Source organism: Alnus glutinosa, chromosome 14 (assembly GCF_958979055.1).
Source record: "Alnus glutinosa chromosome 14, dhAlnGlut1.1, whole genome shotgun sequence".
Lineage (NCBI taxonomy): Eukaryota > Viridiplantae > Streptophyta > Magnoliopsida > Fagales > Betulaceae > Alnus > Alnus glutinosa.
The window spans coordinates 11,656,336-11,781,238 of NC_084899.1; the positions used below are offsets into that span (position 1 = coordinate 11,656,336).

The window sequence follows — 124,903 nt, forward strand, 5'->3', positions numbered from 1 at the left end:
TATTGTGATGAAGTTGGAGAAAGACAGCTAGTAGGACCGGAGATAATCCAGGATACTAAAGACAAAATTACCCTAATTCGAAAGCGAATGCTGGCCGCACAAAGTCGCCAAAAGAGTTATGCTGATACACGACGACGCAAGCTAGAATTCGATGTCGGTGACCAAGTATTCCTGAAGGTATCACCAATGAAGGGAGTCATGCGGTTTGGTAAAAAGGGAAAGCTAAGTCCGAGGTACGTTGGTCCCTTCTTAGTGACAGAGGTCGTAGGTCCGGTCGCTTATAGAGTTGAATTACCATCTAACCTAGCTGGAGTACATGACGTATTCCACATTTCCACGCTACGAAAATACGTGCACGACCCGTTACACGTGATAGACTTTGAACCCTTACAAGTTCAAGCAGATTTGAAATATGAAGAGAAGCCGGTGCAGATCTTGGATCGGAAAGTGCAACAACTGAGGACAAAGACAATACCACTAGTAAAAGTTCTATGGCAGAACCATGAAGTAGAAGAAGCTTCTTGGGAGTTAGAACAAGATATAAGGAGCAAATACCCGTACCTATTTCCATGAGCCACTTTGAAGTAGGTATGTTTAATACTTTCGTGATTTATAACGTAGTATTTATAATTAAATAACTTTTACGGTAGTAATTGTGTTTAAAATAGTTTGCGAGTAGTAGCTGTGAATACATACTGTAGTTGGTATGTCGAGGCCATAAATAGATCATGGTACTATATAAAACCAAATACCCAGGTAAAGATAGTATGATTTGAAAAACATTATTTTCTTACACCCTTTTTGATAATTGTCAAATATCATGGAGTTAACATAAAGTTGAAAACTCTGTACATCAAACCATACCTCAAGATCAACCAGAGAGAGAGTTACCTCAGTCCTCCACTAAGCCATGTCTTAGTGACTTTGAAGATGATTAAGGTAAGTAACATCTCTACTTGAATTTTTCTTACTTAGTGTAAATTTTTCTTTTAGCATAACTTTGTTTACAAATTTCGGGGACGAAATTCCGATAAGGTGGGTAGGATGTAACGCCCAGTAAATTCAAGCTCTTAAGAAATCATTGATATTGTTGAGGAGACAATATCCACATATTTGTATAAGCAAACCTAAAGTTGTTTCAAAAAATTAAAAGATCAAAACCTAAAAACCCTTAAAAACTTAAAAGTTACATTTAAGCTTTAAACTTTGATTGAACCGAAAATAGGTCAAACGAACTCAGATTTAGATAATTCAAAGACCGTTGTACTTACAAAAGAAAGATCTATCATATGGAAAAAGTTAGTAAAAAAGCCCACCAGTTGACTTTTTGACCCGAGCCTAAATAACCCAACTGTCGATATTAAACGAAAAACTGTCAAGAATAATATCTCCATGCTTCTAGAAACATTTATGTATAAAAAACAAGAGTAATGATGCAAGGATAGGATATCTCAAAAGTAATCATGAAAAGGAGGAAAAATCAATAAAGCAAGTGTGAATGCTGAAAGTGGATAAAAGATATTTTGGCTTTATAGACAGAAACTTTGACTTGACTGAAACTAAGTCAAAACGAACTCAAAATGAGACGAACCAAAAAGAGAAAATGTTTGCCATGAAGTACTCTATCTACCCTCAAAATTTCATGTCAATCGGAGTAGGTTTGACCATTGAAATAATTCTCGGAGTAGGCTGCCCTCTAGTTGGACGAAAATTCTAAATTCCAAATTTACAAGACATTATCCAATAAGCTAATTCTTTTATTACATTTTGGACCTAAATACCCCTACCTTCCTCCTATAAATAAGCATGCAAGGCTCCTTGTTTTCCACACAAATCCTAGACAACTTCCTTGAAAGCTTTGTGCTTTGGTTTTCTCTCCCTTTTTCTCTCCTTCTACCACACAACCACTTTGGTGTTCTTGAAGTTATTTTTCTCTCCAAATCAAATTGGTGAGTAAATCTTGACACTTCCTTACTATTTGATTTCATTTGTATTTATTACTACGGAGTTAGTTTAATCCCCCGTATTTATTTACTTGTTTATTTATTGCATTACTACGGAGTTGGTTTAATCCTCCGTATTTATTTACTTGTTTATTTATTGCGTTACTACGGAGTTGGTTTAATCCCCCATATTTATTTTATCATTTATTGTATTCCTACAAAGTGGCTATGCTGCTAATTTTTCTATCTCTTTGCATATTTATTTTATAATTTATTGTATTCCTACAAAGTGGCTATGCCGCTAATTTTCCTATTCCTTTGCATATTTATTTTATCATTTATTGTATTCCTACAAAGTGGCTATGCCACTAATTTCTCTATCCCTTTGCATATTTATTTTATAATTTATTGTATTCCTACAAAGTGGTTATGCCGCTAATTTTCCTATTCCTTTGCATATTTATTTTATCATTTATTGTATTCCTACAAAGTGGCTATGCCGCTAATTTTTCTATCCCTTTGCATATTTATTTTATCATTTATTGTATTCCTACAAAGTGGCTATGCCGCTAATTTTCCTATTCCTTTGCATATTTATTTTATCATTTATTGTATTCCTACAAAGTGGCTATGCCGCTAATTTTCTATCCCTTTACATATTTATTTTATCATTTATTGTATTCCTACAAAGTGGCTATGTCACTAATTTCTCTATCCCTTTGCATATTTATTTTATAATTTATTGTATTCCTACAAAGTGGTTATGCCGCTAATTTTCCTATTCCTTTGCATATTTATTTTATCATTTATTGTATTCCTACAAAGTGGCTATGCCGCTAATTTTTCTATCCCTTTGCATATTTATTTTATAATTTATTGTATTCCTACAAAGTGGCTATGCCGCTAATTTTCCTATTCCTTTGCATATTTATTTTATCATTTATTGTATTCCTACAAAGTGGCTATGCCGCTAATTTTCTATCCCTTTGCATATTTATTTTATCATTTATTGTATTCCTACAAAGTGGCTATGCCACTAATTTCTCTATCCCTTTGCATATTTATTTTATAATTTATTGTATTCCTACAAAGTGGCTATGCTGCTAATTTTCCTATTCCTTTGCATATTTATTTTATCATTTATTGTATTCCTACAAAGTGGCTATGCCGCTAATTTCCCTATCCTTTTACATAAAAATATTATCTTGTTAGGATTCATGTTGAAGTAATTACCTTTTAATTGATAACTAAAAACAATGAGTAAAGTGATGTAAAAATATACTCATTTTTAATATTGAAAAAAGGACTGATGTATATATCATCTTCTTTGTATATATTTTGTTACAGAAAAGGAGCTAAGAAACTATACCAAGGAGAGTAAGTATGGATGTACTTACTCATGAATGATTCTATGTTTCATTAGGACTGTGTGGTGTTTGTTTATTGCATGTGGTTGTTCATGCATTGCATGTTGTGTCCAATTAATATAATGGCTGATGAGATAGCCATCAACAAGCTGATGTAGTAGCAAGGGGAAGGAAGGCTAGTCAGTGGATCCAGGGGGTTCATAGTGACCCAGGGGTATCCGAAGGCCTAATATATAACTAATGCTGGGACCAGTAGGATTCCAGTGCAAACAGGTAAGACTTTAAGTGTGAGGCAAAGGACGCGAACGGGTTCAGATAACCTAGAACGAGAGGTCTTAAGTTAGATGATCCTAAAACACAAACTAAATAGTTACTACGAAGCATATTCATACAACCCTTACATTTGCATTCTATATGAACTGTTATTAGATTGATGGTAACGTAGATATGAAAATAGATGACTCACTTGTTTGTCTATGCAAATATGATAACACCATATTTGCATAGTTACTGATGCAGATCTGGAGAATGAAGGCATGGACCCATATGCCAGTTTTGATGGTTTTTAAAACCATTCAACGAACGATTATATGCTAGTTTAGAAATTACTAGTTATGCTTATGTTTTGTTTTATGGCATGTAAATATGTATAACGGTGTCATGTTTAGCGTGTTTTATGTTATAAGCTTATGTACTATTTGTGGCACTAATTTTGATGCACCTAGTGTGCATATGACATGTAAAGATAAACATAAGTAACTTTTAATAAATGTACCGAGGTATTTCAGTCAGCTCTAAATGTGTTATGCTATCAATTCCTAAGGCTTTAGAAGAAAAAAATATTTTCCGCTGCGAGAGTTTATCTCTGATGTAGTAATGTCACGTGGAAATCGGAGGTTTCTGCTTACGAATTTGCAAGCTCAAATTCGGGGCGTTACAGTAAATCTGCGAATAACCAGTTTCAGGCTTTGCAAAATCAAGAGATTGAATGTTTTCAGTCCATGGTTCCTGGCTTCCTGAGCTAGAAGACGAAGTAGTACAAATCCAGCTTTCAATACTGTTTTCTCTTCGTTAATTGATTTCAGTGGATCAGCTGGTTTTGGTACTTGGAGGATTTTTGTTTCTCACTTTTGGGCCACTTTCAGACTTTTCTCTAGTTTCCTATTGATTAGGATTTTAGAACGTTTTGTCTGTGGATATTATTACTATGTTTACCCTTGTACTTCTGAGACATTGAGGGGGAGTAATTGTTGTTTTTCTCATTACACTGTTTTACCCTTTGTCCCTTTGTGACGAAAAGGGGGAGTAATTTTTTATTTGGACCGGGATTGTATTTTTAACCCGTCAAGTGATTTTTGTCCCAGAATGGCCAAAGGGTGAGTTTATTAGTTTTTGTGTTGGCTACATTCTATTGGACAAAATCACTTCATTGTAATGATGCTTTTTAACAAGGATTCCGCTATTCAGAAGTGTTTCCAGAGGACTCTGCATAGTTTGCAAGTCAGAAATTTCGGTTCCCTGCCAGCCGTCCGGACGACGTGTCATTTCGTCTGGACGCACATTGGACTAAAGCATCATCCGTCCAGACGACGTGGATTCCCGTCTGAACCTTCCTCTATGTCGAGAAGCTTTGAACTGCTCCAGCTTGCATACGTCCGGACGATTCAGCAGCCCGTCCGGATGACTCTCAGTGTTCGATCAAGCTTTAGGATTTCTTTCCAAAACATAGATTTGGGAAGATTGTTGCAATCGTCCGGACGATGTGGATTCCCGTTCGGACACGCTCATCCATAAGGCAAGTATCGCAATTCAAATCCAGACGTCCGGACGCCAGTCAGCATGGTCTGGACGCGCGAGTATCAGATATGGAAATTGCGAGCATCAAATCAGCCGTCTAGACAACCATTCGCCTGGTCCAGACGCGTGAAGCCTCTATATGGAAATTACTTGTAGTGGACATGCGACCGTTCGGACGACAAGGCATAACTATCCAGACACCGCTCTCAAACAGGAAAGATCTTCAGCGAAATTTTTGAAATTTCGGTCGCAAAGTTGTTCGTCCGGACGGCGCCCAGTTTTATCAAGCCAGATGCTCATTTGAATTGTCAGCCTATAAATAGAGGCCCTTAGGCTTGAGAACAGCAAGAATTCGGTATTGAATTGCACTAGTGTTTCGAGAGCTATATTGTGAGTTTATTAAGCTGAGTTGATCTCTCTGAAGTCGTTGCTGTGTGCGATGTTGCTGCGCTTAAACTGAAGTCTATCTTAGGGGTTGGCCCCAAGGTAAAGGATTCCATTGAAGACCCCTTCAGGTAGGAGACTTGGTTGGGAGGCATTCATGTTGGGTTACACGTTAGAGAGCAAGGTACGACCACTGCATCAGAGGTATGTGAGTGTTACTACTTTGTATCTAGTCTTGTCTTCTGAATAGTGGATATCCTTGGTTTGGCTACCCCGGAGTGGTTTTTCTCATATTGAGTTTTCCACTTCATTAACAAAAATTCTTGTGTTATTTATTTTCCGCATTGTTGTTTTGTTAACACTTTGTACACACACTTGCTTTACATTAGAAGTCAATTCTCATTTTTCAACTCTGTTTAGATTCAATTCTTAGGTGATACTCTTTTTGACTTCTATTTGATAAAATGTCTCAAAGTCTTAATACTGTTCCTCCCTTTCACGGTACGAACTATGGCTATTGGAAAGCTCGTATGCGGTTCTTTTTAAAATCTATGGACTGTTGGAGTATTGTTGAAACTGGTTGGACTAAGCCACCGAATGCAACTCTCGAACTAGTTGCTGAGAAAAATGCGCGACTTTCCAATGATAAAGCTCTCCATGCTCTTTGTCAAGTGATGAGTGTCCAATATTGCATATGTGGACCCCTTAATTTGCATTTACTATACCTTTAATTTTATTATTTTCTAATGTTTTTTGTTAGTTTTGGTATTTTAGTATTTTGCAGGTCATTGAGAGAAAACAATAGCTTTATGGTGAAAGAAAGCACACTTTGAGAAGACCTAGATGATGTGGTTATGTTCAATCAAATCAAGGAGAGAACTAAATCGGAATTTCTCTAATTGGAGTCAAAATCGGATTAGAATTCAAATTCTGCACATGTCATAGTATTTTGGCCATAACTTTCAGCTCAAGTATCTGATTAATGTGAATCAAGTGGCGTTGGAAAGCTAACTCAAGTTTCTACAAATCATTGTGAAATATTATTTTCCTAATTCAGACGTCTGCTATACCAAAAGTTCCCCGCAATAAAAGACCGTAAATCTGGACGGATTTGGAGTCCTTTTCCTTCTTGGATTGTGTTTTGAGTTTCCTACTCAAACTAGGAGACTAACCTCCGATTTTACTAGAAATTCTAGGGGTTCTAGGATTTGTTTTCTCCCTATAAATAGACCTCTAAGCTTCAAGAAAAAGGTGTGTGAGGCTAGAGCAAAATTTTGGTGTCTTCTTGCAACAATTTTTCTTGTAAGTTCTTTTAATTTTTAATGTTTTCAATTCAAGTTAGCATGTTACTTTTAGCAATGAGAGGCTAAATTCTCAACTAAGGTTGAGGATGAAGCCTCACTTATGATTAGCAACAATATTCTCATGTGATGTAATATTTTCCAATTTTAATGAGTTTGATTTTCAATTGTTTTACTTTAATTCAATTTTGTGGAATGATTCTTGGATATCTTTTGTGATTCAAGGATACATTTGATGATTTAGGATAGTTCCATAGAATTGATTGTGCTTGGTTTTCTTTGTTTAAAAAAATTGGATATCTCTTGTGATTTATTCTACGGATACAATTGATGTTTTGATTTAAATTGGATATCTTGCTGTGATTTACGGATACACTTGATGATTTAATTTAAATTGGATTTCTTTTGTGATTTGGGTAAAGAATAGATACATGTGATGGTTTTGATTAATTATTTGAAGCAACAGTAAAACATACTTAAGATTTTATTGTGAGAACTTTGGAAAATATTATTGATCATGAGAATATGTTGCTATGAGTTTGTGAGTGCGGATTCCGATACCTTAGTGCCTTTTTTATTTGATTACATTCACTCTAGTTAATTTTGTTTATGCTTATGATTTTTATTTACAAAAACAATCTCTTAATTTTTGGAACTAGGTTAGGATTAAATTAATTTGGATTTAAATTTTGTTTGCAAAAACGCAATTCCCTGTGGGATCGACCTCGCACTTGCAATCCATTAACTGCAAACGATTCGTGCACTTGCGAGTACAATTAAAATTCACATCATCAAGCACTTTCACCATCTGAATTCGCAAGAATCTCAAATAGTGAATCCGCTAAAGAAGCGTGACAAATTTTGGAAACAACATATGAAGGCACCAAACTTGTTAAATTTGCCAAACTTCAAATGTTGATTTCCAAATTTGAAGAAATTAAAATGTTGGAGGATGAGACATTTGAAGAGTTTTACTCCAAGATGAGCGACCTAAGAAACCAAATGGTGAGTCTTGGGAAAACCGTCTCAGATGTAAAACTCTTCCAGAAAATTCTAAGATCTTTGCCTGAGCGTTTCAGGATCAAGGTAACTACAATTAAAGAAAGCAAAGATCTGGAAGAAATGAAGATTGAAGAGTTGGTGGGATCTCTTCAAACTTATGAGCTGTCCTTGCCCCCGGTTAAGAAGCTGAAAACAATTGCCATGAAAGCTTCCAAGAAGAAGGTCGAAGTCTCATTTGGAGATGACTGTGAGGATGAAGAAAAACCTGTGGCCATGCTAGCCAAAAATTTCGAAAGATTAATGAGAAATGAGCGGTTCAAGAAGAAGTTCTCCGAAAAAAATGAAGAAGGTCCTCAGAGAAGCTGAACCAGAGGAAGCAGAGAAGAAAGATCCCAGAGGCCCAAGATGTTATGAATGCACAGGGTTTGGGCATATACGGGCTGATTGTGAAAATCTCAAGCAGGGTAAGGGGAAGGCATATAATGCAACTCTCAGTGATGAGTCCGAAAAAGAAGAAGCTCCTGAGCAAGAGAAATTCCTAGCATTTGTGGCTCCGCATATAGAAGAGGAAGATCCTTACTCAGAGCACAATGATGATGGGGAAGAACTCAAGGAGGCTTATAAAACCCACTATATAGAGTTCGAAAAGCTGAGGGAAGGTCGCAAGCAGCACATTCATGATCTAAACAGTTTGCAGACTGAGAAGAGTTCATTGTTGCGCAAAATACAAGAGCTAGAGGAGAAGCTACTAGAGACACAGCTCCAATTAGAGAGAGTCATTGATGAAAATCTGACTCACATGCTATCAATCCAGAAGAGCCCAACCGACAAGACTGGTCTCGGGTATGTAGCTCCTTCTTTTGATATTCCCTCTACTTCCAGGACTGTCTTTGTTAAGCCAGCAGTCCTAGAGCCTGTGACGACCCTTTTTTTTTTTTTTTGAATCATACAAACGGATCTTCACGTGGCACGACTACATGTCGCTCAGCCAACGTAATGTACACGTTCCCTAACATATACCTGATATTCAGAGTTACATCTAACACAGTGGAATATAAATATCAATGTGTAGCGAAACACATATCAAAAGCGGAAATACATCTAATACATAACTGTTATCAACAACAAGAGCCATTTACATGTCTAACTGATTAAAGCCTATAAAACATATTACACTAAATACATAATAGAGTAAAGGCTCAACAAATATGAAAAATAGAATTGACTTCTAAAATAAAGCAAGTGTGTGTGTGCGCAATGTGTTAAAAAAATAATGCGGAAAATAAATAACACAAGATTTTTGTTAACGAAGTGGAAACTCAAGATGAGAAAAACTACTTCGGGGCAGCCAAACCCAGGATATCCACTATTCAGAAGAAAAGACTAGTTACAAGATAGTAGCACTCACATACCCCTGATGCAGTGGTCGTACCTTGCACTCTAACGTGTAGCCTAACACGAACGCCTCCCAACCAGGTCTCCTACCTGAAGGGCTCTTCAATGGAATCCTTTACCTTAGGGCCAACCCCTAAGATAGACTTCAGTTTAAGCACAGCAACGGCTTCAGAGATATCAACTCAGCTCAATAACCTCACAATATGGCTCTCTAAGCACTAGTGAAATTCAATACCGAATTCTTGCTGTTCTCAAGCCTAGGGGCCTCTATTTATATGCTAACAGTTCAAATGAGCATCTGGCTTGATAAAAATGGGTGACGTCCGGACAGACAACTGTTCGACTGAAATTTCAAAAATTTTACTGAAGATCCTGTTTGAGAGCCGCGTCCGGACGATGAGGCACTGTCTTCCGGATGGTCTCACGTCTGCTGCAAGTAATTTTCATATAGAGGCTCCGCGCGTCCGGACCAGGAGGATGGGCGTCCGAACAGTCAATCTGATGCACTCAATTTCCATATCTGATGCACGCGCGTCCAGACCATGCTATTTGTCGTCCGGACATCTGGAATTTGAATTGCGATACTTGCCTTATGGATGATTGCGTCCGGACGGGAATCCACGTCGTCTGGACGGTTGCAGCAATCTTCCCATATTTGTGTTTGGAAAGAAATCCTAAAACTTGATCGAACACTGAGGGTTGTCCGGACGGGCTGCTGAATCGTCCGGATGGATGCAAGCATCAGCAGTTCGAAGCTTCTCGACACAAAGGAAGGTCCGAACGGGAATCCAAGTCGTCCGGAGGGATGATGCTTTAGTCTAATGTGCATCTAGACGGTATGACACGTCGTCTGGACGGTTGATGCATTGGACAGCTAGGCGTCCGAACGGTATGACACGTCGTCCGGACGGCTGGCAGGAAATCGAATTTTCTGATTTGTAAACTGTGCAGAATCTTCTGGAACACTTTTGAATAGCGGAATCCTTGATAAAAAGTATCTTTACAAAGAAGTGATTTTGTCCAACAGAATGTGGCCAATTACAAACTAACAAACTCCCCCTTTGGCCATTTCTGGGACAAAAATCACTTGACCTGTTAAAAATACAATCCTGGTCCAAAAAATAAAAATTACTCCCCCTTTTTGTCACAAAGGGACAAAGGGTAAAACAGAGTAATAAAAATAACCACATTAAAAATTACTCCCCCTAACGGTCTCAGAAGGACCAGGGTAAACAGAGTAATATAATCCAAGAGTTTAACACAAGTAGCAAAATATAACACAAATGTCTCAAAAACTGAAAAGACAACTACAAAACAAAAAGAAAGTCAAACATCCTCGGCCATCGGCGCATCGCCCTCGTCATCACTACTGGATGGGTGGTGGAACTTGAGGCACTCCCGGAGGTCCAGCTGGTTTTTCTCTAACCGTAGGTTGATGGAGTGAACCTCCTGTTGCATGGTAGAGATAGACTGCTACATACATAACATAGACAGCTGGATGGAACTCATGCCCCCCTGGATAGCTGCCAGAGCCTCCATAATCTGAGAATAGCTGACATCCGGATGAGGTGGAGGGCAGTCTGGGAAGATGAAGCCACACTCGGTATGCCGACAGGAATAGGAGGAGGCGGGGGCACATCATCGTCATCCGGATCATCTCTCCGCAGCTGAGCATTTGACTTCATCAGCGTCTGCTTGCTGAGTGGATCCTGGATCTTCATCTTTGGCTCGCCAACAATACTTATGCCTGACTGTAGAATAATCTGAGTGAGCAGGCAGTCGAATGGAAGACCGGTATTGCTCTCATCACGGGCCTCCAAGATAATGCCCAAAATATGCTTGCACAGGCAGAAGGGCAAGCGAAGATGAATGGCGTAGACAAACTGAGCTCTCTTCAAAATCAGGTCATTGTGCTTGACAACGGACCATAGGTTGTGCTGGACAATCTTGGCCAGCATGCGGTGGGGGGCTGATAAGGCACCGATCCTGATGGTGGTGGCGTGCTCCTCTCCCTGTGGAACTGTGTGGAAGAACTCTCGGAGATCTTCCATAGATGGAGGCAGTACCATCTCATTGTAAGGGCTCGCAGATATCTGAAGAACAGGAACTCCAATGACCTGGCTGATGATCTGGGGATCAACAATGATAATATGCCCAAGAACAATGGACTGAAGCACCAACTCGCGGTCATCGTCCTGCACCACTTCTAGGTTGGCATAGAAAAGTCTCACTAGCCTGGTGTACACAACACAGGCGCAGCTTTATAGATATCCCAGTGATATGTCTGGATAGTGTCATGGATACTATCCAGAGGAGCCACCATAATATCAGAACGGACCACATTCTGCTCCGTAATGACTGGGCGGTCCATAATTTTGGCTCTAAGAGCTGCCCTATCTCCCTCTGTCTTCTGGCGAACTCTGTGCTGTGGACTGCCTGCAGACATGATTCTGCAAAAGAAACCAACAAGATTTGCCAAGACAAATAATCCAAAAATATTCTTATTAGGTCACAAAAATTTGAGCATTATAACGGCAGTAAACAGGACTTTTCTAAAAGTACAGACAAAAAATGTCATACTGTAGTCCCCAAAAATACTACCACAAATAGTCTCAACACAGCAGATATCACACATATGCATCTCATAATCTCAACAACATTCCCAAAGAAATCAATATTCTAACAGTTAAAAATAAACTGAAGAGAAAAAGACTAGAAAAATACCTGGAATGTGAGATTAATGCACAAAAAGACAAGAAGGAGCAAGATAATGCCAAAAACTCGCAAGAAATCACTCACTAGGGGCCAAAAGAAGACTTTTTGGTGGGGTAGGAAGAAAATGCAGCGACCAAGGTATATATAGAGCCTGTGGGGTCCCCGTCTGGACGGATCATTAACACCATCTGGACGCACGCTACCTCAAAAATATGCGAACAAGTCTCGCACGTCCGGACGAGTAACCTAACCGTCCAGCCGTTGGTGCCACGCGGTCCGGACATGAACAGAACCGTCCGGCCGAATGAGCTACCCCTACCCGGACGCCAAGAGAGATCGCCCGGACTCCAAGAGAGACCGTCCAGACGCTTCACACTGAAAAGCAGAAAATTGAAAAAATTTACAGAATTTAATTTTTCTCAAGTCAGTTTCAGAACACACATGTATAATCCACTGATAACACAATCAAAGAGCATCTCAAAACTAAGCAGAGATATAAAAGAGAGTTGAGAGTTCAATCAGCACAAATATTTTCCTATACACAAAAAATTTAAATAGACAACTCATCTCAGGCAATGCGTGTGTGTGTCAAGACTTTACCCACAAGGTATGACTGTAACTGATATGACAGAAAGCAACCAGATTTTCTAGACAAGAGAGAAAATCAGTGAAAGATAACTCGAAAGTCAAACCTTATAACTTACTAGGGCCTAGTCACCCTCATCTGATACACTCCTCCTAAGATGCAGCACACAATTGTTTTACTTGTACCATGAAGGACAAGGTAAATTTTTACTTGCACATAAAGGACAAGGCATATTGCAAATTCAGCACATAAGCAGTGAATATACAATTAGAGCGTAGAATTCATAAGTTTTATTGCTTGATTCTTATGGTGCTGCAACCTAAAGAGAATGCCAAAGTTTTTAGGTTCTAGGTTCAACTAGCATGTGGTCAATTTGGCCATCTTATCAAAGACCTCTTCACTTATCCAAAAATTATAGAAACAAAATATCAGAGAAGGGAAGATGTACCTTTAGGGAAGTCTTGGATAGTGCACATTTTCATCGCAAGAGGAAAGAAGCTATCCAATTTTTGCATATACAGGAAAACACTTGGCAGATGTAGTCATAAATTCTCAATCATATCTAAGCAAAGTAGATTAATGCATAACGAATTGACATATCAAGTGAAAACACATGCAATATCTGATATGCTAAGAGAAAAAAAAATATCCTGCAAATTCTCCCCAAATTTTTTTATTATTATTATTAAAAAAAAAACATGCAATATGGCAATAACATCATATGCAAGGCAAGATCAAACCTGTGTAAGCTCGATGATGCCAATACAGAAAAACCGTCGCTCGACCTGCTTTTTCTATCTTCCCCAACAAGTACTTGCAAAGTTCTTTCAAGAAAAATAGAGGGTAAAACACAACTGGTTCCTAGATTGCATACAAAATATAGCAAGTAAGATGAGCAAACAAACCTGATGCTGTAGGATTAGGAACCAAATCCTAGGCATGAACACATGTACCTGCTAGGTGCATCTGTTCCTCCTCATGGGGTGGCTATCCTTCTTGACCCAAGTCTGCCTTCCTGTGGGTGGTTGCTGGCAAGACTTCATTTACTGACCCATTCACTCCATCATGCTCTGCATCTAGATAGGTGGCTCACTGTGGTATTGATCTTCTTCCACCTTCTGAGGCCTTCTAAATTGCTTAGATTTAGTCTTTGAGGTTCCACTACGATTGGCTGGTACAAATCGTTGCTGATGCTGCTGATGCTGAGATGGTTGGAGCCTAGGTGCACGAGACCAATGAGCTTGATATTGAGGAGCTTGATACCTTGGTGCTTGCCTCCATGGAGCTTGGTAAGGTGCTTGATACCTCGGAGTCTGATGCTGGGTCTGAGGTCTAGTGCCATGATTAGCTTGTTTGGGCACTTCTTTCTTGGCCTTGGCTTTCTGTGCTTTCAGAAGGGAGCACTGAGGACAAACATGCCCACTTAGACCGCAATGATGGCATATAGGAGATATTCTTATGGAATGGGGCTTCTGAGTGCCTGGAACATCTCCAATGATCTTGTCCTTTCCTTTATCTTTAGTAGTGGGAGGAGGCTCTGGGACTGCAGGTTTCACAAATACAGTCTTTGAAGTAGAGGGAACATCAGAAGAGGGAGCTACATACTCGAGACCAGTCTTGTTAGTTGGTTTCTTCTGAATAGACAGCATGCGAGTCAGCTTTTCATTAGTGACTCGTTCTAATTGGAGCTGAGTCTCTAGCAGCTTTTCCTCTAACTAACGAGTTTCTCAAGTAGCAATGAACTTTTCTCAGTTTGTAGATTGTTCAAATCATAAATATGCTGCTTTCGACCTTCCCTCAGCTTTTCATACTCTATGTCTTGTAAGCCTCCTTGAGCTCTTCCCCATCATCACTATGCTCCGAGTAATAAGAGTCTTTCTTCTCAATGAGTGGAGCTACAAAGGCCAGAAATTTCTCAAACTCAGGAGCTTCTTCTTCTGACTCATCACTAAGAGTCACATTGTAAGCCTTCCCCTTAAGATTCCCGCAATCGGCTCGGATATGCCCAAAACCTAAGCATTCATAACATTTGGGCCCTCTGGGATCCTTCTTTTCTCCTTCCTCATGTTCAGCTTCTCTGGGAGGTTTCTTCACATTTTCAGAAAACTTCTTGAATCGGTCGTCTCTCATTAGTCTTCTGAAATTCTTGGCTAACATAGCCACAGCTTTTTCTTCCTCCTCAGAGTCATCTCCAGATGAGGCTTCTACCTTTTTCTTGGAAGCCTTCAAGGCAATGGTCTTTAGCTTCTTGGCCTAGGGCAGGGACAGCTCATAAGTTTGAAGAGATCCCACCAACTCTTCAATCTTCAATTCTTCTAGATCATTGCTTTCTTCAATAGTAGTCACCTTGATCCTGAAACACTCAGGCAAAGATCTTAGAATCTTTTGGATGAGTTTTACATCCGAGATAGGCTTCCCAAGACTCACCATGGAGTATCTCAGGTCACTCATCTTGGAGTAAAACTCTCCAAATGTCTCTTCTTCCAACATCTTAATTTCTTCAAATCTGGAAATCAACATTTGAAGTTTGGCAGATTTTACAAGTTTAGCGCCTTCATAAGTTGTTTCCAAGATTTGCCACGCTTCTTAAGCAGATTCATAGTTTGAAATTTTTGCAAATTCAGACGGTGAAAGTGCTTGACATAGAGCATAGAGGGCTTTAACATTAGAAAGTCGTGCGTTTTTCTGAGGGACTAGTTCAAGCGTTGTATCCTCTGGTTTAGTCCAACCAGTTTCAACAATACTCCAACAATCAATAAATTTTAAAAAGAAACGCATGCGAGCTTTCCAATAGCCATAGTTCGTGCCGTCGAAGGCAGGAACAGTATTAAGAGTTTGAAACATATTAATAAGAAAAGTCAAAAATAACACTCAAGAAATAAATCTTAACAGAGTGTACCAAGCTCTGATACCAATTGAAAAATAGAATTGACTTCTAAAATAAAGCAAGTGTGTGTATGTGCAATGTGTTAACAAAATAATGCAAAAAATAAATAACAAAAGATTTTTGTTAACGAAGTGGAAACTCAAGATGAGAAAAACCACTCCGGGGCAGCCAAACCTAGGATATCCACTATTCAGAAGACGAGACTAGTTACAAGATAGTAGCACTCACATACCCCTGATGCAGTGGTCGTACCTTGCACTCTAACGTGTAGCTTAACACGAACACCTCCCAACTAGGTCTCCTACCTGAAGGGCTCTTCAATGGAATCATTTACCTTATGGCCAACCCCTAAGGTAAACTTCAGTTTAAGCGCAGCAACAGCACACACAGCAACGGCTTCAGAGAGATCAACTCAGCTCAATAACCTCATAATATAACTCTCTAAGCACTAGTGGAATTCAATACTGAATTCTTGCTGTTCTCAAGCCTAGGGGCCTCTATTTATAGGCTAACAATTCAAATGAGCATCTGGCTTGATAAAACTAGGCACTGTCCGGATAGACAACTGTGTGACCGAAATTTCAAAAATTTCGCTGAAGATCTTTCTTGTTTGAGAGCCGCGTTCGGACGGTAAGGCACTGTCTTCCGGACGGTCGCACGTCCGCTGCAAGTAATTTCTATATAAAGGCTCCGCGCGTCCGGACCAGGAGGATGGGCGTCCGAACGGTCAATCTGATGCATGGAATTTCTATATCTGATGCACGGGCGTCTAGGCCATGCTGACTATCATCCGGATGTCTGGATTTGAATTGCGATACTTGCCTTATGGATGAGCGCATCCGAACGGGAATCCACGTTGTCTGGACGGTTGCAGCAATCATCCCATATCTGTGTTTGGAAAGAAATCCTGAAGCTTGATCAAACACTGAGGGTTGTCTGGACGGGATGCTGAATTGTCCGGACGGATGCAAGCAGGAACAGTTCGAAGCTTCTCGACACAGAGGAAGGTCCGGACGGGAATCCACATCATCCGGACGGATGATGCTTTAGTCTGATATGCGTCCGGACTGTATGTCACGTCGTCCAGACAGTTGATGCATTGGACAGCTGGGCGTCTGGACGGCTGGCAGGAAATCGAATTTTCTGATTTGCATATTGTGCAGAATCTTCTGAAACACTTCTGAATAGCGGAATCCCTAATAAAAAGCATCTTTATAAAGAAGTGATTTTGTCCAACAAAATGTGGCCAATTACAAACTAACAAAATACATATCCACGTAGGACACATGCCATAAATAAAATACCTAAAATGCAGACTACCCATGAGTCTGTGACTTATGACTGTCGCATTGTGCTCCAATCATAACATCCCATACGCTAGGTGGATGAGTCAATATTTATATCCGCAAAACCTGCAACCAAATCATCAATGTCTGCACGGTTGCGGGGGTTGCCGCTTCCGTACAGGTGGAAATATGAGGCCACCATCTCCATATAAAACATACTGAGACCTCAGTGATATTAAACTAACTGAGTTTTTGCAATGAACCATCTTTTCCTTTTTAGTCTGGCACACACTATAACAGCTACCAATTTATAAACTTTTGTTTGAAAACCCCCATATCTGATATAGCGAACACCGACTATCAGAAAACATTTAAAACATACTATGTAGCTGGACTCATATGTAGAAGTTCCAATGGCTTGGAAGAAACTACGTATACACCCACCTACAATAATAGTTTTATGCTGGTAGCTCAAATGCACAGAGATCTAACATTATTAACTGTGATATCACCGTGCCTCAAGGCATTACAACTTCATGTCTATGCCACATAGTTGTCCATGCGGCTACTAGAGTGAAACTCTGATATACAAGCACTTCTTACTAATGTACCACGACAATCCATCTACCTACTCCCAAGTCACACTGATATCCCGACCAATAATGTCACATCAAAGTACACCAAGCTTAAAACATGTTATCTCACTCTTTAGTACGAGCTTACTATCATTTCCGAATATGGTTTACACCGAATCCTAGGGCATTACAACTTTATGTCGAAGGCACATAGTTGTCCATGCGGTTACTAGAGTGAAACTCTGATATCCAAGCACTTCTTACTCATGTACCACGACAATTCATCTACCTACTCCCAAGACACTGTATTACTCATACCGAACAATGACAATACCCTTGTACGTCCAAGCTCAATGTTCTTAAATCGTGCAACTAGACGATAGCATGATTTAAGAAGTACCATTAAAACTCTTAGGCATACTAATTCCTCTAGCGTAAAAATTACAATATTCTATATCATGAAAACATTACACAATTGAAATCATGTTATATATGCTATGCATGCTATTGTGCTGCTGTTAAACTGCTGAATTGAGCTGTTAATGGCCTGCTGCTGGGGTACTGCTGCATTACTGCTAGGTTACTGCATACTTTATGCTCTATGCTCTTTGCTTGACTAGTAAATATTGTCTTACTGTATCATGCTGATAAATCATACTTTTCTAAACATTTTAATATTTCATCCAAAACATGCAACACACTGTACTATGTTCTGAAACTATCCTTAACATATTTGAACATACTCTAAATTACTCAAATAAAGCAAAACAGATATATTTAACATACAGTTGGTTCGGATTTATAAAACAACTTATATATTTTCAATTCTATAATATATACAAATAACAGTTTCTCAGTGATTAAAATATCACCTAGCTGCACGGATATTAAGCACTATGTCTCCTAGACATAACCTTGCAATGTATCACTGTGGAATAACACATTGCACTATTTAGTACATTATATAATTAACACCTTAATTAGCACTTGAATCGCTCAAGGCTAAACCATTGGCAAACCCATAATATTTTAAAGGTTCCAAACGTCTACCCATAAATCCTAGACACTAACTAAAACTCAAACAATACTAACCTAAAATATTTATTAAGGGCTAGATATTAAAATCACTATTGAATTAATTACTAACCCACAATTAATTTCACTAACCCATAAATTATTTTCACTAACACTTATAATAATATTAGACCAAAGATTATATTCACTAATCTCTAGATTATTTCTCACTAACATTTTTGCAATATCATTAACTTTAAAATTATGTTCATTAATCTTTATACAACAATTACTAACTTATTAACGTAATTTAACGATCTAGATTTTAATCACATAAAAACCTCCAAATTAATTTAACCCATCAAATTAAGGTTCTAACTTTAAATCATAATTTATAAAATACTATCACAAACACAATATTATTAACCCAATAGCTTTTACTAAGGGTTAATTACATAAAACTCAATTAAAATTAAATACCCAAAAGTTAGGGTTGAGGAAACTCACCAAAAATTCCATCAAATGTAAATCCAACACTTGGAGAGTGTTTAGCAACCTCCACACAACAAATCCTAAGGACACATAAAATCAAACTCATATATCTTTAGATTTAATCTAAAATCTCAAAGACCAAGAGTTTGTGAAAATACTTCAAACCAATCGGTAGATAAGTAGATCGGGCTTCGTAAATCATGTTACCCAAATCGGATTGAAGATCAGACCGTTGGATCTTCGTAGATCAAGGATTTTCTATAAAAATCCTTAAGAGAAAAATAAGAAGAAGAGGCACCGCCTCCTTCCCAAAAACAAAAAAGAAAAGAAAAGGCCATTTGGCCTTTTCTCTAAAGCAAGGCGCACTGCGCCTTGTTTGTTTGTTTGTTTGTTTGTTTTTTTTTTTTTTTTTTTTTTTTTTTTGTTGCAGGGAAGGGCCACTTGGCCTTTCCTTTTAGTGAAGGTGGGGCGCAGGTGTGCGCCCCACACTTCTTTTATTATTTTTATTTTTACTTTTTTTACTTTTTTATTTTTGACTTTTCCTTTCTTCTTTTAATTTTTTTTATTTAATTTTATTTCTTTTTCTTAATTCTTTTCTATTTTAAATTCTTTAATTCTTTTCTTTTCTTTTCTTTATTTAATTTGATTCATTAATTTTTCTCTTATATTTTATTTTTCAGTTCTAATTTCTTTTTTTATTATTTCTATTTTCTGTTTTCTATTTTCTTTGGACTTTAAAAATATTCCTTTGCATTTTTAATTAATTATTTACTCAAATTTCGTATTTTAATTATTACAAAATGTCTTGGACATTACATTCCTCCCTCCTTATAAAAATTTTGTCCTCGAAATTTGGACATCAATTCGCTTTATGCACATACGAGCATGCGTTCTATATTAGGAATACCCATGCATTTATGCGTTTTATTTGGGGTACTTACGTGAAAATTGTATGACATAACAATCATACCCGCATTTACTCGATAAAATGAGGGATCACTCCTGCATTTAACGATTGAACACTCATGTGGCTTCCTCAACACCATGATTTCACTACAGAGTTCCCACTAACAGAATGATTTTTGTGTTTTCTCAGAAACCATCACTCACTTTGCAACTTTTCACATGTCAATTTCTATTGAATGTGAAGAAGTGCATTACAAGTAAAGGGACGCAAACACGTTCGCAACAGAGAAATACGAGGAAATGTCATGGATGCCCTCTAAAATTAAAAGACATCATGACCGATTATGTGATGGACATAAGTTTTGCACTAGGGACAAGTCAATATATCTAGAATTGAGTACATCCATATTGCTCAAAGCGTTACATGTTTCGCATTGGTGACACCTTGCATTTCACAATATCACCAATTTGAAACACAGATTTGCGGCGATGTTTATCCACATAGCTTACCATCACTATGTAGTAAATATCCACTTTGAACGAGTGCAATCTTCCCTATAATCATGCACCACTTCAAAGCTCGATGATCGTTTCACACCAACTTCATGCCAAATGAAATGGCGTTCCATGTTCGCGTCCATATGACGTTACATGCGATACAACGTCAATAGTTGTAAACTACCATAACTAGTAGTTACAACCATTGGCAAGTATCATAACCGACTCTATAAATTCCCACACGCACAACTTAGGCTTATCCTCAAGTGTCTAAATAGATCTCTCGGATCAGCCGTCCGCATGCGGAGGGTAAGTTGAGCTAACATTCTAATACACTTAGAGTCAATCTCGCCATCACGAGATTTCCTACACAGTGCATTAGTCGTGACAATGGCTTAAGTCGCATGATAGGACATCTTGCCGTTAAGATCTCCTAGCACAACAAGCCATCAACATTACCTCGTGTCTCCATCTCTCAACACCAGAGTCCATCAAGACTTGAGTGATAAGTGTGAAATCTACACACTTCACCATAGAGGCATTGTCCACAAAATGGTAGAGTATAGATAATAGCTACCAACTCCAAACCATGAGAAGAACATCGCTACTCAGGATCCAAAGTTGACAAGTAGCGTAGGCTATATCCCTGTGATACACAAGGGTGCATTCCCGCCCTATTGCGATGTATCTGTGCAAGCCACATACCCAACAATTTTCCTAGGTAGTTTAAGCACAGGTGCAATTGTGTGTTCTTGTTCTATCATGTTGACTGCATGTCCATTCTCGTTCATTACATAAACCAAGAATGACACTTCCTCAATCAAAGCTCACCCCTCATGAGCTTGGAGAAGAATCCCTTTTTACAAAGCACTTCCAACACTGATATCAAGTGTCTTCCATGCTCGACACGACTAGTCGAATAAACTAACGTGTCAACGGTACACTCAACTACTCAGATGTCAAGGTACCCATGGAACGCTTGATTCATCAAGTCCATAAATACCAACAGTGTATTTGTCAATCCAAATGGCATCACCAAAAACTCGTAATGGTCATACCATATATGGATCGCTGACTTTGGCACATTTCCTTTTTACACCGCGTGTGTATGGTATCTTGAAAGAAAGTCAATCTCTGAGAATACCAAAGCTCCCTAGAGTTGATTGAACAAGTTGTCAGTTTTCTTTATGGAACACACATCCTAGATCGTCACTAGGTTTAGCACACGGTGATCTATGCACGACTACGTAGACTCGTGACCAAAGTGGAAACATCTGCACTATCCGGATGTTCCCAACTCAGACTCAATATGAGTTTGGCTTAGGCATAAGCCAAACACAAGTATACACTCTTGGACATTCATCATTGTTGAACATCGAAGAGGAATTGCGGAGTAACTCACCAACGAGACCCGCAAAGTTCAGATTCTTTATACCATAGGGTAGAAATACAATTACCCACTCGTAATTATCTACATTCACTTCTACTCTTTGATTGTCAATCCATTCCAAATTGACACTATAGCCCTAATGAGTTAATATCGTATTTCAACATGGTAAGCTTTATTGTTTAGCATGCTGAGCACCGAAATCCTATATGCATGGCATTAAAACTCAACATATTACATGTTGAAGCTAAATATGCTAGCATTGGAACTCTACACGCATAACACTGCTAGCTTTGTTGGTAGAGTCTTTTCTCTAATACCGATGGCACACGTCCACACACTTCCTACAAGTGAATGCGTCACCAACGTGAGTGGCCACGCATGAGTTCTATTCTATGGGTTCGATGCTTAATTTGCATAACTTACAAATGCAAATGAGACAAAGGTGGACAACTTAAAAATCCAAACTAATGAGTTTAGACACTGTAGCTCATCACATCAAACACTAGAGTTAGCAATGTCACCACCTAAACAATGCTAAGGCGATGACCTATACGTTTACCTTGGTAAATGCGTCACCAATGGAAATGGTCACGCACATTGATTTTAAAAGTTTGGTGCCCATTATGTATGTAATAATGCATAGTGAGGCATACGAATGGATAAAACTCACATAAGCCAAATGCACACAATGCCACAGCATAAAGGTATAATACTTATGGCAACATCGGCAGCATTTGATGGGTTGGACAAACTTCAGCATTGGTCGGTGTGAGCGGCACACCATACATGAGCAAACTATCTCGGTTGGTAGTTGCCTACTAAAGGTACTTGACTTTGGCAGCAACAAGTTGGCGACCACTTGCGAAATGGTCTCATCGACCATATTTACAACGTGCCCTAGATCTACGACATATATCTGAGCGTAGCTCCCACACTTTACACTGGCAACGCTAGAGTTGCTTTGAGTCAAAGCGGCTAACGAGGGACATAGCTTTACGAGGTAGCCAAGTCTACCACATCAAAAGCATACCCGTGATTCAACACGACACATACAACAAAGTGTGGCTTCCCATAATTGGTGCACCGCGTGACACCGAAGCAGCTCGCAAAGGCATCCTCTTCTCCAAGGAACTTAGAGCCACAACCAATAAGTTGCTTCTTTGGTGGTGAGGAAGCATGAGCTCCCAATGGCATTGACTATTTTCTACTCAAATGATTCGTGGTCAAAGGTCCATCAATGAGGAATACCTAAAACCACTACTAACGAACAATTTCCTCAACAAAGAGAGGAGGAGGTAGAGATGCCTAAAATCACATCCACCTCCATCACCCACAGAGGAATCATCTTCCTCATTGCGTATCGACATTGTTTGTCTATGTGACATGACTTTGTTTGCACAATGAATGCCACATAGTCAACATTGCCCAAAGAAGATTACATGCATCACAATCCCATGCAATGCACCTAAGAAGCTTATTCTAAATCGTTCCACGTCTAAGCAATATACTCTACACAATCACATTAAAGTTAACCTCCAATGTGAAAGTGAGAGGTAAACTAACTATACGTAAATCAAATGATATGCATCACAAAATCCATGTAATGCACATGAAGTATTACATTTTAATTTCCTATTTTTGTTGAAACTTTTAAGATTTCCTATGGCTCTTTTGTTATTTTTAGACTCTAACTCAACCCTAAGTTTCCGCTTTCCGTTTTTCCTAATCAACCCAAGAGCTAACTGCTCTGATACCATTTGCTGTGATGACTCGTTTTTTTTTTTTTTTGAATCATACAAACGGATCTTCACAATGGCACGACTACATGTCGCTCAGCCAACATAATGTACACGTTCCATAAAATGTACCTGATATTCAGAGTTACATCTAACACAGCGGAATATAAATATCAATGTGTAGCGAAACACATATCAAAAGCGAAAATACATCTAATACATAACTGTTATCAACAACAAGAGCCCTTTACATGTCTAACTGATTAAAGCTTATAAAACATATTACACTAAATACATAATAGAGTACAGGCACAACAAATACATTTCCACGTAGGACACGAGCCAAAAATAAAATAACCAAAATGCGGACTATGCATGAGTCTGTGACTTATGACTGTCGCGTTGTGCTCCAATCATAACATCCCATACGCTAGGTAGACGAGTCAATATCTATATCCGCAAAACCTGCAACCAAAGCATCAATGTCTGCACAGTTGCGAGGGTTGCCGCATCCGCACAGGTGGAAATATGAGCCCACCGTCTCCATATAAAACATACCGAGACCTTAGTGATATTAAACTAGCTGAGCTTTCGTAATGAACCAACTTTTCCTTTTTAGTCTTGCGCACACTATAATAGCTACCAATTTATAAACTTTTGTTTGAAAACCCCCATAACTGATATAGCGAACACCGACTATCAGAAAACATTAAAAACATACTATGTAGCTGGGCTCATACGTAGAAGTTCCAATGGCTTGGAAGCAACTACTTATACACCCACCCACAATAATAGTTTTATGCTGGTAGCTCAAATGCACAGTGAAAATTGAAAATTGAAATGACTTCTAATTTAAACAGCAAGTGTGTGCATAAGTGTCAACAAAAATTAAAGCACAATGGAAAGTAAATGACACACAGATTTTTGTTGACGAAGTGGAAACTCAGTTAAGAGAAAAACCACTCCGGGGTAACCAAACCCAGGAATTCCACTATTCAGAAGACATAGCTAGATACAAGACAGTAACACTCACATGTACCGATGCAGTGGTCGTACCTTGATCTCTGACGTGTAACCCAACACGAACGCTTCCCAACCAAGTTCACCTACCTGAAGGGGTCTTCAATGGAACTCCTTACCTTAGAGCCGACCTCTAAGATAGACTTCAGTTTATAGCACAGCACACTTGTAAAACGGCTTCAGAGGGATTGATGACTTATCTGAGCTCTAATGGAATTCACACTGAATTCTTGCAGTTCTCAGTGCCCAGGGGCCTCTATTTATAGGCTGGGGGCTCAAATGAGCGTCAGGCAAAATATACCTAGGCACCGTCCAGACGGTGGACATGGGCCATCCAGACGGACAACTGTGCGATAAGATTTTCCGAAAAATTTGCAGAGAAATCTTTCCTGTTTAAGGGCATCGTCCGGACGGGATGGCACATTATCCGGACGGTCACACGTCCGCTGCAAGTAATTTCCTTATAAGGCACTCGAGCGTCCGGACCATGGGGGATGAGCGTCCGGACAGCTATTCTTCAACACACAATTTCCATATCGGTAATGCGCACGTTTGGACCATGATAGGCAGTCATCCGGACGGTTGAAGTCGAATTGGCAATTTCCTTCTTTGATGCACGCACGTCCGGACAACAGCTGTTAGACATCCGGACGGTCATATTTGAATTGTGATTCTTGCCTTACGAAGACGCGCGTCCGGACGAGATACCACATCGTCCGGACGGTTGATTGATCTTCCCTTTCTTGGAACTTGGAAAGAAATCAGAAACTGATTGAGTACTGGGAGGCGTCCGGACGTGATGCTGAAATGTCCGGACGGATGCAAGCTGGCACAGAAACTTCTCAATACTGTATGGGGTCCGGACGGAATGAACACTTCGTCCGGATGGATGATGCTGATCTGTCTAGCGTCCAGACGGATGGAACAGTGGACAGATGAGCGTCCGGACGGGACGGCTCAATCATCCGGACGGCTGACAGGGAACTTGGAATTCTTCTGACTTGCAGGCAAAAACGACTGACATCACTCTGAAAGTGGAATCCCTGTTTACAGCATCTTTACACTTAAGTGATTTTGTCCAAACACAGAATGAGGCCAAAATACTAACACACAGAGATCTAACGTTATTAACTGTGATATCACCGTGCCTTAGAGCATTACAACTTTATGTCTATGGCACATAGTTGTCCATGCGGCTACTAGAGTGAAACTCTAATATCCAAGCACTTCTTACTGATGTACCATGACAATCCATCTACCTACTCCCAAGTCACACTGATATCCCAACCAATAGCGTCACATCAAAGTACACCAAACTTAAAACATGTCATCTCGCTCTTTAGTACGAGCTTACTATCATTTTCTGAATATGGTTAATGGTAGTCGACTAACCGGCTACGTGGATTTTAAATTTATAAGTTTGAACCACTTGCAATAGTACGTATCGATTGTACTATAGTAAGGGTTATCGAACCACAGAGATTGAGGGTTGTTTTGCATAACAGAATATTTAAAGGAACGTATCTAACTTAATTTTAGAAAAGAAAACAAAAGTGAAGGTTGTAGAATTGAAGCTACAATGAGTAAAATAAGAAAAGCGTGAAATGAAAACAAACTTAAAAGAAAACTTAGGGTATTGATCTTATCCACTCCTCAACCGATAAAATGCTTAAAGTCTATATGGATCTTCCTAACATACATGATATGAGCGCGTAATGGGCGTCAACCATTATGACGACCTCGACATGAAAATACTTTAGTTAAGACGTAATCATAAAGCACCTAGTTTTACATTAAACAACTCCACGTAAAGATTTAAACTACAATTGAAAAACGTTTACTCTACCAAAGGTGTGGAGTGATTAATTCTCCCTAGCTTACTACTCTATAACACATCCTAATAAGTATACACAATATATGAAAACCCTAATTAGGCCATAATGATAAGGTATCTAGTTTCACACCGATCGCATCACGTAAAAGTTACACTATAATTGAAAAACGGTTTAAACTACCAAAGGTGTGAAACAACCGGTATTCCCTAGTATACCCTATAAGGTGACTCTAATAGGTAAACATAAATCATGTCAAATGAGAACCATTGCAAAAGACATCGTTCTTGTTTCCAATAATGTTGGTTTTACTCAAGAAATCTAAGAAAACTCATAGACAAGTTTAACTCTTTTTCATGAATAATTAGATTGAAATCTTGAAAACAAAACCTTTTAGCATGGGTTTTGAGATCCTCTAGCCCTTAACAATCATCAAACATCTCAAGAAAATCCTAAGAACCTCAAGAACACTTCATGGTTTTTGGAGAGGATTTTGATCAAACCCTAAGAACTAATTTAGCTATGCATAATGGAATCTAATCTAAGCATGAAATCTATGAAAAACAGTAAAGAAACAAGAAGAAAATGAACTAAAACAGTAGATTAAAACTTAAGAAATTTGGATTACAAGGAAATAAAATAAACCTAAGCTAGAACATGAAATTTAATGGAAAAACAACAAAGGAAACAAGCTCTCTGGATTTCGGTCCAGAGAGTAGCATCAAAGTAAACTAGAAATACAAGAAATTAAGTTGATACACCTGAGAAAATCCGAAAACCCCAGAAGATGCATGTCTAAACCTAAATCCCTAATCTCATATATATAGAGAATTGGATTTACAAAAGACCATCAAGAGTTAATTCTAGCCGCACAAACAGAGCTGGTCGGCGTCCATTTCTGTCCACAAAATCCAACTTATGTTTGAATTACATAAAGAATTCAAAAGATCTGGAAATATCTTAATTTCTGGAAGACGGAATATTCGATCGATTGATTATGAAGTCGATCGATCACATTTCGCTCGATCGCAGTCGGGCTTGTCCTGGTTCGATCGATCACTTCTCGCACGATCGATTTTTATTCGACTGATGAACTTCGATCGATCGATTATAAAGTTGATCGATCGAATTGCCTTAGCCAATTCTTCAACTAACAGGAACAATCTCGCACTCTGGAAATGACTAAAATACCCTTGATGTATTTTCAGGTCTAATTCAAGTGTTTTGAATTAGATTTCAACTAAGACCTGAAAATAAGACATAAAACAAAACGTTATATATACAATACGAACTAGGTCTAACGAATGCAAATTAAGGGGTTTTGAATCGAATAATTCAAGACTTATCAGTTAACACCGACTCCTAGGCATTACAACTTCATGTCGAAGGCACCTAGTTGTCCATGCGGTTACTAGAGTGAAACTCTAATATCCAAGCACTTCTCGCTGATGTACCACAACAATTCATCTACCTACTCCCAGGAGACTATATTACTCATACTAAACAACGACAATACCCTTGTACGTCCAAGCTCAATGTTCTTAAATCATGCAACTAGACGATAGCAATATACATAAGCTCTTTGCCATTAAAACTCTTAGGCATACTACTACGTCTAGCATAAAAACTACAATATTCTATATCATGAAAACATCACACAATTGAAATCATGTTATATAAGCTATGCATGCTACTGTGCTGCTGTTAAACTGCTGAACTGAGCTGTTATTGGGCTGCTGCTGGGGTACTGCTGGGTTATTATTGTGTTACTGCATACTTTATGCTCTATGCTACATGCTATATGCTCTTTGCTTGACTAGTAAATATTGTCTTACTGTATCATGCTGATAAATCATACTTTTCTAAACATTTTAATATTTCATCCAAAACATGCAACACACTGCACTATTTTTTGAAACTATTATTGACATATTTGAACATACTCTAAAGTACTCAAATCAAGCAAAACAGATATATTTAACATACAGTTGGTTCGGATTTATAAAACAACATATATATTTTGCAATTCTATAATATATAAAAATAACAGTTTCTCAGTGAGTAAAATATCACCTGGCTGCGCTGATATTAATCACTAGGTCTCCTAGACATCACCTTGCAATGTATCACTGTGGAATAACGCATTGCACTATTTAGTACATTAAATAATTAACACCTTAATTAGCACTTGAATTGCTCAAGGTTAAACCATTGGAAAACCCAAAATATTTTAAGGGTTCCCAACTTCTACCGATAAATCCTAGATACTAACTAAAACTCAAACAATACTAACCTAAAATATTTATTAAGGGTTAGATATTAAAATCACTATTTAATTAATTACTAACCCACAATTAATTTCACTAACCCATAAATTATTTTTACTAACACTTATAATAATATTAGACCAAAGATTATATTCACTAATCTCTAGATTATTTCTCACTAACATTTTTTGCAATATCATTAACTTTAAAATTATGTTCATTAATCTTTATACAACAATTACTAACTTATTAACATAATTTAACGATCTAAATTGTAATCACTTAAAAACCTCCAAATTAATTTAACCCATCAAATTAAGGTTTCTAACTTTAAATCATAATTTATAAAATACTATCCCAAACACAATATTATTAACCCAATAGCTTTTACTAAGGGTTAATCACATAAAAACTCAATTCAAATTAAATACCCAAAAGTTAGGGTTGAGGAAACTCACCAAAAATTCCATCAAATGTAAATCCAACACTTGGAGAGTGTTTAGCGAGCTCCACACAACAAATCCCAAGGATACATAAAATCAAACTCATATATCTTTAGATTTAATTTAAAATCTCAAAGACCAAGAGTTTGCAAAAATACCTAAAACCAATCGGTAGATACATAGATCGGGCTTCGTAGATCACGTTACCAAAATCGGATTGAAGATTGGACCGTTGGATCTTCGTAGATCAAGGATTTTCTATAAAAATCCTTAAGAGAAAAATAAGAAGAAGAGGCACTGCCTCCTTCCCAAAAAAAGAAAAGAAAGGCCATTCAGCCTTTTCTCTAAAGCAAGGCGCACTGCGCCTTTTTTTTTTTTGTAGGGAAGGGCCACTTGGCCCTTCCTTTTGGTGAAGGTGGGGCACAGGTGTGCGCCCCACACTTCTTTTATTATTTTTATTTTTACTCTTTTTACTCTTTTTTTCATTTTACTTTTGACTTTTCTTTTCTTCTTTTAATTTTTTTTTAATTTTATTTCTTTTTCTTATTTCTTTTCTATTTTAAATTCTTTAATTATTTTCTTTTCTTTATTTAATTTTATTCATTAATTTCTCTTATATTTTATTTTTCAGTTCTAATTTCTTTTTTTATTATTTCTTTTTTCTATTTTCTTTGGACTTTAAAAATATTCCTTTGCATTTTTAATGACACTAAAATAATTTTAATTAATTATTTACTAAAATTTTATATTTTAATTATTACGAAATATCTTGGACATTACAAAGCCTCCCCCCACTGTTGAGGATAAAGGGAAGGACAAAATTAATGGAGATATTTCGGGCACTCAAAAGCCCCCTTCCATCAGAAAATCTCCTATATGCCATCACTGCGGTTTAAGTTGGCTTGTCCGGCCCCAGTGCTCCCTTCTTAAAGCACAAAAAGCAAAGGTCAAGAAAGAAGTGCCCAGACAAGCTAATTATGGCACAAGACCTCTGGCCCAGCATCAGACTCCGTGGAATCAAGCTCCATGGGATCAAACTCCTTATCAAGCCCCATGGTATCAAGCTCCAAGGCACCAAGCGTCTCAGCATCAGCAGTCTCAACAGAGATTTGTTCCTACCAATCATAGTGACAAATCTATGTTCAACAAATCCAATCATTCCAAGAAGTCGCAGAAGGTGGGAAATGATCTATACTACAGGGAGCCACCAATTTGGATGCAAAGCATGATGGAATGGATGGGCCAACAAATGAAGTCCTATCAACAACCACCCATAGGAAGGCAGGCTTGGGTCAAGAAGAAGGAAGACATTCACCCCATGAGGGGGAATGGACACACCTAGTAGGTGAAGGGATTCATGCCTAGGATTTGGTTCCTAATCCTAAGGCATCAGGTTTGATTGCATGATTTTTTACTTGTCATATCTTATACTTGCTGTGCAATCTAGGAACTTCTATCCCCTATTTCTCTTGAGAGAATAGCAGATACTAAAGCAGGTCGGGCGGCTGTTTTTCTGTATTGGCAACATTGAGCTTACACAGGTTTGATCATGCCTTGCATACATGTTGTATGATGTTATTTCCATATAGCATGTTTTTATTTAAAATAAATAAATAAATTTGGGGAGAAATTGCATGAAATTTTATTTTTTTTTCTTTTCTTGGCATGTCAGATATTGCTTGTATTTTTACCTGATATCTCAATTCTTTTTGCATTAATTTACTTTGCTTAGATATAATTGAGAGTTTATGACTATATCTGCCAAGTTTTTCCTGTATATGCAAAAATTGGATAGCTGCTTTCCTCATGCGATGAAAATGTACACTATCCAAGACTCCCCTAAAGGTACATCTTTCCTTCTCTGTCTTTTTGCTTCTGGAAATTCTGAATAAGAGAAGAGGTTTTAGATAAGATGGTCAAATTGACCAAAATGTTAGTTGAACCTAGAACCTAAAAATTCTGGCACTCTCTTTAGGTTGCAGCATCAAAAGAATCAAGCAGTTACTCTTATGAATTTTGTGCTATGTATATATATTCACTGCTTATGTGCTGAATTAGCAATATACCTTGTCCTTCATGGTGCAAGTAAAATTTTACCTTGTCCTTCATGGTACAAGTGAAACAATTGGGTGCTTCATCTTAGGGGGAGTGTATCAGATGAGGGTGGCTAGGCCCTAGTACCTTATAAGGTTTGACTTTTGACTGATCTTTCACTGATTTTCTCTCTTGTCTAGAAAATCTAGTTGCTTTTTTTCATATCAGTGAAATTCATACCTTTTGGGAAAAGTCTTCATACACACCCACATTGCATGAGTTGAGTAATCTATTTAAATTTTTTGTCTACAGGAAAATCTTTGTGCTGATTGAACTCTGAACTCTCTTTATATCTCTGCGTAGTTTTAAGATGCTATTTAATTGTTGTATCAGTTAATTATACATGCGTGTTCTTATGCTGACTTTAGGAAAAATAATTTCTGCAAATTTTTCTCAGTTTCTGTCTTTTCAGTGTGAAGCGTCCGGACGGCCGGATGGTAAGGTTACACAACCGGACGCGCGCGACCTGTCTCATGCTTATGTGGTAATGCGCGTTCAGATGGGTTAATGAGCCGTCCAGACGGGGACCCCACTGGTTTTAAAAAAAACCCTAGCCGCAACATCTCTCAGTATACCCCACTCAATTTCTCTCTTTCTTTTGGCTTCTAGTGCGTGGTTTCTTGAGATTTTTGCATTATCTCACTCTATTTTGTCCTTTTGTGCATTACTCTCCTCATTCCAGGTATTTTTTTTGTTGACTTTATTCTTTTCAGTGTTTTGATAACTGTTAGAATATTAATTATTTTGGGAATGTTTTTGAGAATAAAAATTGCATATTTGTTGTGTTGGATTTCTTTGTTTCCATAAGTATTTTGGACTGTATTGTGTTCTTGCTGGATGTAATTTTTGGAAAAGTCCAATTTACTGCCGTTATACTACTGGATTTTTTTTGGAACTAACAAGAATTTAATCTTTTTGAGAATATTTTTGGCAAAATTTGTTTGTTATTTTTTTGTAGAAATACGTCTGCTGGCAATCCACAATGCAAAGTCCAACAGAGGACAGAGAGAGATAGGGCAACCCTTCTAGTGAAAATTACGGACAGACCAGTCATTGCCGAGAGAAATGTGGTCCGTTCAAACATCATGGTGGCTCTTCTGGACAGTATCCACGACACGATCCAGACCTACCACTTGGGGTATCTGCACAACTGTACCTGTGTTGTGTACACCAGGCTGGTCAGATTATTTTATGCCAACCTCGAGATGGTTCAGGATGATGGGCGCGGGGTGGTGCTTCAGTCCACTGTGGATGGGCATACTATCACTGTTGATCCCCAGATCATCAGTTAGTTCATAGGGGTGCCTGTTCTCCAGATCTCTAGCAGCCCGTACAATGAGGTGGTAATACCTCCTTCTCTAGATGATCTCAGAGAATTTTTCCATGTTGTTCCCCAAGGAGAGGAGCAAGCCACCACCATTAGGATTGGTGCCTTATCTGCCCCACACCACATGCTAGCCAAGATTGTCCAGCACAACATCTGGCCCTTTGTTAGGTGTAGTGATCTGATATTGAAGAGGGCCCAGTTCGTATATGCCATCAGTCTTCACTTTCCTTTCTGTTTGTGCAAGCATATTTTGGGAGTTATTCTGGAGGCCCGTGATGAAGGCAATACTGGTCTCCCGTTTGGCTGCCTATTTACACGGATTATTCTACAAACAGGCATCAGTATTGCTGGCGAGCCGAAGATGAAGATCTAGGATCCTATTAGCATGCAGACTCTGATGAAGTCTAATGCTCAGCTGTGGCGAGATGATCAGGATGATGATGTGCCCCCGCTTCCTCATATTCCTGTAGGAGTACCAGATGTGGCATCCTATTCACAGACTGCTCCACCACTTCAGCATGATGCCAGTTATTCACAGATTTTGGAGGCATTGGCAGCTATACAAGGGGGTATGAGGTCCATGCAGCTATCCATGTCATCTATACAGCAGTCCATCTCTGCCATGCAGCAGGAGTTCACTTTATTAACCTCCGTGTAGAGCAGAACCAGCTAGACCTCCAGAAGTGCCGCAAGTACCATCATCCGTCCAGCAGTGATGATGAGGATGACGCGCCTATGGCTGACGCTGCATGACTTTTATGGTGTATTTTTTTATGTTTGAGACAATATTTTGAATAATTTGTTAAACATGTGTTAACTTTTGGACTTTATTACTCTGTTTACCCTTGTCCTTCTAAGACAATTAGGGGGAGTAATTTTTGTGTGTTTGATTCTCATTACTCTGTTTTACCCTTTGTCTCTTTGTGACAAAAAGGGGGGGTAATTTTATTTGGACCGGGATTGTATTTTTAACCGGACAAGTGATTTTTGTCCCAGCATGGCCAAAGTGGGAGTTTGTTAGTTTATAATTGGCTTCATTCTGTTGAACAAAATTACTTCTATGTAATGATGCGTTTAAACAGGGATTTTGCTATTCAGAGGTCTTCTAGAAGATTCTACACAGTCTACAAGTCAGAAAAATTGGATCCCTTGCAGCCATCCGGACGACGTGATATATTGTACTGACGTCGAACTGCCAAAGCATCATCCGTCCGAACGACGAGAACTTTCCGTCCAGACCTTCCTCTATGTCGAGAAGCTTTAAACTATTCCAGCTTGCATCCGTCAGGACGTTTCAGCAGCACATCCGGACGACACTTAGTGTTCGACCAGCTATGGGATTTCTTTCCAAAACACAAATATAGGAAGATCGCTGCAATCGTCCGGACGCGCTCATCCATAAGGCAAGTATTGCATTCAAAATTCAGACGTCCGGACTCTAGTCTTCATGGTCCGGACGTGCGAGCTACTTATATGGAAATTGCGTGCATCTGATTAACCGTCCGAACGACCATTTCCTTGGTCCGGACACGCGAAGCCTTGATATGGAAATTGTGTGCAGCTGAAGTGCGACCATCTGGATGACAGGGCAACACCGTCCGGACGTGGCTCAAAATAAGAAAGAATTTCAACGAAATTTTGGAAAGTCGATCACACAGTTTTCCGTCCGGACGTCTTATGTCTACCGTCCGGACAGTGCCTAGGTTTTTCAAGCCAAATGCTCATTTGAACCTGCAGCCTATAAATAGAGGTCCATAGGCTTGAGAACTGCAAGAATTCAGTATTGAATTCCTTATAGTCCGATTGGGTGTTAAATCTGAATATTATTTTAAATTTACTGTGTGAATTACGAATATTGAGTTTGTGAGATAAAATTTGAAAAAATTTAAAAAAGTTGAATAAAATATAATTTTTTTTTAAAAAAATAATAAAATATTATTCCGAATATTATTCGAACCAAACATCCACTTAGTACTTAGAGAGTTATATTGTAGAGTTATTGTGCTGAGTTAGTCACTCTTAAGCCATTGATGTGTGTGTTGTTACTGTGCTGATCTGAAGTCTATCTTAGGGGATGGCCCTAAGGTAAAAGATTCCATTGAAGACCCCTTCAGGTAGGAGACCTGGTTGGGAGGCGTTCGTGTTGGGTTACACATTAGAGTGCAAGGTACGACCACTGCATGAGGGGTATGTGAGTGCTACTACTTTGTAACTAGTCTTGTCTTCTGAATAGTGGATATCCTGGGTTTGGCTACCCTGGAGTGATTTTTCTCTTATTGAGTTTCCACTTCGTTAACAAAATTCTTATGTATTTTAAATCCCGTATTGATATTATTTTGTTAACACTTTGTGCACACACACTTGTTTTATATTAGAAGTCACTTTTTTTTTCATGCCCGTCCATAGAGATCTGAGTTTACTTAGTAAGAGATGCAACCTTGAATTGAGAGAAGGACTTTCTGACCAGGTTCAAAAGATCATCTTAGAATATTTTGGTCATGGGCCCTCTTCTTTTGTTCCTTGTATGACCTCGCACAGTCATAAGCATCATTCCTCAGTTCCTCCAATTCATTGAGTTGGAGCTTCCTCTATGAGCCAGACTTCGTGAGATCGAAGTTCAGCTGCTTGATGGCCCAATAAGCTTGATGCTCCAACTCTATCGGAAGATGACAAGCCTTACCATAGACAAGCCGATATGGGGACATGCCAATCAGGGTTTTGAAGGCTATACGGTATGCCCACAGTGCATCATTCAAGCGCAGAGACCAATCTTTCTGTGAAGGATTTACCGTCTTTTCCAAAATTCTTTTGATCGCCCAATTAGATACCTCCACTTGTCCACTAGTCTGAGGGAGATATGGGGTTGCAACCCTTGTGTGTGATGAAATATCTCTTCATCAACTGCTCAAAAATCCTGTTGCAGAAATGCTTACTTTCATCACTTATGATTGCTCAAGGAGTACCAAAGCGAGCAAAGATATTGTCCTTCAAAAATTGAACCACTACTCTGTGGTCATTGGTCTTGCATGCAACAGCTTCCACCCATTTGGACACGTTGTCCACAGCAACAAGGATATATAGATAGCCAAAGGAGTTTGGGAAAGGTTCCATACAATCAATGCCCCACACATAAAAAATCTCAACAATTAGAATGGGGTTGAGAGGCATCATATTACTTCTAGAAATATTCCCTAGTTTCTAGCAGCGCTCACAAGAGGTACAGTAGGTGTGAGAGTCACAGAACAAGGTAGGCCAATAAAATCCACATTGCAAAATCTTTGCAACGGTTTTCTTTGCACTAAAGTGGCCTCCACACGCATAATCATGACAAAAGGAGATGACATTAGATTGGTCATGCTCAGGGATACATCTCCTACTGATTTGATCAGGACAATACTTAAAAAGGTAAGGATCATCCCAAAAAAAAGTACTTCACAATGGCCATAAACCTGGATTTTTCTTGCCGCCCCCAATGAAAAGGCCTGTGACTAGTGACAAGATAGTTCACTATATCTGCTAACCATTGTGAAGGAGTGTGAGCAATGTCCATCAATTGCTCATCAGGGAAGGTCTCAGAGATGGGGGTGACTTCCTCAGTGAATTCCACAGTCAATCTAGACAGATGATCGGCCACCACATTTTTGAAACCCTTCTTTTCCCGAATCTCTATATCGAACTCTTGCAATAGTAATATCCACCAGATGAGGCAAGATTTGGCATCTTTTTTGGAGAAAAGATACTTCAAGGCCGCATGATCTGAGTAGACAATGACTTTAGAACCTAGCAGGTAGGATTGAAACTTATCCAAAGCAAACACGACTGCCAATAACTCCTTCTTAGTGGTAGAATAGTTGAGGTTTGCGTTGTTAAGAGTCTGGCTCACATAATAGATGACATGGGGGAGTTTGTCAATACGCTGCCCCAAAATAGCTCCAACTGCATAGTTTGAAGCGTCGCACATGATCTCAAATGGTGCACCCCAGCTAGGTGGCTTGATGATGGGTGTGTACGTCAGAATCTTTTTTAGAGCCCCAAATGCCTTCTTACAATCCTCATCAAATATAAACAGGGCCTCCTTTACCAACAATTTGCATAGGGGCCGGGCGATTTTGCTGAAATCCTGGATAAATCGCCTATAGAATCCTGCATGGCCTATGAAAGAACGAACCTCTTTGACCGTATGTGGAGGTGGACGGTTGGAGATCAGATCTATCTTTGCTTTGTCAACCTCAATCCCACGATGAGAAATGACGTGGCCAAGCACAATCCCTTGCTTTACCATAAAATGGCATTTCTCCAAATTTAGCACTAGGTTCTTCTCTTTGTACAGTACTGAGACCAACGTGAGGCGGTGCAGACTTTCCTCAAAAGATGAACCGTAGATGAAGAAGTCATCCATGAAAATCTCTAGAAAACATTCTACCATATCAGAAAAGATGCTGACCATGCACTGCTGAAAAGTAGCGAGTGCAATGCATAACGCAAAGGACTTGCGACGATAGGTGAACGTGCCAAAAGGGCAGGTGATAGTTGTCTTCTCCTGATCTTCGGGGTCCACAAGGACCTGGTTGTATCCAGAATAACCGTCCAAGAAACAATAGTAAGCATGCCCCGCCAAGCGTTCCACCATTTGATCAATAAAAAGGAGGGGAAAATGATCCTTCCTGGTTGCGGCATTCAACTTGCGGTAGTTGATACAAACTCTCCATCCTAATTGAATATGAGTTGGCACAAACTCGCCATCCTTGTTTTCCACTACCATCAATCCATCCCGCTTTGGCACAACATGAATTGGGCTCACCCATTTGCTATCAGAAATTGGATATATGATGCCTACATCCAATAACTTGATCACTTCAGCCTTTACAACTTCTTGCATAGCTGGGTTGAGCCTTCTTTGTGGCTCCCTCGATGGTTTGGCATCCTCTTCCAAGTGTATCTTGTGCATAACCACTGAAGGGCTGATTCCTTGGATATCTTGAATGGTCTAGCCAATAGTCCCCTTGTGTTCTCTTAAAAAGTCCAGTAATTTCTCTTCTTAAGTATCAACTAAGTCTGAGGCTATAATCACTGGCAAAGATTCGGCTAGACCTAGGAACTTATACTTAAGATTGTCAGGTAAGGGCTTAAGTTCCTTCTTAGGGGGCTCGAACTTGCTATTCTCTAGAGGAGCAAATTCTAACATGGCATTTGCTTGCTCAAGTAGCTTGTTCAAGTCCAGATCTTCTCTGAATTGAGCAAAGCATGCCTCCAGTGGGTCCTCAATGCTTGCTTCATCAATAGTATCTTCAATGATCTCCTCAATCAAACATGCACTTCCAATCTCAGTAGTCTAATGGTTGTTTGTTGATATCAAAGATGTTTAGCTCCACTGTCATGTTGCCAAAAAAGACTTCATGGCCCTTGTTCTACAATTGATGAGGGCATTAGCCGTAGCTAAGAATGGTCACCCTAGAATTACCAATATTTGAATTCCTACATTCTGGACCAGCTATAAAATCCATGAGGAAATAGAATTTATCAACTTTAATCAAGACGTCCTCGATGATTCCCCGTGGTACCTTCACTGACCTATCAGCCAATTGAAGTGTCATAGAGGTAGGCTTCAATTCTCCCAACCCCACTTGCAGGTAAACTGAATAAGGTAGGAGATTGACACTTGCTCCAAGATCTAGTAGAGCCTTCTCTATTTGGCTAACTCATATCATGCAAGAGATGGTCGAACATCCAGGGTCCTTGTGTTTGATGGGTGGCTTGCATTGAAGGATCAAACTAACGTGCTCGGTCAAACATACCTTCTTCGGGACATTAGTTTTCCTCTTGATAGTAATCAAGTCCTTCAAGAACTTGGCATAAGACTGCACCTGCTGGATGGCATTCAAATATGGGATGTTGATCTGCACTTGCTTGAATACCTCCAGAATGTCCTCAAACTTCCCTCCTTTCTTGGGGACAAGCAATCTGTTAGGGTAGGGCGCCTTAGGTATAAACAACCTAGAAGGAATCTCAACAGTGGCGGTAGATGGCTCCGCATCTCTCTCCTTTATGCTGCCACTTCCTTGCTCTTTTTGTGCTATAGGTTCTCTTCAGGAAGAACCACTTGGCTGTCCACTTGTCTCCCAGACCTAAATGAGACAATGGCTTGCACATGCTCCTGCCCTTGCACAGCATTTGATGTACTTCCCCCATGGAATTGCAACTTCGGCTTTGGCACGGGCTGGCTGGGGAGCTTTCCTTTTTCTCTCTCACCCAAGTGACTAGCAATCTGCCCAATCTGGGTCTCCATCTTGGCAATTGCCTGGGTGTTCACCATGGTAACATTCTTCACGTCATTGATGGATTGGCCTGTAAGCTGCATGAAGGCCTTGAGAGTGTCCTCTAACGTGGACTCTGAAGAAGAGGCTAGGGCTTGGGTAGGTGCTTGGTATGCTGGTGTTGGCGATGCTTGACGACCCTGATGACGAACCAATTGATGAAATTCGGGGGGTATTGATTATGGGCTTGATGAGGGGCCCCCCCTTGATTAACGATGGGTTCTGCTTCCACAAAAAATTATGGTGGTTTCGCCACCAAGGATTGTAAGTCTCAGAGAATGGTCCATTGGATTGCTTCCTAAAGTTACTGAAAGCATTGACTTGTTCCATTGATGACTCGATAAAGGTTGGCAAAGAAGGACAAGTCTGTGCTGAGTGCGATGGACTAGCATAGATGGAACAGCAATCCACGTGGAATGGGTTTGCAGCATCGACCTTCTTAGTGAGGGCATCTATCTTCATCTTTAGCTCAATACCTTCCTTCACCTCATAAATGCCTCCCTTCTTTTGGATGCGAGCAGATTGATCCCAATAGCTTGAAAAATCCCACTGCTGGGAATTGTCATACAATTGATCTAAGGTCCGATATGCTTCCTCTCCAGTCAAACTCAGAAATGCGCCTCCATTCATTGACTCAATCATGCTACGGTTGGATTGAGTCAATCCTTGGTAAAAGAACTACACGAGTCTCCACTTCTCGTATCCATGTGGAGGGCACTTGATCAACATATCTTTAAACCTTTCCCAACTTTCAAAAAATTTCTCATCCCCCTCCTAAGTAAAAGAACTTATTTCCTTCCTACATTCGTTCACTTTGGATATTGGGAAAAATTTATTGTAAAACTTATTTAGCAAGTGAGAAGGGAAAAAACATAAGGTGCACAGACTCCTCAGAAAAGTTTGGAAATTTGAAAGTAGCACAAATATCTTTGAACTTTTTCATACGGCTGTAAGGATTTTCAAGGTCTAAGCCATGGAATGAGGGCAAGAGTTGGATGACATCAGGTTTAAGACCGAAGTGGGTGGCATTTGTAGGTGGCAATACTATACATGAAGCAGAGTTTGTCGCAATGGGTGCGAATAAATCCCTGAGTGATCTAGTATAATCCACATTTTTTGCTCTTAGCTGTTCATTCTCTCCCATAGGCTGCTCCACATTCACGTTGGGGTTTCCTACCATGTTGTCTCCCATCTCAGAAGTCGTTCTATGCTCAACAGGTGCTCTACGCTTTCTCCTAAACACCCTTTCAAGGTCAGGATCTAAGGGTAATAATTCTAAATTCAAGGATCTCCGACCAAGCATACACAAAATTCCAAAAAAATATTTAACCAAAAGACAAGCAAGATAGAGAAAAGAAAAATTAAAAATAAAAACAAACAAGATAGAGAAAAGAAATTGCAAGTAGGGTAAACAAAATTCTCCAAGGTGCAATCTAGGTTAGTTCCCAGGAAAGTAAGGGGGGTCACAAAGATCACTTAAGTCCCAAGACCTTCCTAGCCAGAATTTGCCTTGATATTGCCCCTTATATAGCTCCGTCAACCCACACTAGCAAAATCTTATCTTTTCTCTTCTTTTTTTTTTTTTCTTTTTTTTTGAAGGTTAAAAGAAAATAGCACAAACAAGATAAATAAGAAAAATGAAGACTAACATGAATGCATACAACAAAACAAAGATATCAAAAAGGTAAAAATTAAAACTTACTAGTCTAAACCAAAAATAATTTTTTGGCAAATATTTCTGCTACTGAACTTTTGCAGGTAGTGCCTCCTGTGTTGGTGCGCTCGAGCAACTTCGAAGGTCGCTCGATCGTTAAGGCGCTCGATCGACTTTGATGGTCACTCAATCGACTTCATAAAATTTTGCAGAACCTGAAACAAAAACAGAACAGAAACCCTTTTTTAAAAAAAAATTAATAATAATAATAAAATAAAATAAAAGGATTAAGAAAATAATTTTTTTAAAAAAATCTAGTTGAAAAACAAAATTAATGTGAACAAAACTTGATTTTTTTTTTTTTTTTTTTAAATCAACACATTCTAGGGCAACAGTGCCAAAAACTTGATGTGCAAATTTTACTCGCAAGCGCACAAGTCATATGTAGCATAGTGCATGCAAGTGTGAGATCGTATCCACTGGGAAGTGTGTGTAAAAATAAATCAATTTCTATTTAAATTAATTATATTTTAACCTAGAGCCGTGTTTTTCGGATTTCTTTTAAGAACAAAGAAATAAATAAAAAAAATGAGTAAATAATGCAAAGAAGAAAAACACTGAGGTATCAAAATCCTCCAAATCAAATCAAACACCATACTCTTGCATTTTATTCATAAATTCGATTCAAATGAGCTCAATATTCAAATTCTTAAATAACAAAACAAGAAAACATTTGATGAATCCAACTCAAAAACAAATCACAACGACTATCCCTTAGGGTAGAAATCATCCATTGTATCCATGTGTCAAACAAATCACAATGGATATCCCAATCTCAAAGAAATCAATCGATGTATCCATCAGTAGAAATACGACAATTATCCACTTAAAATAAAAATTCTCAATCCAAAGAAATAATTCGATAAATTGAAATAGAACTTGAATATAAAATAAAAACATCGAATCTACGAATATCATGACAAGAGTATAAGTGTTATCATTGAGGAGGTTTCATCCTCAACCTTAGTTGAGGATTTTAGCCTCTCATGACTAAAAACCACCAAACAATCTTGAAATGAAAACATAAAGAGATAAATTAAAATGACGAAGAAAAGAAAGAAGAACAAAAATTAAATAACTTTAAATAAATTAAAGCAATAAATTAAAATGACGAAGAAAAGAAAGAAGAAAGGAAACTAAATAACTGTAAATAAATTAAAGCGATAAATTAAAATGACGAAGAAAAGAAGGAAGAACGGAAACTAAATAACTTTAAATTAAAAGAAATATCAACTTACAAAAGAACAAGACAAGAGCTAAAACAAATGCTCTGAAGAAAATTGATACTCTAAGTGGTGCCTAACATGGGGTATTTATAGCAAAAAATTAGGTTAAACCCAATTTTTACAAAATAGCACCTCTACCCCTCAAAACCCTAATAGGAGAAAAGAATGCTAGGGTTTAGGGACATATTTTCAAAATGGCACCTCTACCCCTAAAAAACCCTAATAGGAGTGTCAACAGTCGTCAACGCATTGAAATTCGTGCATGCCATGTCATTCCTAATAATCGCTCAAGCGACTATATGGGTCGATCAAGCGACATCGCGCTCGAGCGACATCGTGCTCGAGTACTTGTGCACCTTTCAAGTGCTTGATTCTCCAAAGATACTGCCACTTCAGCCCTAACACCAATGCGTTGAATGGCTCTAAAGATTTCTTCTCCTGTTTCTTTGCAATTGCCACAGAAATACTGCAATTTATCTCAAAGTCCTGCAAAACACTAAAACTAACCAAGAAATCAGAAAATAACAAAGCTAAAGGTTTAGCAAATGCAAATTAAGGGGTCCAAATATACATGGCCTGTTTGGTAAGTAATTGTGTTGTGGAATATTTGTGTGTTAAATAGTAAGAAGTGATTGATGTGATATAAAATTTGAGAATGTTTTATAGAAAAGTGAAAAAAATTTGTTTTGTAGTGAGTTTTTTTTATTTGAATAGTAATAAAATACGATTGATGTGATATAAAAAGTGTAAAAAAATTAAAATGTTTTTGATTTGATTTTTGTGGGAGAAGTAAAAAGAAAAAAGAGGGAGAGTTGAGAATGGTTTGTCAAACAAGCCCACAATATTTGGCACTCGGTAGCTGCCTCCTTCACGAGTTTCCCCTTCTTCTCTTGTATTGCTTCAATGCAAGCTGTAATTGCTTCTACTCTACGTGGTATTTATGAGCAATGTAATTGCTTTGCTTGAACTACTCCACTCTAGTTTTTCCATCCTAGGACAATCATTTGTAATAAAGTAGAATTTCAGTAGCATCCTTGCTAGGGGCTGAGATGATGACCTTCTTTGCACCTCCCTAGGAATCAAACCAAACCAAACTAGCGAAGATAACATCATCAAGGCCAGAATATAAAAATAATAATTAATCTTTTTTCAGAGAAAAAAGAACAAGATAATATAAGACATTGCTGGGCAGGAAATTAATTAAAGGAAGCACCACTTACTTTAATTCCAACACAGCAGCACCAAATTCGAGCTAGAATATCACCTGAAATAACATGTAAGTAAACCTTAGGCAATAGCAACAAAAGGGACCAACTTTGGAGGAAATGCTAAAAAACCAAATACTTACAGCAAGTATATGAAATCTCCTTTAATAGGACATGATGACTGTGAATTCCTAAAGGTCTGAAACAAATTCTTCGTATGATTAACATATATGAAATAAAATTATTCATCAACATGTATGAATCAAATAAATATCTATGAACATATATATTTTTTCCTTTCAATACCTATGTAACTACGCTATTTTGAGTTCCAATTACTTGGTCATGCTGAACATCAGTTACAAAAGTGAACGGATCTTCACTTGTGTTTAGTTCATCTACTAGTGATCTTTGGCATGTCTTCAATAAATAAAAACGTGGAATAACATGTTAGATATAATATTAAAATTATAAATCAAATATGTGGACATAATTGGTAATACGCATAATTTAACACATACATCGGCTTTCAAATCTATGAATACCTGTTTTTTTTTTCTTCCTCTATTGTTTGGGATTTGTGTCACTCTATCTTTTGTTTGATGATTTTGACTTTTTGATCACCGCTTTTTCAACTGTAGACACCTTTCTGTTTGATGGTCGCTTAGTTTGAACCACGAGAGGACTACATACCTCTATTCCATTATCGGTCATAGATGCACTTGGGTGCGATTTTGCACTTGGAATTGAATGGGAAGGTGGACTTTGTTCACATCCTAGACCACTTAATTTCTTAGTTAGCATATTAACATAATTTTGCACTTCCGTGCAATGGTCCACGTTTGGTGCTGCGATTGTAGCTAACTTCAGCATATTTTGGCTTAGTTCAGCATATTGATCTGCAGTAGAGTTGCCACTCAAGGGATCATAACTACTTTTGATTAACTTATATGGCCACTCCAAATCCTTCCTTCATCGGTTTAGAAAATAATTTTCGGGCAACAATTCCACATCTTCAAATGTAGTAAGTACAGATATGACATGTCTGCACGAAATTTCTCTTGATTCAAACAAATAACAACTGCAGTTCCCTTCACATGAAGGGTCATTATAGTAAACAGTAAAACATACTTTCTTTATGTAAGAATCATTAATTTCTACCCGTTCGATCACCCAATAGGTACTAATTCCACCTTCACTTTCTAAACGAGAGCAACCACAATACAAAACCTCTGAAATCTCCTTTTGAACTTCTTTGAACTTTGCATGGGTGTAAATTTATTAAAATTGTTTCTCAAGGGGAAACCTGCTTACACATGAAATCGTGGTATGAAAAAAATCGAAATCAATAACATTCTCAATCTCAACCTTCCAACACAAAGCGTTATCGTATTGATCCACGAATTCCTTCAATGAGGTGGAAAAGTGCACATAACCATAAAAAAATGCATTCATGCTCTCACTACGTTGTGTGATAGTCATGCCGGCCGAAAATACACCATTTAAATATGCCGGTACCTAGAAAGTCAGTTCACTGTATAAATCACGCAGCCATGCATTCTCCTCCAGTTTATAACACTCAAGTAGACTTTGCCAACTTGCATCAAACTCGCCACATGTCTAAGAATTATACACATAATTTCATATGGCACTCTTAATGGCATTGTACTATGAATGTGATCCAAATTTTTCTAAAACATTTTTCAGTATGTGCCATAAACAAAATCTATGTCAGGCATTTGGAAAAACCTTATTAATTGCATTTTTCATAGCCCTACTTGATCTATAATAATTGCCCTTGGCGCACGACCCTTCATGCATTTCAACCATACCTCAAACAACCAAACAAATGTCGGCAGCACCTCCTGTGCCAAGGTGAAGACGTCGAGTTCGCGATATAATTGTAACATACTTTCTCTCCAAATGTAAGATTCTCGTATCCCCCCGCTTCAACGGCTAGCAAGTTATAGATCTTATTCATACGGATTCCAGCTCTATCATCTATATCAAGCTTTCTCTTTGTAGTAGGATCCAACTTCTTGTGGCATTTAATATATCTCGCTTTACCTGGGCTTAAATCGTGATTATGCCCTAGATTACATTAGTCACATACCACGTTGTACACACTAACGTTGCACTCAAAATAGCCTTACACCCCGTTTTGCTTGTTTTACTAGACTTACAAAGGCTATTACTTGAACTGGATGATGCGTTGCCTTGACGAGCACATGCTAGAGTGATGTAATGTACATCTCCATTTTCATTCTTTTTTTTCTTCTTCTATACCACACCAAAACTTTCTTGCTTTGCATAATTTCTATAATATTCAAGAAGTTCCTCTATGGAGCCAAATAACATACCGTCCTTAGGTTTCTTAACATTTTTATCTTCATCTATGAGCTTGTGCTTGGAAAGACAATTGACCAAACTATCTTTCAACTATTCATCAGCTACAGTTTTATTTCCATCTATCTCAAAACGAATAAAACATAGTGTAAAGAACCCAACTATGAATAATAACATTTAGTTTAAGATATGTTATAAAAATTAAAAGTAAGCATGAAACAACCAACATACCATTTTGAGGGTCCATTTCGATGGACACAACATCATCAACTTGTTCATGTGTCAACGAACATTCATCTTCGCATTGTGAAATCAAGGCCAGTTGTGATAAGTCCATCTAAAATTTATTCCACAAAAAAAATAAAAAAACAAAAACAAAAAAACGATTAATTAAACAATTGTATGAGACGAGCTTGGATCAATCTAAGGATTTTACCATGGACTTATCTAAAAATATTGAGAATAGACTCTGATCTATTTGTTTTATGTCTTTTGGTTTCTATTTTCAAACCAACATTTACAAGAACCAAAAAAAGATAACAAAAGCAACAATAGTCACTCTAAATGCCAACCAAGCAAAGTTAAAATGGCGGCTTATTATATGAAAAAAGAATTCCTAATGCAAAAACAGAAAAAGAAGCAGCATAACATCAAAAGGAGACATCATAAACATCATAGGACAAAACAATTAGTAATAGAAAAACAAAACATTGGCAATATATTGGAAGGAGAAAGATATTTAATGCTTTAAGACAGTTCAAGGAAAAGAAGCAAGAAGGGAAAATGTGTCATATTTCCCAAAACTCCAATTGGGCTAATGCTAATCACTACAACAACTACCAAGCAGAAAAGAAAATGAACGTGAAAGGGGAAAAAAAGAGATTGAACAATGCAATTATCCCCAAATCTCAAGTTTGCAAAATGCGAGCAACAACTAGTCAAAACATGTTAGTTTTTGTGTTAGCTGCATTCTGTTGGACAAAATCACTTCTATTTAATGTTGCTGCTTTCACAGGGATGCTGTTTTATTCAGAATCTACACTTCAATTATGAGCTTCAAGAAGACTTTGTGCAGAATTCAAATCAGTTAGTTTAGTTCCCTTGCATCCGTCCGGACGACGTGGTATTCCATCTGGATGCTCTTCAATCAGCAACATCCGTCCGGACGACGAGAACTTTCCGTCCGGACGCCCATCAGTGTCTAGAAACTTCAAACTATTCAAGATTGCATCCATCCGAGCGTAATGGCAAATCGTTCAGACGCTCTTCAAAGTTCGAGAAGATCTCAGTGTTCCAGTGAATCCGTCCAGACGATGTGGCTATATCGTCTGGACGCCATTCAGCGTTTGACAAGCATTAGGGTTTCTGCTTCAAGACACAGTTATAGGAAGACGGCTGCAATCGTCCGGACGATGTCCTCCATAAGGCAAGTCGTGCATACAAAGTTCAACCGTCCGGACGTTAGTCTTCATGGTCCGGACGATCAAGCATCATATATGGAAATTGCGTCCACCAATTCAACCGTCTGGACATCAGCCTTCAGGGTTCGGACGCTCAAAGCCTTATTATGGTAATTAGTGCAGCCAAAGTGCAACCGTCTAGACGCTAGGGCAACACCATCTGGACACGGCCTTGTTATGGAAGCTTTCAGTGCTATTTTGGAAAGGCGGTTGCAGTTAACCGTCCGGACGCTCAGTCAAGCCGTCCGGACACCCTCGAGTATTTTGATCATAACTTTTTGGTCAAATATCGAATTGGGACGAAATCGTTGTCATTGGAAAGCTAACGAAAAATGATACAATTTAATGGTTTGGACAGCCAATAGAATCGTCTGGACTGCCCCCGTACAGACGGAAATATCAAGCGTCCGGACGACCTTGCCAAAATTCGAGAATTTTTCAGAATTGCTTTTCGGACACGGAAACAGTTGCCTGTCCAGATGCCCAAGGCTACCGTTCGGACGCGCGTGCTAGAGACTCTGATTCTAACCTGATTTAGGACTTCTAAAGCCTATAAATTAGAGGCTCTAGGCATGCATTTGACACAAAATTCGGTGGTGAATTCCTTATAGCTTAGAGAGGGTGTTTAAGGAGATATTGAATATCTGCTAGTTCTCTAGCTTTTGCCAGTGTGTGATTTGATCAGCTGTGAAGTCTATCTTAGGGGTTGACCCTAAGGTAAAGGATTCCATTGAAGACCCCTTCAGGTAGGAGACCTGGTTGGGAGGCGTTCGTGTTAGGCTACACGTTATAGTGCAAGGTGCGACCACTGCATCAGGGGTATGTGAGTGATACTACTTTATAACTAGTCTTGTCTTCTGAATAGTGGATATCTTGGGTTTGGCTGCCCCGGAGTGGTTTTTCTCTTAATTGAGTTTTCACTTCGTCAACAAAATATTTGTCTCCTTTAATTTTCCCATTTAATATTTTGTTGCACACTGTTCACACACACTTGTTAAAATTAGAAGTCATTTAATTTTCAAAACACATCAGACATTCTCAAATCACTGAAAGTTGCCAATTTAACATGACATAAAAAAAAACAAGTTTAGCAGACCAAACAAAAGGATAATATTCCATAAAGCAAGGAGAAAAGTGAAAACTAGATGGAATTATAAAGATGTTGCTGAAAAATTATAATCACAAGCATCACCGATTCTGATATAACCTATAAATAAGAGGCTCTAGGCATGCATTTGACACAAAATTTGGTGGTAAATTCCTTATAGCTTAGAAAGGGTGTTTAAGGAGATATTGAATATCTGCTAGTTCTCTAGCTTTTGTCAGTATGATTTGATCAGCTGTGAAGTCTATCTTAGGGGTTGACCCTAAGGTAAAGGATTCCATTGAAGACCCCTTCAGGTAGGAGACCTGGTTGGGAGGCGTTCATGTTAGGCTACACGTTATAGTGCAAGGTGCGACCACTGCATCAAGGGTATGTGAGTGATACTACTTTATAACTAGTCTTGTTTTCTGAATAGTGGATATCTTGGGTTTGGCTGCCCCGGAGTGGTTTTTCTCTTAATTGAGTTTCCACTTCGTCAATAAAATATTTGTCTCCTTTAATTTTCCCATTTAATATTTTGTTGCACACTGTTCACACACACTTGTTAAAATTAGAAGTCATTTAATTTTCAAAACACATCAGACATTCTCAAATCACTGAAAGTTGCCAATTTAACATGACATAAAAAAAACAAGTTTAGCAGACCAAACAAAAGGATAATATTCCATAAAGCAAGGAGAAAAGTGAAAACTAGATGGAATTATAAAGATGTTGCTGAAAAATTATAATCACAAGCATCACCGGTTCTGATATAACCTTTTGTATTCAACACAACACTAGCTTATGAAACATACAACCCAAAGCAAGTCTCAAAAATAAAATCGCAAGAACTGGCCCATGTATAAAATCGTGGGGTAGGTCATGCATCTACAGAAATGGGTGACCAAAAAAATAAAATATGGGCAACCAAAAATCAGTATTCGTAAACCAAAGCTAAGAGAGAGAGAGAGAGAGAGAGAGAGAGACTTGGTTGGAGAGCACTCGGTCTGTTGGGTCCGAGAGAGAGTCCAGTCGGTGGGTGTCGATTGGTGGGCTGTTTGGTGGCGGCACTCGGAAGGTGGGGGAGGGGGATAGTGGTCGGTGGGGGAAATTGGGGAAAATATTCTGTAGATCTACGAGAGAAATGGGTTGTCGGTCCGAGAGAGAGTCTTGCTGTGATGGTGTCGGTGAAAAGAGATGGAGAAGGGTCGAGATCGGTGGTCTGAGAGGGCTGGATGGTTTTGGCCGTCGGGCAGCAATCGGTCGGTGGGGGAGGGGACGGTGGAGAGGGGGAGATTTGAGAAATGAGGAGAAATTTTGGAAATGAATCTGAAATGTCGAACACCCGCATTTTCAACCTTTTTTTGTTAAAAAAAGAAAAAAAAATGGAAAAAAACAAAATGACACGTAGGGAAAAAGACATAAGAGGGACGGAATAAAGTCTCATGTATAGCATTTCTCGACAAAGCTTAAAACGGTGGCAACACTGCATTTGACACGCTAACCTAAACTTTTTATAAGCCTCCTTTAGTTGTCTCCAGCTGTATCCCAAGCTTAGCTCTGCTGAGTTCTCCTATTGCCATGTATCAAATCTTCTCGCGGCTGTCGTCAAAGTTCAAAGAGCTTTAGTTCAGTTTGCTTCCTTAAAACCTCAGTTCTCTGTAGCAAAACCTCAATTTGTCGAACTCCTTGGGTGAGGCCTCTTGGAAATTATTTATGGCACACTCCAACCCCCAGAAGGGATAATAAGATAATGATCTTTTTTCTGTTCTAAACTTCATTTCCAAGTAAGCATTGATCGTGAAATAAGCATATTTAAGTTTGAGGTGTTACAATTAACCTTAAGATTACCCAAATTGTTCACCCCTTTGGAATCGATTGATCCATTGATACCCAATTTGCCTCTTTGACTAAGGCTACCCCTTCAGGAAAAGATGGGTCCCTCGTTGACAGCCAGTTTCTCTTGCCTAGAAAAAATTATAAGCCCACAAATGTGGTTTCAGTCCTTGCGACGATGCGAAAAGATGGATGGAATTTCATCATCTAATTATAAAAAGAAAAAAAAACAGTAAATTTTGTGCCAAAGGATAGTAATGATAACGAGGATAGTGACGGATCGGCTGCTGATGATGCTCCCTTGAATACATTTTTCACCACAAGATGTAATTGTCAATATTTCATAGGTACAAAATACTAGCGCCAACACAAGTTAATTTTGTGTAGTAAATACATTGGCCATATATGGTAACCATCTCATCTCGCTTCGGACAACCGGATAGCTTCTGGATCGTGCGTTGACTCTTCAGCCCAAGTAAAATTGTGAGAGATGAGAGGGAGCTCTCGACTCCTTACTTTTTCAAGCTCCTCCCACTCGGCCCATCTCTCCGCCAGACCCACTCCCCCCAGCATTTCTATCACTTGTGCCATTGCTGGACGCCCCTCAGGTGAGCTTTGAGTGCAGAGCACGGCAACCTTAACAGTGTTCTCAACCTCTCCGGGATCATAACTCTTCAAGTTCCTATCCACAATGTCATCCAGCCTATTTTCTCTCTGTAACTTCTTGATCTGTCCATAATGGTTTTTTTACAAACTCTACATAAGAAGAAGCACTCACAGAAGACAAAAAACCAGACAAAAGGCAATAATAATAATAATATATAGTTCATGAGTAGCAAAGATTTAAAATCTTACATGATCAAGCAGAAGAACATCCTCTTCCTCTTCAAGCCGAGATAAATCTATTGCACGCTGACCGGTGACAAGTTCTAGAAGCATTATACCATATCCAAACACATCCGTCTTTTCTGATGATTTTCCGGTGGACAAATATTCTGGGGCAATGTGACCCATGGTGCCACGTACTTGAGTGGTAACATGAGTCAATTTTGCATCAACCAGCTTTGCCAGCCCAAAATCCCCTAGAACAGGTTCAAAATCATCATTTAATAGGATATTTGCAGCCTTTAGATCACGATGTATAATCTTTGGATGACAATGCCCATGTAGATACTCCAACCCATGAGCTGCACCGAAAGCCACACGTTTCCTTGTAGGCCAGTCCAACCCTTTCTCTCCAGGTTTTAAATCTATGAAATACATTGAAGGAAAAAGGTTGGAAAAATTGAAATATGAGAGCACCCACTCATGATCAAGCTGATCCAAGAACAAGAAAGAGAGATAACAACAGGTTACTTCATTTTGTAATCTTTATTCGCAAGTGGAGGAACCAATTATAAAGAAACAACACAGTTTCCCAAGAATTGTCCATCCTCTACTCACACAAGCATGGTGAGATGAGATCTTGAAAAGACAAAGAAACCCAAACATTGAATCAATTAACCTCGATTTACACGCAAACATTTAACATACATATATACACATGTGCGCGCACAAACACAGAATTATAATATACACATAACATACATATTACACATAACACACACACCCCCACACCCACACCCATAAAATGGGGATTAGATTCAAGTTACATATGATGTAACACTTCGTTAAAATAACACCACTCAATATCTTTTCATTCCCTTAATATTTTGTGAATCCCACCATTAACATGGCATCAGCATGCTTATAATCCTTTTCCAAATTTCAAGTCATCAGATGTCATTTAATATATCATCGAAATTCATGCTTCTAGTAGGTACTTAAAATATAAAAATACCATAAAAAATTGATCCTTTATTTAATGGGATATGCATTTTTAATCGTCTCGATATACAGTTTTTTGAAAAAAAGCACATTAACACAAAAATATAAAATTTATAAATGCCACAACTTCTAATACTAATTCTATCACTCTAGGTTTATGAATAATAAATAATTTTTATTCATAAATTAATATTTCTAAAAAATATTTATGATGTCATCGTCCGGCCTTCGTCAACCCCAATTGGACCTTTAAACCTTGAACCTCAGACTTTTTCTCAATGATCCAGTTTTTAAAGCCATGATTATTTGACCTAACCTTGTATAGATAAGACTAGTAGCTGAGCTACATAACAGTGGCCAGCAGTCCTATATGTAAATCACTGTAATGGGGTTTTCTACTATTTATGATATTTGTGGATGAAATGGGAATGAGTGTGGTGGGTTGAATATTGCCATTGAATGGAAATGAATTCTATATCGAAATGAATGAATTTTTTTTTTTAATAAGTAATAAATCAATCTTGTTAAAAACGTAAGGCGCTCCTAAGTTTACCAGAAGTATATAAGAGGAGAAACCTAACTAGAAAAAGAAAAGCGAACAAGAAATCATCAAAACTAATCGTCAGACAGGACACAAAGGCAGCAGTCCAAAGATACAAAGTATGGAAGAAAGAGGAAATAATATCCTTAAAAGATCTCTACAAATCCTCAAAGCTTCTATTATTTCTCTCCCACCATTTTCCACACCGCAGCACTCCTTGGCCTTCCAGCGGACCACCAACACGCAAATAAGTCGATAATCTGTCTAGGTATAACCCAAGACATCCTGAAGCGACTAAAGAGAACACTCCATAAAGCAGAAGCCATATCACAATGAAGAATATAGTCTACAGACTCCCCATCTCTCTTACACATGCAACATCTTTCTATGACAATAACACGCCGTTTCTTGAGATTATCCAAAGTAAGAATTTTGCCTAAAGTCACTGACCATGCGAAAAAGACCGCCCTCAAAGGAGCCTGGGTCCGCCACACGCTCTTCCAAGGAAAGCGACTCCCTTAAGAACACAAACAACAAAAGAACGACTTAACCTTGAAAATACCTCTTTTGGAGGAACCCCCAAAAACTTATCTTCACTACCTCTTCTCATTGTAACTAAATGCAAGACTTGTAGAAAAGACACAAAAACACCCACCTCCCAATCATGCACCTCTCTAGTAAAGCTTACATTCCACTTAATAGAATCGCCTAGGAGCTCCACATTATCCGCAACAGAGGCATCCTTTGACCGGGCAATACCAAAAAGATCAGGAAAAGCAACCTTTAAAACCGTATCCCCAATCCATAGATCATGCGAAAATCTAATCCTAGTCCCATCCCCCACCACAAGTCTAAAAAAGCTTGAGAAAGACTCCCAGCCTTTTCTAATGTTCTTCCACAACCGCACCCCAAAGGTTCCTACAAGCTCAAGAGAGCACCACCCACCCCATAAGCTGCTATATTTTGAATCCACAACAATTCTCCACCAAGCGTCTCTCTCAATCTCATAACTCCACATCCACTTATCTAACAGAGCACGATTGAATACCAACAAATTTCTTATATCCAAACCTCCCTAAGAAATCGAAGAGTATAAATTGGACCAACTCACCAAGTGAAATTTGAACTCTTCCACCTAGCCTACCCCATAAGAAATCACATTGTAGCATCTCAATGCAATTAGCATGCTCGCCAGGAGATGGAAGAGAGACATGTAGTATGTGGGTAAATTAGCGAGGGTGCTCTTGACAAGGATGACTCTGCCACCCTTGGACAGATACATCCTTTCCAACTGGCCAACCGATGTTCTATCTTCTCAAGAACTCCATCCCAAATATGCTTCACCTTATAGGAAGCCCCCGATGGAAGACCAAGATACTTAATCAGCAGAGTGGATAACCCACACCCTAGAATTCCAGCAAATCTTCCAACTACGGGTCAAGCGCTACAAAAGTTCAAAGCATCGTCGGAAGATGAGAGCGGTAGTGTTGCGAACTGTGAAACCTTCTAGCAGACCCCCATTAACCGTAGCAGAAATCATACGACTTAAAGCCTCCATCACAAAAACAAACAACAAAGGAGAGAGAGGATCCCCTTGTCTCAAACCAGGGGAGCTACTAAAAAAACTATTGGGAGAGCCATTAACCAAGATCAAAAACCACACAGAGGAGATACAATGGGCTATCCAAGAACACCATTTTCCCCCCAAACTACACCTCCTTAGCATATATAACAAAAAATCCCAATTTACATGATCAATAAGCTTTTTCCAAGTCCATTTTACAAATGACACCTGGCTCCCCCGATCTAAGCCTACTATCAAGGTGTTGCGTGACTGGGTCTGGGATCGAGTTATTGGTCTGTGGGTGGGCAAACCAGTAGGATAGAACCTCCTAGATTTACCTATGGTGTAGGGTGAAGGATTGATACGAGGTATTCGAGGTACCTCTGCCTCCTAATTCAACCACGAGAGTTGAGAATTTTTAGGGTAAATTGATCATGCTTTATTATGAATCAGGATCTCTTTAAATAGAGATTACAAGCAGAATATAATTATGGAATTACATCAAATCCCTTATTTCTAGGAATTCTTGTCTATAAGGAATTCCCTTATTATAGCAATATCCTATTCTAGTGGAAATCATGTTCCTTATTCCTAGGAGATACTTTCCTTGTAAGATGACTACCGAAACCCTTGCTGGAAAACACCGACTTTCCATTCTCATCCACTACTACAGCCGCCACTTACATCCTCTCCTTGAACCCTAGCTTCCTTCCCACGCTTCCTACGTCGCACATAGGTCCGTAACACTCCCCCGCTCTTCAAATTGCCCTTGTCCACAAGGGCAAAGGAAGGGTAACGAAGCTCAAAGTCGAAGAGTGGTTCCCAGGTAGCTTCGGCAGGGGAAAGACCTTGCCAATGTAACAGTACTTCCGGGACGCCATGGTGAGTACGTCGGTCGATGACAGTTTGAGGAAGGAGCTGGCTGTCCTCGTGGAGAGTGGGAAGATGGTCTTGCACTAGCACCCCGTTTCCGACCCATTTCTTCAAAACCGAAACATGGAAGACATCATGAATCTTAGCCTTAGGAGGTAAAGCCAGCTGGTATGCAACAGGACCAATCCGTTTGACAATTCGATAAGGACCGTAGAACTTAGGGGAAAGTTTCAGATTGCTCCGCTTGTGGACAGATTGCTGTCTATAACCCTGGAGCCGTAAATACACCCATTCGCCTTCCGAAAAAATGCGCTCAACATGAGACTGATCATACACCTGTTTCATGCGATTTTGAGCTTCGAGCAGCTGCTGGCGGACCTCCCGCAGGACCTGATCTCGGCTGAGTAATGCCTCCTCCACAGCAGCTGAACGAGTAGTCCCGGGAACGAATGGTAAGAGAGGTGGGGGGGGCCGCCCATAGACAATCTCAAAGGGGGTCCGCTTAGTAGCAGAGTGGAAGCTCGTATTATAGCAATACTCAACCCAAGGCAACCACTTAGCCCATAGACGGGGAGAAGAGCTAGTAAAGCATCGCAAATACATCTCAATAGTGCGATTCACAACCTCCGTCTGTCCATCCGTTTGCGGATGATAAGCGGAACTAAAGTTAAACTTCGTCCCATGCAAGCGGAAAAGCTCCCGCCAAAAGAGCCCAGTAAACACGGGGTCTCGATCACAAACAATGGAAGATGGGATACCATGCAAACGAAAAATAACCTCAAAGAAGGTTTGGGCCACCTGCAGTGCCGTGTAGGGGTGCTTGAGAGGAGTAAAGTGGCCATACTTGGATAAGCGATCAACAACCACAAAAATAGTAGTTCGCCCGTAGGATTTAGGAAGGCCGTCAATGAAGTCCATAGAGATAGCCGTCCAAATCTGTTCGGGAATGGGCAGGGGTTGCAGTAGACCGGCGGGCTTTGTAGCCTCAGCTTTGTGGCGCTGACAAACGTCACAATTTTTTATAAAGTTGCGAAGCTGCCGTTGCATGTGAGGCCAGTAAAAAACAGCCCGAATGCGCTGTAAACCTTTGTGGTAGCCTTCATGCGTACTGTTGTGGAATTCTGCGATTATGGCAGCTGCTGTGGGTGATTCAGCCTTGAGATAGATTCGGTTTTTGAAGTAAATCAGCCCTCTCTGCAGACGCCACGGTCCCACCTCTCCATCCTGCTGAATGCGTTTTGCCAAAGTCTGGAGGTCTGAATCATGCTGAACTTCCTGTTGGATAGGAGCAATCCAGTGAGGGAGAGGTATAGAAAGGGCCATGAGAGTTCCTTCCTCCTGTCGAGAGAGAGCATCCGCAACACGATTATCGTGCCCCTGCTTGTATTCAATCGTGAAATCATAGCCCATGAGCTTGGCTAGCCACTTTTGTTGAGCCTCGGTGGTGATAGTTTGATTCCACAAGTATTTGAGGCTATGGTGGTCGGTCCGAACCACAAATCGTTGGCCCAAGAGGTAGGGGCGCCATCGCTGAATGGCAGTGACGAGGGCGAGCATTTCCTTCTCATAGGTGGAAAGAGAGAGGTTACGACCATGAAGGGCCTGACTGAAAAACGCAATGGGGCGACGGTCCTGCATCAACACAGCCCCTATTCCACTGCCCGAGGCATCGCACTCGATGACGAAGGTCCTGGAAAAATCAGGTAGGGCCAATACTGGTGCTTTTGTCATGGCTTCCTTAAGGTGATCAAATGAGCTGCTGGCTTCCTCATTCCACCCGAAAGCGTCTTTCTTTAAGAGTTGAGTGAGGGGTCGGGCAATCGTTCCATAATGCTGAATAAACTTCCTATAGTAGCCAGTAAGCCCTAGGAAGCCCCGAAGTGCCTTGATGTTGGAAGGTCTCGGCCAATCCAGCATAGCTTGGATTTTGGAAGGGTCCACAGCTACTCCATTTTGCTCAATAAAATGGCCTAGGTAGTTCACCCGCTGTTGGCCAAAACTGCACTTGTCCATTCTCACGAACAGGTGATGAGTTCTCAAAATGCCAAAGACACAAGTCAAGTGATATATATGGTCCTCCCAAGACTTACTGTAAATCAGTATGTCATCAAAAAAAACGAGAACGAACTTACGTAGATAGTCTCGAAATACGTCGTTCATCAAGAACTGAAAGGAGGATGGAGCATTAGTGAGGCCAAAGGGCATTACCAAAAACTCGAAGTGCCCGTGATGCGTCCGGAAGGCTGTTTTTTCTATGTCCTGCTCTTGCATCCGAATCTGATGGTACCCGGAGCGGAGGTCCAGTTTAGAAAAGTATTGCGCGCCATGCAATTCATCCAACAGTTCATCAATGACCGGAATCGGATACTTATCCTTGATAGTGATCCGATTGAGGGCGCGATAATCCACACATAACCTCCACGATCCGTCATGCTTCTTGACCAATAAAACTGGTGAGGAGTATGGGCTATTGCTGGCTCGGATGACTCCATTATTAAGTAATCCCAGCACTATCTTTTCTATTTCATTCTTTTGATAGTAGGGGTACCTGTAGGGCCTCACGTTCACTGGAGAAGAGCCTTGAATCAGGGGAATCTTGTGGTCTTGAGGTCGCACCGGGGGCAACCCTTGGGGCTCACCAAAAATTTCCTGGAATTCTTCCAGGAGGCGCTGAAGGTCCGGGCTGTCTACTTCTGGGCAGCACTGCTCAATCCCCAACTGTACTGCAAATAGCTGAAGGAGAACTCCCTCTCCGTTGCGCTTCAATTCCTTCTGCATTTTTGGACCTTCCAGCATTTTGTTCCACGGTGCCTCCAATCCAACCAGCATGACTTGCTTCCCTTGCCACCGAAATCTCATGCAGAGTGAGGAAAAATCCCACAGAATGGGTCCTAACATCTTCAACCATTGTGCCCCTAAAACTGAATCGTACCCCTGTAGATCAACAAGAAAAAATTCCAGCTTGAATAAGGTACCTCCCAACCATACTGGCACCGCAGAACACTTCCCCTTGCTGGGAAGTCTTTCCCCGTTAGCCACCAAAACCTCGAAGGCCGTCTGTTTGTCGGGGTCCAAGCCCAGCCGCTCGGCCAATTCAGTGTTCAAAAAATTGTGTGTGCTTCCCGTGTCTGCCAGCAGAATTACCCGGGCCTTCCGGATGGTTCCCGCGATGCGCATAGTCTGTGGGTTTTGTACCCCAGATATTGCATGGAGAGATATTTCCGGAATTTCTAGTTCGTCGTCCTCCCAAGTTCCTCGCGCCCCTTCCTCATCTGGAGGATCATTGTCTTCCTCATAAATTCCTTCAATCAGGAACAGCTTCTTACATCTGTGCCCCGGAGAGAACTTGTCGTCACAATTAAAACAGAGGCCATTTTCCCTTCGTTCCTTCAATTCAGCCGGGTTCAACTTTTTGATCACCGGGGATCGGTTCCGCATAAGGCTTGCGGATGGTAATGGTGGTGCACTCGCCTGGCCCATGGTTCTTCGGGATTCATAGGGGTAAGTCGGCCGTCGTTGCGCTGTCAACCTTGCCTCATACAACCGTGCCAACCCCACTGCAGCCGTGAGGGTGGAGGGCCGAGAAGCCTGAACCTCCGGCCTTATACTCTCTTTCAGCCCACTAATGAAGCCACTCACCTGCTGTGTTTACGAAAGACGCCCAGCCCTGCTCAGCAAGCGTTCGTACTCCCCCTGATATTCCCGCACCGTCCCCGTTTGACGCAGCTTGGTGAGATCACCAAAAAAATCGTCAAATTGGGTCGGCCCATACCGCACATGCAGTCCACTCCTCAGCGTTTCCCACGACACTTGCTCCTCACTCTCCTTAAACAATTTATACCACAGTTGGGCCTCTCCTTCCAGGTGATAGGCTGCCAATCCCACCTTGTCCTCCTCGGCAGTCCCCTGAAATTCAAAGAACTGCTCCGCCCGGCACACCCAACTTGTTGGGTCTTCTGAGCCGTCAAATTTTGGAAAATTTAACTTGGCCACCTTAGGAAAGGAATTACCTGATTCAGTTCGATTGAATCCTCCAGTTCGGCCCTTTGATGAACTTGCTGCGTTACTCTGTTCTTCCTCCCGAGGGTTCGGATTCTTGGAGATATGGGCGCTCAGCATCTCTTCTATGCGTTTCTGACCCTCCGTTAGTTTCTCTATTTCCTTCTCCATGCGTTCCACTCGTTGCTCCATTACTTCAGGACTTGGCTCTGATACCAAGTTGTTGCGTGACTGGGTCTGGGATCGAGTTATTGGTCTGTGGGTGGGCAAACCAGCAGGATAGAACCTCCTAGATTTACCTATGGTGTAGGGTGAAGGATTGATACGAGGTATTCGAGGTACCTCTGCCTCCTAATTCAACCACGAGAGTTGAGAATTTTTAGGGTAAATTGATCATGCTTTATTATGAATCAGGATCTCTTTAAATAGAGATTACAAGCAGAATATAATTATGGAATTACATCAAATCCCTTATTTCTAGGAATTCTTGTCTATAAGGAATTCCCTTATTATAGCAATATCCTATTCTAGTGGAAATCATGTTCCTTATTCCTAGGAGATACTTTCCTTGTAAGATGACTACCGAAACCCTTGCTGGAAAACACCGACTTTCCATTCTCATCCACTACTACAGCCGCCACTTACATCCTCTCCTTGAACCCTAGCTTCCTGCCCACGCTTCCTACGTCGCACATAGGTCCGTAACACAAGGCATTCATTGGCAATAAGAATCGGATCTAGAATTTGTCTCCCCTTGATGAAAGCACTTTGCGACTTGGAGATGACCTTCTCCATAACCGTCTTTAATCTGTTTGCGAAAACCTTAGCAACGATTTTGTAGATACCTCCCACAAGACTGATCGGACGAAAAATCTTTAAGATCTATAGCACCTAGAATCTTTGGAATAAGCGCAATAAACGATGCATTGAGACTCTCCTCAAACAAACCTCCAGCATGAAACTCACTAAAAACCTTCATGAGGTCCTCCCTTAACACATCCTAGCACTATTGGAAAAAGGCCATAGAGAAGCCATCTGGACCAAATTACTTATCGCCATTCATAACTGAGACTACCTTTCTAACCTCCTCCTCTTCAAAGACTCTCTCCAACCAACAAGCCTCAGACTCCATAATAGAATAAAAGGAAAGATCATCCACCATAGGCCTCCACCTACACTGTTCAGTAAAGAGCTTTTGATAGAACTTGACAATGTGCACACTATTCTTTGCCTGATTGGAAGAAGTCCGACCATCAATCAATAAAGAATCAATGGAATTATATCTTCTATTAGAATTGGCTATAGAATGAAATAATTTTGTGCATTTATCGCCTTCCTTTAACCACAAAACCCTAGATTTTTGCCTCTAGCTCACCTCCTCCATAAGAGCACATCTCCCTAACGCTCTAAAAACCTATGCCTTCTTCAAAACTCTTCCCCACCCAAGGCCCTTCCTTCTTCCAAAGCATTAAAAGCCTGAAGATCTTCCACTAAAATCCTCTTGTTCCTTTCAACATTGCCAAACACCTCCTCATTCCTTTTTTTCAAATCCAATTTTAACGCTTTGAGCTTGCGAGCAAAGACAAAACTTGGCGAACCTTGGAACAAATAAGAATCCCACCACTGCTTCACCAAGCCCACAAAACCTTCCACCTTTAGCCACATGTTCTCAAATTTGAAACGCTTGCTCACCCTCACAACATCACCACAATCAAGAACGATTGGAAAGTAATCCAAACATAGGTGGGAAAGCCTTTTCTGGGAAGGGAACCAAGTTTCCCAATCTGGGGAGACCAAAAAACATTCAATCCTAGACCACTTGGGAGGATCATGAGATAACAACCAAGTGAATGAACCTCAAACAAGAGGCAAATCCATAAGGCCCTGATCAGAAATGAAATCAGAGAATTCCATCATAGCAAAAGAAAGAGGAACATCTCCCAATCTTTCAAAAGGAAAACAAGTGACATTAAAATCCCCTCCTATGCACCACGACATGTTCCACCAGTGGAGGATGCCAGCCAACTCGTCCCAAAGAAGTCTTCTATGACTATCAGAGTTCAGACCATACACATCTACAAAAGCACAAACGGATCTATCCACAATGTTCCTGAAGGACACAGCCAGGGAGTAAACTCCCATGCACTCATCTATCTTCTCCAGAACCCTTTTATCCCACATGATCAAAATGCCCCCAGAGGCCCCACTGGAATCCAAACAAACCCAGTCCACATAACTGCATCCCCATAAACTATGCACAATATGGTGCGACAGACCGTGAAGCTACTCTCGTTCAACCCAGTCCACATAACTCCTCTCGTTCAACCCTCTCACATTCCAAGAAAGAAGCCTTGGCTTCGTAAAGCTACTGTGTGGCTCCTTGTCTTCGTTTTGCCACGGCTAAAAAGCACACCTCTTGCATCGTAATTTATTGAGCACTCCAAATTCTTAATTTCCCTTTTTTCCTTTCGTACCACTACGAAAAAGGGCACACAACACATCTTTCCAGCGTTCCTCTTCAAGAAATGTCAAAAGAGCCAACAATTGCAACTTATGACCCACATAAGAGATCTCCACAATAGGATAAATATGCTTTGCACACTGTATCACTCAATCAGAGTGCCCTGATTCACCCATGCAATTAGGAGAGTAGGATTCAAAGGGGAAGAACTACCCTTGCAAAACTCCCCATCCAATTCAGCAAAAGATGAACGAATTGTATTGAATGTAAATGGGCTATTTGAGATGCCTGTGTCTCCTATTACATAAAAATGACTTTACAATTATCCTTTTCCATACCTTCCTTACAAGCTGGGCTTCCCTTTTATAGACTCTAAACAGCTATTGGATCCCTTTAACCACTCTAACAAAAAGCCTATTACAATTGGTCCAACTATTATTCAGTTACACCTGTTAAACCCACTATTAACATATATGCCTTATATCACCCAGCCTAGGTAGAAGTAGAGTTCGATCCCCCCAAATCTCAACTATTTGTTATAATGCCAAAAAATTTAACCAACTAGCACTTTTACAAAAAAGATTTACCAATTGAACAAAAAAACATCTTTTATACTCAGAATTAACCCCAAATGGTTAAATGCAAATGTTAGATTGAGACAGTTGCAAAATAATAAAGTGGGAATCAATGAAGAGACAAAAAAAGATATCCCAACTGCTTTTTGAAACAAAATTTAGCAAACAAAGAAACAACACAAAACCTGGAAAATAGACAAAAAAAAAAAAAAAACAAACAAACAAACAAAGACACGGATAACTGATAATGATGGACTACATTTAGGACTACTTTATATAAACCCAAAGGTAATATGGGAGAGCAGCATGTGCACACCCACCAGTAAAAAGAGAGATGTGCATAAAAATGTTTTTAAATTTCTTCCCCACATCTAGTCTGGCCCAAGTGAGAGCTGAAATGAGACCTAGATGTCCAAAATCTCAATCTATCCACAAAATTTAATGCTGAATTCTTTAAAATGGCTTGTGAACCAAACAGCAAGATATTATAAAACCTTAACAAGAAAGCTTCAGAAGAGGGATGGCCAAAAATGCAAACCTAAACCAAAAAAATAAAAGGTCTACAATCTCATACAGGAATAGTTGGCAAAAATCCTTGAAGGAGGCCAGAATAGTTTGATGAAGGTGTTCTTCATAATCGTCAAGAGCGATGAACTCTTATATATATTATGACTTCCTGTAAATGTAACAAGTACTAAAGCAAATTCTAGAATAAAAACTCTTCACATCAATAATCAATTATAAACGTATCAAGATGAATATTATTTCGAATTTATTTGTGAATTTTCAATAAGTCCATTGCATCCTTCCTAGAAGCCCAATAGGAGTGATCCTTATACACTTTCCCTTTTTTCTTACATTGTTGTTTTTGATAAGTTTTAATTTTTTTTTTTTTTTTTGATAACTTTCTGGTGGTGTGAGTTCAGTCAGCCCTGAGATGCTCGGCTAAACATGCTCTCTCACCTACTAAACCACTATTCCAAATAGCAGCCCAAGCATGGTTGTTGCTCGGGGCCTACATCAACTTACCAAAAAATTCCATACCTGATTTTAGGCTTATCAGCCACTATTCCAATGGTTTTATCAGCACACAAGGGACATGTGTGTGTCTATGGTACTTTTTGACAAAGGGTCTGCTATAAATTTGTGTCCTCCATGAATTGCAAGCTGTTTTGGGCTTAAACTGCAAGGACATTTACCCATTCAACCAGGCCACAAGACCATCTGACAGTTTTTTCAACCAATTTCTGGAATGTTTTCAATATTTAAAGGTACGCATGCATTCTAAAGGAACCAAATCCAATGTACACAATTTAATTTATAGGATTTGCATGTGGAAAGAGAAGGCCATTACCTAGTGCTGGTCACACCTAAGTAAAATTTCAATATATTTCTGCTTAGTAAAAGCCCAGTGAAACTGGTCTGAACTAGGCAAGTTTTTATGAACTTGTGCAACTTCAAGCAGGTCCATCCAAACAATTATGTAAAATTTTCAATTGACCTTCATTTATCTAATCTTCCCAAAATATACACCAAAAAAGTTTTAAAAAATATATTAGATATTAATATTTTTTCTATTTGTACCGTTTGACTCAGCAACGGCCAAAGCAACCCAACCCCTTAATCTGGCCTGATGTCTGTTTCAAGTCTTATAACGATAATTTCAACTTGTTTTTAAAACTTTAGGAGCTTTTCCACTTCTGATACATAAACCCAAAGTTTGAACCTTGATAAGAACATACTTCTATGCTAGTTAGTCTAACTTATAACTGTAATTTTGACAAAGATTTCAAAAACTTTAGGATTTTGTTCCACTTCTGATGCGTAAACCGAAAGTTTGAACAATGCTAAGAAACTACTTCTATTATAATTGCAAAGAATTATAGAAAATCAGATATGATGGACTAAAAGCAAAGTGATTCTTAAAGGACTTACCTCTTAAGCGGTATGCAACACTAAGATTTTGCATGAATGGATAAACAAGGATCCTCTCAGACGAGGTTGTACAAAACCCTATCAACCGCAATAGGTTCCTGTGAACTGCAACACTTATAAGTTGAACTTCTCTTTGGAATGCAGCCTCTCCACCAGGACTGTAATAATCTGTAAGGCGTTTCACAGCAACCTTTGTGTTGTCTGAGAGGACACCTCTATAAACTTTTCCAAAGCCTCCTTGTCCAATTATGTTGCTTTCACTGAAATTGTCAGTTGCAAGTTGGAGTTCACGCAAAGACAATCTTTTCAGTTGGCCATAGGAAATTTTACGATCATCTTCACCTAAAATGAAAAAAAAACAAAATAATAAAAAAAATAAAAAAAATAAAAAAATAAAATAAAATTAGGCACCCAGAAGTTTTGGTAATAGGTGTTTTTTGGTTCTTATAGAAGTTAGTGTATGAAGGGGTTTGGAGGGATCTTGAGAGAAGTTGAGAGAAGAAGTGAAAAAATGAAAGAATGGGGGGAGAAGAAGGGGGTGGTCGGCCATATTGAAAAGAAATGGGTGAGGAGCTCAATAAAGTTGGCCCATCCTATGATCCAAAGGTTCTCCCCTCTTACGTCTAAAGGTTGGTCTCATGAGTTAAGGGTTAAAGCCGTATAAAGTTACTTTGTCATAATACAATGGTCAATAGCATGAAAACGTTTCATGGATCAATGGTTAAAAACAAATATTAACTCACTTCATAGAGTTACAAGTATTTCAATATGGTTTGTAGGAAAATGCAACGAAAATATTTATTTTAGAAAGCTAGTGCATGCATCAGTGATTTATTAAGCTTATTTGGGAATCACTTCTTCTCTGCCTCTGTAATGAGAGGGAGATGATAGGCTGTAAAAAATAAAACGAGTAATTTGACATAGTTCGATGGTGTCATTATTAACAACAGTTATAAGACCACTAAAAGATCAAAAGGCCAAATGTAAAATTACCTGCAACATCAACAAAGACATCATGTTTGAGTTTGTGGACATAATAATGGTATCCGTATGCAAGAATGGCCCCAAGTGACAACAGTAGGAATGCAGCACAACTTGCAAAAGTTACCACCACTCCAAGTTTCGACTTTCTGGTGGAAACTGCTAAATATTTAAAATGTAAGTATCACCTAGATAGTTTGAACATGAATGTTATATTGAAACAATATCAATAAACCTGGAAGAGGAGAGCTAGAAACACAAGGTTGCTCCAAGCTAGTACCACAAGCAAGACTTGTTCCTGTAAAACTGACAGAATGATGCTGTTTATAACAAATCCTGTACAAACGTGATGTACAAGAAAGACATACTTCCTTTATCTGATGTACGCATATAAAATCAGACATTTATACATAACACAACAGAGAAACTTCAGAATTACTAAAAGCAATATACCACAGATAACAATTGTGCTTGTTTAACAAAATTCTTCAGAAGTGTTTTCACTTTTCAAACACTGAAAGAACCTTTTAAGATGATAGTTACGAAACAGATTTTTAGATAGACTCCCACCACTAACATACTTTTCAAAACAAACCACAAACCACAAAACACAAAGCACAAAAAACTTTTCCAAAAATAAAATACAAGACACTTTTTAGAAAACTCTCAAACCTTCATATAAAAATGTTTTGAAAATAAAACTCATTTTTTTCAACTGTGGAGGCTAGCAATATTATTTATAATTTTTTTTTTTTTTTAAAAAAAAAAAAAAAAAAAAAAAAAAAAAACCAACTCTAGAGGCCACCGAAACTGTGGTAGCCACCGTGGTGGTTGCCTGAACTACGTGGTGGCCCATGGTGGCCGCCAGATCTATGTGGCGAGCACCGGGGATTGGCCGCCGCCACCAGATCTGCATGACAGCCACCACGCTTAGTGATGCACACACTTATAGGTGTGAATGGTTAAATCCAATATGTAATAGAAGTCATAAGAATGAGTGGTTGACATAACATAATTAGGCCCCAAATACATACTTAGGCCTTTGGGTTAAAATGATTTTCCAACATGTTATGTCAAAGCATCAATTGGAACCCCCTTCGATATTTGTATCTGCAACAATAAACATCAAAGTCGATGGTGTTGCATGATAAGGTGAATAATGGTGGTTCTGTCATAGGTATATTAGGTTAATGGGCCTATGGCGTTAATAGTTTAATGGGCATTGAATGGAGGGTGAGCACATCGAAATGCTCATGGAGGGATGGTAACCTCGAAATTGCCAACTATTTGTATTTTCCATTTTATCAGTCAATTACTTTGAATTTCTTCATCCATTTCTTCCTAAATTCATCATAAATTCATCATTAATCCAATAACAGTGAAATTACCTGTTACATGTTCCTTTCATAGTAGAGCCCGGGGGTGTGCTGTGTGGGAATAGATGATAAGTCAATGCATGATGGGTCACTTTCGCAATGAGAACAAGGACAAGATGCATTACAAAGACAAGCCCACAAAACCTACACAAATAGTCCTAAAAAAGGCACATGCTCTAATAGTTCAATCAGGAGTATGGATGATGCGGTGGTAGACTCGCATGTAAAACGAGAAATTGTGAATGAGTTATTAAAAAACTATATTAACATGTTCCAAGAATAATTAGTAAATAAATATAATTGGCATAAACCTATAAGCTTAAGTAATATCCAAACATATCATTTCAAGGCCTCACTTGAAATCTCCTAAGATATATTTATCTTTCCAACGATATGAAACTGGAAATTCAAATCAGTGAGAAGGCTCTAACTATTCAAAGTAAAACATTGCTACATTACATTTTTTTTTTATAAGTAAATTTAGTCTTACTGAAAGCGTAAGGCGCCCTAAGTATACTGGAAGTATACAAAAGGAAACACCTAACTAGGAATAGAAAAACGAACAAGGAAATCAGTAAAGTTAATCGATAGTGATGAAAAAAAGGCCACCGTCTAAAGATACAGCGTATGAAAAAACAAAGATAAAATATCCTGGAACTCTCCAAATCCTCAAAACGCCTAATGTTTTTTTTCCTTCCATACACACCAAAAAATGCAGATCGACACCATCTTCCAAATCACAACACTACTTGGCATTCCAAACTTCCACCAACAAATAAGTCAATAACTCTTTTAAGTATAACCCAAGACATACCAAACCTAGTAAAAATGTGATTCCACAGAGCGGAAGCCACATCACAGTGAAGAAGCAGGTGGTCCACAGATTCCCCATCTCTCTTGCACAAGCAACATCTGTCCACAATGATAATATGCATTTTCCTGAGATTGTCCATCGTAAGGATCTTACCTAGGGCTGCTAACCACGCAAAAAAAGCCACCATTGAAAGAGCCTGAGTCCGCCACACACTCTTCCAAGGGAACCGTCTACCTTCAGAGCCAGCCAAGAAGCTGAAAAATGACTTAACCTTGAACAAACCTTTCTTGGAAGAGACCCACCAGAGCCTATCTGCACGATCTCTACTCACTATGGCCGAGTGCAGCATCTGGAAGAACGAAGCAAAGATACCCACTTCCCAATCATGCGCCTCTCTAACAAAGTTCAAGTTCCACTGAGTAGAATCGCCCAAAACCTCCATATTATCCGCAATGGAGGCATCCTTCACTCAAGTAATACCAATGAGATCAGGAAAAACTTCCTTCATAACCATATCCCTGCACCATAGATTGTGCCAAAATTCTGTCCTAACTCCATTCCCCACCTCAAATCTAGCGAAACCAAAGAAAGTCTCCTACCCTTTCCTGATGTTCTTCCACAACCCCACTCCAAAGGCACCTATAGGCTCACGGGAGCACCACCCACCCCACAAATTGCCAAACTTGGAGTCCATCACAACTCTCCACTAAGTATCTCTCTCAATTCCAAACCGCCATAACCATTTTCCTTCAGAAATTGGGGTATAAACCTTCAACCAACTCACCAAGTGATATTTGAACTCTTCACCCATCCCACCCAATAGAAAATCCTGTTGTAACTTCTCAACGCGGGTAGCAACACTCCCTAAGATAGGGAACAAAGACAAATAATAAGTAGGTAAATTGGCGAGGGTACTCTTAATAAGGGTGGCTCTACCACCCTTAGCGAGGTATAACCTTTTCCAACTAGCCAGTCGATGCTCTATCTTCTCGATTACATCGCCCCAAATATGAGTGGACTTATAGGAAGCCCCCAAAGGAAGACCAAGATACTTCACCGGCAAGGAAGCAATCCCACACCCTACAATGCTGACTAACCTTCCCACTTGATCTACATTCTCCACTGGAGTTAAATTTGACTTGGCCAAATTAACCTTCGAGCCCTAAGCAGCTTCAAATAAAAGGAAGAGACTCCGCAAATAACGCAACTGAGAAGAATGAGCATTACAGAAAATCAGAGTATCATTAGCAAACAAAAGATGCGAATAAGTAGCATTACCAACTTTAAAACCTTCCAACAAACCCCCACTAACCACAACAGAAATCATACGGCTCAAAGCCTCCATCACAAACACAAATAATAAGACTGACAGAGGATCCCCTTGTCTCAGACCTTGGGAGCTACTGAAAAAACCATTAGAAGAGCCATTGACTAACACCGAAAACAACATAGAAGAAATGCAATGAGCTATCCACGAACACCATTTTCCCCCAAAGCTACACCTCTTCAGCATATACAAAAGAAAGTCCCAATTTACATGATCGTATGTCTTCTCCAAAACCATTTTACAAATGACACCTGGCTCCCCTGATCTTAATCTACTATCAAGGCATTCATTTGCAATAAGGATCGGATCGAGGATCTGCCTCCCTTTGATGAAAGCACTCTGTGATTTGGAAATGACCTTCTCCAAAACCGACTTCAATCTGTTTGCTAGAACTTTAGCAATAATCTTGTAAATTCCACCCACAAGACTAATAGGCCGAAAATCTTTGAGGGAATTGGCACCAAGAATCTTTGGAATAAGCGAAATGAACGAAACATTCAGGCTCTTCTCAAACAGACCTCTAAGTCATAAAAAACCTTCATAATGTCCAAGCTCAAGATATCTTAGCACGCTTAGAAGAACGCCATACAAAAACCATCAGGACCAGGCGCCTTATCACCATTCATAGTTAACACTACCCTCCTAACCTCTTCCTCCTTGAAAGCTCTCTCCAACCAGCTGGCTTCAAACTCCATAATAGAATCAAAGGAAATACCATCCACCATAAGCCTCCACCTACACGGCTCAGAAAAGAGCTTTTGATAGAACTTTACCACGTGCTCGCCTATATCTATCTAATGAGAAGGAGTATCTCCAATCAATAAGGAGTCCAAAGAGTTGTACCTTCTATTAGAGTTGGCTATGAAATGGAAGAATTTAGTATACTTATCCCCTTCCTTTAACCGCATCACCCTCAATTTCTGCCTCTAACTCACCTCCTCCAAAAGAGAACACCTCTCTATCTCACTAACAATCTCTGTCTTCTTTAGTAGTTCCTCCTCAACTAAAGCCCTACTACCTTCAATAGTATCAAAAGCCTGAAGTTCTTCAAAAAGCTTCCTCTTATTTCTCTCCACATTACCAAAAACTTCTTCATTCCATTTCTTCAAATCCTGTTTCAAGGCCTTAAGTTTGCAAGCTAAGACATAACTGGGCGTACCTTGAAACGAATAAGAATCCCACCAATGTTTCACCAACCCCACAAAACCATCTGCCATAAGCCACATGTTTTCAAATTTGAAGGGCCTGCTCCCCTTAGAAATGTCACCACAATCAAGAAGAAACGGAACGTGGTCAGAATAGAGGCGGGGAAGCCTCTTCTGAGAAACCACAAGAAAACTGTAACGACCCACCCTCAATGATACAATACTGTCCGCTTTTGGCTCCCTCAAACCAGACTTCCCAGGAGGTCACCAATCCTGATACTACTCTCACAAAAGCACGCTTAACTGCGGAGTTCTGATAAGTTCATGACCATCACAGCTTTAAAACGCGTTGTATTAAGAAGAGTGCGAATATACATATAAACGCATCTCCATTCCCATACCCAAGCGATGTGGGACGTCACAATTACCCCCTCTTGGGACTAAGCATCTCCGCTGGCGACTCTCATGAGATCTCCCCATTCTTGGCATCTCAACGAGTGCCCGCTAGTGACACTCATAAACTTGTGCACACTCCCCCCATCTCAAGCTGGGCAATGGCTCTGATACCATGTGTAAGACCCACCCCTAATGACACAATATTGTCCACTTTTGGCCCCCCTAACCAGACTTCCCAGGAGGTCACCCATCTTGGTACTACTCTCGCAAAAGCATGCTTAACTGCGAAATTCTAATAGGTTCATGACCATCACGGCTTTAAAACGCGTTATGTCAAGAAGGGTGCGAATATACATATAAGTAATATCCCCATTCCCATACCCATGCGAAGTGGGACGTCACAAAAACGAGCTTCCCAATCTGGGAAGACAAGAAAACGATCAATCATAGGCCTAACAAGAGGATCCAGAGTGAGCGACCAAGTAAAAAAGCCCCCAGTGAGAGGAAAATCCATGAGACCCTGATCAGAGATAAAACCAGAGTAATCTCTCATAGCCGACATACTACCCTCTCTAGATCTTTCATTAGGGAACCGAGTTACATTGAAGTCGCCCCCCATACACCATGGCATGTTCCACCAACTGATAATCCCAGCCAGCTCATCCCAAAGCAATCTCCTATCGATACCAGAATTCGGACCATGAACACCTGCAAAGGCCCAAACGAAATGATCCGCTACATTCCTGAATGAGACTACAAGGGTGAACTCCCCCATACACACATCTATCTTCTCCACCACCCTTTTATCCCACATGATCAAGATACCCCCTAAAGCTTTACAGGAGTCTAAATAGCACCAATCCACATGATTGCAACCCCATAAGCTACGCACAAACTACGCGACATACAATGAACCTTGGTTTCTTGGAAGCATATAACATCCACCTTCAAATCTCTAAGCAAGTTACTAATCCTGAGGCGTTTGCTCCTCTTGTTCAACCCCCTCACATTCCAGGAAAGAATCCTAGGCTTCATGGAACAACTGGATGACCCCTTGCCTTCCTTTTACCACGACTTGAGCAAGATCTTCTAGCATCGTAGTTAACAGAACACTCCAAATTCTTGATCTCCCTTTTGCCCTTCGTGCCACCACTCAACAGGGCTCCCAACTCTTCATTACGACGTTCCTCTTCAAGAAAGGTCAAGAGGGCCAACAATTGCAACTTATGACCCACATACAAGATCCCTACAATGGGATAAATCTCATTTGCACATTTAATAACCCAATCAAAGTACCCTGATAGACCCCCTGAGATTGGAGAATAAGCATTGAGAAGAGGCATCCTATCAATTCTAGCTTCTTCTCCCTCTCAGCCTTAACATACAATGTCCCCCTACTGCCTACTCCATTAAAAAGCTGATCACCCTCCTAGAACACAACCAGATCAGAACACCCGGGAGGCTGGTTGTTGAAAGCCCTAGCCTCAACTGCTGCCTGCAAAGAAGGAGAATGTTGACTGTGAAACGGCAGCCACATCCCAATCATCCAAGAAATATCAAGATCCCTTAATTTCCCCCTCCAAACAAAAGGCCCACCTCCAGCCCTCTCTGAACAAGGGGTAAAAGGCCACTCGACCATCAGGTGATGCATATCCTCAACCCCCATCGAAATCCGAGGTAGCATTTCATCATCAGTGCCAACAGCCAAACTCACCGGCTGAATCTGCTCCAAAAGCTCCCTTTCTAGCAAAATATCGACCCTCGACAACTTATCGGAAAACTCACCAGTCAGCAAGCCCACCGGGAGAGTGTGTTATGAGCGTGAATATTTGGTGATGGAATTTGTAATGAAATAACAATAACAAGTTATAAAAGACAGTTTGGCACTTCAAGGGGCCAATTCCTCCTCTAGCACACGGCTATAACCTCACAGGTTTTCTGATGATAATACTCTTAATATCCATTCTATTAATGTTGCTGAATTTAACTACAAGTGATTCAAATAACTACCCACAAGAATGCTGGAAATAACTACGCACTACCCATATGATAACTTCTATGGTTGAGACCCACTAACACTTAACTTCCCCTAAGACAACTACCCACTAACAATTATTACCCATAAACAATTACCCCCAATTACGTAAATTACAACTACTAAACATATTAATTCTACAACTACTAATTAAATACATTAACCATGATTTGGCCCATAACAGAGTGCAATCCGAGAAATCCACCGTAGCACCCACCTCAATAGTATCTCCCAATAGCACCGGCTTTTGCATCGCGTCGTATACACCACCAGAAGACGACGTCGCACGCTGGCAAGATTCTTGCCTTTTGGGTCGGGCTTAAAAAAACCTGACCCGCGTCAAAGCCCACCTTACCCTTTCGTTTGAAACCTACCTTAGCCTTAGGTATGGACCAACCCGAGGGTTTCGAACGCTCACCAAATCCTTTAGCAGCCCAAACCTTAGATGTGGATATAGCTCCACTCTTGACCTGAGGGCCCAAAGGCTTCTTTATCACACACTTGGGACCCGACCCATCCAATTCCTTTGACTTAGGCCCACTTCCCAGTAAACCAACCACAACTGACTCAGCATATTCCAACCAGGAAATGATTTTTCTACATCACATTATCCTATATCAATCCCATGCCAAGACACATAGGGTGTGGGACCCATGCATGTGGGTCCCACACCCAATGTGTCTTGATATGGGATTGATGTAGGATAATGTGAAGTAGGAATAACACATTCAATTCCAACCTCTCCAAGCAGACGACTTTCTTCTTTAAGCTTCACTAACGTCTCTTTGAGACTACCCAATTCGAGGTTAGCACCAAAAAGGGTGCTCGAGTTAGACACCCCACGCCCCTTCACAAAATGCTTTGCGGAAGCAACATGACCGCAAAACGACAAGGCAGGCTTTGCCGGAGATTGTTTCCCGGGAGCCTTATCTGCAATTGTCGGAACAAGGGAAGACTTCATCGGAACTAGAGCTCTCCATTTACTTAACGCCAGAGCTGAACCATCTTTGTCCGGGTATCCTCTCGCCGAGCTCTCTCTCACCCACCTAGGCACCCTAGCTACCGGCCCTGATACACAACCAAAGGAATCCTCCAGCGGTGGCACCGTCTTCACCAGAACTTCTGCATAACTTCTCCTACTGTTCCTCCCCACCTGGACCCCTTTTTCTAGCACAACATCTCTGAAGCCCACTCTGAAATGCTCAAGAGCCAACCGTAGCTCCGAGCCAAACATCTCCCAACCTTTACCAGTCCTACCTTCTGGAATAAGCACCAACCTACTTCTTCTATCACCGATGAATTCCTCAACCACCAAAAAACCACCATATCTATTAAAGCAACGTTGAGCAATAATCCGAGGGAACCCCACTTGAGACTGATTCCAAAACACCCGTGAATCTTCCACTACCACCAGCTCCTCAAAGATGCTCACCAATCAAGCTAACTCGTCCCTAGCTAGAGAATAGGCCTCATCCTCCCTTTACAGCTCTCACGAACACGTACCCCTGTTTCGCCACCCACCACCAGCAATTCATAGTCCTTGGATTCCACCGACCATCTTCTTGAAAATCCCATTCTTAATACTACTAGATTTACGGTTTCATAAGCACCTTCAAAGAATGGAGCTACAGTAATTAACTTATAGAGATATTTTGAGCTAACAATAAAGAAAAGAAATAGTAGATTAATTTTTCAGCATTATACTTGGTTGGTAAACAATGTGAAAGTCCTTGACCAAAGGGTACCCTGGAGAGAAAATTTACTTGAAGCAAAAGAATGAGAACATCAAAAGTGGAAGTAACCCCACCAGCAGCTTTGTTGAATTTAGTTAAAATATTTATCTCACAAACCACAAGCTGAAGAGTTGCAACTTTTTATTTATTTTATTCTTTCTGGGGGATGGAAGAGGTAAGAGAGAATTGTGGAAGAAAATGATGGTCGTCTCTTAGATCCACACGCAAACAACAGAAAAGGAGTCAGATAAGTACTGACATGTTACGATCTGCAGTCATCTCTACTTCCAAGAGCATTTCTCTATGACCTTGCTTTGGCTTGGCTAGCACCAGTTAAAGGGTAATACGATCTAAACAAACTATTTGTATCAACTTTGATAGATTAAAGTAGAAGGTGAAGCAGGGTAGTTGAGATGAAGATGGTAGAGGCCAAAAAAGACAAAACTTGACCTAAGTCTTTATCACCACCAAGAAACTTTAGCACTGGTTAGGCTAGCTGGCAATCTTTATAAACGCTGATATTCCATCAGACAGTACTCATTGAGATTTTGTAATTGTATTAAAAAAAATCCAGCTAGAACAAAGTGCCATTTCTGTAACTAATAAAATCCCAGTTTTGAGCTGCACAAGTATATCAGCCGTTTTCTCAATTCAGTCTCTCTTGTAAAAAGTTCATGCACAAAAGATGCAATAGCAATACTATTTCTTTATAAGAAAAACTAGCAAACACTGAAAGGGATTTAGAATTTGTAATGGAATTACTTAAATGACAGAATTGAAAAGAGTTGCACTGGGATTCTTCCGGACAAGCCATTAGATGAAAGATCCCTGTAAAAGAAAAAAATCATCAGAAATATGAACTTTGGCCTGCAGCATAAAAGATTAAGGTGGGACAAGATTTAAATTAAGCATCAAAGCCTAACAATAAGAGAAGCCTTAAGATAAATATTCCTTACAGTTCTGTCAACCCAGTAATGTTTGCAATGGAATCAGGAATGGGTCCAGATAAGTGATTTCCTCTCAATACCCTGAATCACAGGTGACATCAACACTTTTTCATAATCTATTTTTGGCTGTGGACAATAGAAAAATGACAAATGTACAAAACTTGCTTACAAAATTATTCTTTAAAATTTTTAGATATTACAAAGAGAATAAATATAATGGAATTACCAGTGGACATGGCTCAAGGACCTTTTAAAGAAAACATAGGTTTTTCATGCATGGGAAAAGAATAAGAAAATTTGACTGTTCAACAGAAATGGTAGTCTTACAAATGCTTTAGGCTGGAAAGCTGACCCCAAGGGACAGGAATAGAGCCATGGAAATTGTTATTTGCAAGATTTATATTTTGAAGGTGTGTCATGTTGGCAAGATAATCAGGTAGCACACCAGATAGATTATTGTTCTGTAATTCCCTGTATGAGGTGGAGTATATTAGTAAAGCATGCAGGCAATTTATCATCATGGATACGCATCCCTTATAAATACAAAATGTGATTAAAGAAATCTTGAAAACTCAAGAAAGACTGGAAACACTCCCAAACAGTAATAATATAAGTGTAGATGTTATATGCCCTTTCAATTAATTTATACTTTGTACTCTTTTTTTAATTTTTTGTAAAGTAAAAAGTAATAAATGTTATCATTAAAAAATTGTTATTCATCAAGATGATAACTTACAAGCTAACCAAAAATTTCAGTTTAGTAATTGAAGGTGAAAGCGATCCTGAAAGTCCATTTGAGCCAAGGCTCCTGCAAATCAGTACATTGACAAACTAAATGTACTGAAAAAGATAAACAGATTCCCTGATGAAAGAAACTGCAATTGAATTACATTTGGAATAAAAATTGACTATTTTATTAATCAGAAAGATTTTCTGTAGTCCCCATAAATTAACATATGCATCTTCCAATCTGATAAACTTACAGGGATATGACATTTCTATCTCTACAAGTGACATGGGACCAACTGTAGCATGGACTCACAAAATGATTATTCCAATCTGTTATTTGACTATTGGAATCGTTGAGTGCCTTTAGAAATTCAATCAAAGCTTCACCTGAACATTGGAAAAAGTGGAGCATCCAAATGTAAATATATGATTTTTTTTGATAAGTAAAACATTTAATCAACCGAATCTATTACAGACATAAAAAATGTAAATATATGATACAACATTAAAGACAGCTAACGATGGCTGGGGAAAAGAATCCATTATATATGATAGTGAATAATAATAATAAAATTAAAAATTTAAAAAAAAAAAAAAAAAAAAAAAAAAAAAAAAAAAGTGAAAGAAGATGTAGTAATTGACCCCGACTCTTTCAGATACTTTTAGTCTTTTGCTTCTTTTACTAACGGATGATAAGGCTATTAGAAATCTATTGGAAATTGAACTTTATGTGTTTTGTGATATTCTATTTCCTTTCACTAGCAATGGTTTTTGTTAGAAGAGCTTCTTAGGGTTAATATGTTACAGGGGTATTTTGGTCCTTGTATTGAATGTTACAATATATATTTTTGATAAGTAATTGCAATTTTATTAGAAGACAGCGTAAGGCGCCCCTAGTACACACGGAGTATACAAGAAGCAACAGCCTCACAACCGACCCGATAAGGAACAACCCACAAAACAACCCAACCCTAAGCCCCTAAAGCTCACAATCTTCAATCATATCCCATCGCCTATGTTCCTCATCAAGGGCAGAGAGGAAAGCCATAGTTCTATCCCCCTTTTCCCCGAAATACGAAGAGCATGCCATAGACAACTCCAAAGGAGATAGCTTTGGCTTCCTCCCTTTACATAAAGGCTTGGAGGTGGGTTCTTCCAGGGAGGAGGAAGGAAGAATCCTCCCTTCCGGCGAGCCCATCTCAATGGAAACTTGTGAACCCACAGCAGAATTCTCAGACCCACGACCCGCCTCTGAGGAAGCCGAAGAAGAAACCGGAAGAGGAAAATGAGAAGATTCGGTGACAAGATCGGGATCCGGAACCGAAACCAACTCCGAACCCATATCCGATCCCTGACAAATCCTCCCACCAGCTTTCCTACGCCTAGAGGGATAGTTCGCGTCACCATAGTTGATGGAACTCTGCAAATTTAGAAGTTCCCTTTTTCCTTTATACTTCTGGCGCGCAAAAACCTGGAACTCCTCTTCCATGGCTTCCCGAACAGCCAAAGCCCCCTCCCTAAAATCCCCATCCATCGCCCAATCTAAGGGCAAACCATCCCAGTAGTCATCTTCCTCCTCCTCCCACACCACAATTTCACCGTTATGATCGCCCTTGTTGACCTCCTGAAGCTCCACGGAAGGGACAGGAATCGGGGGTAGGTTGAGAAACCCCTTTCTAAAAAAGCCCTGATTCACTTGCGTCAACGACTTCTTCGTAGCACGAGGCTTTGTCGCCTTCTCAGCTGGCGGCTCTGCACCAATAACACTCTTGTCAACGTATCCAACTGACATCTTAACGGCTTCCAAAGAATCTGAAAATAGCTCATCAGTCCATTTCACAGAGTGCTTTTCCCTCAATTTTTTTGCCCTCCTGTAATAACACTGAAAAGGCAAAGAAACCGCCACAGGGAGGGGAGAACGCAGCTTCTCACCTAAAATATCTGCTCCAGCAATAGACGGTGTAACCGGAAGAGATTTAGGAATCTGAAGCTTTCCCAAAGGAGTGAAATTAAAAGAAACAGTAGTAGCCGCCGGAAAACCCAGATCTGGCGCCGGAGAAGGGGGGAAACCGAACAGTTGGGAGGCTGGATTCCAGCTAGAAACCGCCGGAATTACCTGGGACCTGCTCGACTCACCCCCTGAAGGAGACTCCGTTCCAGAAATAAACCCAGCATCAGCCACCGACGGTGGCTCCGGCCTAGGGGAAACCCCAACAAAACCCGTAGAACCTGGACTCGCTCCCTTTTTTGCTCCCAACGCTGTATCCTCTGAACCTCCATTTGGAATCCGATTCAGAACCAACCCAGAGGACACCTCCGTTGTCGTCACTGGCGATGTTGGCGGTGGACCGGAAACATTAGGTTTCCGCATGAAACGAGCCACGCGACAACCTAAAAATTTTCGAAAAAGCCCCGACCCGGCATACCGAGTCAGGACTCTCCTCACAGCCCGGCCCAAAACCAAACAAAAACCGGGATCCAACTTACGCCACGTCCGCGTTCTCGCCTTTTCAAATTTCAAACCCTTACCCTGCGGACTTCCAGGCTGGTCTTTGACCAACAGATCAAGCGTGTTCTGCTCCAGAGAAAAGCAATCCACCGCCGATCTCGGATCAGCCTCTGTATGCTGCAAAGCCGGAAGGAGATCAATCTCACATGGAGTCGCCAACGAAACCCTTAACCAGGACCGACCATCACCCGCTATGGGCATCGTCTCAGCAACGGTGGTCGGGTCCGACCTCAAAATCTCTGCAAAGGAGGGCCCCATCCACTTTGGAGCCAAGCCCAGAGTCGGCCGATCATCCTCCACAACCTTCTTCTCCGATGTAGAAAAGGAGCCGAGCTCGCCACCCGACGAGGCTGAGAAAAAAACAACCTTTCTCAGCTCGTCGGAAAATTTAAGCCATCCCCACCCTCTACGTCCCTCGGGGATAACAATGTACCCCTTCCGACCACCCAAGCCGAACGTTGACACCTCTAAAAAGCGCCCAGCTTTATTCCCCCCTCTCCGAGCAATTAGGACCTTCGAACCTTCTCTGAACGATTTAACAAGCTCCTGCTCTGCCGGGAGACCCAACAACTCTTCCATCATCGACGCAAGCCATTCGGAGCTCTGCGCATTCAACAAAATCACACCCAGGAAATTTTTCCTCTTCTCCTCCACCCTCAACGTCGATGCCCCACCCACCACCGAGAACGTGAAGGACTTTGACTCCACTAAGAAATTCTTCTCCATCTACGAAACCCCCAGTACTAAGACGACCCTGTTACAATATATATATATATATATATATATATATATATATATATATATATATATATGCATTATGAGGGGAGAGAGGCTACATGAAACATATAGCCTCTTCTTCTATTTTCTTTTCATGCAAACCCTACAACATGGTATAAGAGCCAAAAGTCATGAGTTTGAACTTTGACTCCACAATTAACCTCCCATTTTATTTAATTATTTCACATGTTAGGCCTCATTTATTTAAAGGGAGTTTGAGTCCACATGTGAGGGGAGTGTTAAAGTATTGATTAAATGATTAAATTTATCCTTCCTATTAGCTAAAGCTTTTAGGACAAGTGGTGATTTAACAATAACCTTGGTGCATCTACTTCACATACTTATGCCTCTAAAAGAAAACCATGTTTGTTAAGCCTGTAAGGGTTAAAGGAGTTACGGCTGATATAGCTTGCTTGAATAAGGGAAAAACGGTGTGTTTGCATGATTTGTGAAGCCCGAATCTGAGACTCCTAGGAAACAAACTTCAACCAAGTTTGTTCCTACTTGTTACCGTTATGAGATCATTGGTCATACTAGACCTAAATGTTTCCATCTGAAATCCCAAAAGCCTTAATAAATGGAATGCACCTAGAAGAGATGAACTTGGTTATGAAAATCAAGAAAGAGCTTTGACTAAGCATGTCAAGCTCATATGCGAGAGACTTGACGAGTTGTCAAAATCTTTTTCTGATGTTAATAATATAACCAGAATCTACCAAATCTCTCAGAAATATTTTTCTTTGCAACAAGATGACAAAGTGTAAAGGAAATTTATTCTATGATGATTCAGATGCATGAAGAACTTAACCAATATCAGCCAATTACCACTGACATTAATCAGACGGCCAAACAACGAGAGAATACACATGCTTTCAGATTTCTGTCTGCTCTTCGCTCAGAATATGAACCAATTAAATCACAAATTTTAGGAAGTTCAGAATTCCTTACTTATCTGAGGTATTTTCTCAGTTTCAACACTTGAAGTTAACTGATGGTAGTTATACTCATGAGCAATCTGCCCTTACAGACAACTCTGGACATGGGTATTGGATCACAAGACTTCTCTTCTAGTGATAAAGCTAAAGTAGTCGAGTTAGACTAAGTGCCTTTCTATTTTAGATAAATGTCAAGTTGTTGAGTTGTAATTATATTAGGTCTCTATGTTAAGAGATACGGTTGATAGGTGAGATAGAAGTTGTTTTGATGTAAATCACTTCTAGAGATTATCTAGATGTTTCGGTACTATATATATCAAGGTATTGCTATACAATTCAATATGAAAATTATCAACAAATACCCTAAATCCTATATGGAATCAGAGCCTCTCAAGACCTACGTCTATGGCTATTCCTTCTTCTAAAACTGATTCCAATGTAACTTCTCCCCCTCTCACAACTATCCTTTCCCCTTCCGCCCTACCACCACAAATCCAGAATGTCTATGCTCATATCTCCGAGAAACTGACCCAAGACAACTATATTCTCTGGCAGTTTCTCATGGTCCCCTTCCTAGAAGGCCAAAATCTGTTCGGGTATGTCGATGGCACAACTCCACGACCTCCTCAGCTCCTGCCCAACCCCACATCCGGACTTCTTGTTGCAAATCCGAGCTACCACTCATGGTACCATCAAGATGGGATGATTTTCAGTGCTATTATCTCCACCCTCTCCGTAGAAACTCTCCCTCATGTCATTGGACTCACAACTTCTTGTGAAGTCTGGCTCACATTGGAAACTCTCTTCTCTACCCAATCTCAGTCTCGGATCATGCAGCTCAAACAACAAGTGTCCAACATGAAGAAAGGATCTCAAACAATCTCCGCTTGCTTCCAGAAAGCGCAAGGATTTTCTCATCTCCTAGCAGCGGTTGGCAAACCGATTGAAGCCTCTGAACTTGTCACTCACATACTCGCTGGCCTTGGTGCCGAGTATGACCCTGTTGTCACATCCGTAACTACAAGGCAAGATTCTATATCTCTAAATGATCTCTATGGTTTTATGTTGTCCTATGAACTGCGTTTAGAGCAACACAAATCTGCTCTTGAGATAAACATATCCACTGCTAACACGGCTCAACACCGAAGTCCTGTCTACTCCCGCAACAACCGGGGCCACAATAATGGATATCGCAACACCAACTTTAATCGAGGAAGGGGACATGGCCGTGGCGGTGGACCATCCCAGCAGTTTTTCACATCCAGCAACAGTATGTCCCAGCGCCCAATTTGTCAAGTCTGCCACAAACTCGGGCATACAGCAGCCACATGCTGGTTCAGGTACGAGCAAGGCAACCAAGCTGACTCTTCTCCTATGCAAGTCAACATGACTTCGGCAACATCTGCTTCTGACCCTTCATGGTATCCAGACACAGGAGTCAACGTTCATCTCACAAATAATCTCTCAAATCTCAATTTGAATGCTGAGGAATACACAAGCACAGACCAAATTCGTGTAGGCAATGGACAAGGTTTGCAAATTTCACATTTTGGCCGTGGTCTCTTACCAACACCCTCACATAATTTCAATTTATTCTCCCTGTTTCATGTTCCTCATTCAGAAAAATCTTATTTCTGTAAACCAATTTACTAGAGATAACCATGTTTTCATTGAATTTCATCCCAATTTTTTCTGTGTTAAGGATATTCCAACTCGGCAGCTCCTCCTCCAAAGCCCGAGTAAGTTCGGCCTTTATCCATGGCCATCTTCAAATGCTTCTTTTTACAAGTCTCTTGCTGCTTTCGTTGGTGAAAAAGTATCATTGGATCAATGGCATCTCAAGCTTGGCCATCCTACTACTCCCATCGTCAACTAGGTTATTCAATTCAATAAGCTGCCCGTGTCTTATACCAAGACTCCTTCCTTCTGCTCCCCATGTCAGCAAGGAAAAAGCCATCGTTTACATTTTAGTATTTCTCATTCTACCTCCAGCAAACCTTTACAGTTGCTATTTCTTGATGTATGGGGCGTTGCTCCTCAAAATTCTGTAAACAATAAGAGATTTTATCTAAGTGTGGTTGATGATTTTAGTAAGTATACATGGCTTTATCCTCTTGAAACCAAATCTGAAGTTTGTGCTACCTTTCTTAAGTTTAAACAATTGGTTGAAACCTATTTCAATAACAAAATTGTTTCTGTCCGGAGTGATAATAGAGGTGAATTTAGTCTTCTTAAGACCTCTCTCACCTCTATAGGAATTTCATATAGACTAAGTTGTCCCCATACACATCATCAAATGGGAACGGTAGAAAGAAAACATAGACATATTGTTGAAACCGGACTATCTCTCCTAGCTACTGCCAGCATACCCTTAACCTTTTGGGACTCGGCTTTTGAAACCACTACTTATCTCATAAATCGACTTCCCTCTAAAGTCGCACAGAAAAAGTCTCCCTTTGAGTTACTTTTTCATCAAACCCCTGATTACAAACTCTTAAAGATATTTGGTTGTGAATGCTGGTCATTTCTTCGTCCATATAAGTTCACTAAGTTTTGTTTCCGTTCCACATCATGTGTTTTCATTGGATATAGTAAAAATCATCTTGGATATAAATGTCTCCACATCCCTTCTGGTAGAGTCTATATTGCCCGACATGTTGTTTTCAATGAAACAAATTTCCCCTTTTCAAATCTGAAGTTCCTAGCACCTCCTCTCTTTCCAAATCTCATCCTTCTATGACTCTCCCTTTTGTTCTTCCTTCATCACTTCCTCTATCCAGCTCCAGGCATGACTCTCCTAACATTCCATCACCAAATCCACCTTCTCTTGTCTCAATCTCCATAGAAACTGACATTGTCTCTCCAATAAATTATCCCATTGTTCCCTTTGAGTCATCTACTGAAATTGAGTCTCCTCCTCCAATCCGGGTTCATGGTATGACCACACAGTCTCAGAATTTGATTTTCAAACCTTCAAAGTTTACTGATGGCAGAATCAAATATTCCCTTCCTCAAGCCCTCACGGCTTCCATTGATCTCCATGAAGAAGAACCAACCTATTTTTCTCAAGCCAGCAAAAGTGCAGAGTGGCGCGCAGCAATGAATACCGAATTTGATGCTCTCCTCAAAAATGGCACTTGGTCTCTTGTTCCATCCTCTCCAAACATGAATATAATTGGTTCAAAGTGGGTATTCCGCATTAAAAGAAAAGCTGATGGGCAAGTAGAAAGGTACAAGGCTCGTTTGGTGGCAAAAGGGTTTCATCAACAACCCGGGATTGATTTTGCTAAAACCTATAGTCCCGTGGTTAAACCAATCACCATTAGAACTGTTTTAGCTATTGCTGTCTCTGCAGGATGGGCTATACAACAGGTGGATGTCAGCAATGCCTTTCTACATGGACGTCTACAAGAAACAGTTTATATGGCTCAACCGCCTGGTTTTCATCATCCAAATCATCCCACAACAATTTGCAAGCTTCACAAAGCTATTTATGGTTTGAAGCAAGCCCCTCATGCATGGTTCTCGCGCTTAAGTGCCTGGTTACTTGAACTGAAGTTTCACAGCTCCAAATCAGATTCTTCATTGTTTATTTACATATCCTCTGGTGTTACTATATTCGTGTTGATATACGTTGACGACATAATTATCACTAGCTCTCATTCAGCAACCATTTCTCAACTCATAAGTGATCTTCACTCCTCTTTTGCACTCAAAGATCTCGGGCCTCTACATTTCTTCCTTGGTGTTAAAGCTACATGGCACTCGGATGGTTTGCATTTATCTCAACAAAGGTATATTAATGATATTCTAACAAAGACTAACATGGTTCTTGTGAAACCTGTTTCTACTCCTATGGCGGCTTCTACAATCCTTAGTCGGTTTGAAGGATCCACTATGACAGACACAACTTTATACCACAACACTATGGGCTCTCTTCAATACATATCGCTTACCCGACCTGGCATAGCCTTTGCGGTTAATAAAGTCTCTCAGTTCATGCAAGAACCCCGTGACACTCATTGGTCTACTGTGAAGCGTATCTTATGCTACTTGAAGTCCACCATCACACATACTTTCTGCATTCACAAGAACTCCTCCAAGCAGCTCACAGCCTTCTCGGATTCGGACTGGGCCAATTGCCCTGATTATAGAAGATCAACTTCCAGCTATTGTGTTCTACTTGGTAAAAATCTTCTATCGTGAAGCTCCAAGAAACAACCAACAATATCTCGCTCTAGTACCGAATCTAAATATAAAGCCATTGCAAATGCATTAGCTGAGTTAGTTTGGATTCAAACATTACTCGGTGAACTTAGTATTATTTCTCCTCGCCTACCGGTCTTGCGCTGTAACAACATTGGAGCCACATATCTCACTGCAAATCCACTCTATCATGCTCGCACGAAGCATATAGAGATCGACTATCACTTTGTCCGGGACATGGTTGCTACAAAGACTCTTGATGTTCGGTTTATTTCAGGTCAAGATCAGCAGGCCGATATCCTCACTAAACCGTTAGCTGCTGCCAGATTTATCCTACTCAAATCCAACCTCAACGTTCAGCTTCCCACGTCGAGTTTGAGGGGGCGTATTGGATCACAAGACTTATCTTCTAGTGATAAAGCTAAAGTAGTTGAGTTAGACTAAGTGTCTTCCTATTTTAGATAAATGTCAAGTTGTTAAGTTGTAATTATATTAGGTCTCTATGTTAAGAGATACGGTTGATAGGTGAGATAGAAGTTGTTTTGATGTAAATCACTTCTAGAGATTATCTAGATGTTTCAGTACTATATATATTAAAGTACTGCTATACAATTCAGTATGCAGATTATCAACAAATACTCTAAATCCTATAATGGGGGTAGATGAGGTACTCGTGGTAGTCGTGATGGTAGATATTCAGGGGGAGGAAGAGGACGTGGTTGTATTCCTAAACACTGTAGTCATTGTGGTATTAGTGATCATACCATAGATTATTGCTGGGATTTATATGCTAAAACTGGTGTTAATCAGGTATCCTCATCAAATAATCTTCAACAACTGCAACCAAAGATTTTGAGAAATTCCTTAGTCTGCAAAAGAATCAGCAACCTTCTTCATCCGTTGCAGTTCCTGTAGAAGCAGGTAAAGCATCCTCTTCCAGCACCTGGATTAGTGATTCTAGGACAACTGAAGCATTCTTATTATTTGTCAAGGATACACCGATACATCTACACTCGTTTATATAGAGAAGCAACACTCACTAATATGGAATTACAACAAATGAGAAAATGTATGGAAAGGAAATCAAATCCTAGAATAAAATCAAATCTAAATCATATCAGTCGTATATCATCAACACTCCCACTTAAGTTGAGGCGAAGATATCTGGCAGAGATGCTTTATCTCATAATGGGCGGAGGAAGGCTATGGAGGAGAAAATGTCTACCTCGCATTGTAATGAGACATGGGATCTTGTCCCATTACCTTCTGGTAAGAATATTGTTAGTCGTCATTGGGCCTATGCTAGTAAATATCAACCCAATGGCACGATCAATCGTTTGAAAGCCCGCCTTGTTGCCAAGGGCTATATACAGACTTAGGAAATGGAACATGCAGAAACATACTATCAAGTTGGTAAAATATCTTCAGTACAGGTAATTATTTCTCTAGCTGTCATATTTCACCGGCCTCTGTATCAACTAGATATAAAAATGCCTTTCTGCATGGAATACTTTCTAAAGTGGTGTACATGGAGCAACACCCAGGGTTTGTAACTTAGGGGGAGTATTGCAAAGTGCGTAAGTTGAAAAAAGCCATTTATGGGTTGAAACAAGCACCTAGAATATGGTTTGGGAAATTTTGTGTTACTAGAGTTTCGCATGATGAAATGTCAAACGAATCATTCATTCTTATTCATGCTGGTAGCAAGTATGTTTTGCTAATGGTATATGTTGATGACATCATTTTGAGTGGTAATGGTACTCAGGGAATTGAAAATTTGAAGCATTTTTTGAGCACTAAGTTTCAAATTAAATATTTAGGCAAGCTTAGATACTTTCTGCATACACAGGTGACTTGATCAGTTAATGGCATTATTCTTTTTCTTAGAGGAAGTATACCTTTGACCTATCGAAAGATGCAGGGGTACTGGGGTCCAAACCAATTCGTACTCCAATGTGTTAGAATATATTGTGAGATTTTTGAATATATTGTGAGAATGGATCCAAATCAGAAATTGACAAATTGATCAAGCGAACCTCTTGGATGATGGAAGCAGGCAGGTATAGAAAATTAGTAGGACGGTTGAATTATCTTACTATTACTAGGCCTGACATCTCCTTTGTAGTAAGTGTGGTTAGTAAATTTCTTAATAAACCAAAATGCCACATCAGATTGCAATACAACGAATTCTCAGATATTTAAAAGGATGACCAGGGCATGGGCTTTTATATAAAGATCATGGCCACTTATGTACTGAAGGTTACATAAATTCAGAATGGGTTGGTTCACCATCAAATAAAAGATCAAAACCACTGGTTACTGTACGTTTCTTGAAGGAAATCTAGTAACATGGAAAAGTACAAAACTGGCAGTTGTTGTCAAGTCTACTGCTGAACCAATATATCGAGCTATACCCCATAATTTTTTCAAACTTATATGATTAAGAAAATTTCCTCAACAAATGAAGTTTAAAGTAAAAACACCTATGAAACTTTTCTGTGATAATCAGGTGGCAATTCATATAGTCAGAAACCTAGTATTCCATGAGCGTACAAAGCATATAAAAGTAAGTTGTCACTTTGCTCATGATAAATTGACTAACAAAGAAATAGTTACTCCATATTTGAAGACAAAAGATCAATTGGCAGATTTGATCACCAAACCTCTTAGCCCTAGACGAGTTGCATTTATTTCCAAGTTAGGACCATATGACATATATTCTCCAACTTGAGGGGTAGAGTTGGATTAGGATAAATTATATTTTATCTATTGGTTACTTGATTTAAGAGATGTGATTAAGTCTATCTTGTTAATAAATGTATTTGAGTAAAAATTTACTTTCTTTATAAATAATAACATTGTGTGTGGGCGTCAATTAGAAAATACCCTACCACTTATTTTTAACTACAGGTATAAACAGGACAAATATTTTGGCAGAATAAAACCAAAGGTATACCTTCCACATCAGGTTCCATGGATGAAGAACTGATTATCAGCAGGATGAGAAGTGTTACACAGCGCATGGTTAGCTTTAGAGGATGCCAACTTAAAAAAGCTCCACATATGCAACTGTCTTCAATTTCCAACGAGTATTCATTAGGTGACCTCTTGCCCTGTTTTTGGAGCTCTACACAACGGAAAATAATATGATTATTCCAATTTACAGAAACAGGAGGAGGGGAAAAAAAGAAGGAAATTTTGGTAGTTTGAATGACTGTTGAAAAGAAAAAGGAGCACATGTATATTAACAAGGATATGAATTCAAACAATGTATGCAGGTTTTCCACGAGATCGTCCCATAACACCAGAATAAAATGATGCAGGCAACTAAAGTCAATTTTATTTTAATTTAGTTTTTATTTACTTTTAAGCGTCGAGAGAATTTTTTTGAACTTTATAGTTCTGGATATGAGCTGCACTTTTGATCCATTAAGTCTTATTTTTTGGGTTTATTATGTTATTGGGTGCTTACATAATTTAAGTCCAATTGGATCATATTTTGTATTTTGTATTATTCGGGATATTGGGTTTTATTTATGAATTTCGCCAGTTAATTGGTTTGGAATTTAGTAGTTAAAGCTTAGGGAGTCTAAATCCAATAGTGTTAGGCATTAAACGCCTGTAAATATGGATGTAAAGATTTTTTTTTTTTTCTTATTATCATTGAATAAAAAAGACGGTTATGAAATTTCCAGCAACGATTGCTCTTGACAATTGTGTAATGCAACTCTTCTCCAAGGTGTGATGCCAAAGAAGCCTTAAGTGTGATGCTTACAAAAACTAGGTGTAATGCCTAGGTTTATCTCTTTTCAGTCTTCTTTGTTTTTTCTTTTCAGTTTTCCAGCAATTTTGTCTCAAATTCCAACCTATTTTAGATCTGATTTTTCATATATTATTCCCCTAAAATCCAATCCTAAAGATCCATAAAAATAGCTCTCAAAGAACCCAAAAAAAGTCCAAATACTACTTTCCCTTTACTGCTCAGCCCATGAACAACCAAACCCTAAGTTTTCCCCTCTATTTCATGTCCAAGTCCTACCCTTTTGTTACACCATTAAAATTCCTAATTCCTAATTTTCTTCAGCCTTTTTCCACCAAAATTTTTTTTTTGATAAGTAAGAAGAAAATTTTATTAGAAAAACGCAATCAAGTATACAGGGGGTATACAAGAGAGACAATTAAGAAGAAGAAGAAGAAAGCAATACAAGGAAATCGTTATAACTAATCTCTAGAGGTGCTAAATGCGCAGCCGTCCAGGAGTACAAAGAATGGAGAAAAAAGGAAATGAGCTCCTCTATGGTTCTTTCTCTGTCCTCAAACTGTCTATCGTTGCGTTCCGTCCACAAGCACCACATAAGACAACAAGGAGCCATCTTCCACACGACCGCACTACGGGACCGTCCCCCCGACCACCAACATGCAAATAAGTCTATCACCCGAGAAGGCATCACCCAATGCAAACCGAACCGGCTAAGGATGACATACCAAAGAGCGCGTGCAACCTCGCAATGAAGAAGAAGATGATCCACAGTCTCCCCGGTCATTTTACACATGCAACATCTATCAATCACAATGACACGCTTCTTTCTGAGATTGTCCAAGGTGAGAATTTTCCCTAACGCTGCCGTCCAAGCGAAGAAGGCCACTTTCAATGGGGCCTTGGTCCGCCAAATACTTTTCCAGGGGAAAAAAGAAGCTTCTTTGCAGGCAAGAGCCTTATAGAATGATCTAACATCAAAAAACCCTTTGCGAGAGAGGGTCCACCAAAGCCTGTCCCCCCCATCTTGAGCCACCTTGGATGAATACAGTAAGGAAAAAAAGGAAGCCATAACGTCCACCTCCCAATCGTGAACATCACGGAAAAATCTGACATCCCACTGATAGGAGCCACTTACCACTACCAAATGGTCTTCTACCAAAGAATCCTTGACACAAGCTATATCATAAAGAACTGGAAAGGCTTCCTTGAGGGGCATCTCTCCACACCAAACATCATCCCAAAAACGAATCCTCGACCCATTGCCCAAGATAAGTCTGGTATATCTACAAAACAAGCTCCACCCCTTCCTTATGTTCTTCCAACTCCCCACACCGTGAGACCCAAGGGGATCTAAGGAACACCAACCAGCCCTAGTAGAGCCATACTTCGCATCCACCACGGATTTCCACAGAGCTTCTCTCTCATTTGCATAACGCCACAACCACTTCCCTAACAGCGCCTTGTTGAAAATTCTCAAATTTCTTATGCCCAAACCACCTTCAGAAATAGGATGACAAACCTTGGACCAACTGACCAAGTGGTATTTGAATTCGTCGCCTATGCCACCCCACAAAAAGTCACGATGCAGCTTCTCAATGCGACTAGCAACACTGGAGGGAATAGGGAATAGAGAGAGAAAATATGTAGGAAGGTTGGAGAGAGTACTCTTTATAAGGGTAACCCTACCCCCCTTCGACAAATACAACCGCTTCCAGCTAGCCAACCGCCTCTCAATCTTCCCTACAACTTCATCCCAACAAGACTTAGCCTTAAAAGGAGCTCCCAACGGAAGACCAAGATACTTTATAGGAAGAGAGGACACTCCACAACCCAATATGTTAGCCAGACCGTCCATATTATCCACCTCACCCACAGGAACCATCACAGATTTGGCCAGGTTAATCTTCAATCCTGACACAGCTTCAAAAGAAATAAGAAGCATACGAAGATAATGAAGATGATCAGAATTAGCCCCACAAAAGACTAAAGTATCGTCTGCGAACAATAGGTGAGAAATGTTAATAGCTTCCCTGTTGCCAGAACCCATAGAGAACCATGAAAGGTAGCCCTTTTGAACAGTAGCGAAGAAGAACTTACTAAGAGCCTCCATCACAATGACGAACAATAGTGGTGACAGAGGATCACCCTGTCTAAGGCCACGAGAGCTACTGAAAAAACCGGTTGGGGAGCCATTCACCAGCACAGAGAATCGCACCGTAGATATACAGTGCGCTATCCAAGAGCACCATCTCTCCCCAAAGCCACATCTTCTCAACATATACAGTAAGAAATCCCAGTTAACGTGGTCGTAAGCCTTCTCAACATCCAGCTTACAAAGTAACCCTGGTTCGCCGGATTTGATTCGACTATCCAAGCACTCATTGGCAATAAGAACTGAATCAAGAATTTGCCTGCCTTTCACAAAAGCATTTTGAGGGGATGATATAATCTTCTCCACCACCTTTTTAAGTCTATTTGCAAGGATTTTAGCAATGATCTTGTACACACCACTAACAAGACTGATAGGACGAAAGTCCTTTAAATCCACAGCCCCAGATTTCTTCGGAATTAAGGCAATAAAAGTGGCGTTAACACTTTTAACAAACTTGCTTTGAGAGTGAAAGTCCCATAAAACCCTCATAAGATCTGTCTTGATCACATCCCAACAGTCTTGGAAAAACGCAAGAGAAAACCCATCTGGACCAGGTGCCTTATCTCGATTCATGCTTTTCACCACCTCTAAGACCTCCACCTCCTCGAAAGGAAGTTCTAGAGAAGAGGCCTCAGCTGCATCCAAGGTGTCGAAAGCAATATTATCCATTCTAGGTCTCCATGGGAAGGGTTCTGTAAAGAGAGACTCATAGAATTGAGCCACATGCTCTCTGATAACCTGCTGGTCGGATGAAACAGAGCCATTGATGGAGAGCGACTCTATGGAATTAGACCTCCTGTTCGAGTTAGCAATCCGGTGGAAGAATTTAGTGCATTTATCACCCTCTTTCAGCCACAGAACCCTAGACTTCTGTCTCCAACTAATCTCTTCCTGCAAGGTAGAGTTCTCCAGTTCTCTGATGACCGCACATTTCCTCTCCTTTTCTACAGAAGATAAACCTTGTTGTTCCTCCAACCTATCAAGAGTACATAACTCTTCCATGTGCAATTTTTTGCGAAACTCCACATTGCCAAACTCCTGATCATTCCATCTCTTGAGATCAACCTTTAAAGCCTTAAGCTTTTGAGTGAAGATGAAGCTAGGAGAACCCTGGAAGCGATAAGACTCCCACCAAATCCGAACCCTATCCACAAACCCTTCAGCCTTCAACCACATATTCTCAAACTTGAACGGTCTGGAACCCCATTGAATGCCACTACAATCCAGGAGGATAGGGAAATGATCAGAACACAATCTAGGAAGCCTTTTCTGAATAGACCCTGGAAACTTGACCTCCCAATCTGGAGAGACAAGAAATCTGTCAATACGAGACCAGGAGGGGTTCTCCTGATTATTGGACCACGTGAAAGTCCCTCCAGCGAGAGGAAAGTCCATGAGGCCCTGCTCGAAAATAAAGTCTGAGAACTCCATCATAGCAGCGGTAAGGCGACCTTCCCTAGACCTTTCAGCAGGAAAACGAATGACATTGAAATCACCCCCAATACACCAAGGCATCTCCCACCAAGAAGCAAGGCCAGCCAGCTCGTCCCAGAGCAACCTTCTAACAGAGTCAAGGTTAGGACCGTATACCCCCGCGAAGGCCCAAGTAAAGTCATCGGCAACACTCCTAAAAGAACAAGCGACAACAAACTCCCCCACATACACATCTAATTTCTCGACAACCCTTCTATCCCACATGATAAGAATACCACCAGAGGCCCCGCTTGAGGGTAAGTAACACCAATCAACGAAGTGACATCCCCAAAGGCGCCTCACTAAGCTGTTGGAGATGAACTCCAGTTTGGTTTCTTGCAAGCAAATAATGTATGCCTTCCATTGTCTAATTAGGTTTTTAACTTTCAACCGCTTGCTACCCTCATTTAAGCCCCTGACATTCCACGAGAGAATTTTTGGCTTCATAAAATACCTCCAATCGCCCTCCCTTTACACCTACTCTGAGAGTTGCTTCCGCTTCTCGCATCATAATTAATAGAACAAGATAATCTATTAAGTTCTCTATTGAACTTGTTGCCCGCTTTCAGAGAAGAACCCGTCTCCTTCTTGTCATTTTCAGCAAGGATAGCCTCAAACACGGCTGAAAGCTGACCTTCATAGCCATCACACGTAACCCCCACCGACTGGCTATACTCCAGAACCGCCTTCAAGAAATCCATTGGAGATTTTTTACCGGAAAGACCCCTGAAATTATCACCCGGACAGCAGCACAAAGGAGCCGGCTCTTCCTCCGGGGGCTCAATAAGCTTCATTCCATTCATGGGCCCCAAACCGGAAGGGGAGAAGAGAGTAATAGAGGTATCTACAACTTCTAACTCTGAGGGATAAAAGCCCGAAGGCATCAAAGGATCCAACGAACTCCGACCAGCCCAAACAACCATCACTGAGTCTGAACCCATCCTAACTGTGGCAGGGACTTCCGGAATTTTAGGAACAACCTCCAACCTAGAACCGGGTAGCTCAGACCCATTAAGAACCAGCGGAGAAGTTAAACTTTCCAAGGCAGGGACAACATTCAGCCCTCCGACGCAGAGCAGAGCTGGGCATATGCCGGTGTCCACCACGTTGATGAGTGGCCCGGGACCTAACTCCAACAGCTTGGAGTAGCATGCTGGAATTTGGATATCGAGAGGAGCAGAAACACCACCGTCAGTCTCTGTGCATCCCGCAGACTGAACCGCACTCCTGGCTATATCCTTTTCTTCCTTCTCTTCCCTTGTATCCGCATCTCTGATAACAGGACGAGACCCCCGCTCTGGCCTGGAGGCAGACTCGACGCATGTGATCTCCAAAGACGTGATCGTCGTAGGGGGAAGACAGAACCCGCCAGAAGTCGACGCTCCCTCCGGAACACTCTCTGGACCTCCGGAACCCGACACTGCCAGTGGTTCTGTTACTGTAGGCGTTACTATAGGCATAGCCCGATCAGCCGTTGAAACACTTGGGTTGGGCTTAGATTTCGGAACCCAACAAGTCCTCTGCTTTTTCTTCTTTCTGTTCTTTTTCCTCTTCCGCCTATCACCATTGGGCTTGAAGCCCGGCCCAACCAACAACAGCCCTTCACGCACACTACTCAGTGCTCGGTCCACCTCATTTTTCAACTTCTCCAGCTGGCTCTGCCAGAGCAGCAGGGAAGGTAGCGTGTCTTTCCCTCCAAACTTCTGAAATCCATCGCTTTTTTCACCAAAGGAGTAGACTGACTTGCCTCGGAAAACAGCATGGGACTTTGCTTCCGAAATAGGAAAACTCCTGTCCCCCTGCATAGCGTCGAAGGCATAACGGTCATGATGGTCTTTACCCAAGAGGTGCTCCGTCTGACCCTTCTTCAACCCTTCCTCCTCCGGTCGGCGAGGACCTGTGCATAGCACTTCAGCGTAAGATGGTGCTTTGTCTGTGGTTGAACCAGTAGCATCATCAGTGCCAGCTCCATGATCGTGAACCCGCTCCATCGCAGGCGGAGTTCCAGTCCGAACCAGAACTTTCCCTGCTGAGTCTGAGAGGAAATCCCTGGTCTTACCCAGCTCAGCCAAGAAACTGCTCCATCCCCACCCATTCCGTCCTTCAGGAATGTAAATAATCCCTTTCAAACCTCCCAAGGCATAGGCTGCTACTTCGATAAAACTTCCAGCTGTGTTGCCTCCTCGCCTAACAATGAAGACCTTGGACCCCTCCCTGAAAGACCTTACAAAATCCGTCCCTGTAAACCTTAGCACACTCTCCAGGGTCGAGAGCAACCATCCGCAGCTCTGGGCACCAAGCAGTATGAGCCCTGAAAATCTCCTCCTCCTTTCCTCCACTCTTACCACCGAAGCACCTTCTTAACCGTAACTTGTCCTAAACCCAAAAAAATGTTGCTGTCAAGATTCTTCTACATCAACTTTGGTATCACATCTTTTGTTCTACATTGATTTTGGTATCAAAGCTTCTGCCCTACATCTTTTTCGTATCATAGTAAGGAACCACATGATGTTTCCATATTGTGGAATATCCTACAAGAGTGGGCTGACTTAGGAAGAGAGTAAATTGCTTCTTAAAAAAGAGATAATTTTGAGAGATTTTCAGGATGATCTTCTTGATCATTTTTATCTCTTCAACAAGGTAGTTAATGTGTGGTTAATTAAGCAAGAAAAAAAAATATAAGGAACAATTTCTTAATTGTGGAATTGTTGAAAGTGAACGTATGAGTATTTATACATTTTTTATGACGGGAACCCTCTACGGTAAGGCCACTTCCTGTACCTACCCTGTCGGGCAAACCCCATACCCGTGAAAAGCGACCCCCTCCACACAAATCAAATGTATGAGTATTGCTTGATTTAAAAGTGGGTTGAGATCTCAAATTAAAGAAGAAGAAGAAAATGTCTAGTGTATTTTGAAGATCTTAAAGACTAAAAAGATCTCTCCAGTTTGAGATGTTTGTAAGATTTATGAAAACAATCTACACTTTTCAATCTTACCCTTAATCTTAATTTGTCAAAACTGCAAGCAAGAAGGCCTGACCAACAAGAGCAGCGAGTGGAAAAGCCCAAACAAAAACAAAGGTGCTAAAAATATTTTGAAAACCAGAAAAACATGTAAATGAGTTAGAACAGAATGCAAGAATGCTCGAAAAGCGAGAAGAGTCAGCAACAGAGCTCAAACAGCAAGCTGAATGGCCTAAACAATGAACAGGGGAGTTGATACAACTTGCTGGAAAGCTAAAGGTAGAACCCTTTGAGAAGAAATTTTCCGCTGAAAAGCAGATTGAACATGAAAGCCAAGCAAAAAATGTCGAATATGGCTGTAAAGGGAAAAGAAAACGAAAAATCAACTACTAATCAGTCTCTTATAGTGCAAAAAAAAAAAAAAAAAAAAAAATCTTTTGTCAAGTAATCAAGATATCATTAAAAGAGTAAGGCGCCCTCATGTACACATGAAATATACAAGAGAAGGCACCTAACTAGTAGGAGCAAAAAGAATAAGAAAATCATGGAAAGTAATCACAACAGGAGAAACACTAGCAATTGTCCAAAGATACAAAGTGTTGAAAAATAAAGACTTAATCTCCAATTAGTTCTCTTGTTGTCCTCAAAACTTCTATCATTCATTTCCTTCTATAGACACCATAAAAGGCACGAAGACACCATCTTCCACATAGCAGCACTCCGAGTGGCATTCCACCAACAAGCATACAAATCAATTACTCATCTAAGCATAACCCAAGACAATCCAAATCGATTGAGAAAAACATTCCAAATGGCACAAGCAATCTCACAATGAAGAAGAAGATGGTCCACAGACTCTCCATCCCTTTTGCACATACAACACCTATCAAACATAATGACACGACGCTACCAACGATTATTCAAGGTAAGGATCTTTCCTAGGGCTACCGACCACACAAAAAAGGCCACCATCAACAGAACCTTAGTCCACCAAACGCTCTTCCAAGGGAAACGGAAGCCATCATGACAACTCATAACATTGTAGAAAGATTTAACACCATACAATCATGAGTCGCTCTAGCAAAGCTCACGTTCCACTGAATGGAACCTCCTAAAAATTACATGTGAGCCGCAACAGAAACATCCTTTACACAAGCAATACCAAATAAAACTAGAAAAGGCATCCTTGAGGGCCATATCCCCACACCAAAGGCCAAGCAAGAATCTAATCTTGCAACCATCTCCCATCTCAAATCTAATACGACTACAAAACTTCCCCCAACCCCTCCTAATATTCTTCCATAAACCCACCACATAAACCCCAACAGGCTCACTAGAACACCACCCTCCCCATGAGCTTTCATATTTAGAATCCAACGCCATTCTCCAGCAAGCCTCTCTCTCAAGCCTATAGGGCCAAAGCGATTTACCTAAGAAAGCATTATTGAACCTCAGCAAATTCCTAATCACCAACCCTCCCTCAGAGATTGGCGTAGAAATCTTGGGCCAACTCATCAAGTGTTATTTAAACTCTTCACCTAGCCCACCCCATAAGAAATCACGTTGAAGCTTCTCAATACGATTTGCAACACTCATAGGAAGAGGAAAGACGGACATAAAGTATGTAGGTAAGTTAGATAGGGTGTGCTCTTGATAAGGGTAATCCTACCACCCTTAGACAAATACAACATTTTCCAACTAGCCAACCGACATTCTATCTCCTCAAGAACACCATCTCATATATGCTTGGCCTTATAGGAAGCCCCCAATGGAAGACCAAGATACTTCAAGGGCAGGAACGCAACCCGCCAACCCAACTGCATTATCAACATATCCCAAAAGGACCAATTCCGACTTGGCTAAGTTCGTCTTCAAACCTGACATAGCTTCAAGTAGTGCAAAAAAGGATAAAAAGACCTAATTTGAGATTGCTTCAAGTAGATCGATCTAGGGCTATTTTGCCAGTAATTTTTTTGATAAGTAATGTCATTTCATTAATAAGGCGCAAAGGGGCGCAACCCTAGTACACAGGGATTATACAAGAGAACCCCTAATAGGAAAAAAATAGAAAATAAATTCAAAAAATCTGCATAAGTAAAAACACCCAAGCAATGATGTGCCGCTATCCATAGATATAACGTGTTAAGCAAAGTTTCATTAATTCCAACATCGATGTCTCTGATGCCAAAGATTCGAGCATTCCTTTCACGCCAAAGACACCACACTAAACACAACGGAACTAATCGCCAAACTTTCTTAGCTAGACTACACCCAAACGAATCACCCTAGCTAGTCAACAATTTCAGCACCCTTCGCGGCATAACCCACTCTACCCCAAACAAAGTAAGAATGTAACTCCATAGATCACGTGCAGCTTCGCAATGAAGTAACAGATACTCAACGAACTCTCTACTCTTCTTACACATACAACACCATTCAACAACCACGACATTCCTCTTTCGCAAATTATCATGCGTAAAAAAATTTCCTAATGCTACTGTCCAGACAAAAAATGTCACCCTCGACAAAGCCTTGACACGCCAAACACTCTTCGAAGGACATGAGGGGCCATCTTGTCTAATTAACACTTCATAAAAATACTTCACTTCAAATTGACCCCTCTTGGAGGGACCCCAAACTAACCTATCCTCCTCTCCATGTCGAACCTGAATAGAATACAACCACTCAAAGAAAGAGAGTACCATCTCCACCTCTCAATCTTGAACTGATAGCTTAAAGATAACATTCCATTGGGTAACTCTATCTTGAACAAACAAATTATCCGCCACCCTCACATCTTTATGCCTAGCAATACTAAACAAAACCGGATAGCATAGCTTCAATATCTATCCCCACACCAAAGATCATGCCAAAAACTTACTTTAGACCCAACCCCCCGCCTCAAATCGAAGAAAGTTGTTAAATTTATCCCACCCCCTTCTAATATGTTTCCACACGCCTACTCCAAAAATCCCCAAAACCTTTTTTGAGCACCAACCACCACTCAGACTCTCAAATTTTGCTTCAATCACCAATCTCCATAATGCCTCTCCCTCCCTAGTATACGTCCACAACCATTTTCCCAAAAGAGCTCGATTAAACTGAATGAAGTTATGAACTCTCAACCCACCTGATTTTATTGGAGTACAGATATTGTTCCAATTCACCAAATGGAATTTTACCTCATCTCCAATGCCCCCCCATAAAAAATCCCTTTCAAGTCTATCGAGTCTATTAGCCACGCCCACTGGAATAGGGAACAATGACAAGTAATACGTAGGTAGGTTGCCAGTAATGATAGTTCCTATTTTGATTTTGTCATTCCTAAAAATCTTAATGCTCCAATTGGAGAGAATGATATTTACATTGTCATCACTCTTCCCTCATATGAAGAAGATGAAGGCCAAAACTCTTCTTTTGCTAAGGTTACAATTTATGAGATTGAAAAAGTAAATTCTGCAGAACTTCAAAACTTGAAGACAAATTAACTCCAATCGGGGAAAAACGATGCAAGCAACAAGAAGACAATTTTAATTTAATTTACTTTTATTTAATTTTAAGAGTCAAAGGTATTTCTATAATTTTATATTTCTAGATATGAGCTGTGTTTTTTATTCATTAGGTCTTATTTTGGATTTATTATGCCATTTGGGTGCTTACATAATTTAGTTTAAGCCTAGTTGGGTCTTATTTTGTATTATGTCTTATTCTTCGTATTGGGTTTATTTATGAGCTTCATTGGTTATTTCGTTTGGGCTTTAAATACTAAAACTCATGGAGTCTAAGTCCATTAAAGTTAGCAAACCCCTATAAATATAGATATGAGGGTTTTTTTTTCTTATTATTATTGAATACAGAAGACGGCTATGACATTGGCTCTTGAGGATTGAGTGATACGACCCTTCTTTGAGTTGTGATGCCAAGAAAACCACCCCAACTGTGATACTTACGAAAATCAAGTGTGATGCTCTCTTTTTTCTTTTTCCTTTTCTTTTTTCTTTTTTAGTTTTCCAGCAATTTTATTTCGGATTCTAACCTATATTAGATCTGATTTTTCATATAATATTACCCTAAAATCCAATCCTAAAGAACTCCAAACCACTCATCCATCAAATAGCTCTCAAACAACTCAAAAAAAAGTCCAAATACCATTCTCGGGTGTTCACAGCGCAGGAACAGCCACCCATATCCTATGTTTTCCTCTTGATTTTCATCTCCAAATTTTGTCCTTATATTATTTTTGTTTTTATAAGTAAGTAGATTTTATTGAAAAGAAATCATAAGGCGGGACGTACACAGGAAGTATACACAGGTAAACCACAACTGACCCGAAAAAAGCCCAAGATACAGCCCCCAAGTCAAAACCTAGAAAACAAAGAACCAACTAAAGTACTACCCGCAAAAGAAACCAAACAGCACCCAAAAAACCAAGAAAACCTGAGAACAACCCACAAAAAACCCTCAAAGCAGCCAACCCTACGACCTATTGGCCTTATCTCTCCTACACCTCGAAGAAGCTTTGATGTCTCCGTAATTTATGGAACTTTGTAGATTCCGAAGCTCCCTCTTACTCTCGCGTTTCTTGTTCTCAATCATCTCACCCCAAATCTCCAGATGCTTCTGTCTCTGTTCTTAGTCGCCACAGATACACCTCAAAGATCTTCCCCCAGAGCTCTGCCTCGATTCTCCAACAATCCTTCTCCCAATTCTGATCGCAAACAATAGACTGATCCTTCTTCTCTTGAAGCTTTGATACCTCCTTCCTCCACCAATAGACTGCATCTCGGACTTTCCCTCCCAAAGTCGAACCAGTGGATAACTCTGAAATCCGACTAGGATCTTCAGCAAACTTCTTCTCTTCTACTGGATCTGCAAAGACATGAAAAGAAGAAGCTGCGTGGGCTTGCACAGAAGGAACCGCAATGACTAGAGAGGAGGAGGACACTGAAGATGAGTTCAACTCAGAACCGACCAACAAGGAGACAGAACCCTGAGAAGCTGCCGGAGCCACCGGAAGCAACAACTCCGGTGCCGGCATAGGAGGATAACAAACCCAAAAGAACCCAATGACACCATACCCATACCCTCAGAAGATTATTTAGAGGCTAGAGTCTGGCTTGAAAGCAACGGATGGACGTTGCTCGACTCACCCCCAGTGGAAGGCATAAACGACGTCGTCCCTGTAACTGCCGACGATGAGGGCTCCGACCTAATGGAACCCCCAACAGGAACCGAGATCGCCGAACCCGCGCCCTCTGTGGCTACCGACGCAGCAACCTCCAAACTCCAAGGAGGAGGTCGAACCAGAATCAGCCCAGATGACACCTTCGACATCGTCTCCGGCGTCGAACTTGACGGACGGGAGACTTTAGCTTTCGGCATGAGACGAGCCACGCGGAAACCAGAAGATTTACGACTTAGCCCCAACCCGACAAAATGGCCCAGAAGATTCCTTACGGCCCGGCCCAAAGCCAAAAAAAACCCGGTACCCAACTTACGCCACGTCCGCAGCCTCGAACATTCGATTTTCAAATTTGAACAAGAGGGACGCTTCTTACCCTGCGGACAAAGAGGACGGTCTTTGTCCAACAGGTTGAGCTAATGCGACTCCACCAAGAAGCAATCCACTGTTGTTCTCTGTACAGACTCTACATGCCACACCGTTGGAAGAAGATCAAGCTCACAAGGCTCCGACAACGAAGCCGTTGACCTGGAACAACCACCACCCACGATGGACAACTCCTTCGCAGAAATGGCCGGAACCGACCTCAAAACCTCCGTGAAAGAGGGTCTCGTCCACTTTGGAGCCAAACCCAAACTCGGCTGAATAGCCTTCACTTCTTTCTTCTCCGAAGAAGAAGAGGAACCACTCCCACTACCCACCGGGCCAAAGAGAAAATCAACAACCTTTCTCAGCTCATCAGAGAATTTGATCCAACCCCACCCTCCACAACCCTCGGGGATAACAATGAACCCTTTCCGACCACCCAACCTGAATGAAGAAACCTCTAAAAAGCGTCCATCTTTGTTCCCACCTCTTCGAGCAATCAGAAGTTTCAATCCCTCTCTGAACGACTTTACAATTTCTTGCTCTTCCGGTAAACCCAATAACACTTCCAACATCGACGCAAGCCATTTGGAGCTCTGACAATTCAATATGACCACTCCCATAAAATTTTTCCTCTTCTCCACCTTCAGCGCCGACGCCCCAACCAAAACAAAGAAAGCAAAAGACTTCGACTCCACTAAAAATTTCTTATCCATCTCACAACACCCCCGAAGCACCGACGACCAAGCCAAGCCAAAAATTACATCGCCGGAAAAATAACCACCCAAACCAAAGAGCACGCTAACAGACTCCCCTGCGAGAATCACACCCCAACAGACCGGCAAAACGGAAACTTGAAAACCGGAGTACCAAACGAAAAGACTAAGAAATATAGAGTAAGCGGTAGGCGACGAGAAGAAACGGGTGCTAGAAGAGAATGTGTAATTTGTCCTTATATTATACCATTAGAAACTACATATTCCATTATATCTTCCAGCCTTTTCCCACAAAAATCCTAACCGAAGCTTATCCTGAACCCCTAAAACAAGTTGTCCAACTTCTACTACATCAGATGTGGTATCACATCTTTTGTTCTTCGTCAATTTTGGTATAAAAGTTTTTCTCCTACATCAGAAAGTCATCTTGAAAGGTGTATAATGCAAATGTAAGATAAGGAATAAATACCATTTGTATGGAAAGACAAAATTATTAAGTACTCCCTCCGTCCTACAATAGATGGGAATTTACAAATAGCATGCATTTTAGTGAAAATAAACAGACTAACAATCATCTTAAAATACTCTTAGGTGAGCCATATCTGTTGGGTATTGCCCGCGCTCATGTCGGCCACTTGAAGCTGATCTTAGGAATTTTAGGAACACTGTCACATTTATTTGCTTTCACAAAAACACGTACTATTTGCAAATTACTACCTTTTGTGGGACAGGGGTACAAAATATAGAGCAAGGATGAGGGAATAGGCTACTAAATCAACATCAATTGTAGAGCCTTTTTGTTATAAATTCCTTCATTTCAAGTCTTCACCATCTTCATAACAAAACAAACAAACAAAAAACAATAAAAAACTTTTTTTTTTTCAATAAGTAAAAAAAAAATAAAAAACTAATGAAAGAACAAGGTTCATTTTCCAATGCTGGTCCCACTTAAGTGGGATCCTGAGAGGGGTGACTTGGATATTGTCCTACCCTTCAATATTTTTCTATGAGGTAACCACTCTAAAGTCTTGAACCCACGCATTTGTGTTTTGCAGTAAGATACTTTTACCATTGCACTAGAACATGTCTCCCCGGAACCAAACAAAAGTGGAAAAAAAAATTAAGAAAAAAATGAAATTGTAATCATGTAGTATATGTTTTAGCAGCCACAGTCAGAGCAAAGTCTTAAGAGGATTCAAAGTGTCCCAACAACTGTTAATGTAGGGAAATGCTAAAAGTCCAAGACAGACCATGCAACCAAAGAAGCTCAGTCATGAGAGGATCCTTATCTGATGAAGGAGTTGTGCCAAAGGAGGAGTCCACTGAGAGTGCAACAGAAGGATGAAGACTATCATTTGGATTCCATAGATATTTGGATTAGGATTACCAATTGATTTGGAAATGGTTTGATAGTTGATTTAGAATTAGATTGTAACTGCTTTACCTATTTAAGAGAGTTGATTAATAAAAGATTCTTAGAGAGGAATTTAATCAAACAACATGTGGTCTCTCCTACCCGAAAGGAATTTTCTTTGATTTTTTGTTGATTACTAACCTTTGAACCTATCAATTGGTATCAGAGCCATAACAACCACTACTGGAAGAACTGAGAAGCTAGAGGCGGATGTTCATGAAGTTTGGGGTGTCATTCAACGGATTGAAGCGAGATCTCGCAGTATGGATTCAAAGATTCAAAGCATCAAAGACTCCTTGCATGAAATCATAGGCCTCCTTTCAAGGTCCCATGGAAGAAGGGACGGTTCACCATCAACAAATCCATCCCCAACAACACCAGTTCCACACTAGTATAAAATGGAGAGAACTCATCACGTTCATCTGCGAACTGTGAGGAAGTGTATCACCAGGGAGCACTGGTGAGGCAAGCCAAGATCGAATTTTCCCGATATTCGGGGGAGGATCCCACAGTTTGGCTTAACCGCGTGACGCAGTATTTTGATTAGCAATGCATCCCCGAGAAACAAAGAAGAAACACTGATTCAAGGACACTATATAAATTTCGATGGATGGCTAAGCTGCTAGTCGCACCGCCTAGTGCTCGGCCAATTCCAACCCTTCTTTCAAGCAATTATATATCCTAGGACAAGATGCAAAAGCAAAAAAAATAAAAATAAATAAACCGCAAAAAAGAGCTACTATGCTTTAATTACAAGTAAGAGTGCAGGTTCAAGGAGCACGGTAATTGAACTTGAGGAAAAGGTTCACTCAAAGGAGCAGGAATGTTAGAAGTCCAAGACAGACCATGGAACCAAAGAAGCTCAGTCACGACCAGATCCTTATCTGATGAAGGAGTTATGCCAAAGGAGGAGTCCATTGAGAGTGCAACAAAATGATGAAGACTATCATTTGGATTCCATAGATATTTGGATTGTGTCTATTAAATATTAGCATTACCAGTTGATTTGGAATTGGCTTGATTTGGATTTGGCTTAATAGTAGACTTAGCATTGGATGATATTTGATTTGCCTACTTAAGAGAGTTGATTAATAAAAGATCCTCAGAGAAGAATTTAATCAAACAAACTATTGTCTCTCCTACCCGAAAAAAGGAGTTCTACAAGTGGTTTCTCCTACTCAAAATGAGTTCTCTTTGGTTCTTTGTAGATTGCTAAACTTTGAAACTATCAGGAAACAAAGAGTGCAACCTTTTTTCCCCTGCTTCAAGCTAGTGTCAGTTAAGCACAATCCCTTAAAATCCCCCTATTAGTCAAATACCAGTTGATCAGACCAGCACTAAGATTTCCTCAGCTAGAGACTAGAGTGTTGTTTTACTGTTAGCTACACAATCCAAACTATTCATGAAACTCTTTTTATATTACCACCATTTGAACCAAAAACCCTCAAGAGGCAGTTTAGGTGACACAACCTGTCAATCCATTGAAGCTATTTCACAACTTATTGAGCTTTTGCATTCAAAGTTATCATGTAAAACAGTTGCAGGTAAAATACGTTTATTGATCCATTTGGAAAGAACTGAAGACAGCAAGAAACCAAAGCCTATTAAATGTCCCTGCCACAGAAACTTCATAATAGACTGTAACTACAATCACTTGTTTATTATTTCGGATAGATAGGCCCGCAACTACCGATCACCTAACACAAAAAAAAAAAGGTTACCAAATAGCCCCTTACCCTTCATTAAGTACAGAAAAGGAAAGAAGTAAAAAAATAAATAAATAAAATAAAATAAAAATTCTCTTTCTTTTCTCTCTATTTTTTTTTTTCTTTTTTGAAAATCGATAGAATCTGCGAAACGAATATAAAAGCCCCCAAGTTTCCTTCATGGTTCTTCAATAAAATTGAAAACTCGTCCCCACGAAGCCAATTTTTTGTGCTAGAACAAAATTAGGTGTCAAATAGATATTATTGGCTACCAAAGACGGCAGAGTTAGTAGAGTCAAATTCAGCCTAGTCTCTTCTCCCACAAATGTAACATCCATATAGGTGGACGATTAGAGTTGCAAACACATACATATGCTAAAATCAAACAAACATAATGATTTGAAGACTCAAAGAATCAGAGAAAGAGATATTATGAGTTATATAAATGAAGTAAAGAAGAAATGAAAGAAACTCACTCGTCTCAGCCATGGCTGCTGCAAAGCCAGCATGAGTAAATTAAGATGTGAAAGTAGAAGAAGTTGAATGTACGTTTTGAAGATGAAGGGAAACGAGCGATTGGTTAGTGCAAGGGTCCCACTAAGCATTGAGAGGGAAGCAACGGGAAAAAAGAATTCCGGGAAGGTGGCATTCACATTGGTGGTGGAACCAGAATGAGAATCCCACTAATTAATGGGGGGTCACTCTGCTTTTAGTTTTAATCTCATAAATATCCTTCATTATTGTTCTTGTACACTTGTACCTCCTCCTTTCCATATATATATATATATGGTTATATGCCCTCTTTTTCAATTAAGTGCGCACGAAAAGGCATTTCAATTTTCAGTTAGAGAAGCTTCCATCGCCCATTTGTGCGTTTTGATTATATTCCCTGTTTGGATGACAACGACACCAAAATAAAAAAGAAAGACAACACGAGACTCAAATTTTTACTTTAAAAAAAAAAAAAAAAAAAAAAAAAATCGAGGTAGAAAACAAGAGAAACAAGACACCACTGCTGCCTAATTTTATTCTTACCTTCGACTTTTGAACGCTTACCAATTTTTTTTTTTTAAAAAAAAAAATGTTATTTATTACACTCTTATATACTATATTCCTACAACTAAAATAACGAAGTAATGAAAATTAATCCTTAATATTTTTTAAAAAGTATTAATCTAATGATTAATTTCCAGTGCTACATCATCAAATTGTATAACAGTCGTATAACAACTTATTTGAATACGTTTGGTACTACGATTTCATAGACGAAAAAAAAAAAAAACAATTTTAAACCAAAAAATATATTGTTAGGGATTGTATTTTCAAATTAAATGTAAGAGAGTGTTTTTAAAAACGTATAATTTTAAAAGTTAATTTGTAATTTTACCAAATACATAAGTGTATTATTAAAAATTAATTTTTTAAATCGCATATTTTAAAATCACAAATATAAAAAATAATCAGTTGCATTAGTAGTGTTTAAGGGGTGCTTTGGCAATATCAGTTATTTCTGATATTATTTGTGCAGATGGGAACCGAAAGAGTAAGCATCCGGTCAAAAGAGAAGCTGCGATGAGAGCCAAATGTTATGGGTTTCTGACACAAGATACAACCACCTGGGCCCTGGCACCTGATAATGAAACAGGGTCCTGTTGGAATTTGGACGGACAAATGGATAAACATATTGTACTTTCAGATTATAAAAAAGAAACAAAAAATAAAAATAAAAAATTGATTCGAATAGTCGCAGAGCCCCCAGGTACAAATGCGGGGTGTAGTGGCCCATCTTTTGCCACTGCACATGGAACTGGATGCTGATTCGGACAGTCACACGACCGGTGCTAACGACAATTGATACCGGTAAATAATGCTCGGCGACACCAGGTAACCGATTCCCCATCACTCAATGTCTCCATGCCCACGATCACTTCAACAACAATAAAAAAAATTGATAAAAAATAGGTACTTAATCTCTCCACACGGACAGTTTTTTTTAAAAAAAAATATTACTTGAATGAATTTACAAACACCTAATTGGATAATATGTCAGGTTTTAAGGAACCTAAACCATTTAGATTCGTTAAAGAGAATTTAAAACTTTTTTTTTTTTTTAAATGTAGTAATATTATTGATAAAGCTAAGGCGAGAACACAGCAAGAGTTGCATCCTGTAAAATGACCTCCTGAAATATAGAAGGGCATTCCTACCTAACAATTGAGAGATAGCTAATTTAGCTAAATAATGAGCGACTTGATTACCTTCCCTCTTTACATGATTGACAGAGAACGAATGAAACTGTTGAAGACCAAGACGTATATCTCCAATTAATTGTCCCACACTGCTCCAACATGGTGTAGTTTGCTGCAAAGCGAAGACCATAGCCAACGAATTCCCTTCAAGGATCACACGAGAATAGCCCACCTCTCGGCCCAGTTGCACCGCATGCCATGCTCCCAACACCTCGGCTGTCATTGGATCGCCCCTACAAGGAAAAACCTTCGCCACTGCTGCAACCACCGTGCCAAAATCATTCCGTGCCACACCTCCAATCCCCATCCTCTTTTAGGAAGAATTGCATGCTGCGTCCCAGTTAATCTTAGTAAAGCCTTGCGGTGGTTTTTTCGATATGGAAACAAACCGAGTGGTCCCTCTAGGCATTCCAGCAGAACATTCATTAGCTTGTAGAAAATCCTCTACTTCTTTGCGTGCATGGTGCGCCACCTGACATGGAGAACAGAACTCATCCCTGAATACATAATGGTTCCTGCACAGCCAAATAAAGCGGGTGACAAACAATGCTTCCAGCAACTAAAATCTTGGAGATGAGTCCAAAAAAATTGCAGCAACCCTGCACCATCAACCTTCGTAGTAGCTAGCTTCTGTAACTTTTGATTGCACGCTTGCCACACCCCCATAGAGGAAGGGCATTTCCACATAACATGATGGAAGGTTTTGGGTTCCTGGAGGCACATAGTACAAAGGGGATCAGGAACAATATTTCTGGAAAATAAATTGCCTTTCGTAGGAAGCAAATTATGGCACACCCTCCATATTACTTGAAATTACTTGAATGATTAAAATTCTTCATTATGGCACACCCTCCACATAAAATATTACTTGAATGAATTTCAACAATCCTTTCCACACCCCTTCATCCACCTTTGCATGAGAGCACTCTCCCTTAGATCGACTTCGCCTTCGGAGCTCAAGATGGTAAGCACTCTTAACCGAAAAATATCATAATTTCGGAGAGGACTATGGGCTACACTGCATATCTGTTTCGCTTCCTCCAGTGGGAAAATGCTTCGCACTAATGGAAAAATCCACCACCCTATAGTGGGATCAATAAGCATACTCACTAGGGCTGCAAAATCCAACCCTTGGTGAGGAGGGCAAAAAAGAAAAGTACAAGGGGGTGGGAGCCACCTATCCTTCCATATTTTAATCTTCTCCCCATTCTCCACCCGCCAAACAAAACTGGCCTCCAACACCTCCTTAGCATTAAAAATGCTTCACCATGCATAGAAAGGTCGTTTACCCAACTGCGTATTGTATTTATTCCTTTTAGGTGGATTAGCATGGTCTCTTTTTTCTTTTGAGCCCATAATGGGTTGGACTTATTGTGTAAGCACTTGAAGAAGCCATGTACTCTCACCCTAAAAATGAATGGAGTTGGCCCATTAGACTTCATTAGGTCATCTGAAAATTAGGGTTGAAAGACTAGACTCCTCCACACACACTGCAAACAAGACGACGGCTGAAAAATCAGAGATAAGAAGCTCATCATCAAACAATGAAGGTACGCTTTTATTTTTGATCATTCACATGCTATGGAATGAGACAGATTAATATGGATTATTTCTAACAATTGGTATCAGAGCAAATCTATTCTTCTTCATGGCTGTGTTAAGTTGTGTTTCTTCTTAACAATGAAGGTTCGCTTTTATTTTTGATCATTCACATGCTATGGAATGAGGCAGATTAATATGGATTATTTCTAACAATTGATATCAGAGCAAATCTATTCTTCTTCATGGTTGTGTTAAGTTGTGTTTCTTCTTCATCGTTTGGAGATAAAAAAAAATTTAGCAAAATTTTGTACCGCTGTGTATTTTTTGTATTCATTTGCGCCGCTTTTTTCTAATATTGATTTGTGCGTCATCGCCGAAGTGTGTCAATGAACGTTTTTTTTTTTTTTTTTGTCCTGAAGCGACGGAATCTATATATGTGTATCGGTATATGCTTTTCTTTGGTCAATGAGGATTATGAATGAAGGTATTGTTTTTCTTCCTTTTTGAAATTTGGGCTTGATGGAAGAATACTAACGAAACAAGTTTTTTTGTCTATGTCTATGTTCTTATTCCTTGGGGTTAATTCAGATAATTGTTGCAATATCAGATAAAATTGTTTTTTTTTTTTTTTTTTTTTTTTTGTCTTTTGACTTGAAGTCAAATACTGGCTATTGAATGAGTGCAAGTTTTTCGTTTTTCCCTTTTTCTTTTCCAAATTTGGCCTTGCTCATGTGGTGATAAAGGAAACATAAAAAGAAGAGATAATATTTTTTTTACGATTTGAAATCAAGTACGTACACTTATTAAAGTTACAGTACTGTTTTGTGCTATGGCCTATGGGATATGCGTGCATGAGTATGACAGAGACTTGTTTTATGGACACTCTAGTTTAATATATATATATATATGTTTTGTTGGCAAAACTCTTAAATCGCTTACTACAATGAAGCGATATTGTACATCAAAACATGATTTGGATTGGTTATGTACTCGCCTATCGTGGGACTAATCATGACAAATAATTGGAGTTTTTTATTTTATTGAAATTTTAGTGTAATATGGATAATGCTCGTGTATAAAGCCAATGGTTTGGGTTAATTATATACTCACTTATAGTGGGACTAATCATGATAAATCGTTGAGCTGTTTTATTGATTATGTACTCACCTATCATGGGACTAATCATGATAAATTGGGATGATTATTTTGTGAATTGCAATTTTACTAAGGTCCATACGGATTACTTATTTGCCCTATTGGTAAATCATTATTTTGGTAGGATGCTTAGAACGGTAAAGAAATTATTAAATACTTTACACTTGATGACTAAGTCTTATCCTCTCGATAGAGGGTCATCTTAAGTTGTTGTATTTATTTATTTTGCTTTATCATGTGTATGAGTTCATTGTGTGTGGAACTCTAGCATAAAATTTTGAAATAAACAATTCGCATAAGAGTTTATTGTGCATATAACTCTAGCATGAAAAATATGATAACTATATGAGTGCATGTTTTTGTTTTTTACATGCATAATAAAGTCTTGTTGTGATGTTCTCAGTTTTGAAAAATCAATGTTTGTCCCTCCCATTATCTGCCATCAAAACTTTGACGGGGACTAGTTATGAAGATTGGTATGTGTCTCTCACTATCAATTTAGCTATCATGAATCTTGATTTGGCTTTAAGGGTTGAGGTACCTGTTGAACTTACTGAGAAAAGTTTTTTTTTACTATTGTTGGGGATAAGTTCACTAAATTTGAAAAAGCAGAGAAGGGAACTTTCATGAAATTACATACTACCACCACTTATGATGGTGTTAGTGGAGTTCGTGAGCATATTATGAAGCTTAGTCATCTCTTCAACAAGCTGAGGCAAATGAAGGTTGAGTTAGTAGACAGTTTTCTTGTGTGGCAAGTGCTTGAGTCCTTACCATCTCAATTTGATGCCCTCAAGACCACTTACAATGCTAAGAGAGATGAATGGAGTTTGAGTGAAATGACTGCTATAGTCACTCACGAAGAAGAAGTAATGAAAAGGGAAAGTCTCATGCTGTTTTATGATGACAAAAGATAGTAGACATTTTAAGAGAAAATTTTATAAGGGAGACAACAGTGGCAACGAGACATGTAAAGTAAGAAAATTCAGAAAGTTTTCTCAACAAACTGGCGTAGATATCTATTTGGAGCCTAAGACAAAAGAATTCAAAGGAAAATGTAACTTTTGTCATGTGTATGGGCACAATAAGGCAAATTGCAAGAAATATATGGCTTGGTTAGAAAAGAAAGGAATTACAAAGCACTAGAAAACCGAGTAATGAGGAGTTGAAGGTGAACATGGAAACAGTGTAAAGGTTGAAGTTGAATAAATTGGCACCGCAAAGCTTGTTTTGGCCTCTGGGCATTTTTTTTGGATTTAGAATGAGCCTTATCTCTATTTCTATTTTGGACAAATGTTGCTACTTTTTTTGAGATTGGAAATGGAATAGTTATCATTTATAATAATCCTATTGTGGTTGGTTCTGACACATTGTGTGATGGTTTATACATGATTGACTTGATGCACTCTTTATCTCATTTCTCTTCTAGTGCTTCTTTTGTGAATGTTGTGGTTGTTTCCAAGTGTAATAGGAACATTGAGACTTACTCTATATTGTGGCACAGACATTTGGACCATATTTCTAGGCCAAGAATTGAAAGGTTGATTAAAGATGGTATTCTTTTCAACCTAGATTTTTCTAATTTTGATACTTGTGTTGATTGTGTTAAAGGGAAGATTGCTTCTAAATCTAGAAGACAAAAGGATGCGAGAAGTGAGAATGTTATAGAACTTATACACATTGATATATGTGGACCCATTATTCCTGCTGTTTTGGAAAACTATAGGCACTTCATCACCTTTATTGATGATTATTCACATTATGGTAATTTTGAGGTTATTCGTGAAAAGTCGGAATCTTTAGAAGTCTTTAAAGTTTTAACACTACTATTGAACTTCAGAGAGATAAGAATGTTAAAGCTGTAAGATCAAATAAAGGTGGTGAGTATTATAGGAGGTGTGATGAAACTGGGCAAAAATTTAAATGGGCATCTATCCGAAAATGCGTATATGGAGCAACCAAATGGTTTTCAGGTGGATGGTAAAGGACATATGGTGTGCAAGCTGAAAAGGTCGATTTATTGGCTTAAACAAGCTTCAAGGCCAGTGGGAGCAGACATATTTTTCTTGTGCTTTTATATGGATGATATATTGCTTGCAGCAAATGATAATGAGCTCCTGTTTGAAACTAAGCGTATGTTGTCTTCCCATTTTTGATTTAAAAGACCTTAGTGAGGCCTTTTATGGATTAGGCATACAGATTCTTCGTGACAGAACTAATGGTGTTCTTGAATTGCCTCAGAAAACCTATATTGACTGCATTTTGAGTAGGTTTCATATGCAATCCTGCTCTCCTGGAAAGGCACCAATTGTGATAAGTGATGTATTTTTCAAAGTCTCAATGTCCCCAAAGTGATAATGAAAGAACTCAGATGCAAGCAATTCCATATGCATCAGTTGTGGATAGTTTAATATATGCTCAAGTGTGTACACGACCTGATATTGCTTATGTTGTGGGTGTACTTGGGAGATACTTGAGTGATCCAGGTTTAAGTCACTGGACAGCTGCAAAGAAAGTACTAAGATACTTGAAGGGCACTAAGTATTTTATGCTGGCATGTCGATGATCCGATATTCTTGATGTACTTGGATATTGCGATGTGGATTTTGCAGGTTGTTCAGATGATAGTAGATCCACTTTTGGATATGTTTTTATGATGGTAGGAGGAGTTGTTTTGTGGAAAAGTGTCAAACAGACGCTTACAGCTTCCTCAACTATGGAGGTAGAGTATATACCTTGTTACCACGCTTCATGTCAGGCTATATAGTTGCGGAATTTTATCTCAGGGCTGGTTATCTTGGATACCATTGCGAAGCTGCTGAAGATATTTTGTAATAATTTTGCAGCTGTTTCTTTCTCTCAGAACACTGGAAGCTCTTCGCGATTCAAGCATATTGATATAAAATATTTGTTTGTTAGAGAGAAAGTAGTTGTGTCTCACATATGTGTTGTGTATGTTCCCACAGAACATATGTTAGCGGATCCGCTAACTAAGGGGTTGTTTCCTAGAGTGTTTTAGGAGCATGTGACTCATATGGGTTTATTAGAGTCTTCTGTTCTATTGAGTTAGTGGGAGTTATGTGCGGTTTTTGTGTATCGTGAGTACTCATTTTGTGTTGTCATGTATTGTTCTGCATGCATTTGTATGAACTATGACATTGGTGTTGTGATATGAGACATTGTGTGTGAGTCTCGGTTGGCTTCATATGAATATGTAGCGATCACTATTGTGCTATTTGTGTTTTACACTTGCATTCTATGTCTTGATCATGTGGTTGTAAGTGCTTGTTGTATGTTATGCATCTTCTCGGTGTATTATAACTTGTCACTTGCAAACTTTTTTGGATCAAACTGTGTTTTGAAATGCTTATTTGTGTTTGTTTTGTGTTTAAGTGACTTATACTTGTCCAAGTGAGAGATTGTTGTATTTATTCCTTTTGAGTGGACTAGCATAGTCTCTTTTTTCTTTTGGGTCCATAATGGGCAAGACCTATTATGTAAGCAGTTTAGGAAGCCACGTACTCCCACCCTATAAATGAATGGAGCTGGCCTATTAGACTTCATTATGTCATTTGAAAATTAGAGTTGAGAGACTAGACTCCTCCACACACACTACAAACAAGACGACAGCTGGAAAATCAGAGATAAGAAGCTCATCATCAAACAATGAAAGTACGCTTTTATTTTTCTTCCTTCACATACTATGAAGTGAGACAGATTAATATGGATTATTTCTAACACTGCGCACTCAAAAATTCTCCATGTGGAAAATATTTTGCCTTCAACACCCTTGCCACTAGAGAGTCCGGATATTGCAACAAACACCATCCTTGCTTGGCTAACAAAGCCCAGTTGAAAGCTTCCAAATCCCTAAAACCCATCCCTCCATAAAATTTGGACTTCCCAAGTCGCCCCCAACTCATCCAAGACAATCCTTTAGCCTCATCTTTATGCCCCCACCAAAATCGCCGCATCATAACATTAAGAGTCAAACACAACTTCTTCGGCAATTGGAATACACTCATACTGTATGTAGGAATTGTCTAGACCACTGCTTTAATGAGAATCTCCCTCCCTGCCTGAGAAATGAATTTTTCCTTCCACCCATCCAATTTTCTACGAACCTTGCTTTGGATCCCGGCGAATGTTTGAGATTTTGATCTTCCCACCAAAGCTAGCAATCTCAGATACTTTTCATAGCAAGAAGATGAAGAAATTCCGGCTGAAGTGCAGATAAAGGATTTGAATTCTTCTCTTGTGTTAGGGCTGAAAAAAAAAATAGAGGTTTCTGTTGCATTAAGCTTTTGGCCAAAGCTATTTCATAGGAATGCAATTGCCGAGAAAGATTCCCCCATTCAGAGAATATAGCCCTGCAAAAAAAAAAAAAAAAAAAAGACTATCATTGGCAAAAAGAAGATGACTAATCCGTATACCCCCTGCTGCAATAGGCACTCCTGTAACACGTCCGTCAAGCTCGGCCCAAACTAGGAGGAAACTAAGTCCTTCCGCCATCAAAAGGAAAAGATAGGGAGAGAGGGGATTCCCCTGTCTGAGTTCGCGAGTAGGATGAATATTCGCATAAGGGATGTTGTTCATAAGAACAGAATAGGATACACTACTAACACATAGCATAATGATCCGTATCCATTTTTCTTCAAACCCCATCCTCCTCATAATGGCTTCAAGATAAGCCCACTCTACCCGGTCGTATGCCTTGCTCATATTCAGTTTAACTGCCATGTAGCCTATTTTTTCCTTTCATCCTAGTAGCCATAGTATGCAAAGCCTCATAATCTACTAACACATTATCCGTTATCAATCTACCAGGTACAAAAGCACTCTGGTTGAGGGAAATAAGAGAAGGCAAAACCTGTTTCAACCGGTTAGCCAAAACCTTAGCTATTAGCTTATATAGTATGTTACATAAACTAATAGGCCTGTATTCAGCCACATATGATGCATTAGAAAGTTTAGGAATTAAGGCAATAAAAGTTGCATTTATTAAAGGATCAAAAATACCACTATTGAGAAAATCCAGCACCGCCTTCCTAACCTCATCACCAATAGTGTCCCAATGTTTCTAATAAAAACAAACACCGAACCCATCAGGACCCGGGGATTTCAGCAGGTGCATCTGAGCCAATGCCAAACCTTAGAAGGGGTGAAAACCATTGACAACTGTTAATTCATCACCGGGGAAACCCTAGCATCAGCCGATAGACACTCTTCCATATCAGAAGGACCAGAGGAGGAAAAAAGGTACTCAAAATACTAGACAAAAGCTTAACTCTTAGCATCCCGTTGAGTCCAACTTTGACCATTCTGATCAGTAACGACAACAATATGGTTTGTTTTGCGACATTGATTAGCTCATGCATGAAAATACTGAGTGTTTTTATCCCCCTTCTGATACCAACTCCTTTTTGCCCTTTATCTCCATCGTACATCTTCCATCTCAAGCAAAGTATTGATCTCTGCTTGAAGAGAATAAATCTGATGTAGATTTCCAAGATGCTTTTTCCTTTGTAGAGTCTCCAATCTCTTAGTCAAAGACTTCAAAGACCGCTTTGCTACCCCAAAAGTATATCTGCTCCATTCCTACAAAGCATTCTGACAATGAGTTTTTCCTAAGCTGCCTCCATAGAATTCGACCCTCCCACCCCCTAACCCCAAGCATTTTTCACCACTTCTGCACATTCAGGAGAAACATCCTAATTAGCCTCAAATCTGAAGAATCTCGGGGCAGAAAAATAAGGAGGAGAAAACTGCATCCACAAAGGGTTGTCATCAAAACAGCTTACTGGCAGCACCTCCACCACAACATCTGGGGAACTTCCACACCATTCAGGTGATGCTACGGCTTTATCCAACCGTTCCTTTACAAAAACACCCATTTCCCTTTTATTACTCTACATAAACTTTGATCCCCTTATAACCCAAATCGACCAACTCGCATCTGTTAAGAGCATTTATGAAATTTGACATCTACTTTTCCACCCGAGGAGGACCCCCTACTTTCTCAGAATTGTCGACAATCTCATTGAAATCGCCTATACAAAGCCAGGCTTGTGGATGAAAGAAGCGTCAAAAGGATAGCAATTGCCACGAAGACTCACTCTGCCCTTGATCAGGATGCCCAAAAAAACACGTAAGTTTCCATGAAAAGGCCGAAACTCCAAGACTAGCAGTGGCATTGATATGTCTAGAGGAAAAATTATGAATTTCTAGCTCTCTGCTTTCTTTCTAGAATAAAGTTAATCCCCCATTTTGTCCCACAGGATCCACCATGAACAGCCCTTCAAAACCACACATTATATGAATTCTCTTGAAATAATCAGAACGCACCTTCATTTCTATTAGAAATAGAAAGTGGGGATGCTTCTCTCTCACCAAATGATGAAGCTCACGAGCTATCCAGGGGTTCCCAAGCCCTCGGCAGTTCCAACACAACATACTCATAATGAACGATGGGGTTGCTTAGTAGCCGCCGCTGAAACACCATTGCAAGCAGAAGGATTCAATTCATACCATTGTTTTGAAGCAAAAAGTTGATCCTTCATGGACGAACTAACTCCACCATCAAAAACGAGTTCAAGTTTTCCTGCTTTTTCCATGCAATCTCACTTGAAATTTGAGGTACACCGGCATTACCCCTTTCTACCTTTCCAGAACCTACTACTCCGTGAGTATATCAGAATCTCAACTCCCCCTGTGAACTCGCCCTAGCCTCCCTCGCTAACCTCTTCCAGCTCCTAACGTCACCTCCCGAGCCTACCCTCTCCATCGGACTCAAGGAAATTGGCCCCAAAATTTTCTCCCGAATCTTCCCTCACCTTCCTTTTTCGGTCCTGGTTGTGCACTGTAGGAGATAAGATTTTCTGGAAGGGTCCTTCGCGTGTGGAGCTGTCACGAACTTCTTCTGTTGCATAGGGCTTCTGAGTTGGACCAATAGGAAGTAAAGTATCACCACATGAGCCTTGGTTGGGTCTGCCACTACTAACGTGCTTTCCTTGGTAACTTTCTCCTTTGGGTCGATAAGCTTGCTTCGACCTAAAACATTTTTTAAACATAAAGTTTGAGATTAATTTTCTGCTTACCTTCCCATTATTTCATCATGCTTAAATAGAAAATATACAACCATAGAAATAGAAATAAAAATAAATATGGTAATCAAATTATTTGATTTGATTATCATCAATTGCATACAATCAATTAGCTAAAAAGTAATTATCCTATAAGCTAAGTATCAAATTGTTAGTATTTTATGTCGGCTACATTCTAGATAACAAAAACACTTGATGTAATGGTTACTATTTAAACATGATTATCAGTCTTATTCAGAATCTTCAAGTTATATAGACAATATTTATTTCAAGTCATGTGCCTAGTCACAAGTTTCTAGAAGATGTTCATGAAGATTCCATGCAAATTCCAAGTTAGCTAGCCAGTTCCTATGCAACCGTCTGGATAGGCCTTTGAAGGCGTCTGGACGCCCCGCAGTGTCTAGAAGCTTCAGCGTTGAAGACATCCAGACGTCAAGGCAACACCGTCCAGAAGCTAGGTCAAGCTTCTCCAATTTCTACACAGAGTTGGATTTCAGTTAACACTTATTTGAGAAGTTTCTGTAAGACGTCCGGATGACGTGGCAACACGTCCTGACAGTACCCAGCATTCCAGAATATTCCGGGTTTCCTTTACGAACGCGGAAAGGAGTGATCGTGAAGACCGTCTGGACGCTTGGCCAAGCCGTCTGGACGTGGACCTGTTATGGAAAGAATCGAGCTATTCTGGAAAGGCGGTCGCAGAAGACCATCCGGACAAGGCTAACTTCTATCTGGATGCTCTATAGCCAGAGTCTGAATTTGTCTAGAATTAGGTTTTCTGAAACCTGTAAATAGGTGGCTCTTGGCTTGTTATTTGTAAGAATTCAATATAGAATTCCATAGTGCTTAGAGATGGTGTTTAAGGAGAATTGCAGATCCGCTAGCTCTCTAGCCGTTGCCGGTGTGTGCTACCTTTGTTTATGTGAAGTCTGAAAAATGAAATTTGACTTCTAAAATAAATAGCAAGTGTGTGCACAAAGTGTCAACAAAAATAACTATGCAAAAAAATAAATGACACAAGGATTTTTGTTAACGAAGTGGAAACTCGATTGAGAGAAAAACTACTCCGGGGCAGCCAAACCCAGAATATCCACTATTCAGAAGACAAAGCTAGATACAAGATAGTAACACTCACATATACCCGATGTAGTGGTCGTTCCTTGCTCTCTAACGTGTAACCCAACACGAACGCTTCCCAACCAGGTCTCCTACCTGAAGAGGTCTTCAATGGAATCCTTTATCTTAGGGCCGACCCCTAAGATAGACTTCAGATGTAGCGCAGCAATAGCACACTTGCAATGGCTTTAGAGGAAAAATAACTTCTCTGAGCACTTGTGGAATTCAATTCCGAATTCTTGCAGTTCTCAATGCCTAGGGTCCTCTATTTATAGGCTGAGGAACAGAATGGGCGACTGCAGTGATATATACGGGTGCCGTCCGGACGGTGGACATGAGCTATCCGGACGGACAACTGTGCGACAGATTTTTCTAAAAATTTCGCTGAGAAATCTTTCCTGTTTAAGAGCCGGCTCCGAACGGTGAGACACTGTCGTCCGGACGGTCGCATGTCCGCTGCAAGTAATTTCCTTATAAGGCTTCGCGCGTCAGGATCATGGGGGATGAGCGTCCGGACAGCTAAACTTCAACACACAATTTCCATATCTGCTATGCGTGCGTCCGAAACAAGATAGGCACTCGTCCGGACAGTTGAAGTTGAATTGGCAATTTCCTTAATTGTTGAACGTATGTCCGGACCAAGGCTGACTGTCGTCTGGACAGTGATATTTGAACTGCGATTCTTGCCTTATGTAAGAGCGCGTCCGGACGAGAATCCACGTTGACCGGACAGTTGAAGCAATCTTCCCTTAAATTGAGCTTGGAAAGAATCTAAAGCTGATCAATCATTGAGAGGTGTCCAGACGGGCTGCTGAGACGTTCGGACGGATGCAAGCTAGAACAGTAGCTTCTCGAAATAGTGAAGGTCCGGACGGAAATATACGTCGTCCGGACGGATGATGCTTGGTCTATCAGGCGTCCGGACGGTATGGTACGTCGTCCCGACAAATGGAACAGTGGACAGATGGGCGTCCGGACTAGATGGCACGATCGTCCGGACGGCTGACAGGGAACAGGAGATTTTCTGACTTGCAGGCAGAATCTTCTGAAACTCTTCTGAATAGCGGAATCCCTTGTAAAACAGCATATTTTACATACAAGTGATTTTGTCCAAACAGAATGAGGCCAATAATACTAACAAACTCCCCATTTGGCCATTCTGAGACAAAAATCACTTGACCGGTTTGAAAATACATTCCCGGTCCAAGTCAAAAATTACTCCCCCTTTTTGTCACAAAGGGACAAAGGGTAAAACAGAGTAAATAAACACCAACCGAAATAAAAATTACTCGCCCTAATGGTCTCAGAAGGACCCGGGTAAACAGAGTAATAAAGTCCACAAGTTTTTATAAACAAAAAGGACATAGCAAAATATAAAGCAAAATGTCTCAAACAACACATAACAAAAAGAAACTCAGTCATCCTCTGCCATAGGTGCAGTCCTAGGTGCAACCTCCTCATCATCACTATTGTCAGGGTGATGATACTTGAGGCACTCCCTGAGGTCCAACTGGGTTTGCTCAGTCCACTTGTTGATGGAGCGCAACTCTTGCTGCATAGAGGTGATGGACTGCTGCATGGTGCTCATGCCTCCCTGAATAGCAGCTAAGGCCTCCATGATCTGTGAAATATTGATCTCTGGCTCTGAAGGCGGGACTATCTGAGAGGATGAGGCCATGTCTGGAAAGCCGACTGGCATGGCAGCAGGAATGGGCACTTCATCATCGGAGTCATCTCTCCGTAGCTATGCATTAGACTTCATCAAAGTTTGCTTGCCGATGGGCTGCTGAATCTTCATCTTCGGTTCTGCAGTAATGATGATGTCGGACCGAAGAATGATCTGAGTGAGTAGGCATCCAAAAGGGAGACCGGTATTACACTGGCCTCCAACATCACGATCATAATATGCTAGCACAGGCAGAAAGGCAAGCATAGGTGGATGGCATACACGAACTGGGCCTTCTTCAGAGTCAAGTCACTGCGCCTGACAACTGGCCATAGGTTGTGCTGCACTATCTTGGCCAGCAAGCGATGAGAGGGAGACAGGGCACCGATCCGTATGGTGGTAGCACGCTCTTCTCCTTGTGGGACTGCATGGAAGAACTCTCGAAGATCGTCTATAGAGGGAGGAAGCACCACCTCATTATAGGGACTACCGGGCAGCTCAAGGACTGGTACCCCAAGGAAGTGACTGATGATCTGAGGATCAACAGTTATGATGTGCCAGTCAATGGTGGACTGCAGTACCAACCCACGCTCATCGACCTGTGCCACCTCTAAGTTGGCATAGAAGAGTCTAACCAGCATGGTGAGGACGATGCAGGCACAGGTGTAGATGTATCCCCAGTGGTAAGTCTGGATAGTCTCATAAATACTATCCAGCGGAGGCACCATGATGTCTGATCGGACCACATTGCGCTCAGCAATGACTATGTGATCCATATTTTGGTCTGGAGTGTGCTCCTCTCCTCCACAGTCCTCTGGCGGACCCTTCGCTGGGAACTGATTGCAGACATGATTCTGCACAAAGAAACTAACAAGATTTTGCCAAGTATAGTCCAAAAAAAATTCTTGTTAGGTCATAAAAATTGGGCAGAATAACGGCAGTAAAAAAAAAGGACTTTTGCAAAAATAAGGGCAGAAAATATCACAATTTAGTCCTAAAAGCAACATCACAAATAATCCCAATATGGCAGATTTATGCATCTAAAAAACATTCCAAAAAAAATTCTGACAGTTTCAAAAATAAATAAACTGAAAAGAGAAAGACTAGAAGAATACCTGGAATGTGAGAGAGATGTAAAAAAGACAAAAAGAAGCAAAAAGAAATCCAAAAGCTCACAAAACTTTACTCACAAGCTACCAAAAAGAAAGATTTGGTGGGGTAGGAAGAAAAGAGGCAAGCAAGGGTATATATATAGCACCTGTAGGGTCCACGTCTGGACGTGCGCTGCCTCAGAAATGAGCAGACTGGTCACGCGCGTCCGGACGATTTTAATTAACCGTCCGCCCGATGGTTGTCGCGCGCGCCCGGACGAAAATCAGGACCTGTCCGGATGACTAAGCTTCCCCCGTTCAGACTCCAAGGAAGTCCGTCCAGACCACTAAGCTTCCCCCGTCCGAACGCCAAGAGAGACCGTCCGGACACTTAACACTGAAAAACTGAAAAACTGAGGAAAATTCACAAAAATCAATTTTTTCCAGGTCAGTTTCAAAACACGCATGTATAATCTACGGATAACACAATCAGAGAGCATCTTAAAACTAAGCAGAGATAAAAATGAGAGTTGAGATTTTAATCAGCACAAACATTTTTCCTGAACATAGAAAGTTCAAATAGACAACCCAACTCATGCAATGCATGTGTGTGTGAAGACTTTACCCAGGAGGTATGACTTTCAATGACATGACAAAAAGCAACCAGATTTTCTAGACAAGAGAGAAAACCAGAGAAAGATAAGTCAAAAGTCAAACCTTATAACTTACTAGGGCCTAGTCACCCTCATCTGATACACTCCCCCTAAGGTGCAGCACATATTTGTTTTACTTGTACCAAGAAAGACAAGGTATATTGCAAATTCAGCACATAAGCAGTGAATAGACAATGTTAAAGCGCAGAATTCAAAAGATTTAATGCTTGATTCTTTAAGGTACTGCAATCTAAAGGGAACGCTAGAGTTTTTAGGTGTCTAGGTTCAACTAGCATGTGGTCAATTTGGCCATCTTATCAAAAACTTCTTCTCTTATCCAGAATTTCTAGAAACAAAAAGATCAGAGAAGGAAAGATGTACCTTTAGGGAAGTTAGGGATAGTGCACATTTTCATAGCATGAGGAAAGAAGCTATCCTACTTTTGCATATACAGGAAAAACACTTGGCAGATTATAGACAAAAACTCTCAGTTATATCTAAGCAAAGTAAATTAATACTCAAAGAATTGAGATATCAGGAGAAAATACATACGATATCTAACATGCCAAAAAACAATATCGTATGTATTTTCTCCTGATATCCCAATTTTTTTTTTAAACAAAAAAAAAATGCAATATGGAAATGACATCATATGCAAGGCAAGATCAAACCTGATGACACCATTACAGAAAAACAGTCACTCGACCTGTTTTTTCTGTCTTCCCCAATAAATACCTGCAAAGGTCTACATACAAAATATAGGGGGCAAAACAAAGTACGTTCCTAGATTGCATATAAAATATAAAAGAGAGATGAGCAATCCAACCTGATGCCATAGGATTAGGAACCAAATCCTAGGCATGAGCACCTGATCCTGCTAGGTACGTCTGTTCCCCCTCATGGGGTGACGGTCCTTCTTGACCCAAGTCTGCCTTTCTGAGGATGGTTGCTGGCAGGACATCATCCACTCCATCATGCTCTGCATCCAGGTGGGTGGCTCACTGTGATATTGATCTACTTCCACCTTCTGGGGCCTTTTAAACAGCTTGAGTTTGTTCGTGGAGTTGCCACTGTGATTGGCTGGTACAAACCGCTGCTGAGGCCGCTGGTGCTAAGATGCCTGGTATCGTGGTGCATGAGACCAAGGAGCTTGATATCTTGGTGCTTGATAATAGGGAGCCTAATACCATGGAGTCTGAAACTGGGCCGCAGGTCTAGTGCCATAATTTGCCTGTCGGGGCACTTCTTTCCTGGCCTTGGATTTATGAGCCTTGAGAAGGGAGCACTGAGGACGTACATGCCCACTTAGACCGCAATGATGGCATATGGGAGGTCTTCTGATGGAATGAGGCTTCTGAGTGCCTTTAACATCATCATTGACCTTGTCCTTCCCTTTATCTTCAACAGTGGGAGGAGGCTCTGGGACTGCAGGTTTTACAAATACAGTCTTTGAAGTAGAAGGAGCATCAGAAGAGGGAGCTACATACCCGAGACCAGTCTTGTCAGTTAGACTCTTCTGGATAAACAACATACGAGTCAGCTTCTCATCAGTGACTCGTTCTAACTAGAGCTGAGTCTCTAGCAGCTTCTCCTCGAGCTCTTGTATTCTGAGCAGCAATGAACACTTCTCAGTCTGCAAACTGTTTAGATCATAGAGGTGCTGCTTGCGACCTTCCCTCAGCTTCTCATACTCTATATAGAGTGTCTTGTAGGCCTCTTTGAGTTCTTCCCCATTATCACTGTGCTCCGAATAGTAAGATTCTTCTTCTTCAGCATGTGGGACAACAAAGGCCAAATATTTTTCAGACTCTGGAGCTTCTTCTTCTTACTCATCACTGAGAGTCACATTGTATGCCTTCCCCTTACCCTTCTTAAGATTCCCGCAATCGGCCGGATATGCCCAAAGCCTGAGCATTCAAAACATCGGGGTCCTCTTGGATGTTTCTTCTCTTCTTTCTCAAGTTCAGCTTCTTTGAGAGGTTTCTTTATTTTTTCAGAAAACTTCTTCTTGAACCAATCATCTTTCATCAGTCTTCTGAAATTTTTGGCTAACATAGCCATAGCTTTTTCTTCATCCTCAGAGTCATCTTCAAATGAGGCTTCTACCTTCTTCTTGGAAGCCTTTAGGGCAATGGTCTTCAACTTCTTGACCGGTGGCAGAGACAGCTTATATGTTTGAAGAGATCCCACAAGCTCTTCAATCTTCATCTCTTCAAGATCTTTGCTTTCCTCAGTGGTTGTTACTTTGGTCCTGAAACGCTCAGGCAAAGATCTTAGAATCTTTCGGATGAGTTTTACATCGGAGATAGGTTTCCCAAGACTCACCACGGAGTTTCTCAGGTCACTCATCTTGGAGTAAAACTCCCTGAATGTCTCTTCTTCCAACATCTTAATTTCTTCAAATTTTGAAATCAACATTTGAAGTTTGGCAGATTTAACAAGCTTAGTACCTTCATATGTTGTTTCCAAAATTTTCCATGCTTCTTTGGCTGATTCACAGTTTGAAATTTTGGCGAATTCAGATGGAGAAAGTGCTTGGCATAGAGCATGGAGGGCTTTGTCATTTGAAAGACGTGCGTTTTTTCTGAGGACTAGTTCGAGTGCTGCATCCTCTGGTTTGGTCCAATTAGTTTCAACAATACTCCAACAGTCAATAGATTTCATAAAGAAACGCATACGTGCTTTCCAATAGCCATAGTTCGTACCATCAAAGGCAGGAACAGAATTAAGAGTCTGAGACATATCAAAATATAGAAGTCAAAAGTAATAACACTCAAGAAATAAATCTCAACAGAGTGTACCAAGCTCTGATACGAATTGAAAAATGAAATTTGACTTCTAAAATAAATATCAAGTGTGTGCACAAAGTGTCAACAAAAATAACTATGCGGAAAATAAATGACACAAGGTAGTAACACTCACATATACCCGATGCAGTGGTCTGCAGTGGTTGTACCTTGCTCTCTAACGTGTAACCCAACATGAACGCTTCCCAACCAGGTCTCCTACCTGAAGGGGTCTTCAATGGAATCATTTATCTTAGGGCCGACCCCTAAGATAGACTTCAGATGTAGCGCAGCAACAACACACTTGCAATGGCTTCAGAGGAAAAATAACTTCTCTGAGCACTTGTGGAATTCAATACCGAATTATTGCAGTTCTCAATGCTCAAGGGCCTCTATTTATAGGCTAAGGAACAGAATGGACGACTGCAGTGATATATGCGGGTGCCGTCCGGACGGTGGACATGTGTCACGCTCCCGTTTTGGGATATAAGGGGAAATGCAAACTTGTGTGCTAAAAACATTTAAATGGAAGCGTGCATTTACAACATCTAGATTTTAACTTTAATATTTAGTAAATTCTGTCTATTAATAATTCTTTACAATGCCTTGAATACCGAAGAAACTTACTATACAAAGTAAACATCTAGTCGGTCCACAATGATCTATTGCTCTTAGCGAGGTCTACGCCAATATCAAGAAATGACATCGTCTCACTGGGTCATCTGAAAGGGTTGGGGGAAAAAGGGGTGAGTTCGACAACTCAATAAGAAAAATACAACACTAGGGAAATAAAACATGTTATAAACCTTTATGCCATAATCTTTTGTCATGCATAATGACAGATTTATTCTATTCATTGATAAGAATTAATTACACATATGATGAATTGCATACTGCATATTATTTTACAACCTGAACCAATTGTATGTTGATTTTAATTTATTTTGGATGATTTGAGTATTTTTTATATTGAAATTATAATGTTCTTTAGAAGTATGAATATGATATGTGATTTTAGTGTGAGTATAAGTTGGAGATTAAAGTTTTGCCTATTGTTTAAGAAATGATATGCTAGACTGTTTATGTTTTATAAGAAAGCATGTGTTAGAGCATGATTCGTGATATGAAATGTATTGTTTTAAGGCAGGAGGCATAATCATATGAACAATTAACAGAATTTATGAACAAGTGAATGAGGAATATGAATAATGGCATATGAAATTATTAATGATCCAATAAATTCTTTTTATCTGTTTTCTCTTTAATCCTTTCTCTGTGGTTTATCCCTTTATAGACTCTACACCGCCAGTTCCCGTGAGCGGCGCACGTTGGCTTTGTCCAAAAGACCTATAGACTCAGCCTGTCGTCACAGAGAAGAGTCGTCGGGTTGGGGATCTTCCCTAGGTGAAGGCCAACCCCGGCCGGTAGCACACACCGTATTTTGGTATGCTTGCCATGCTACCCTATATGGTACCGATCTTAACTGTAGTAGTGCCTCAGGGTTAAACAATTACTACACATGAACGTTTTCTGTAATATTGTAGGCTCTGCTATAACTGTACACTTTATTTTTAAACTGTAAGAGCCGCTTTAATAACTGTAGTCATGTGCAGATTTTTAAACTTTAGATTCTCTTTTCTTTCAACACTATATTCTTGAATAAAATCATATACTTCGAAATGCTCTATAATCTTGATGAGTGCCAAATATTGTGTATTTGGACCCCTTGATTTGCACTAGTTAAGACCTTTAGCCTTGTTATTTTCTAATGTTTTGGTTAGTTTTTGTGTTTTTTGTTTCCGTAGGACAATAAGAGAGGAATGGCAAATTTCATAAGGAAATGACTGGAAATTCGGAGGTCCTGAAAAGTCGATCGATCGAACTTAAAAGTCGATCGATTGAAACCTTGCCCGAAGTCGATCGATCGACATATAAGTCGATCGATCGAATTTTCCCAGAACCTGCTTTTGCAGAGCGCGACAAAACACCCAATCAGAAGCCAAAAAGCAGTCCTCCCTCTGATTTTCGCAGCAGAACACGCTGGTTTCGTGTTCTTGGTTGTCTCTAACAACAGAGGAACCCTAGAGGAGGGTAGATGAGTCATTGTACATGGATTTCTAGCCCTAACTTTCTTCTATAAAAGCCATAGCCATGCCTCCTTGTTAGAAGAGTAGAATAGAGTAGAATAGAGCAGACAAACAGTAAATAGGTTTAATTTCGTGCATCTTGTAGTGTATTTCAGTAGTTTTATTTTCAGACACTTTCTCTTTGTAAAGCTTCTCTTTCATTTCCATGGTTGTTCATCATTTTCTTGTGGTGTTCTTAGTCATGGAAGGCTAGTAACCTCAACTAGGGTTGAGGATAAAACCTTTCCATTGATGACACTCACAATCTTGCTGTACCACTTGCATATTTAATTATATATATCATATTAGTTGTTCAAGTTCTATTCATTTAAAGCTTTATCTTTTACAATGAATGTGGTTAGTGGTGGAAAGAGGACATTTTATGTGTTTCAACCGATGAATACATTGTTTTATCGGTTTGAATGATGATATCCATTGTGATTGAATGATACATTGGATGTTTTGATTTCAGTTGGTACTCTTTGTGATTTGTCTATGTGTTGGATTCATTTAATGGTTCTCGGGTTTATGGTTAAGAAACTTGAATGACACCC

At 40.0% G+C, this 124,903-nt stretch overlaps 1 protein-coding gene and 2 long non-coding RNA genes across 8 annotated transcripts; all 3 read right to left on the reverse strand.

Moving 5' to 3' along the window:
* Positions 1-26,753: 26,753 nt before the first annotated feature.
* LOC133856662 (uncharacterized) lies at positions 26,754-29,201 on the reverse strand. The gene is made up of 3 exons (XR_009898243.1): positions 28,852-29,201; positions 28,200-28,255; positions 26,754-27,373 (listed from the first exon to the last, which is right to left on the reverse strand). It is a non-coding gene; the product is annotated as an uncharacterized LOC133856662 (long non-coding RNA).
* A 13,244-nt stretch (positions 29,202-42,445) lies between these two features.
* On the reverse strand, positions 42,446-42,896 carry LOC133857172 (uncharacterized). Its single transcript, XR_009898314.1, has 3 exons — positions 42,860-42,896; positions 42,732-42,775; positions 42,446-42,583 (listed from the first exon to the last, which is right to left on the reverse strand). It is a non-coding gene; the product is annotated as an uncharacterized LOC133857172 (long non-coding RNA).
* A 6,783-nt stretch (positions 42,897-49,679) lies between these two features.
* On the reverse strand, positions 49,680-103,593 carry LOC133857362 (probable LRR receptor-like serine/threonine-protein kinase At5g63710). Of its 6 annotated transcripts, XM_062292604.1 has the most exons (14): positions 103,339-103,593; positions 102,710-102,853; positions 86,084-86,254; positions 74,955-75,087; positions 74,708-74,779; positions 74,299-74,442; positions 73,981-74,052; positions 73,787-73,852; positions 65,587-65,625; positions 64,434-64,504; positions 64,211-64,357; positions 63,218-63,559; positions 50,298-50,692; positions 49,680-50,171 (listed from the first exon to the last, which is right to left on the reverse strand). In XM_062292604.1, exons 2-14 carry the CDS (start codon positions 102,786-102,788, stop codon positions 49,860-49,862), a joined length of 2,043 nt encoding a protein of 680 aa, XP_062148588.1. In that variant the 5' UTR covers positions 102,789-102,853; positions 103,339-103,593; the 3' UTR covers positions 49,680-49,859. The 6 variants fall into 6 exon arrangements, with proteins under 6 accessions (XP_062148588.1, XP_062148591.1, XP_062148592.1 ...); XM_062292607.1 differs by lacking the exon at positions 74,708-74,779; XM_062292608.1 differs by lacking the exon at positions 74,299-74,442.
* Between the last annotated feature and the right edge of the window lie 21,310 nt (positions 103,594-124,903).

What these genes read in the sequence shown, in the direction of transcription:
- LOC133857362 (XM_062292604.1), bottom strand. Translation starts at nt 102,788, where the DNA reads ATGAAGTTTCTGTGGCAGGGACATTTAATAGGCTTTGGTTTCTTGCTG. An exon ending in CTGAAATTTTTGGTTAGCTT is followed by an intron (nt 74,443 to 74,707) that starts GTAAGTTATCAT and finishes CACCTCATACAG; the next exon opens with GGAATTACAGAACAATAATC. An exon ending in ATTACTGGGTTGACAGAACT is followed by an intron (nt 73,853 to 73,980) that starts GTAAGGAATATT and finishes TTTCTTTTACAG; the next exon opens with GGATCTTTCATCTAATGGCT.